We start from the raw sequence: 106,520 nt of genomic DNA on the forward strand, positions 1-106,520 counted from the left end.
GGGAATTATCATAACATTTATTTAGACATGTCATATTACTAAGTATGCATAATTATTTATGCATTCTATTTGCCATCCATGTTGGCCAAAATGTATTACTTAGATAAAATCATGTGTAGTTACTTATGCTCTATGTTTGCTTATGTGAAAGCATGGGCGAATATCAGTTGTTGATCTCCCCTTCCCCTTTCACCTCATTTGTCTAAGCCAGTGATTCCCAAAGTGGTCTATATAGACCCCCAGGGGTCTACGAAGACTTCCAAGGGGTCTACAAAAGTGAAAAAACAAATTGGGGGTCTATGAGATGTCCACGGGGGTCCACAATAATAGATTTCATTTAAGCAGGTCGTGACTTTAATTTTTACATCCTATTAGTTTAATTCTTCACACTAATATATAATGTGTACCTTAGTTAATCCTTTGAATATTTATCTTGCTATTCAAACGAAAAATTGTATTAAATTTCAATATTTTTTTAAATAACTTACTTTTGTTTACATGTAAGTAATATTTAGCAAAAAGAAATGTAAACTGTATAGCGTTGATTGCTTAAAATTGTTCATTCCTTCCTTATCAAACATGCCAATAGCCTTTTTTATGACGATATGAAACCAATTACGCTGGAGTATCAACTGAGACAATGTCACCCTGATTAAAAAAAAATAGAAAAACTTTCGAATATTCAAAGATAAAGTTTAGAATAGACCCACAAAATCTCTCTTCGACATCATATAGAGAAGATGAAGGTTTGTGGGTGTCTTACACTCTCTGTTTACTTATAGCAAAATAGGCGCTTGGCTTCCGAACCTGGGCTCCTGGATTTGAATTTCGGTGAATTTTTAATTTCATGATTTTTAGGGTCCACCCAACTCTAATGGGTACCTGACTCAAGTTAGGAAAAGTAAAGGCGGTTGGTCGTTGTGCTGCCCACATGACACCAGGCTCGTTAACCGTTGGCCAAAGAAACAGATGACCTTAACATCATCACGAGGTCTTAAAGGGAACTTTACTTTTTATGACAAAATACGTAAAACATTGATTTTACTCGCCGTTGTAGTTGTAAAAACTGTTTTACACAAACCTACACCTGATATTATTAAAAGAACTGCTGTAAGCAACACTACAGTGCAAGGACACGTCGGTGGCATGAGTTATAAAATTAAAAGCTTATTATGTAATTCTTTGTAAACAACATATATACAGTTTGGGATCAGCGGCGTCATAGGCTATGACAGGGTGTAGTGATGTGTGTTGCAAACTGCATTAGGGTCGCCGGCTCCTTTTTTTTTACTCAGGATTGACCCACAAAACCTTTCCCATGTTTGAATATAGTTGCAAGGCAGAAGAGTTTTGAATTCAGTTTTACTTCGGCAAATGAGCCCTTCATACTTGACGTTACTGGCTTCGCCCCTTCTCCTGTTAGTGATAACATGTTTGTGGACTCAATATATGAGCAACACTTGAAAGATCAAGAAATACACCAGAAACTGCACTAGAGATATGTAAAGTTTAATATCAAACATAAGTTCTTGGTCACCTGCACTAGAGATATGTAAAGTTTAATATCAAGATAAGGTCTTGGTCACTTGCACTAGAGATATGTAAAGTTTAATATCAAACATAAGTTCTTGGTCACTTGCACTAGAGATATGTAAAGTTTAATATCAAACATAAGTTCTTGGTCACTTGCACTATAGATATGTAAAGTTTAATATCAAACATAAGTTCTTGGTCACTTGCACTAGAGATATTTAAAGTTTAATATCAAGATAAGGTCTTGGTCACTTGTACTAGAAATATGTAAAGTTTAATATCAAGATAAGGTCTTGGTCACTTGCACTAGAGATATGTAAAGTTTAATATCAAGATAAGGTCTTGGTCACTTGCACTAGAGATATGTAAAGTTTAATATCAAGATAAGGTCTTGGTCACTTGCACTAGAGATATGTAAAGTTTAATATCAAACATAAGTTCTTGGTCACTTGCACTAGAGATATGTAAAGTTTAATATCTAGATAAGGTCTTGGTCACTTGCACTAGAGATATGTAAAGTTTAATATCAAACATAAGTTCTTGGTCACTTGCACTAGAGATATGTAAAGTTTAATATCAAACATAAGTTCTTGGTCACTTGCACTAGAGATATGTAAAGTTTAATATCTAGATAAGGTCTTGGTCACTTGCACTAGAGATATGTAAAGTTTAATATCAAACATAAGTTATTAGTCACTTGCACTAGAGATATGTAAAGTTTAATATCAAGATAAGGTCTTGGTCACTTGCACTAGAGATATGTAAAGTGTAATATCAAACATAAGTTCTTGGTCACTTGCACTAGAGATATGTAAAGTTTAATATCAAACATAAGTTCTTGGTCACTTGCACTAGAGATATGTAAAGTTTAATATCAAACATAAGTTCTTGGTCACCTGCACTAGAGATATGTAAAGTTTAATATCAAACATAAGTTATTGGTCACTTGCACTAGAGATATGTAAAGTTTAATATCAAGATAAGGTCTTGGTCACTTGCACTAGAGATATGTAAAGTTTAATATCAAACATAAGTTCTTGGTCACTTGCACTAGAGATATGTAAAGTTTAATATCAAACATAAGTTCTTGGTCACCTGCACTAGAGATATGTAAAGTTTAATATCAAACATAAGTTATTGGTCACTTGCACTAGAGATATGTAAAGTTTAATATCAAGATAAGGTCTTGGTCACTTGCACTAGAGATATGTAAAGTTTAATATCAAACATAAGTTCTTGGTCACTTGCACTAGAGATATTTAAAGTTTAATATCAAGATAAGGTCTTGGTCACTTGCACTAGAAATATGTAAAGTTTAATATCAAGATAAGGTCTTGGTCACTTGCACTAGAGATATGTAAAGTTTAATATCAAGATAAGGTCTTGGTCACTTGCACTAGAGATATGTAAAGTTTAATATCAAGATAAGGTCTTGGTCACTTGCACTAGAGATATGTAAAGTTTAATATCAAACATAAGTTCTTGGTCACTTGCACTAGAGATATGTAAAGTTTAATATCAAACATAAGTTCTTGGTCACCTGCACTAGAGATATGTAAAGTTTAATATCAAACATAAATTATTGGTCACTTGCACTAGAGATATGTAAAGTTTAATATCAAGATAAGGTCTTGGTCACTTGCACTAGAGATATGTAAAGTTTAATATCAAACATAAGTTCTTGGTCACTTGCACTAGAGATATGTAAAGTTTAATATCAAACATAAGTCCTTGGTCACTTGCACTAGAGATATGTAAAGTTTAATATCAAACATAAGTTCTTGGTCACCTGCACTAGAGATATGTAAATTTTAATATCAAACATAAGTTATTGGTCACTTGCACTAGAGATATGTAAAGTTTAATATCAAACATAAGTTCTTGGTCACTTGCACTAGAGATATGTAAAGTTTAATATCAAGATAAGGTCTTGGTCACTTGCACTAGAGATATGTAAAGTTTAATATCAAACATAAGTTCTTGGTCACTTGCACTAGAGATATGTAAAGTTTAATATCAAGATAAGGTCTTGGTCACTTGCACTAGAGATATGTAAAGTTTAATATCAAACATAAGTTCTTTGTCACTTGCACTAGAGATATGTAAAGTTTAATATCAAGATAAGGTCTTGGTCACTTGCACTAGAGATATGTAAAGTTTAATATCAAACATAAGTTCTTGGTCACTTGCACTAGAGATATGTAAAGTTTAATATCTAGATAAGGTCTTGGTCACTTGCACTAGAGATATGTAAAGTTTAATATCAAACATAAGTTCTTGGTCACTTGCACTAGAGATATGTAAAGTTTAATATCAAACATAAGTTCTTGGTCACCTGCACTAGAGATATGTAAAGTTTAATATCAAACATAAGTTATTGGTCACTTGCACTAGAGATATGTAAAGTTTAATATCAAGATAAGGTCTTGGTCACTTGCACTAGAGATATGTAAAGTTTAATATCAAACATAAGTTCTTGGTCACTTTCACTAGAGATATGTAAAGTTTAATATCAAACATAAGTTCTTGGTCACTTGCACTAGAGATATGTAAAGTTTAATATCAAACATAAGTTCTTGGTCACTTGCACTAGAGATATTTAAAGTTTAATATCAAGATAAGGTCTTGGTCACTTGCACTAGAAATATGTAAAGTTTAATATCAAGATAAGGTCTTGGTCACTTGCACTAGAGATATGTAAAGTTTAATATCAAGATAAGGTCTTGGTCACTTTCACTAGAGATATGTAAAGTTTAATATCAAGATAAGGTCTTGGTCACTTGCACTAGAGATATGTAAAGTTTAATATCAAGATAAGGTCTTGGTCACTTGCACTAGAGATATGTAAAGTTTAATATCAAACATAAGTTCTTGGTCACTTGCACTAGAGATATGTAAAGTTTAATATCAAACATAAGTTCTTGGTCACTTGCACTAGAGATATGTAAAGTTTAATATCAAGATAAGGTCTTGGTCACTTGCACTAGAGATATGTAAAGTTTAATATCAAACATAAGTTCTTGGTCACTTGCACTAGAGATATGTAAAGTTTAATATCAAACATAAGTTCTTGGTCACTTGCACTAGAGATATGTAAAGTTTAATATCAAACATAAGTTATTGGTCACTTGCACTAGAGATATGTAAAGTTTAATATCAAGATAAGGTCTTGGTCACTTGCACTAGAGATATGTAAAGTTTAATATCAAACATAAGTTCTTGGTCACTTGCACTAGAGATATGTAAAGTTTAATATCTAGATAAGGTCTTGGTCACTTGCACTAGAGATATGTAAAGTTTAATATCAAACATAAGTTCTTGGTCACTTGCACTAGAGATATGTAAAGTTTAATATCAAACATAAGTTCTTGGTCACTTGCACTAGAGATATGTAAAGTTTAATATCTAGATAAGGTCTTGGTCACTTGCACTAGAGATATGTAAAGTTTAATATCAAACATAAGTTATTAGTCACTTGCACTAGAGATATGTAAAGTTTAATATCAAGATAAGGTCTTGGTCACTTGCACTAGAGATATGTAAAGTGTAATATCAAACATAAGTTCTTGGTCACTTGCACTAGAGATATGTAAAGTTTAATATCAAACATAAGTTCTTGGTCACCTGCACTAGAGATATGTAAAGTTTAATATCAAACATAAGTTATTGGTCACTTGCACTAGAGATATGTAAAGTTTAATATCAAGATAAGGTCTTGGTCACTTGCACTAGAGATATGTAAAGTTTAATATCAAACATAAGTTCTTGGTCACTTGCACTAGAGATATGTAAAGTTTAATATCAAACATAAGTTCTTGGTCACCTGCACTAGAGATATGTAAAGTTTAATATCAAACATAAGTTATTGGTCACTTGCACTAGAGATATGTAAAGTTTAATATCAAGATAAGGTCTTGGTCACTTGCACTAGAGATATGTAAAGTTTAATATCAAACATAAGTTCTTGGTCACTTGCACTAGAGATATGTAAAGTTTAATATCAAACATAAGTTCTTGGTCACTTGCACTAGAGATATGTAAAGTTTAATATCAAACATAAGTTCTTGGTCACTTGCACTAGAGATATTTAAAGTTTAATATCAAGATAAGGTCTTGGTCACTTGTACTAGAAATATGTAAAGTTTAATATCAAGATAAGGTCTTGGTCACTTGCACTAGAGATATGTAAAGTTTAATATCAAGATAAGGTCTTGGTCACTTGCACTAGAGATATGTAAAGTTTAATATCAAGATAAGGTCTTGGTCACTTGCACTAGAGATATGTAAAGTTTAATATCAAACATAAGTTCTTGGTCACTTGCACTAGAGATATGTAAAGTTTAATATCTAGATAAGGTCTTGGTCACTTGCACTAGAGATATGTAAAGTTTAATATCAAACATAAGTTCTTGGTCACTTGCACTAGAGATATGTAAAGTTTAATATCAAACATAAGTTCTTGGTCACTTGCACTAGAGATATGTAAAGTTTAATATCTAGATAAGGTCTTGGTCACTTGCACTAGAGATATGTAAAGTTTAATATCAAACATAAGTTATTAGTCACTTGCACTAGAGATATGTAAAGTTTAATATCAAGATAAGGTCTTGGTCACTTGCACTAGAGATATGTAAAGTGTAATATCAAACATAAGTTCTTGGTCACTTGCACTAGAGATATGTAAAGTTTAATATCAAACATAAGTTCTTGGTCACTTGCACTAGAGATATGTAAAGTTTAATATCAAACATAAGTTCTTGGTCACCTGCACTAGAGATATGTAAAGTTTAATATCAAACATAAGTTATTGGTCACTTGCACTAGAGATATGTAAAGTTTAATATCAAGATAAGGTCTTGGTCACTTGCACTAGAGATATGTAAAGTTTAATATCAAACATAAGTTCTTGGTCACTTGCACTAGAGATATGTAAAGTTTAATATCAAACATAAGTTCTTGGTCACCTGCACTAGAGATATGTAAAGTTTAATATCAAACATAAGTTATTGGTCACTTGCACTAGAGATATGTAAAGTTTAATATCAAGATAAGGTCTTGGTCACTTGCACTAGAGATATGTAAAGTTTAATATCAAACATAAGTTCTTGGTCACTTGCACTAGAGATATGTAAAGTTTAATATCAAACATAAGTTCTTGGTCACCTGCACTAGAGATATGTAAAGTTTAATATCAAACATAAGTTATTGGTCACTTGCACTAGAGATATGTAAAGTTTAATATCAAACATAAGTTCTTGGTCACTTGCACTAGAGATATGTAAAGTTTAATATCAAGATAAGGTCTTGGTCACTTGCACTAGAGATATGTAAAGTTTAATATCAACATAAGGTATTGGTCACCTGCACTAGAGATATGTTAAGTTTAATATCAAACATAAGTTCTTGGTCACCTGCACTAGAGATATGTAAAGTTTAATATCAAACATAAGTTCTTGGTCACTTGCACTAGAGATATGTAAAGTTTAATATAAAACATAAGTTCTTGGTCACCTGCACTAGAGATATGTAAAGTTTAATATCAACATAAGGTATTGGTCACCTGCACTAGAGATATGTTAAGTTTAATATCAAACATAAGTTCTTGGTCACCTGCACTAGAGATATGTAAAGTTTAATATCAAACATATCGTTCCTGTTGTTTCTCAACATTTTATTTTTAACATTTTTTGTCATATTTTTTATTTGTTTTTATTTTAATAAAAGTAAAAAAAATAATCTTCTAAATAAAGTTACAATACTGAAATAATTGTTTAAAAAAAACAATTATATCATATTGTTTCAAAACATTATTTGTTTGTTGGTCACATTCAGTCGTGGAATGACTATGGTTCATCTCCTAAAGCTGTTTTTCGTGCGACTGTAGAGTCCTGTTCTGAAGGTGCATTCCCCTCCACATACAGCGCAGGTAAAATTTGTTTTGGTGGTAGCTGGTCGCCTCCACCTCCGATAAGTAGAGCTAATCAAACGGCATCGCAAAGTAGTGATCACCGATGTTGACTGTAGCCTTCGACTGCACTACGTGGAGGGAGATGGTGACAAATAAAGCTAAGGACTAAATGTATATCGAAATTGATTTACTACTAGAGATAATGAGGTGTACCACTGGGGAAACAAGAGACATCAAACACAAACATCTATTTAGACGGTTAGGTTTTGGGCAGCTCTCTCCAATTTCTCTCAGCAGCTGCTAACTTATAAATGGCCACTTATTATTTGTCTTCACACTTTCATATTTCCTTGCATTCCGAAAGGTACAAACCCGTAAAGATGCCACCAACAGTTTATCAAAACCGTAACATTGGTTTAGTGTGGTTATAGCGGAGCAAGTAATTGTAGATGTAAATCTAATGACACAACATACATATCATGATATGTGTGACATTCGCGCAGTGTTATTTAATCCGTTTGTATCTTATAGATTACAAACGTTACTTCAAACAAGCAAAATATTTTAAAAGTCCTTTAAAAAAAACAAAGCTTATCTAAAGGGGAAAAACTCCGTCCTTAAAACTATAATGTACAATAATGTAAAAGTTATTTCCCTTATTCGTTATCAAACAAAAATAATTTATTACCAATAATAAATTGACTAATTGAGTATTTTTGTTTATTGATTCATGTTTTGTTAGGTACATTAAATAATTTTTCAAAGTATCTAGTTCGTCGGAGAATGTGTGAGGGAGAAATAGTGGTAACAATTATTTAAGGGACCAAACCCAACACATTTAGCCATATATGTGAATACTGAAGTATTAGTTTCCCTTGTTGCTATTAAACAAAGTTATGAATTACCAGTAATTAGTTGGTTTACTTAATAGGAAATGAGAAGGCTAACACACTCGCCAAGAGTGGGAGAACAAACTCATAGTTAAACTCTGCACTCTATCCAGAAGAAATGAAGAAACTAATAGTAAATAAAATAAATGAGAAATGGACAAGCTCTCATCCAAATCACAAGAAAATGATGCTTATTATAAGCTATCTTGATAAGATCAACGTCTAATCTTTCGTTTCAGGACCGGACACAACAGAATGCGACAACATATGTACCGGAAGCTCCAAAATGGAATCAGTGAAATCTGCCCTTGTGGAGTTTCACCAGAGAATGCTGACCATGTCCCCCAAAACTGTTCTCTTTACCAAGAGAACCATACAAGACACTGTCCCCAAAACACCCCAATAGAAAGAAAACTATATGGAGAGCTCCCTGATTTGGAAACCACTGCGAAGTTCATCTCATGTATTGGTCTAGTCATCTGAACGCTCCAACATAAAAATGAGAACGAAGAAGAAGAAGAAGTAAGTTGTTTTACTAACTGGTTACTTTTTAGCGGCCCCAGAAAGGGGAAAGACGCTATTAGTTTTGTGTGAAATGTCTGTCAGTCCGTCCCGTTTAGATCTCGTAAACTAGAAAAGATATTGAAAATCTGACATCACAATATTTTAGACCATTCAAAGTTCTGATGCAATGGCTACTTTTTTTTTTCTGAAAGCGAAAAATCTAATTTTTAAAATCAGTTATGCAAGCAGTTTTTAAAGAGAAAAGGCTAATTAGTAACCATTATAAGTTAGACCTAATTTAGAACAAATAGTAATCTTGTAAACCTCATGTTCCTAAATTTTGTTTTTATTGCGGAATGTTGGAATTTCATGTTTTAAGGATTCGAATAAGAGATTGAGCCTTTTCAAAACAATTACATCAATTATAAGACTTCAGTTAGGCCAGGAGAGGCAAGGTCACAAGGTCTAAAAGGGGAAATAGTTAGGCCAGGTTCAGATCTAACGTTGCATTCACTTGCACCTATCCTTTGATCTGCTGGACCGTTGGGGCACTACACAAGATCTGTCAACCTTCTTTCTCCAATCTTATCTTTCATTTGTCTTTGATATAATTTCATTCGGATGTTCTTTCTGAAAATATTGAAGCCTGCATGGGTGGACTACTTCGGGGGCCGATTTTAAGTTTGTGTTTCCACACAAACTGTCTTTGTAACCTTGTTTATATTGATTCATGTCTTGTCTATGTCAAGGAATAATTTGTGCGAAGTTTCAGCCTGATCCGAGACTGAATATGGGAGAAATAACGTAAACACACTTGTTACCAGACAGACAATTGGACATAAAACACTGAGCCATAATCTTCAAAGACAAAAACAAAATAGAATAAAATACCCAGAAAGACACAGAGATGAAGGCACAACCCTCGTTCCATATGTTAGAACAAATTTGTACAAATGTTCCTTCTTTCCTAGCGCTTTTAGAGCATGAAATGGGTTGCCTGAGCCAGCCAGGAAAACCAGTGACTTGGCAGAATTTAAGTCATTATTTAATATGCATGACTAGATGCATGACGCGTAGGACGTAATCATCTTCTTTTTTTGAAGTAACGTTTGTATTATATAAGATAAGATAAAACAGAGTGAGTTGATATAAGCTTTGTAAAAAGAAGATAACTACGTACTACGCATTTCATATGTATGCAGTCATGCATGTTAATCAGTGACTTAAACTCTGCTAAGTCGTTGGGCTCTTCTACGAATTCGTCCTAGCATATGGGATAAGAACTGTGGTTTCATCTTTCTGAATATTGTATTAGGCTATGTTTTTGTAGTTGTGGGATGTGTGACTGAGAGACTTAAACCACTTGGCTATCTATAGAGGCGGCCCGAGTTCGAAACCCGACTCGGACAGAGTTGTCTTTGCTGAGCGACTGAAGGCACCATAGGGAATAAGAAATGTGCCTCTATCTTTGTGTCTTTCTGAGTAATTTTTTTTTAGATTTGCTTTTCTATTAGTAAATTATGGTTCAGTGTTTTATGTATTGTATTGCTACGTGACTTTTTATTATTCTGTCATGAAATGTCTCTAAATTTAGGGATTTTACTAATGGTGTGCTATGGAAAAATAGTTTACCAAGCAACCTCTTCTGTAAATTAGCTACCATCGACACGCTTTACTACGTGACAATAACACAATAATTTTAATGTTTATTTTAAGCCCACACATTTATCTTCATGTTGGTATATGTGACCTAATTATTCTAAAGAAAATTGCACACCTGGACCACTGTTTGTTAATAAACTACTATTAAGAATAATATTATGAGTTGTCGACAATGATCAATAGTCTAGACTCCAGACCACAGACCTATATATATATATATAGACCTAGACTGGAAAACGGAAATAAATTCTAATCCGATAATGATCAGATCACAGACCTATATATATATATATAGCCTATATATGATTTTGCTACACGCAAGGCTCGTAAAGTAATTCTGTACGTAGTAAAGAATGAATAAAATGCATAAACGAATTTATTTTCTAGTTGAAACTCTTAATTTTCACTTATTATCCGTATCCCTACCCAAACTTTGCCCCGCGAAATCCGTTTCGCATAGGGCCCCACAATGCTTAAGTCCGGCCCTGCTATTTAGTTTTTGTAAAATGTTTTACATGCTTCGGATGTTCCTTCAGAGTTGAAGATAGTTTACTTTTTAGTCCAAACCTCCCGCATGACGAAGGGGGATGGGAGCGGGCAGGGTTTGACAGTCCAGCGCGCAGCCATCCGTAGCGACGTGTGAATGTTCTCCCCCTCTTGTTATTTCATAGGATAACTATCCGCAGAAATAAGAGAGTAATCTTTCCTTTCCAAACTTTTGAGGGAAGAAGAGAATTATATATATAGATTGTTATGTACGAAACTTTTTTTCAAACAGTAAGGGAAGTCGCCCCAAATCTAGGAAAATCGATCTTTTCTGTCTTAGAAAAGTAATGATCTTTAGTTTTCAAAGCTTAGAAATAATGCAATAAATACTATTTTACGGATTTTTAAATAGAATGTGCTATTAATCACAGAACTAGATATTCACGCAAATATATGAAATAAAGCCATTTCCTATTAGTTTCCATTGAGCTAATGTTTCGAAAATCCTAGATAAAATAACTCATGTCTGTTGATTCTAATCATCTTCTGTACATTTAAATAGATTGATTACCTAGATCTTTTTAGATGATGTATCTAAAAATTGCAAAATAATAATTATGAGAAGTGAGTGATCTTATTTTCGATGTTCAATTTCTCTGACTACTAGATCTAGATTTAAACATTAAATTATATGTTACATAGGTTAGGGTTGAAAAAAACAACACTTTTTTTTCCCTATAATTACTTTACAAAACAATGCCTTGTTTCAGCTTTTTAAAAATTTTTCACGATATTTTTTTTAGTGTTTTATGCCTTAAAGACTTAGCCTAAGAAAAAAAAAGAAATTAAAAAGGGTCAAAGGAACTAGCCATTGAGCTTCGGAGCCAAGGAAAATGTGAAGGAATTCATCTAGCTGAAATCACCAAATGTAGAGACCGAATCCAAAGGCCAAGACAGTGTAAAGACAGCAAGTGTGTTCTGTTGTCACAGAGAAATAAATAATATACTGTAGACATTAATAATAACAATTAATGAACCGAGACTTTGTGTTGATATATGTAGACATCGTAGACTATGGTCGTGCGGTTTGCGCGCTGGACTGTCGTTCGGATTTATCGACGGTCGAGGGTTCAAACCCTGCCCGCTCCCATCCCCCGTCGTCCTGCGGGAGGCTTGGACTAGGAAGTAAACTATCTTCAACTCTGAAGGAACATCCGAAACATGTAAAACATTTTACAAACAAACAAACATTTATTACGTCACATCGTTTTAAGTACTTTCTCACAACATTCACAACAAAGAATGAGGGGCACTATAAACATATTAGCACAAAGTGAGTCATTTATAATGTCCACGTACAGATCAAACATCAGGGAAACAAACAGTCATGCCTTGGTCACTAATACACACGTGACGTTTTCTCAAGTCATCCTCGTCATAGTTTGGAAGATTGTTTTAAAATAAAAAAAACTTAAAAAAAAAACTACAACAACAAAGTTTGTATCAATTAGTTTGGATCAGTCATGTAATTAATTATATGCACGATTGACGGTTGACCTAGACCGTTAAGATAATAAATCTGTGCGATTAGAAATATTTTTTTTACCAATTGTTTTTGTTTAGCTTTTAGTTTTTTTTACAATGTGCTATGATCCTATCACTTGCCTGGACCAGCTTTGAGAAGGAGGGGGGGGGGGGGGGGGTCTCTTGGTGAATGTTGACATGATCGTTTTTTTTTTAATGCATAGAAAAAATGTTCACTCAGGTCTCGAGTCCTCAAGGGGACTAATTCAACTTATACCATCACCACATGTCAAGTACAATTTCTCTCCTTGTTCAAGATACCAAACAAAATAATTAATTACCAATAGTTAATTAACTAATTGTTTAATTTTGTTTATTGATTCTTGTGTTGTCAGATGAAAAAAAATAATTCTGCTAAATTTCAGGTTAATCCAAGATTGGGTGTGGGAAAAATAACGTGTACAAACTTTTTACCATACAGACAGAGGGAGTCTTTGTAAAAGCTTTGTAAAAATAGATTGGCATGTAGACCTAGCATGTTTATTTTGGTATACGTGGCTACCCTTTCTTGTTACAAAGCTTATATCAACTCGCTGTCTTTCTGTCTGTTTGACTGGTAAAAAAAATAACCAATTAATTAATTGTTAGTGATTAATTATTTTAGTTGATTTTAAAATAAGCGGAATAAATGCTACTTAATGAGAGATGTGGATGTTTATATGGATTTAATTCCCTTATTACGTTTTGACACGTTTTCTTCTCCCACTTCCCATTCTCGGATCAAGTTGAAATTTATCATAATTATTCATTGTCGATGGCAATGCACGAATCAATCCAAAAGTTAATCAATTAATTAATCATTTCGTAATAATTAATTAATTTTGTTTTATATAGCAGAAAGGAAGCTAAACCCTGTAATTGTCTGTAAATGACAGTAATATGTGATTCTTTCGCTTAGATAATCTTTGTATTTAAAAAGTATTCTTAATTTTCTGTTGCCTGTTAAGTTTCTGGTTATTTAGAAGAACTGAAGACTAAATGTCCCCGGTGCAGTACAACAGTTTCGGCTTTGTCCTTACATAATAACTAGTGGTTGGTGAAAACCGTTACACTATTGAAAACGTATGTGCAATAGAACTTACTCTGTTTATTCTAGAGAATTCAATTACAGAAGGACGTTTAAATACATAAATATTAAAATGTGAAATATGCTGAAACAAACAAAACAAAACAGATCCTCCAGAAGCTCTTAATTTCTTATTCTGTTTTCGGACGCCGACATTTTTTCAATCCGAAGTATCTGTGTTCGCTCTTTCTCTCTTTGTGCGATGTATGCAGCAAGTTTCCTGAACAAATGTAGATTGTCACAGATTACATTATAGAATTGTTTGTACATTTCACTTTTATAAGAAAATATAAGCCCTCGACATGAGCCTCGGGATTTACCCCTCAAATTTAGACACTTGACATCACGTCAGGATTTACCCAAGGGACGTAATTATGAAGTTTGAAATCTATTGGTTGTTTTGAAATTAAACAAAGACATTTTTTTAAAAAGAGTTAGCGCCAGAGAATTGGCGGGTGTAAGAAAGTAACGCCAGTCGATAAAATAATGTCCTTGTAGACAGTCACGTTTCTAGGAGCTCAGTTTGAAAAGCCTTTGTAATATGTTCCATGCTCATTGATTTTGTAATTTGTACATAAACTGTACTTACGTTATATTTAAATAAAGTTCCAGAGTTTTGTTTTATCAAAGAATCGTCAATTGTGATTCTAGATCGTCATTATTTGTTAACAATTGAATTCAAGTAAAATCCCCGGCATCACAACACATCGTACCATCCAAATGTTGTTACATAGATTAAACATTAATACAATGATCAATCATTAAGCTACATCTTGTTTTAGTGTTTTGACACAAAAGCAAGATTGTCGATTCCTAATGCAAGTGAACACAGATCTAATAGGCCCAGCATCATATAGACAAGACCTTAGTGCAGTGTTCCGCGGAACCCTAGTGTTCCGCGAGGCCTGAATCTGTGTTCCACAAACTACTGGAATATTTAACTAGTAGGCCACTTCGAGAATTATTCTCACTAAAAAATATGCCAAGTGTTCCGCTAAATACTCAGAATGTGCCAAGTGTTCCACTAACTACTCAGAACGTGCCAAGTATTCCGCTAAATACTCAGAATGTGCCATGTGTTCCGTTTAGGAAAATGTCTGGGAAACACTGCCTTAAAGCAACAAGTGAAACCATATGTCTTCTGTAAATCGTTAGAAATCTACTCAAACTTGTATCACTTACTTCCGGTCAATTTTCAACAAGCTTAGTGGGTAACCTTGACTTTTTAAAGTCTGTATGTGCTTATGCTCTGTTGACAGATAGATGAACTGTATTTATACATTTAAATATTTCTAGTTATAAATACTATTAATCATTTAGAGTCCAGTATACACAAAAGGCAGATATGATACACAGAATAAAAGCTCATACATGTAAGTTAAAAGGCGGGGCAGTAGTGGCGTAGCAGAGTAGACTTGAGTTCAAGAATAGGATGGTGCGCTCCTTCACCCCCATGAAAAGGATGACTGTCTGGTCGTGCGGTATGCACTCTGGACTGTCGTTCGAACTTGTCGATGGTCCCAGGTTCATACCCCGCCCGCTGCAATACCCCGTCGTCGTGCTGGAGGTTTCGACTAGGAAGTAAATTATCTTCAACTCTGAAGGAACATCCGAAACATGTCAACGATTTTACAAAAGAAAAAGTAACTACAAATGTGATACAACAAAATCGAGTTATCCTGAATATATTAATAGGCCTACATTTGCTAAAAACAAACATTCAAACGCGTGCACGATCGCACGACAGTCCACCGCGCATACCGCACGACCAGTGGACCTGCTAGTTCTAATTATTTTGTGGAGTTTCAGTTGCTGCATTTGCATTGCGTACTCACAGGTGGCGAGCTATTTACTTTCGCCAACTAGTGTCAGGAACCCATTTGAGTTGGGTGAACTCAGAGGCGCCATAATGTCTTCAACAGGATTCGAACCCGGGACCCTCCGGTTCGGAAACCAAGCGCTTTACCACTCAACGACCGCGCCTTCCAAAAATGTTTGTAATATGGGGAATGGGAGCGGGCAATGTTCGAACCAGGGACCATCCAGACAAGCGAACGATAATCCAAAGCACATACCACACGACCAGGCAGCCAACCAGGATGTTAATAATAAGGCATAAAATGTTCTATAACAGTTTCGATATCTCCCTTCTTATTTAATGCATCACTTGTTTGTTTCAGAATCAGACCGAGCTCAATAATTGAGTTACTAAGCCTATTTAATGATAACAATAAAATTGTCCAGATGCATAAAACATTCTAGTATTATAAAAGATTATATTTAAACAAAACGTTCCTAGAATGACATACTTTTTATGTCAATCTGAAGAAGACCCTCTTCCACGTCCAACAAGTCAGCAAGAATTAGAACCACTGTAAGAAATGTCACACAATGAACATTGGCTAATTAAGTAATGTATGAACAAGAAGTTGTAAATGTAGGCTACTATCTACATTTTGTATGGAAGTAACAGAATTCTAAGTCAATATATGGAAATATACGCTTACTTCTGAATACCTACATTTTGATTTACCCTCAATCATAATAGTAGGCCTAATAAGACGAATGAAGACTGTTTACAGCATTTACAGTATATACATATGTAAACACTAACACACTTTATCTACAAACATAAAACTCAATCCAAACATATTTTGTTTGTTAATAGGATCTACGTGTCAATAGTATGGTATTTCATATTGAAATAGAACTGTTTTTTTTTTTTTTTTCACAGTTTTGGAGAGAATATAAAAAAGGTCTAAAATTTAAAAATAAAGGCTGGGTAGAGAGAGAAATAAATAGAAATATTTATCCATCTTAATTTCGTGTATCTAATTTTTTAAATCCAAAAGTGAGTAAAAAGCTCAATTTTATTATAAATATTGGAACATACGCAAACTTGAAAAAGGCAACAATGAAAAAAAAAATTGGTTCAAATCTCCTCTTATCTATTTACTTCTTACTTAAAAAGTTTCCTTTAAATTAAACATTTTACAAAAGGTCGTCCATATTATCATCTATCATCGCTAAAACAGAAATAATAGTCTTGTGTAGTGTAACAACAACGTTATTTAAACAGGAGTCCTAGATCAGTTGTGTTTAAATGAGCCTAACAAAGACTACTCTTTATATTTACCTTTCTTCATTAAAAACGATAAGGACCAATCGAATGCGTTCATTCCATTTGGGAGTATATAGGGCTGAGGGACCCATGCAATCTGTCGCAGGCCTACAGTAGTTGGAGTCACAAACAGATATCCTCCTGTCACAATGCATTAAGTTTCACAATCATTGACCAGAAACAGGCCTTCGAATCTATCCGTTTTATTCCCTATTTTACAGACTACCAAACGCACGAATTCTTCTGATTCGAGATATTAGGAACACTCCAATGATTTCACGGATAGATTTAAAAGCGTACAAAATCCTGTGACTTTTACGTGAAGGTTTGACACTATTCTAAACTGAAGTCGCATCTCTGTGGTTTTGAAATCGCTAAAAAATAAGCCTCCAAAGTTGATAACCTTCGTGTAAAATAACTACGTAGAAATCAATGGATTCATTCAATAGTTTCTAATAGTTGGCACCCAGGAACACAGCCTGGTCAAAAAGGTTTGCTTTTCAGCTCTTATCAACACAAGTGGACTGCTGGCTGGTTGGATAGCCGGGACAGAGACTCTTCACCTAAGCAAGATTACGAAAGACACGCTCGGATAAAATCCTACTCTACCGCTTTACTGGCAATCTACTTTGGTTTCGATGTTATGTAGAAAACCAAGGCGTTAACACAACAGTTTCTTCTTTTATTTTTTTAACGCAGCTTATAGTTTTTGGAAAGGGGTGGGGGAGATAACTGCCGACGCGATTCTACTTATCTTTCTCATGTCCGAACGAACTCAATTTCTCGAGAGAGGCGTTTAGCGGGCACCTTTCCATATACTTTTTTGTTTTCATTATTATACTATAGGCAAGAGCTCCAAGAGGCATGCTTAACGCGTAGTCAAACGTAAGACGATCAAGTCCACTACATTTCACTACTGTAATGTATGTTCCTCCAGTGTCTCTCAGTATCGGCCCCTGTGTATCTCTATCTGAACCTCTACTCATCTTGCACCTTTATGTATTAGATGTGCTCTCTTTTGACTTTGATTAAATTAGGCTTAATGTGCTGAAGTCGACGGGGCCAGGATAATATATATTTCTGCAGATCAGAATACATGAAATCGCTTGCAGCAGGAGCTAACTAAGTCTTCCAATATTCCTTTGAGAGAGGGAGGCGTGGCCAAGAAGTTTTAGCCTAAGTCTTAGTGGTACTAACAATGTCATTGCAACTCGGACACTGTGGAGGGGTGGAACGGGTGTCATGCTGGGCGTAGGCGGTCCCTACATAGTAGATTTGGTAAGAAGATGGTAAGAACCTTAGTTCATATGACTTTGCGTTGGTAAAGCTGGCTTAGGTTTGGGTAAAAAAAAAAAGATAAACCACGCTATACAATCTCATGTAACAAAGTGTTGTTTTATATAATCTGCAAAAAAAAAAAGTTGAAAAAAAAAAGTTTTACATTCATTGAGGAGTAATGAGGATTCGAATCTCAGTATCCGCTCCTAGTAACGCCACAGCTAAGTTTAATAACAGTGGAAAGTACATTCGTGAAATGCCCTATATACCGTTGTTAAATGTGTAAAAGAAACAAACTAAAATAAGGTTACGAAGATTGTTTGAGTGGAAACGCAAAACTCAAAATCGGCCCACGAAGTAGTCCACTCAGGCAGGTAAAAAGAAAAAGGCAGGTTTCAATAGTTTCAGCATTAATACAAGAAGCTATGAACTGCAACCAATCAACAACTACAACATTATAACAAAAACAAAAGAAGACATGAACGCATCGAAAGTGTTGCCAGTGTTATTATATTGTATAGCCGACTGACGACATGATACCAGAGGGTACGGAAATCTATTAATGTTAGTATTAGTAGAAATGATCTGATTATTATGGAGATATGGTTCAATGTTAAAATGGCCTAACTAATTTATTGAATGATTATTTGACTGATGGATTTGTAAAGGCCCAATTCTCTAATTACATGTCGAAAGGAATAAACATTTCCCTGTAGATGTCAAAGTGCATTCCCTGGTGCATATGTACTGTCAATTGTACCACAAGATACACTGCTTATTAAATGTTGTTTTAAATTATATTCGACTTATGTACATAGGCTACTAAATGCAGTCTTTCACTTTAAAAACAATAGTAAATAGTTAATCTATAGTATGAGTAGCTTGTGGCCTATAACAGAAAGCACATAATTTAATAGTATGAATATTTGTAATAAGATTTCTTTAGTTACTTTGGAAACTAATAAAACAGTATAAATGTTTTTAAAATATACAAAAGAATCTCCATATACATTACTATAGTTTTCCCTCTATTTTAAATTTTATTATTAATTGTATATTTTTATTAAAAAAAATGCTTGCATATTTAATTTTTAAAATTAAAAGTATTTCAGAAAAGAAAAAAATAATAGTTGCCTCAGAAATTTAAAAGATCTAAAATATTGTCGGTACGAATTTTAAATATCTTTTAAAGTTTAAGTGATATAAACTTGTGGGACGGGCGGACAAACAGACCACACAAAACTAATAGCGGCTATTCTCCTTTCGAGGGCCGCTGAAAATCAATAAAAAAAAAATCAATAGCTGACTAAAATGTAAAACAACAAACCTTTATTTCTGTAATTCATAACATTGGAGGCAGAGCACAAAGAAACAAAAGGATAGCGAATTGTCCCATCGTCAGTTGTACCATGAAAATATGCGCTAGAGAGAAACCAATAAAACAACCAACTTGTCAGAGATGAAGAAAGCTTGTCATCTATTATTATAACCTGCCATATTACAATAAGATTGCAACTCAAACTTATTGTCTAAATAAAACAGAAATAGTAAAAGTTTTATTGTTTAAATTATATAAATAAGATGTACTTATTTAAGTGGGACTGAAAACAATCCCCCCCCCCCGCACATAAGCCTCGCTCTATACGCACACCTGAAGATTAAATAAATAGTTATTTAAACCTGCTTTATTTTTTCTTTAATTACAAATAATTACAAACGCTTTAAAGAACAGATCAGACGCCAGCTGAGAACCTTTACAGCAAATGGTTTACGAAAGAGACAGCAGGAGAACTCTTAAAAAGTCGCGGAAAACACATTAGAGACCAAAAGAAAGCGCTGAAGACAGGCGAATATGGCGAAATGAAAACTTAAATCGCAGAAACGGTTGTGTCTGCGTTGGCAGTGGCAAAATGAGTAGGTGACAGTCTGGTTTGTGTAGATTTGTTAAAAGCAGCATTCTTGCCTCATCTTCGGACTCTAGGACATACCATTATTGGTTTTCATTTACATAAGAGTTTGAGTTCTATATGTAAAGGTTCAGTAGGACGAGAAGAGTCTCTGTAGAACTTCCATGTGTAAAGGTTCAGTAGGACGAGAAGAGTCTCTGTAGAACTTCCATGTGTAAAGGTTCAGTAGGACGAGAGGAGTCTCTGTAGAACTTCCATGTGTAAAGGTTCAGTAGGACGAGAAGAGTCTCTGTACAACTTCCATGTGTAAAGGTTCAGTACAATTTCCATAAGTAGAGGTTTGTACAAATTTCGTGTAAGAATCTCAGTACAACCTACATTTGTAGAGATTCAGTATAATCTGAAACCACAATGAGTAGAGGCTCGTTACAACCTCCATGAGTAGATGTTCAGTGCAATCTTAATGAGTAAAGGCTGAGTGCAACCAAAATATGGAGAGGTTCGGTACAGTGTCCATGAGTAGAGGCTGGGCACAACCTTCATTAGCAGATGTTCAGTGCAATCTAAATGAGAAGTTCAGTGCAACCTAAATGAGAAGTTCAGTGCAGCCTAAATGAGAAGTTCAGTGCAACCTAAATGAGAAGTTCAGTGCAACCTAAATGAGAAGTTCAGTGCAACCTAAATGAGAAGTTCAGTGCAGCCTAAATGAGAAGTTCAGTGCAACCTAAATGAGAAGTTCAGTGCAACCTAAATGAGAAGTTCAGTGCAACCTAAATGAGAAGTTCAGTGCAACCTAAATGAGAAGTTCAGTGCAACCTAAATGAGAAGTTCAGTGCAACCTAAATGAGAAGTTCAGTGCAGCCTAAATGAGAAGTTCAGTGCAACCTAAATGAGAAGTTCAGTGCAGCCTAAATGAGAAGTTCAGTGCAACCTAAATGAGAAGTTCAGTGCAGCCTAAATGAGAAGTTCAGTGCAACCTAAATGAGAAGTTCAGTGCAACCTAAATGAGAAGTTCAGTGCAACCTAAATGAGAAGTTCAGTGCAACCTAAATGAGAAGTTCAGTGCAACCTAAATGAGAAGTTCAGTGTAACCGAGATGCGAATAAGTTCAGTACAACATCTATGAGGACATGTTCAGTGTATAACTTTCATGTCAGAACAAGCTCCTTTCACTAATAACAAGGGTGCAGTCAGAAAAAAAACAACTAATTGATAATGTATTAAAAGTTGGATGGAGAAAGTTATTAAGACGGTGACTTTAAAAAGATTATTTAGGAATGAAGATTTATTTCGTCCAAACAATAACCTCTTGCAGGACGCCAGTGTGAGTCATCGGGAGGGGACCAAACTCGGAAGTCTCGTGATGACTATTCGAAATACAAACTACACTGTTAAGTCTGCTCTGGCGTTAAGCTACTACAGACAGTACGTTAACTTACCCCTCTGAGAGAAGCTGATTTGATCGAACGAGAAGTCGGAAATTGTTTGAATAGAGAAATTCAAATAGTGCTCTTAAGCTGGGATGATATTAATATATAATTAACATAATTAATATTAACAGTGTCAATGCTTAGAAAATTGAATAAATTCTTTTAGTTGAATTATTTCTAAATTATAATAGCAGTGCTGCAACAATATATCTGTGATCTATTTATCATTTCGATTATGTAAAACGCAAAAACAGTTCAACACATAACTACACACTGGGAGAGTTGAAACGAAACAAATCATTATAGAAGGCCTCAACACTGATCTGCAACGTCACAACTTGTGGGCAGTTTAGACCAATAACGCGTTGCTACGTCACATGTCTGAACAACGTGAAAACGAGCTATCGGTTTAAACTGCCCACAAGTTGTGACGTTGCAGGTCAGTGTTCAGGCCTTGTCTAACGATAGGTCTCGGTTACTTGTATCATGAGACTTAATGTGTCTCCAAGAGAATGGGATGTTCAGGATAAATGCTTAATGAAAACTGTCAGGCATACGACAATCACTGACGCATTCTATATTCTTGGTACAATAAGTTCACGTAGCTTAAATAGCTGTTAGTCCAATTGGGTTTTATAATAGTACATGCATGTGTATTAATTCTAGTAAATACACATCCATGTTTTACAGTATTCTCTATAGAGTGATGAACTGACCCTCATGTAGTTGCTGGAGGATAGAATGAAGTCTAGGAGGGCATTGAGTTAAGACAGATAAGTAAACGTACTCAAGTACCCATTTCAAGTATCTATGGGGCAGAGATGTTTCTGTAGTACATGGTTAACGCGGGTGTCATGTGGCCAGCGCAACTACAAACAGTCTTTACTTTTCCTCATCTGAAAAGTATCCTTTAAAATTGAGTGGATTTAGGGGCGCTATAAAAATTCCCAAACTCAAAATTCTTATCTTCACAGGGATTCGAGTGTCAGACGCCTTGGTTTGAAAGCCAAATGCTAAACAAATCTGCCACCACGGCCTCGGGTTGAGGTAGAACCCCTAACCCAAACTATCTCCAATCACTATGTCAAATGCGCTCTCTCATGGACATACGCCGCCAAACTATACTACAAAGTACCATGATCTGCTGGACGCCGATGCTTTGTGATTTCCCCATAGAGCTTTTCTTTGAACGAGATTGCTCTTTTGTATAGCATAGTAACGATTACAGCACATTTAACATAACATTGGTTCACCTAAAGTAAACTGAGATCCTTCTATCTTGGTTGAAAGAAAACCTCTTCTGCATTTGGTTCCCATCTTCAGTTTCTTCATAGTTAAGGTCGGACCACAGCAGGTCAGTAAACAGACCTTTCTTTGGTGGTTCACGAAATCGGTTGATCTATTGAACATGTATAGTAGTCTGTTATTCAACTGAATCAAAACGATTTAATGCGTAAGATACTTTAAATCTAGTTATTTTGAAGTTTTTTAAAAAAATTGTTCATTATCTGTTTAAATTTAAAATTCAATATATGTTGTTCGTCCATCGTGGACGGTGAAAATAATGTCTGTCATCTGAAGTTGTGTCTTGGCATTTCTGTGACTTAGCATATGGCTGGTGAAACAGAGATCTAAACCTATTTAACTTAACAAATTATATAATAAATGGGAAAAAGAAATAGTTAGAGAGAGAGAGAGAGAGAGAGAGAGAGAAAGAGAGAGAGAGAGAGAGAGAGAGAGATGGGGGAAGGAGTACTTAGATTTGTCTAATGAGCAGATGTACTACTTTGGCCACTTTGTGAACTGACATTAACAAGACAGTCAAGAAAACTAATGTATAGCATTTCAATAAGTAAACTCTTCTAAACCTACGTCTGCTAACATCCACCTGGTGTGAAGGTCATGGTAATTACTAGCACTAGCATAGATCAAAGGCTTCACTCATGAGACAGAATAAATTACAGATAAATAACACACTCTTCTGTAATCACAGCACTTGCATGGCCATTGGAGCAGTGTCAAGTACAGTACATTTCACAGACTATGATTGTCACTTCAGACTTCTCCATGGTCATTTATTACACAAAGGCTCAATTTGTAAACAGTTCATTAGTCCCAGAAAAGACTCACTGGTCACATGGTGTTTATATCCAAAATATCTAAGTCTATTTTTATCTCGATTCAACGTACGAACAGTTAAGTCGCTATATTTTAATTATTAAGTACTCGTTAATGTCGCTTTATATCTAGCCCACTCTATTATGTCTATAATCTAGATTTATTCTCGAAGATAAATCTTTATTTAAACTTTTCATCACGCAATTGGAGATTTTTGCACTAAAATGTAGTCACAGCAATCTGGTCTTTGTTTACACTTTAATTTTTAAGATCCCGTTTACGTTCTATAAAAACAATACAATTCAGTGAGAGAGAAAAAGAAGAGAAAGTTATATCAAGAAATGTGCTGGTGATAAAATGCAGACTGAAGAAAAACGCAAGAAAATGAAAAGAGAAAGATAAATAATATTAAATAATAATAACGAAGGGGGCGCGGTGGCTTAGTTGTTGAGCGCTTGGCTTCCGAGCCTGGTGTCCTGGGTTGGAATCTCGGTCAAGACTGGGATTTCGAATTTCGGGATTTTTAGGGCGCCCCTGAGCCCACCCAGCTCTAATGAGTACTTGATTAGTTGGGGAAAGTAAAGGCAGTTGGTCGTTGTGCTGGTCACATGACACCCTGCCTGTTAACCGTTGGCTAATGAAACAGATGGCCTGAACATTATCTGCCCTATAGATCGCAAGGTCTGAAAGGGGACCTTTACAAATAATTATAAATAGGAAAATAAACAATGTCAAGGACGCCAAATGGAAAGATGACAGTTACCAACTAAATAGGTCAACTACTCTGTGCTACAACCGAAGATGCTTAGAAATGTGATCCATTAAGTACTGAACACTGCACACAATTGTGTTTTATTAAAATACTTGGATTATCAATAGGCCTACTACCACATTCTGTACACCGGATACCAAAAATCTTTCTATATATGGATTGGCCTGCTGGTATGCAAATCTCCAATGGAAGTGAATAGAAAGAAAAAATAAAGAAGACCATCTTTGAGTTACCTATTAGAAAATCACTAAAAATATGTTTCAAGTCATCATCAATAATTAGTTTTGAAGAAGTTGATAACTAGCCAAGTATTTAATGTGCGAAAACTCGCTTCACCACGGACAAGATGATTTCTCTTGTTTTGTTTCAACCATTCAATCTCAGTCACATCAGACCTAGACGAAGTGGTTGGCTCCTCTCAATTAAGGCTAGAACAGAAAAATTTTAAAACTCCTTTATTTCGCTTTCAGTTAGGGCGTAGGGTGTTTCAATGTCATTTTTCATCACTGAGAAGTACATTCAAGCCCGATTGATCGAGCTCTATTTGTGTGTGTTATATTGATTGTAATGTACATATGTGTCACTATAATAGGAGTAATACTTATGTCGACTATTGCAGTCAAAGTGAATGTGTATTTGTTTGGACTAATAAAACAAGCACACAAAGAAAATAGTTAAAAAAAAACAAAGCTTACATTAAGTGTATGAATTAGTTTGGATCAGTCATGTAATTAAATTTGTAATAGGCCTAGATCTAGACTAACAATAATAAATCTGTGCGATTAGAAATATTTCTTTACCAATTGTTTTGTTTAGCGCAATTTCATGCTTTTAGCTTTCTCAATACGCTTTGATTCTATCACGTGTCTGGACCAGTAGGAAAGGGATGGGGGGAGCTAGAACGGGGTATCTGGGTAATCGCTTTTAAAATGTATTTTTTTTTTTATTTTTTTTTTTTTTTTGTAAAAGGGAACGACCTGAATTCGAACTTGTGCTAGTAAAGAGTCAATGAGCATGGAAGATTGTATAGTTATCTATTGTTTCTATTTTCATGCTTGTGTTCTCTAAGCCTCAGACGACTACCTATTCAGCTTATACCACCACTTCAGTTAAGTACAATTTATTTCCCTTGTTTGAGAGACACAAACAAATATAACCAGTAGTTAATTAACTAATTGTTTTTTTTAATTGATTTTATTTTTGTCAGGTAAAAGAAATAATTGTGCAAAGTTTCAGCTTGATCCGAGATTGGGTATAGGAGAAATAACGTGGACAAACCTTTGACCAGACAGAGTGAGTTGATAGAAGCTTGGAAATTATCTTAATTCACACTGGCAATATTCGCTGATAAAAAGGATATTGATTTGGATGATTGAGCTGTATACACATGTCAAATCAGCAGGCCAGGATCTACTTGCCCAGGACTAGCCCTAGAGTTTACCTTCTCTATGTCTTGCATACTTTTCAAACGTGATGAAATTCCTCCATGAACACAAAACACGTTGCCATTAACGACAGCAGCCAGTGGGAGGCTGTCAAAGGCATCCATGATCCAGTAAAACGCCAACTTGCAATATTTAGTTAAGCCTGTGGGAGATGATTTATATTTTCTATTAAACAGAAACCTCAAAAGTGACCTTGTTGTTTAGCTTTCCTTCTTCTCAGATTGGATCAAGTTTTGTTGCGATATTTTACGTCCTTAGTGCAACCCCTCTCGTTTCATCATCCTAATGCGTAGGCTTAATAATGTGTTTATCGAAACCACTTTACATCGCTAATCCAATTCTAATAAAGGTCAGTGACTCTAGACAAATATTTAAACAGTAAGATGCAGGAAAGAATCAATGGTCATAAAAAAAGAAATCTTTTATTAACTTTAAAACTAATTAGTTTTTGTTTGTTCTGTTTTATCTCCAGAAGACAATCTAGACATGTTTAATATAGCCCTCATTATTACATCTACCATTTAGTAATGGTTTTCAAACGATTTTTAAAGGAAGTACTGGCATGGGGTGGGGATTGGGGTTATGATTAGGGCATTGTTACAAGACTTCGTTGCATCTTTTAAGTAATTCCTGTTTTCGCAATAAATGTTTGCTTCAAATTGTATTCAAAATGTTATTTTGAAGATGATATTTCATGACGTTTTCTCCAATGATATTCTAAAGCAGTGGTTCCCAAACTTTTTTTGTCTCGTAGACCCCTTGCCATGTTTTCCTGTTTTCGGTTGATCCCCTGCAATTTTTTTTTTTTTAATTCATTAACTTCAAATGTGTTTTTCTCATTGATTTCTTGGCCATAAATATTCATTGATGAAATTCAAATGAAATGTAGCAATATAAAATTTAATATGAATTGACTAAGCAAAAAAAAAAACATTAGTAGTCAGCATTGATATTATAAAAAGTAAAATATAGAGGAAATATAATACAACTAAGCGTCCAACTATCGTATTTCTTACACTCTTGCTTAAATTGAAGTTCTGCTACAGTTCGGCAATCTTGACTTCCACGCAAAAGGAAAACTTGGTTTGGATTCAGAAGCTTCATGGTAAGGAGAAAGATGACTGTCTGAGTGGTAAGAATATACATTTAGATATCTAGTTACATTGAACACAAAATAAAAAGATGTGAGAGAGGATGAGAAACAAATACATTGAAACAGATTTGGCTGTTTTTTTTTTTTTTGGTATCCTATAGGATACACAATTATTTTTTAAAGAACTACTTATTTTTCTTTTTGTTTTATAAAGAATATCCTGCAACAATTTTTTTGTGTGTACAATACCTCTATTCCACTCTTACCTTCGTGGAAACTACAACCTAAAACTGTATGGGTTCAAAACTCAAAAATCTGGGTGGAAAAAGATATTGAAAACGGTTCTAAAGACTTTCCTAGAAATTTAAAAGTTGATGTAGGCCTATATCGTTGAGAAAATAATACTAGCTCGTTTGCCACACTGAGAAAACTCTAGTTTCACCGTTATAATGTTCAAAGTATACAAACAAATCAATTTAAAATTTGGCCAGAGAACTAGAAAATATTTGTTTTTGAATAAACCATACGTCTTCGGGTATTTCCGCAAGAGTTTAAAATGTTCAGGAAAACTTTGTGCACCGTCTTCTAAATCTTAGATGTAAAGACAAATCATTGGAATGTTATAAAGTCTAGTAGATTTATCATTTATACATTCGCTTTCACAATTTTTCGGGGGGGGGGGTAAAAATGCTCCTTTTTTATAAAAAAATCTAACATTCATTACATATTACGAGCTGATAGGCTGTATAAACAAAGGTATTGTCTTTTTTTTTTTAAAAGTATTTAAAAAAATGTTTTTCTTGTTTTTTAACGTGTGTGTTCCATTGAGTTTCAAACAAAGTCCATTGTATCCTGCTAACAAGACATGAGAATATATCTTGCCCTCTTAACAAGACAGGAACACTTAAAAAATAATGGACCTCATTCACCAATCATAAACAAACAACACTTTGACACGTGATTCTATATATATCTTCTATACAAATAATGTAATCCATAAAGGCTGTCACGTGATATGTATTTTTCATTGTTTTATCAATATTATGACATAATTAAATGTATTTATTTACGATTGGTGAATGAGGTCCATTACGTAGTTAAAACTGAAACTTGTCTCAACTTTCCTACCTCGACACCAAAATTACCATTGTGTACATAGGAACCTAAGAATAAGAGTTTCGTATCTGGTACTGTTTGGGTTTTTTTCAAGATAGTCAACAAGTCATAGAAATGTCCGTGCAAAGCTCCAACCACTGCAGATCATAAGTCACATGCGTTAGCAGGTGTATTTGACTAAAGATTTTAGCAAAAAAATATTGATTATTTTTTTCGCCTTCTTTGAACTAATTTTAGTTACAATGCCTTGATGTAGTGTTTCTCGAAACGCTTCACTTGGAAATGCATAATAGCGATGATTAATGGTAAAAAAAAATCAAATTGTTTGAAATAGCAACATCAAAAAATAGTCTCTTTAATTAGTCGAAATAACTTTTGAAATGAGCAATATCAAATAGTCTCGATAAATAGTCTAAATAACATTTAAAATAAGCAGCATCAAGAAGTAGCATCGGTAATTAGTCTAAACAAAGTACCTGTTACTTTGCCATTTATTAGCAGTAAGTTACTTTCCTTGGACAAAATAATTGTTGTTCGATCTAATATCTCTCTAATAGCAACCATGTCCAGCCTGCCTTGATTCGCAAGATGAACTCTGAGTAGATCTAGATCGGGCACATTTTGTTTACCAAAGAGCTCCCGGAAACCTAATATATTTGTAAACGGAGCGGGAACTTCTGAAAGGAGAATAAATCTATATTTATATCATCATTATTGTCAAACAAAGCCAGGTTGTGTGTTGTCTCCCTTTATATATTTTTTTTCTTTACATTCCTTTATTACCTTGCAAACTCTTCGTGGGCAGAACCTAAAAACTGCCTGGGTGTGTGGACAGGATCTCGAAAACGGCTCTAACGATTTTCCTAGAAATTTGACAATTTAAATCTAGATATAGGTATTTTTGATGGATAACCTAGCTAATTATTCATACAGGAAAATCTCTGGTTTGACCTTTATATTTTTTTCAAAATATTATCATCCAAAAATTAAATTTGGTCTGGAGATCTAAAAATCATGAGGATACATCAGAGGAAATTCCCGCATATATTCTGTAAACAGTTAAATAAATAGACATTTAGGAACATTTTGAGTACCGTCTTATGTAGAAATCATTAGCTGGGCCAAACTAGACTCTTCTATACCATATCTCTAACTAGATCCAATAGTCTAATTTAGACTGTATGTTTATGTTTCTAAGTCTGGATCTGTATTACCAAACTAGAATCGTCTGGGTCTCCAACAGTATTCTAATCTACACTGCGTTTTTTTTAAAAAATATCTTCAAGCCTGAATCTATATCACCAAAGTAGAATTGTATTTACTCTGAGTAGATTTATAAATGGGCGTAACCAGGAGATTTAAAGGGTAGCAGGGGGGGACTGGTGCGGGGTAAACATGTTCTTTTTTTTTAAAAAAAAACAAATCTTATCATTAAGTAGTTATGAAGAACAAATTAATCGCTGTTACAAAAAAATCATCAGTTTTATAAAGGAGGAATGATAACATTTACCTTTCTCTTTGTGTCATAAAATAAAATATAAATGTTGCGAATTTCGGACGCGCTAGACTTTCTAGAATCATTGTGGATTTATAGAGACTAGATATTTAGATTGTTTAGGTAACCTATATCCATTTGAATTAAGCAGCTCTAAATCCAGGCCTATAAAATAGTGAATCTCAGCATATTGGAGGCGGAGGTTGTGATGGGCTTGCAGATGAAGTGAGCGCGAATTCATTTTTTTTTAAAGTTTCTCCTAAGAACTCATATCTAACGTGACTCTTGCACCATGTGTTTAGTTAGAGGACTAGACTCATGGAATAGTGAAAGGTAAAATACAGTTAGAGAAGTACAATGCAATTTATAAAAAAATACAGAACTTTGAAAGGGGAAAAAACTGCACAGCTACCGTCCTGTAGTTCAATACTTAAGATGCATTTCTTATTCTCTATATGAAACAAAATTGATTAATTACCATTAAATAATTAATTATTTGGTTAATTTTTTGATTGATTCATGTGTTGTTAAGGACAAAGAATAATTGTGCAAAGTTTCAACTTGTTCAAAGAATGGGAGAAATTATGTGTACGTACAAAATTTGTACCAGACAGACAGATGGAGTGAGTTAATATAAGTATATAATAAACATAAGCTAAGTTCTTAGAGAAACAGCACACTGTATAAAGTAGGTTACAGTGGACACAGTCGAATGACAGAAATAAACCCACTCCTAGTCTTAGTACAATAAACATGACTATGGCCGGCTTATTCACTTATTTCATGATGGACTTCCGGCGCACCGATCGGCAGACGATCTGATTACATTGTGACTTGTGAACAAACATCCAAGTCAGTGATATAAATCCACAGTCACACATCTTATGTTTTTGTATTTTTATTCAGATATTGTTTCTTCACTTTGTCTAATTTCAGATGTTCTTTCTTCGTTTTGCCTAATTTCAGATGTTGATTTTCATTTTGTCTAATTTCAGATGTTTTTTTTTCATTTTGACTAATTTCAGATGCTGTTTCTTCATTTTGCTTAATTTCAGATGCCGTTTCTTCATTTTGCTTAATTTCAGATGTTGTTTCTTCGTTTTGTCTAATTTCAGATGTTTTTTTTTTATTTTGTCTAATTTCAGATGTTGTTTCTTCATTTTGTCTAATTTCAGATGTTGCTTCTTGTTTTGTCTAATTTCAGATGTTGTTTCTTGTTTTGTCTAATTTCAGATAATTTCTTCTTCATTTTGTCTAATTTCAGATGTTGTTTCTTGTTTTGTCTAATTTCAGATAATTTCTTCTTCATTTTGTCTAATTTCAGATGCTGTTTCTTCATTTTGCTTAATTTCAGATGCCGTTTCTTCATTTTGCTTAATTTCAGATGTTGTTTCTTCGTTTTGTCTAATTTCAGATGTTTTTTTTTTATTTTGTCTAATTTCAGATGTTGTTTCTTCATTTTGTCTAATTTCAGATGTTGCTTCTTGTTTTGTCTAATTTCAGATGTTGTTTCTTGTTTTGTCTAATTTCAGATAATTTCTTCTTCATTTTGTCTAATTTCAGATGTTGTTTCTTGTTTTGTCTAATTTCAGATAATTTCTTCTTCATTTTGTCTAATTTCAGATGTTGTTTCTTGTTTTGCCTTATTTCAGATGTTGTTTCTTCGTTTTGCCTAATATAAGATGTTTCTTCGCGTCAAAAGGGTCGACTTTTTTCTGAATGTTATATATTATTCTGCTGATATCTTTGTACAAAGATTATACCAACTCACTCTGTCTGTCTGTCTGTCTGGAAAAAAGTTTGTACACGTTATTTCTTCCACACCTTTTCTAGGATCAAGTTGAAACTTCGCACAATTATTCATTGGTATAGACAAGACATTAATCAATAAAAAAAAGGAAACAATTAGTTAATTAATTATTGGTAATTAATTATTTTGCTTGATACCAACAAGGGAAACTAATACTCCAGTATTCAAAGATATGCCTAAATTTGTTGGGTTTATTTTCCTAACGTGATTATTAACGCCATTTCTCCTTTACACATTCTCCTTAAACAAGTATTTATTGTGCCAAACAAAATATGAATAAATAAATAAATAATTAACCAATGAGTGAATTATTGGTAATTAATTATTTTGGTATGATATCGAATAAAGGAAATAACTTGTACATTATTGATAGATAGCGTTTAAATGGCGGAGGTCTTCCCCTTTAGATAAGCTTTGTATTTTTAAAAAGGATTGTTTATATTTGGCTTTTACTTTTTTCTTTTTTTCAAGATCGAAAAACAACCGCCACGGAACGCTTTATTGTGTGAAACCAAACTCATCCTACGAAGGTCCAGCCCATTATTTCGCTACATGTGCCTCGAATGGCTCTCACACTTCAGTATCGGCCCGGCCACACATTCTTTATTAGGCTGTGCTCTTATTACTATGAAGAAGTGTGAGCACGCCCCCACCCCCTTTTTTTAAAACTGTTCTACCAAACCACATCACTTGCTCAGAGGGGAGCGGACGTTGGGGCCTACCTATTTGCTTATGTCGTGGTTGGGGGGGGGGGAAGGAAGTGACAAATACATTTTTTAGATTAGTTCAGAAACACTGATCTACTCGTGAGTCTAGATCTAATCATTATACTTTCATCATTTTGTGTGTGCTCTAGTCTAGTTTAAAATTTAGGTCTAGATAATATTGCCATTTGAAATGTTCAATTAGCCATATGTTCTTAATGATCTAAAAAATGTATGAAGCTGTTCAATTACTAACCAGTCCTTTGTCTTTCTATTGTCCGCCTGGGCATACTATCAGATAGGCCAATTATAAACCAGACAATATGTTCAATATATATATTTGTTGTTGCAATAAGCTAGATCTCTAGTTCAAATATTACTTCCGTTTTATATCAAAAGCAAACCAGTTGATAGAGTGTTTAGTTCAAGCTGGTTCAAGCAAGCGCGGCGTTCCAGTACCACCTCATCGTGGTCGCCGCGTGAACACTCCGCTCTTTGGGAGTGGCCAAGGGTACTGGTTCCTTGCCGCTGATGAATGAGCAGCCGGCAAGTGTAAAAGGAACTCAAAGGGGTTATGTCCAGCCCCCCCCTGTGGGGCCCCGGGGCAACGGTGAGTAAGAGACCTAACGGGATCTCCGAAAAGCGGATAGCGCTGGACACCAACTCGAGGGTTGGTCGGGTTCTCCTGGGACTCGGCTGATTCGCGGGTCTCACTTTGGGCAAAGACTGGACTGACTGGCGCGGCCTTAGCGTGCTGCGTCGGGCGGACCGGTTGGCGTCCACGAGCTAGGCTCTAACTAGCCCGTTCCCTGGCGCGCTAGTGGAGGAATCCGCCGCGACCAATGGCGACTCTGACACTGGGAATATCGAGAAACGCGCGCCGCCCCACTCCTGCCTTGCAGGAAACTTATATGCCAATCTGTGGCGGTGATTGCTTGGGCAGGTCTCTGCCTTGCCTTAGTGGCGACATAAGTATAGGCCATGCACGCTGCTGCATTAGAGCAGTAACTAAGGCCGCCAACGGCCTTAACCATACAACCATGATTGACACAGACACAGTAAAAAGCGGGCACGAGCAGACCTGAACAGGCTCCGTGCGCCGGGTAGTGGGCGTCAGGCCTGGACACGAAAAGTCAGCTACTAGTCGCCCCGCGACCTCGATGAGGGGGAATTTGTCAGGTCCTGAAAAGTTAGCTAAAATTCCTCCACCTAAGTCCTCTTCTCAACGAACACTGCATTCGTACCTCCTTCGGAGGTCCGATTCGAATAAGGTTGATGGAAGTCTGCCACAACCTCCTGCGGACCTAGATACACCGCGGGCAAATATGACTGGAAGCGAAATAGTGACGGGAGCCTCCGGCCCCCAAACAACCCAAATTGACACCAGTGGGATCCAACCCACTCCAGGGACTAAGCCCATAAACACAAGGTCCCTCCTGATTTTACAAATTAACATCTGCGGGGTCATCCCAAAGGTGTTAGAGCTCTCAAAACTCCTCCACGAGAGGGCAATAGACGTGGCTTTATTACAAGAGACATTGACTGGCAAACGCAATGCCAGTATTACCGGCTATACTGCATTTAAGTGCAAATGCACAGACTGCCGGGGGCTCATTACTTATGTACGCAACAATCTGGTTGCTACACAAGTCCCCGGTCCACGAGTGCATGGGCGTACCGACGCCATCACCCTCGAGATACATAAACTCGGGCGTAAACTCACGGTAACTAATCTGTATAACCCCCCCCCAAGCATGAAATTAGTCTCGAATATGACTGTACTAATATCAATACTCACAACGTCATCGCAGGAGACTTTAATGCTAAGTCTCAGCAGTGGGGCTATGATTCAACCGACTCGTCGGGACATAAAATCCATGAACTTCTAAATAATTCTAATTTGTTCTGTCTGCAAAATAAACATACTCCCCCAACTCTATACCATACCGGAAATGGCAGCCAATCTAGACCAGACCTTACTCTAATCACAGCTAATTTGGAATCACATACTCAGTTTCAAGTCCTAGATGACATTGGAAGCGACCATAGACCCATACTAGTCACAATTGCCCTCTCAGAGGCCAGTGGTGTAACCCCAAAAGCCCCGCGTAGATGGAGTTACACCAAGGCGAACTGGCCAGCCTACGAGGCAGCAGTCAACACTGCCCTTATGAATATTGCAGTGGAGGATAGGGACGTTGACATCATATACGGCGAAATAACAGCAGCTATGTTGGGTGCGGCCAAGAGGTTTGTCCCGCGGACTTATCCTGGCGTAAGGCAGAAACGCGTGTGGTCTCAGGAATTGAATAAGCTGGTCCTGAGACGTAAGCGAGCCCGGAGGCTTGCTGAACGGAAGGGTACCCCTGAAATCCGGCGGGAGTACAATCGGCTCTGTAGAGCCACGAGTGAACTGGCCCGACGCGTCCGGTCGGACCATTGGAACGCTGCCTGCGCTGGGATGGATCTTCGGGATACCTCGAAAGCCTGGCGTCTTCTGCGAAACCTAGAGGCCAAAGACACAGCGCGAACGGCTGCCCCTCTATTGTCACCCAGAGGGCCGGTCTCGACGTTAACCAAAATGGCCGGCTTGTTGAATCGACATTTTGCTAAAATCAGCAAGCCCGAAAAGAAGTCTGCCATGTCCAAAGCCCTCAACAAAGAACGTAAGAGGCTCGAGAGGGAGCCAGATGAGCCGGAAAGCCAAGCAACGTGCAACGCGCCCTTCTGTCGTGCTGAGCTGGACAGAGCGATAGCTAAGTGCAAAAATCGAAAAGCTCCGGGGCCAGACAAGGTTAACCCCGAGATGGTAAAACACCTTGTAGGCATTGCGAGAGATAAACTCCTGGAGTTTATGAATCGAACCTGGGCAGAGTCCAGACTGCCCGGGGCCTGGAAGAGTGCTGTCATTGTGCCAGTCCTTAAGAAGGGAAAAGACGCGACTAACGTGGAGTCCTACAGACCCATTTCACTAACCTCAACCCTTGGCAAAGTTGCTGAGCGAATGGTTAACGAGCGGCTAGTTTGGTGCTTTGAGAGTGCCGGTATCCTGGCGCCAGAACAGGCCGGCTTTAGGGCAGGCTTGAGCCCGATCGACCAGGTCACGACATTCGCACAGGAGGTGGCCGACGGGTTCCAGAGGTCCGAGAGCACATACGCGGTGTTCATAGACCTAAAGCAGGCCTACGATCGTGTGTGGAAGCAAGGCCTCTATCTTAAGCTAAGAGCTATGGGTGTGCGGGGCAAGATATACAATTGGATACAATCATTTCTGTCAGGGAGGAGCACACGTACAAAATACCAGCACTCCCTTAGCAAGCCAAAACAACAACTTAATGGCCTGCCTCAGGGCTCTGCCCTGTCCTGTACACTTTTCATAGCCTTTCTTAATGATTTGCCCAGCTCACTACGGTCCAAAAAAACTGCTATATGCTGACGATATTGTCCTCTGGTCAACCGGGAAGAAAGCCGACCAAATTCAGGCGGCACTTCAAGCAGACCTCCATACCATCTCCTCGTATTGCGACAAATGGCAGATTCAGATAAACGTTGCCAAAACGACCTGGTCCCTGTTCAGCCTAGGAATCGACATCCTTAAGGCTCCATTCGAGCTTCAACTCGGTGGGCTGCGACTCCAGCGTGAAAATACGCCAAAATATCTAGGGGTGACCCTGGATAGAAAACTGTCAATGCTCCAGCACGTCCAGGAAGTTGAACGAAAAGCCTCTGAGAAGTTAGCGTTATTAAGAAAGCTGGCCAGCACAAAGTGGGGTGCCAAAGCTGACATGCTACGCACATTGTATCTAGGGGCAGTCAGATCACAAATTGAATACAGCTATACAGCTCAAGTATACGCTAGTAAAACTGCCCTCGAATCACTCGACCGGGTACAAGCACAGGCTCTACGGTTCATTTGTGGCACCTTTAGGACAAGCCCAACAAACGCTGCTGAAATCTTTACAAACGTGGCACCCTTATATCTTAGGAGGGAGAGGGCAGTACTTACGGCCTACGAGCGCTATAAAAGGGGCGACTCTAGGCTACCCACCTCAATTTTAGTGCGACAGTGGAGAGAGAGGAACCGCATTAAAATGCGATCGTTCCTACATATAGCGGCCAATTTGTCAAATTCAGCTGGACTCTCCACTGATAGAATCCCTATTAGGAGAATCAGTACGTGCCCTCCGTGGAGGAGATTGCCGGCCCCACAAATAAACCTGTCCCTGTTAGGGCAAGAGGGAGCCACCAAGAGGCGATTAACACCTGCCATTCTCCAAAATTTGGCATCCATAACTATAAAATCCTACCCATCAGATGCCATATTCTGTTATACCGATGGGTCGGTAATGAGGGACCCCGATAGATAGGGGTATGGGGCCTTTATTGTCTACCCCGACCGGACTGAACCAGATAGGCTCTCTGGTCCATGCGGCTACGCTGCATGCTCCATGGATGCCGAACTTACAGGGATAACTAGGGCGTTCGAGGCCATTAGGGCCCGAATGCTCCAACGCGAGACTAGCGCCACTACGGTGGTGTTGGTCACTGACTCTCGCTCCAGTCTCCTAGTTATGGGTGGCGGCGGGGGAGGGTCGCCCGTAATAGAAGAGGCAATCGGCGCCGCAGATAACATCCGCCGAGCTATTGGAGCTGTCGTTTATATGCAGTGGGCGCCTTCACATTGCGGAGTGAGGGGCAATGAAACGGCAGACGCCCTCGCAAGGGAGGGTGCAATGGCAGCCACACACCTCGAAGCACCAAGCACGTACTTACAAGCAACGGCACAAATCCGAGCACTCATTCATGAGAAATGGTTAAAGTCGTGGGAGGAATCCGACAGAGCACGTGGTGTCTGGCAGCGCATGCGTCACCCAGATCGCGACGATCCATGGTGGCGACTGAGGAGGTCAGAGCAGTCAATAGTTGCGCAGTGCAGGACGGAACATTGTCCTATTGGGGCATACTTTGCCCGGTTCCGCACTAACTTTGACTCCCGATGCCGTCACTGTGGAGAGAGCGTCGAAACAGTGTCGCATGTCTTGTACGAGTGTCCCCAGCTCCGCGAGCTAAGGGGGGACTTGCCTGTGCAGTCACTCGACTTGTATGGTAGCTATGAGGCACTACGCCGGACGGCTAAGTTTCTTGCCAGAGCACTACGGGAGGACTAGTCCTTCATGCTCTGATTTTTCAATAGGAGTTCATCTCAGGTTCAAGCAAGCATTTGGTAGTCTATGGTATGGCTTCAAGCTAGTTGTAAATCACTATAAATGGACCTCATTCACCAATCGTAAATAAACACATTTAGCCACCTCATAATATTAATAAAACAATGAAAAATACGTATCACTTTACAGCCTTTATGGATTACATAATTTGTATAGAAGATATACAGAATCACGTGGCTAAATGTTGTTTGTTTACGATTGGTGAATGAGGTCCTTTGGTTTCCTACTGTGGTCGCAAGGGCCCAAAGTTGAGTGATGCCCGCCCCTAGCTGTCGATGTGGACTTCAATGTAAGAATTGGGACTCTAGAAAACGTATACAACGTGCAGGTCAAAGTTGAACACAAAAGAGTTCTGAACTGGAGATAACAAGAAAAAACATAAAAAATACTTTAAAAAAAAAAGACACTACCTCCTTTATACAAATTATTAAGCAATTATTTTTCTCTTTAATTACTAATGAAATAATTATGGTTTAGCGAAAATATAGATCTTTGAGGCGTTTTAAAATAAAGGCCTATAGACAAAATGTTCCTGAATATTAATTTAATAATCTCTTGAAGGAATAGGGCCTACGTGCGGTAGTATCCGAAGGAGTATAGTCCGTTCAAGATAAATATTTTCTCGTTCTCTAGCCAAATTTAAATGTATTTACTTTTATACTTTGAAAAATTATAAGTCAAACTAGAATTTTCCCAGTGTGGCCAACGAGCTAGCAATTCTTTTCCCAATGAACTATAGCCAATGTGATACATTTACATTTTTTACAGTTGGTCACAGGTTTTTTGTCTAAATTTCCCAGGCTCTTGTGAGTCCCTGTTCCTTATGGGTCCGGGCGCATCGAGCACATCGGCACTATGGTTGCTACGCTCCTGCCTGTAATGACTAAACTCAGGACCAAACGGAAGACGTTGCTGAGTGTTGGTTCATAAAGTGCCCAAACTTTTTTAAAAAAAATTGTCCCGCCCTGTGACCTTTTAATATTCTGGCTATACCCGTATAACCTTTCTACTAACGCCTCCATCAGCATTGTTGGTAATATTTCCAGCGTACATATAGGCCTAACTACGAATACAGGTCAAAGAATGACACATTTTATTTCAAACAACTGCGCCAAAATAAATACAACTTTTGTTTTGACGGCGCATAGGAAAATGGACAAATGTTTCTGTTTTATTGACAACAGCTTTGCCGGCATCAGATGTGGAAACATATGCAGGTCGCATCTTGGTTTGCTTAGTCTTGTGAAACACTGCACTCATCCTTTATCTTCGTAATCGAAGACATTTCCATATTTGTATTTAGTTTTTTTTTTTTTTTTGTTTCTTTTCTACCCAGCTACAGCTAAAAAAAAAATCTCTTTTTCTTATGAAATTTGGTCCTTGAAAAAAGTTTTGGAGCTATATGGAAGGGTTATCCAAATCCCTTGACTAACTTATCCTAACCAGGTACGCCTCAGCGTAAAATGCAAGCAAATTATAATATCTAATTCGAACTGACTACTCGCCATAGGCTCCAGAAATACCTCATAATGAGGAGAGGCGGCCTCATGTCGTGAAGGGGGCGCTACTCACTTTGGTAGATTCCACATGTAAGATTACAAGAAAAAATAAGAGTCAACTACAAAATCAAATCTTACTTTAGGATTAAATAATAAGTAAACTAAACAGTCATATTTTCTTTGTCGTTGGAAAATAAAGGGACCAAAAAAATATCAATATTTGGATTGAACCCAAGGCATTCGTGCTATCAACGCTATGCTCTATCAACTTGGCTAACCAGCCAAACAACTATGTGCGAAACTTGAACTAAATGTTTCCATTTGGTACTTCAGTTTTCGACATGTGTCTTTTGTTCCCCACATTTGGACTCTCAAGAAATTGTGATTTAATTGTAGAAATGTCTAGACAAAAGAAATCCTATTTGAAAAGCCAACAAAGTAGACATAACTAGCCCTCTCACTGGATTATAGTTCTCACTTGTAGATGCAGTGGACGGGTGTTAGGGGAAAGCTACAAAAACATTTGGCTTGGTCTAATCTTTTTGTTTTGCATCTTCGATAGAGACCAAACTGTCACCAAACATGTACACACATGCGCACACTCAATCAAAAAGTCAGACTATGTCTATGGGCCAGCCCTATGACAAATCCAAATTACCTGTAGCACATAGGCCTAACACTTAGTTGGGCTAGCTAGTTGGAAGTCTTTCTCACAGTCTGACATTACGTTTCTATTACCTTCGTTGACACTGCAGAGTTTATTTTTATTACACAGAAGTGCACAATGGAGCGAGACTATTGTGGTTTATACAATACGGCATTGTCTTCTTGTCCCAACGTCAGGAACGTTGGAAGCATATGACACGTAGACTACATCTAGATCTAAATCTAAGCCTATGAAGATCTAACCGGCTGCTAGGGTTTACCCAATATAGTACAGCGTTTTGTTTACAATAATGCTACCAGTTACGACAATAGAATTTTTTTGAAACTAAAATAAAAAATATAGGAATAGAACATTTAGGTTAAATAAAACATCAAAACGGCGGATTGCTAAAAAGAAATTGAATGTATAGCCAAGTAAAAATATACACCTTGGCGACCCCTGTAGCATTCCTTTTGAAGCAGAGCTTAAAGTGCATTTCCCAAGGTATAAGTAATTAAACATAGGCTACATGTTTACAGACCAAAAAATAGTGTAACCAATTCGCGGAGTAGATGCCCAGGCAACTAAATATGCTCTGCGTTGTCCTATACCATTGACCGTGAAATGTGTCAATGCTGGTTTTTAAACGTAAACAACTAAGTTACTGCGTCAGAACTGATCCTTTAAAGAAGCGTTTTGACGAGATCATCTTGACTTTGGGGGGGGGGGGGGGGGGAGAGAATTTGAAGGGAACCATTAATTCTGTTTTATCTACTTATTGAGATAGAAATAGAAGAGACTGTGTTAGTGTACATGACAGCGTTAGACTTCAAGCAAATATATCACTTTTTGTTGTTGGTCTATGCCAGTCGTAATGCATCGATAGGCGGCGTTTCGAAGAGCGCTTCTTCTTGCTGCTAAAGCGTTTAATCCTGGATAAACATTGTCGGCCTTACATCACAGGTAAACCAAGCCTATCCTTATTTGAGAAGTCAGTTCTATTTCCCATTTGTCACGTTTTTCTTTGTCAGTTGAGGCCATCGCTACCTCGGTATCCCTAACTTTGTCTTAGCATAGCTTCAGTCCACACAGTGCGGTCTAGACCAGGGGTCGGCAACCTTATGAGTCGGAAGAGCCAAAAAATACAATTTACAAAATTTAAAAGTTTTTAAAGAGCCACAAAAGTTTTTTCTCGCCTGCCAACTATAAATAGTACTCACACAATCTATTTATTCTTCAATAACAAACAATTGAGCAAATAAATGCAATGGGAGCGATGGCTTTGCAAAGGTTTTAGAAAGTTTGGATCAATTTAGCTAATAACTTGTTTTTAGTTTGAAACACGACTCTAAATTTTCATTTATTATTTGGCTTCATACTTTTCTTTTAATTATATTCCTGCAAGAGAACGCTTGCTCGCACGAATATGTCGATCCAAAGATAGTCAGCATTCCAAACGCCAACTTCTTCACCACACTTTATAGAAATCTGGAAGATTATTCCATGCACAGAATCAACTCGCGGCATTCCTTTTAAAGCTGTCCACTTTTGTTTCGTTACGTACATACATTTCTGGACCTCCAACACTTCCAACTTGCTTTTTAACTCTGCTTTTTAACTCTGTAAATTTTCTACCCCACAAAGCTTTACTTTTGAAATCGAGCAATTGCATTAGATCCAGCATCAATTCCATACACCTTTGTGTAGATTTCGTGACTATTTGTGTTGAGATGCTGTACCAGGAATGCTAGAATAGTTTTGTTGGTTTTGAACTGATCAAGTCTGTCAAGAAATTCATCTTTGATTATTTTATAACTGTGCTAAAGTATTTCGTGTCAAAAGTTGCACTGATTTTTATAGCGATACTGCTTTAGACATTGAACATGAAGTAACTTACCGCTCTGAATATCTTCTGTAAAAAGAATAAATTTTTCTTCAAAACAAACCAATTCTACTACCAAAACATAGGCTATGTTTTAGATTCAGCTTATTGAACTTCTCTGTTATATCCACCATAAAGTAAACTTTTTGCCACTATTTCCCGTTCTCTAATTCAGGGGGATTTATGCCTTTACCATTTAGTAAGGTATTTATTTCATTCAAGCACAAAGCGAAACGTTTCAACCTTTGGAAAGCCATCGCACTTTATTTTGAAAAAAAAGGTCTCCATTTCATTTAAAAAGTCTTTATACTGACGATGGTAGGATGCTTTTGACAAGATGCTGTTAACAATCTTGATTACCAAATTTATGACCTTAACTATTTCGGTCGGAATTGTTTTAGGCACAAAGCGCTACTTGGTGTACTATGTAGTGAAATGTAAGAATTCCATGGTTTAGTTTGCTTCGAAGAATCAATGTTGTCCTTTTTTTTTTCTTGTCCTATTTCTGGCTCCATAAGTTGCTTTTGAAATGATTTTATTTAAATCGATCTTATTGTCTTCAAGGTATTCTTGCACGGCGTTCGCTCTATCTTTCCCTTTAGTTTGTAATGAGAATGGTAGTAATCCTAGAAGTAATTCTTTTGGAGCTTGGGAAGATATAATCCTGACAAAAAGGGCACCTTGCACCTTGTGTATATTCCGCAAGACTCATCCACAACAAGTGATAAGACAGAAGAAAGCTGAATATCTTCCACCTGCAAATATGTTACATTTGAAAACATTTTAGCTTTTCTATCTCTCACTGTTTTAGCGAATAGTGGCAAATCTTTTTTTTTTTTAAATTTATGGTTTGTTTTTAAAATCACGAAGCAGTTCTTCAGATGCATGCAGGAAGTAGTCTTGACATACCATCTGTAAATGGGTTGCCTTATTGTGCAATTTCTGGTGGTACCGCAAAGTCTACCAGATTAGCGTTACTCATAGATTGCTTCTAACTTTGAGAAGATAATCGCTTGTAACTCATTTACTTAAAACACCACACTATACGTCACAGCCAAAGCGTGTGGTGAAAATGCCAATTTGTCTTGCGTCGAAAGAGAATTAAAACCTGCATAAAACATCCAACGACTGAGTCATTCGAGAGCTTCCAACGGACTGACGACAGTGACGACTCGTGTCACGGGGAAGGGGTGTGGTGAAAAGCGAGTACAAGAGGCTGAGAAATAGAATCGGTGCCTAATACTAGTTAAACATTTCAGAACTATTTTTTAAAATGTTTCGTTAAAATAATTAATATTTGCGTATGGAACTAAAGAGCCGCAGCTTCACAGCCAAAGAGCCGCATGTGGCTCGCGAGCCGCAGGTTGCCGACCCCGGGTCTAGACACTAAGGTTAGGTCATCCCATATATCCATTTCTATTTTCTATTTTTGTACATCGATAAAACGGAAGTGGGGCACACCATTTTCACGTGTGCTTGTCGCACGTTGCCTAAAGAGGATAACTCTTCACACGGAAGACAGAATCTGTTGGCCTGTGAGTCAGTACATCAAAGTGCTTCACTCTGTCTGTGGGCCTGCAAGTCAGTACATCAGTGTTCCTCACTATGTCTGTGGGCCTGTAAGTCAGTATATCGGTGTTCCTCACTCTGTCTGTGGGCCTGTAAGTCAGTACATCAGTGTTCCTCACTCTGTCTGTGGGCCTGCAAGTCAGTACATCAGTGTTCCTCACTCTGTCTGTGGGCCTGCAAGTCAGTACATCATTGTTCCTCACTCTGTCTGTGGGCCTGTAAGTCAGTACATCATTGTTCCTCACTCTGTCTGTGGGCCTGTAAGTCAGTACATCAGTGTTCCTCACTCTGTCTGTGGGCCTGTAAGTCAGTACATCAGTGTTCCTCACTCTGTCTGTGGGCCTGTAAGTCAGTATAGCAATGTGCCTCATTCTGTCTGTGGGCCTGCAAGTCAGTACATCAGTGTTCCTCACTCTGTCTGTGGGCCTGTAAGTCAGTATAGCAATGTGCCTCACTCTGTCTGTAGGCCTGTAAGTCAGTACATCAGTGTTCCTCACTCTGTCTGTGGGCCTGTAAGTCAGTATAGCAATGTGCATCACTCTGTCTGTGGGCATGTGAGTCAGTACATCAGTGTTCCTCACTCTGTCTGTGGGCCTGTAAGTCAGTATAGCAATGTGCCTCACTCTGTGGGCCTGCAAGTCAATATAGCAATGTGCCTCACTCTGTCTGTGGGCCTGTAAGTCAGTATAGCAATGTGCCTCACTCTGTCTGTGGGCCTGTAAGTCAGTATAGCAATGTGCCTCACTCTGTCTGTGGGCCTGCAAGTCAGTATAGTAATGTGCCTCACTCTGTCTGTGGGCCTGTAAGTCAGTACATCAGTGTTCCTCACTCTGTCTGTGGGCCTGTAAGTCAGTATAGCAATGTGCCTCACTCTGTCTGTGGGCATAAGAGTCAGTACATCAGTGTTCCTCACTGTGTCTGTGGGCCTGTAAGTCAGTATAGCAATGTGCCTCACTCTGTCTGTGGGCCTGCAAGTCAATATAGCAATGTGCCTCACTCTGTCTGTGGACCTGCAAGTCAATATAGCAATGTGCCTCACTCTGTCTGTGGGCCTGCAAGTCAGTACATCAGTGTTCCTCACTCTGTCTGTGAGCCTGCAAGTCAGTACATCAGTGTTCCTCACTCTGTCTGTGGGCCTGTAAGTCAGTATAGCAATGTGCCTCACTCTGTCTGTGGGCCTGCAAGTCAGTATAGCAATGTGCCTCACTCTGTCTGTGGGCCTGTAAGTCAGTATAGCAATGTGCCTCACTCTGTCTGTGGGCATAAGAGTCAGTACATCAGTGTTCCTCACTCTGTCTGTGGGCCTGTAAGTCAGTATAGCAATGTGCATCACTCTGTGGGCATGTGAGTCAGTATAGCAATGTGCCTCACTCTGTCTGTGAGCCTGTAAGTCAGTATAGCAATGTGCCTCACTCTGTCTGTGGGCATAAGAGTCAGTACATCAGTGTTCCTCACTCTGTCTGTGGGCCTGTAAGTCAGTATAGCAATGTGCATCACTCTGTGGGCATGTGAGTCAGTATAGCAATGTGCCTCACTCTGTCTGTGAGCCTGTAAGTCAGTATAGCAATGTGCCTCACTCTGTCTGTGGGCATAAGAGTCAGTACATCAGTGTTCCTCACTCTGTCTGTGGGCCTGTAAGTCAGTATAGCAATGTGCCTCACTCTATCTGTGGGCCTGCAAGTCAATATAGCAATGTGCCTCACTCTGTCTGTGGGCCTGTAAGTCAGTATAGCAATGTGCCTCACTCTGTCTGTGGGCCTGCAAGTCAGTATAGTAATGTGCCTCACTCTGTCTGTGGGCCTGTAAGTCAGTATAGCAATGTGCCTCACTCTGTCTGTGGGCCTGTAAGTCAGTATAGCAATGTGCCTCACTCTGTCTGTGGGCATAAGAGTCAGTACATCAGTGTTCCTCACTCTGTCTGTGGGCCTGTAAGTCAGTATAGCAATGTGCCTCACTCTGTCTGTGGGCCTGCAAGTCAATATAGCAATGTGCCTCACTCTGTCTGTGGGCCTGTAAGTCAGTACATCAGTGTTCCTCACTCTGTCTGTGGGCCTGTAAGTCAGTATAGCAATGTGCCTCACTCTGTCTGTGGGCCTGCAAGTCAGTATAGTAATGTGCCTCACTCTGTCTGTGGGCCTGTAAGTCAGTATAGCAATGTGCCTCACTTTGTCTGTGGGCCTGTAAGTCAGTATAGCAATGTGCCTCACTCTGTCTGTGGGCATAAGAGTCAGTACATCAGTGTTCCTCACTCTGTCTGTGGGCCTGTAAGTCAGTATAGCAATGTGCCTCACTCTGTCTGTGGGCCTGCAAGTCAATATAGCAATGTGCCTCACTCTGTCTGTGGGCCTGTAAGTCAGTACATCAGTGTTCCTCACTCTGTCTGTGAGCCTGCAAGTCAGTACATCAGTGTTCCTCACTCTGTCTGTGGGCCTGCAAGTCAGTACATCAGTGTTCCTCACTCTGTCTGTGGGCCTGCAAGTCAGTACATCATTGTTCCTCACTCTGTCTGTGGGCCTGTAAGTCAGTACATCAGTGTTCCTCACTCTGTCTGTGGGCCTGTAAGTCAGTACATCAGTGTTCCTCACTCTGTCTGTGGGCCTGTAAGTCAGTATAGCAATGTGCCTCACTCTGTCCTACCATATGACGTTCAAGGTACGACGAAGACAGGGCAAGTGGAATGAATTTAATTTAAGTTCTCGCTTCGCGTATGTAGACCATATTTCGCTGCCTTAAAGTAAGGGTTCTCATAACAGATTTATTGTAGATCCCCATTTATCAGTAGCCTTCTGGAAAAAAAAAGGGGGGGGGGGGGGCTGATAATACATTTTGCCCTTAAAGGGTGTTATAATATGTATGCTGTGGGACAGTATGTGCGTTCTTGCAGTTGCCAGTAGCGCGGCACTATCTCCACGATAGCTTAGAGTCCATAATGTTGAAAAACAAAACAAAACACAACAACACTGACACAAAAAAAAAATACAATCTTTTTTTTTTCTTGCCTTTCCATATTACCTCCTTCTAGATTCTAGATCTATGTACTAATTCAATGTTCGTCAAAATAAATGAAGGTTTTATTGTCACGTATGTAGGTGAGGAGGGTTAGACTCACAATCAACGACATTAGCCGCTCAATGCCATTTACGTTTTAGGAAAAAAAAGTCTCAGACACTATTCTTACCACAATACAAATACATATTGGCCTACCACCACCATCTTCCCCTATACCACCAAGAATGTATAGCTGTTATTGTTTAACGTGAGAATACAGATGACAGATCTAGAAGGTAAAAAAATCTCACGCTCTTCACATAGTTCATACCGACACAACTAGCCTATATATATCAACGGTCAACCATTGTTAATCTGTATTTAAAAAATAAACAATAGATTAACACAGTGTTTCCCAAACTGTGTTCCGCGGAACTATAGTGTTCTGCGAGGCCTGAATAAGAGTTACACGAACTATTGGAATAAGTAATAGGCCACTACGTGAATTAATCTCTAAAAGCCAAAAAAAAAAGCAAAGTGTTCCGCTAAATACTCAGAATGTGCGAAGTGTTCCTATATGGAAAAAGTTTAGGAAACACTGCATTAGGCCTAACAACATTAAGGTCATGAGGCGAAAAAGGTTTTGACTGTTTTTGTAGATCTGATTTAGTATCAAAATCGTAAACACTGTTTATAACGATTTTATATTGAGTGAATATGACAAAAAGGGCTCGAAGGGGATAAGTCGAAAGAGGTAAATAACGTGTAAGCCCCCCCCCCCTTCCCCGGTAATCCAAGTTTTTTTAATTTGTAGGCCTAGCATTTTATTTTATTATAATGTATTCTATTCATACACTCAGTAATGTCATGTGGTGACAATTATCATACTGTGTCGCATTACAATCCATTATAGTGGAGCTGCCGTTATAGAGACTTGTTACTGAACTGTCGCACTACAATCAATTATAGTGGAGCTATGGAGACTTAATTGTTACCATGCTTTGCCGCATTACAATCCACTATAAGGAGCTGCCATTATAGAGACTTGTTACCGTACCGTGTCGCAATTTGATGTCTTAACATAAAGGCAACTAGCGACATTTAAAATTCTACTAATCTGATTAAATCTTCACTTCAGAAGAATGATGTTTGTCAAACTTTTGGTTAACTTCTTTTTTTTTTTTTGTTTGTTTTACAAGTTTTTTTGGACGTTCCTTCAGAAAAATTAAATGAATGACTTTCTAGCACAAGCCTCCTGCAGGACAACAGGACAGGACAGCATGACATTCATGAGCTTAAACTCGGCAACATCGTGAGCAACGCTAGTAAAAAAAAAAGGCAGGCTATAGGCCTAATATTTTCAGCACGAATATAAGAAAATATGATGTACAATCTATCATCAACCGAAGTAACGTCAAAACCTATGGGCAGTTTAGGCCAATAGCTTGTTGGCACGCCACAGCTTTGTTTGTGTTCCCCTTTTCAAGTGCCGGGTGAACATGCAAGAATAAATTAAGGCCTACCTAAAAAAAATAATGACAGCTGAAATCTTCAACTGTACGAATAGTCTATAATTACACATGGACATATTACGCGTAATTTCAAAGTAATTTGCACTACAAAATGTTAGAAGCTATAATAAGCTTCTTTAGATTTAACGTGGTCAGTTGTAAAGCGAAAGCAATTTAAATAAATTCAATTTGCTAAGATCGAACGCAATATGAACTTGTTTTTTCAAATTATTATTATTATAGCTTTTATATAGCGCTACTTTCATGCTTATAGCATGCTCAGAGCGCTTTTGGTCCAATCTCATTTATGGACACCTAGTAGGCTACCTAGTTATGTCGTATTCACAAAGCTGTGATCTAAATCTAGTTAGATATTTATTATAGGCCCCTATATACGTTTACTTGAGAATCATCGAAGGTCACATTTACAATCAAGCCTTCATTTTGACCTTTAACCTCTGGTTAAGATGCAATGTGAACTGCTGACAGCTTTATATATTAATAATAGAGACTCTAGATCTAGATTTATATATAGTAGATAAAACATGTCAGATGAAAAAGAGATAGATAAAAGGGAATATTTAAACATTCCTATGTATATAGTAGATGCTTTTACTAGCAAACCATTTGAAGGAAATCCTGCAGCAATTTGTCTAATTAATTATGAGATGGTAATAGTAGTAATACTATTAATTACTAGTAATATACTATTATATAGATCTCTACTCTAGAGTTAGAGATCTACATTCTACATGTCATGTAGGCTACTGATGTAGGCAGCTACTATCATAGATTTAAGAATAGTATTGACTTATTTATTAGCCTACTATTGATGTAGCACACACGAGCACAGAGTTTGAGTAGATTTAAGAATAGTATTGACTTATTTATTAGCCTACTATTGATGTAGCACACACGAGCACAGAGTTTGAGTAGATTTAAGAATAGTATTGACTTATTTATTAGCCTACTATTGATGTAGCACACACGAGCACAAAGTTTGAGTAGATTTAAGAATAGTATTGACTTATTTATTAGCCTACTATTGATGTAGCACACACGAGCACAGAGTTTGAGTAGATTTAAGAATAGTATTGACTTATTTATTAGCCTACTATTGATGTAGCACACACGAGCACAGAGTTTGAGTGACTAGGCTCACTAGGGGAGTAGTAGTGTCTTCTCTAGACTCTTAATTATTAGAATTTAGAGTAATAGTAATACTAATACTTAACAAAAGTAAATAGGCCTACTGATTAAAAATAAAATTTAAATCACTTGTCTCTTACAGAACCTACTGTCTTAGTTTTAGATCCTGACTCCAGATCTAGATCTATAGATAAATGAATTTATAGTCAAATAATCTTATTTATAATAGTTATACTTAGGCCTTGTTTAGATTTTATATACCACCTTAGTTCAGCTTAACTATACAATATTCCACCACCTATAGACCACTATATAAACTATTGCTTTAATAAGGATATATTATAAATCTCTACAGGAATGTCCTACAAATCTTAAAGTTTGAAATTCCTGACTTACAACTATTCACTTTGTTTGTTTGTTTATGTTATGGATGTTCCTTCAGATTTGAAGATATTATTACATTCTGATATGCTGCGGGGAATGGCAATTAGCTGGGTTTGAACTTGGTGTTATTTGTTGTTTGTTTGACATGGTTCGGATGTTCCTTCAGAGTTGAAGATTTTTTACTTCCTAGTCCAAACCTCCCGCAGGACGACGGGGGATGGGAGCGGGCAGGGTTTGAACCCTCGACCGTCGATAAATCCGAACGACAGTCCAGCGCGCAAACCACACGACCAGGCAGCCATGTATGTGCATGTTTATGATGTAACTATGAGGAAAGAAGGGCGGATGTTTTGGTTGTGCAGGCTGGAGAGTTTCTGATGACACCTCCAGGTGGTCTGTCGTAACTGAAGTCTATAAAAAGGACTGGTGTGAAAGACGAAGGGGAGATTAGATAGAGATGTGAAACAGAAAAGATGTGTATTTGTAGTGAGTTAGATTTTGTTTAAAGTATAATTTCATTTGTGGTTTTACATTTATCTACTTTTAAGTTGAAGCTGTGTTTATTTATAAATAAAAGTTATATTTAAGTTTGATTGAAGTTTGATTTAAAAGAAGTCTATTCAAGTTTATTTCATTAAGAATTCAATACACATACATTGGTTTAGTTGTACTATCTGTTTGGAGCTACAAACCCCAATAATCAAGCAACAACATCCTGGTCCATTGAGACTATCCAGATGGCATTTGAATGCATACCACACAACTAGGCAGCCAAGCACTTTGCTACTCTTCCCTTATGACTGACTCGGACTAGGACCCATACGATTAAGTTGTCATCTTATGCACCTTGTTATAAAACATTGCACTATCCTCGCATGCAAATTTCATTTTCATCAGACTCCATGAGTAAGAGACACATGAACATCTCAAGTAAAAAAATTTCAAAAGTACATTGTCTCCACCCTCCTTTTCCTAGACCTTAAATTCCTGTTATACAAAACAATTGAATTCTGTACATGACGGTACATGAGCTCTACTTGTGCCAAATTATGATTTCCCTCTGAGGCAGTGATGACTGAATGTGAGCTCTGTTTGTACCATATCAGAAACCCTATAAGTAGAAGATCATGATGAGATTACTCCCTTAGAGCAATTGAAAGAAAGTGGGCAGTCTGGTAAGTGAGTTTTCAAGGTCGCCTTGTCCCCATACAATGACAGGTCTGTTGCTGCACATGAACTAGTTCTCTCGCTCATATCCTTGTCCCAATCACCCTTCATCCAAAATGAGACGTTCATAGAGAGTGTGGTTTATTGTCTTCTTCTATGCAGTGGTGACACCATGTGTCGTAATGTTCTCAAAGCCACTCGAAATAAACACCAATTGGGCAGTGACCGACTTGTACTAGGATGGCCTGTATCGTACGATTAAGTTGTCACCATGCATCCTTTCTGTTTGTACAAGATTGTTTCTGCATTTAACACAGTATGTCACAGAGTTTACGCTAAGGTAAAAAAGTTGCAACTTAGATGGAGTGAATTGTCTGAAGGCGAATTTTCCAAATGTTTACTTTGACTATTTTGACGTGAGCAACCTAATGTGAGTCTATCAATATAAAAGATATAAATGTGAAATTAAATTAATGCCTCAAACTGGAAACAAAAATTTTAAGATTGACTTTCAGCCAGGAAAACTTATGATGTAGAAGAGTTAAAGTCTAATTGACATGCACAACTAGATTAATCATTGGATTGTAATTATATTCTCTTTTGAAGGAACATCTGTGATTGATAAGATAAGATAAGATAAGATGCTAATTTAATTAAAGCATTAGGAAAGTTTGAAAACGTGTCACAACACATGCAGTTATAAATTTTCTCTCATTTGTTTATTTAAAAAAGTAAAAAAAACCTTTCAAATCTTGCGATTTATATAGGGCAGAGGATGAAAAGGTCATCTGTTTCTATGGCTGTTAACCAAGGTGTCATGTAGCCAACATGCATGTGGCCAACACTATGACCAAGAGCCTTTACTTTTCCCTGCTTTTTTTTCCACTAATTAATTCAAATTAACAACTCTTAGCTTAGCCCTTAGGACTAGATCTAGACCTTGACCTAGTCAAGTCAGTCTAGTCTAGTTTTAGTGTTAGACTTAGACTTTAATTAAGGCTTTAGATCTACTAATCATCTACTAATACTACTAATAATAACTAATAGTAATATTCTATATAGTTAATTATACACGTAAATATATTGATCTAGAATTAGATCTAGTCTAGGTCCATATTTTGAATTTAATAAACCATTTAATTTAATTGTCATTGTAAATTAGCTTTCAATTTAGATTTAGACATAAATTAGGCATTGTAAACCTTAAACTAGATTTAGACTAGACCCCTTTAAAAACTAAAATCAACAACAGTCATCATGAAATTGCTCTGGCTATTTATCCTAATAATTACTAAATACATACTAGCTGAACACAGAACCAGATCTACCTTAGTCAACACTAAACTTAAAAAAGAAACAACAGTCATAATCAATCATCACACTTTAGATCAAAGCAACTTAAAAAATAACCTAACATACACATCCATAACACTAAAGAAGATTATCCATCACAAATGGAAGTTCTCAATCAGACACAGCAGACATAAATACCTATCACTGTTAATATTAATAGCAGGAGATGTAGAGTCAAATCCAGGGCCTAGATCTAAAGATAGATGCAACATCTGCAAAAAAGTATGCACCATGAAACAGAAAGCCATTCAATGTGACACCTGCGATGAATGGTACCATGCATCATGTCTCCATATGAATACACCTGTGTATTATGCCTTAGGCAACAAAGATGCATCATGGCACTGTGTACCGTGTGGGTTACCTCAGTTTACATCAGGACTGTTTGATTCCTTTGATGCATACACTTCTAACCCATACAACATCCTAAACACCATCCCAAACCAAACTCACCAACCACTAGCCAGATCCACTCCTGTTAAACCTAAATCTACTAAAATTAATACAACAGCCTCACTAAACAAACCTACTAAAGAAGTAACACCAAAATACCTTAAAACCTTAGTAATAAATTTTCAAAGCATTAGGAACAAAACAGCAGACTTAGAAATTTTATTAGAATGTGAGAAACCAGACATAATTGCAGGCACAGAAACTTGGCTACATCCTGAAATTTATAATGCAGAAATTTTCAATAGTAATTATGAAATTTTTAGAAAAGATAGGGCTGATAATCATGGAGGAGTTCTTTTAGCAATAAAAAACACTCTTATAGCAGAAGAAATTACCTTACCTAACTCAAAAAATATAGAATCAACATTTTGTAAAATTAATACCACCTCAACATCCCTAATAATAGGCAGCATTTACAGACCACCAAATTCTAGTTTAGAATACATGCAGGAACTATGTAATCAGATTACGACACTTAAAGAGACAAATAAAAATGCAGTTTTTTGGATTATGGGTGATTTCAACCTACCTGATATAAATTGGAAAACACTAACCATAGATAAACACCAAAACCTTAAGGACATAAATGAGCTTTTCATAGAAACTTTACACAACCTAAGTTTAGATCAAATCATTAAAAAGCCAACTAGATTAAACAACACATTAGATCTCTTCTTAACCAACAGACCTGGATTAGTAGTTGATTATGATATTATCCCTGGTCTATCAGACCATGAGATCATAAAAATACACAGTCAGATAAAAGCAGTAGCCAATACAAAACCCAAAAGAAAAATCTTACTCTGGAATAAATGTAACCTAACACAACTACACCAAGCTGCATTAAACTTTCAACAAACATTCTTATTAGAAAAAGACATTAACCAACCAGTCGATGACCTCTGGAATTTCATTAAAAACCATCTTAAAAGCATTATAGAAAATCAAATACCAACTAAATACACATCAAACAAAATAAATAAATGCTGGTTTAATAATAGACTAAAGAAGCTTTGTAAACAGAAGGAAAACCTATATAGAAAATTTAAAGAAACTAATGCAGAAAGAGTTTACAAAAAGTATATAAAAATTAAACACTTAACCCAAAAAGTAAGCAGACAGCTGCAGAGTGAATACATAAACAATGTAATATCTAAAGACAACAACAAAAACCTATGGTCATACATTAAGTCTAAGAAAATGGAAACAACAGGCGTAGCGCCATTAAAAGATGAACATAACATAATACATAATGATAATGAAACTAAAGCAAACATTCTAAACAAATACTTTGCATCAGCATTCTCAGCCCCAGGAGACAAAGACATATTACTGAATTTGAACCAAGTAGACAACATAGAAGATATAGTAGTACAAGAAAATGGAATTCAAAAACTATTAGCCAACACCAAACCAAATAAAGCTTCTGGACCTGATGGTATTCCAGCTAGATTACTCAAAGAACTAAGTAATGAGCTAGCCCCAGTGTTCAAAATACTCTTTCAGGCTTCGCTTAACCAGGGCAGAGTACCAAAGGACTGGAAAGAAGCTAATGTCACCCCCCTATTTAAAAAAGGAGAAAAATCTGACCCAGGAAACTACAGACCAGTATCACTTACCAGCATCACATGTAAAATCCTAGAACACATAATATGTAGCAACATCATAAACCACTTAGACAAACATAATGTCCTCACACCATACCAACATGGCTTTAGGAAATATAGATCATGTGAAACACAACTAATAGGACTAATTGATGATTTTTCAAAAGGTTTAGATAATAGTGAACAAATAGATGCTATCTTACTAGATTTTTCTAAGGCTTTTGACAAAGTTCACCACCATAGTTTGCTTAAAAAATTAAAATATTTCGGCATTAATGGTCCACTGCATCAGTGGATTAAAGACTTTCTGATAGGGAGAGAACAAACTGTAATAATAAATGGCTCTAAATCAACACCGATAACAGTAAACTCAGGTGTACCTCAAGGAACAGTCTTGTGTCCACTACTATTTTTAATTTACATAAATGATTTACCAAATTGCATTACTTCAGCAACAAAAGTCAGATTATTCGCAGACGATTGCATAATATATAGAACAATAAAAACAACACAAGACACAGATATTTTACAAAGAGAATTAGATGAATTACAGAAATGGGAATCAAATTGGAGCATGTCTTTCCACCCAGAAAAATGTCAGTTGTTAAGAGTAACAAAAAAACTAAAACAAATTAATTCCACTTATCTTATTCATGGCAAACCAGTAACACAGACTAAAAACGCAAAATACCTAGGTGTTATAATAAATGAAAAACTGTCATGGAATCCACATATTGATGAAACTACAAAAAAATCAAACAAAGCATTAGGATTTATTAAAAGAAATTTCTATAAATCAAATAAGAACATAAAACTAAAATGTTATTTAACCTTGGTTAGGCCAATAATAGAATATGCATCCTCTGTTTGGGACCCCTCAACTCAAGAAAACATTAAGAAACTAGAACAGACACAAAATAGAGCAGTGCGATTCATAACAAACGAATATTCACATTTGACTAGAGTAACACCTTTAGTAAAATCGCTAAATTTAGAAAGCCTTCAGGACAGAAGGCTCAAAAGTAAATTAGCAATAATACATAAAACACTGAACCATAATCTTCAAATACAAAAACAAAATTTAATAAAATACTCTGAAAGACACAAAGATAAAGGCACATTCCTCGTCCCATATGCTAGGACAAATTTGTACAAATACTCCTTCTTCCCTAGTGCTATTAGAGCATGGAATGGGTTGCCTGAGCTAGCCAGGAAAACCAGTGACTTGGCAGAATTTAAGTCATTGGTTAATATGCATGACTAAATGCATGACGCGTAGGACGTAATCATCTTCTTTTTTGAAGTAACGTCTGTATTATATAAGATAATGTCAAGTACCAATTAGAGTTGGGTGGGTGGCATCCTAGAAATCCCAAAAATTCAAAATACTAGAGTCTTCACTGAGTTTCAAACCAGAGGCCAAGCACGTACTTAGTCAGTCAGCCACCACATCCCTTTTGTTTAGTTACGGGCCCCTATAAATATTGGATATAATGTATACATTTTTTTTTCAGGGCTTAACTAGTGATGAAATGCAAAAGATTGCTAAAGAAATGAATCTATCAGAAACAGCTTTTGTTACTTTAACAAAGGGAGACTTTCAAAGCTGTAAATATCTTACAATTGCAGTTTGTATATAGACTTATGCACACATAAATTTAGGGATCAAGTGCATTACACATAACAGTATGTAATTGTAATGTTATCTAGCTTAGTTTCAGGCATTCAAAACCAACACAAATTACATGTTTTATGTTGTTTGCTGGTCATGTTATATACTATACTAACACTGAGAGTAAAGAAATGGTATGTGGAGCATATTTATGCCTGATTCAGTAGGTCTTTGCTGTTGGTGTTTGGGAATGTCACACAGATGGCTGACATTTAATAAGATGTTTTCTTGTTTAAATTTTTTTTCTTTCTAAGCCAAAGTTTAAAGTTCATACTGCAGACACTTGAAGAACACAAATTGTAGGTATCAAAAACTTGAGATTCATTTGAGGTGTTGTGCTAAAGATCTCCCTTTAAAGGTCTTGCCTTTTGTTTATACAAATAGGAGGTGACCTCGACCTAACTCTGTTGTGCTTATCCACATAAAGGCAGACAACTATGGATGGCTTTCTCTTCTGTCCATAGTAGGTGCATTAAATGTCTAACTTATCAATTACAGACATTACTTCAAAAGAGAAAACAATTACACTGTCCATGTGTCAATCTAGTCATGCATGTTAATCAGTGACTTAAGATCTGCTTAGTCACTGGTTTTCCTGGCTGATTCAAGCAGCTCATTCCATGCTCTAATAGCACTAGGGAAGAAGGAGCACTTGTTCAAATTTGCCCTTGCATATGGATTAAGAAATGTGCCTAAATTTCTGTTTTTTTCTGAGTATTTGATTAGGTTTTGTATTTGAAAGTTAGGGTTCAATGTTTTATGTATTGTTGCTACTTTACTTTTTGTACCTCTGTCCTAAAGTGTTTCTAAATTTAGTGATAAAGGTGTTATTCTAATCAAATGTAAATATTTGTTTCTTGTAAATCTCACTGCTCTTGAGTTGAGTGGTCCCAAACAGAGGATACATATTCTAATGTTAGCCTAACCAAGATTAAATAACATTTTGGTGTTTGATTTGTAAAAATGTCATACAGTAAACTCTAATGCTTTGTTTGATTTTTTAAAATAATTTCATCAATTTGGGGGTTCCATGATGATTAACACTTATTACACTTAGATAGTTTGTGTTTTTAGTTTGTGTAACTTTTGGTTTATCATGAATCAAATATGTCATTTTTCTTTGTTTTAGTTTTTTTGTTACACTTAAAAATGGATCCACTAACAAGGAATCTTAGAGTTCATTGTCCTACACTGTGCCAAAACAATAAAAAAAACATCATGTATTGCACCTAAAGCTAGGTGTCATCTAAATCTGATTCTTCTAACTTTGTGATTATCTTAAAACAACTGGAGCATCTGCACTTCAGGTTCTGAAAAGAATTTAAGTACTCTTGATGTGCCATTGAAAAAAAATATGACAGTATTATAATATTTTAGTGACCATAATGTTTGTGTCTTTTAGCACCTTCATTTGGCTTGCGATGGTTTACTCCAACAACAGAAGTTTCTTTATGTGGACATGCAACTTTGGCTTCAGCGGCAGTTTTGTTCAATGAGGCAGGTGAGTGCCATTTCACTTTTATATTTGTACTATCTCTTATTCTTTCTCTAGATATATACTTTACCTTTGTAAATATGAGCTTTGTTTAATGCAATAAACCTACATTTGACAATTCCCTTCATTATATATTAAACGTCTTGTTTGACATACTTCATCAGTGTCAGTATTTTCTCCATTGTTGGCCATTTGCCTGTGTTATCTGATTTGGTTATTTGAGCATTACTTATCTACCCAAGACACAACAGCCATTAGCTAATAGATTGTCAGCAGCAGTTGTTTCATTTCAATGTTTTCTTAGATAAATGTCACTAGCTGATGAGGATAATATACCTGGGCTATAGCATCCCCTGTACTCACTTTTTGCAGTAATTTCCTTAGAATTGTGATGTTTTTGTAAAAAAAAAAACTCCTCTCCTTTCCTTGGGAAGTGCTTGGTAAAAAATAGTTGCTTCTCAAGCTTACTCAAGTATCTACAAGATATACTGCTGTTTTTGTCATTATTTAAGTGTTACATTTATACATTACTGCTGGTCTTATGATAAATTTTTCTTTGTTTTCATGAGGTTACTTAGTCCTTACATTTTTGTTATTGCTCTAAAATGCCAGACTACTCATTGCTATTCTATCTTACTTCTGTTCTTGCTGGATTTTTATTCTTGATCCTGTCTATGAAAAGTCTAATCCTTTTTAAAACTAATTTTTTAAAAATTTCTTCTTCTCTTGCTTCTTTAACATGCTTAGTTTTACTTTCATTCACATCAAGTTTTGATATCAGAGAAGTGTCTGCTAGATCATAAACAAAAATATGTACCAATCCATATTCAAAATATACACCATAAACATACCTTTAAAGGTTTTTATGTTTATGAAAAAATATCTAAGCTTATGCCTTCATTTTGTCAATATTTGTCTCTTATTTCTTCTACTCTTAACTAACTTGCTTTTGTTTTTATCTTAAGGAAACCAATGTGAGCAAATACATTTTGACTCATTGAGTGGAGAATTGACTGTTGAAAGAAGTCAGAAAGATCTCATCACTCTCAATTTTCCACTAAACCCTCCAGAACCAAAAGTATTATTTTATAATCCTTATTAGCCTGTAGTTCTGTAAAATTAGGTATAAATATATGCTAAAATCTTGACTTATATAAAAGTTATAAAATGATTTCAAATTTGCTAAACAGAAATCTTCTTTTGGTAATTGATCTTGTGAGCACTGAAATTTTCAAGCACTGTAATTGCCACATTTGTATATGAAACATAAACACTAGTAATTATCATGGAAATGCTTTTTTAAAGTTACATTTATGCTGAAGTAAAAGATCAATTGAAGTCTGTATCAACTGTATCTTAAGCATTTAGTAGCTAGTCCTATTAATACTTGTGCTGTCATGGCCAATGCCCGAAGTGTGGCTATTTCATGAATTGACCCAGTTGTGTGGCCGACATCATCTGATGTTGAAATTAAAAGTGTATATGTTACTTTGACTGGCCACTTCATGAAATGCATGGCAATCCATGGCCATTTGTTTAAAGTAACAATTTTAAAGCATGTCATTCACAAAGATTTTTCCTTAGTTCCATTCATGACTATTGGACAAAGTGACTTAAAATAGTAAAGATTGTTAGAAAATAGTAGTTGCTGCAATATTTTCATCACTAGATTCACAAATAATATGCTTTACTTACCTTTTGAAGTCTGATGAGTGTTTATCTAATGGTTTGATCTGACTTTAGCTTGAAAATAACCACTGCTACTTCATAAGTGATTATTGATATAAGCATCTTGCTGAGTAAAGTCTCTTGAGAAGTTACTGTAAGCTGTTCATCTCAATTTAAATACTGATATTATTTAATTCTAGCTTGATAAAACTAATAATGTTAGAAAAATTTTTTTTAGTAAAAAATGCTTTTAAAAGATCACCTACAAAGACTGTATCATAAAGTGAGATACAAACAGAATCACAATGGTAATTGGGCCCTAGATGATCTTCTGACCACTATAAAAAAAATATTAAAAAACCTGAAACTTTATGGCCATATATAGGTCCTCAGGGCTTGCAAAGACCTTCTTTCAGGGAATAGTAGCAGGAAAAATAAGAAGAGGCATACAGATAAAGCAATTATCAGACAACATTAAAGAATGGATGGGTCTGTCATTGAGGTGACCGGTCATTTCATCCCCTGGTCACTTGATCCCCAGTCATTTCATCCCCAATTAAATATTTTATATATAAATATGATTATGTAGAATGCTTTTTGACATTTTATGACTTGTTACTAATGCGTTTATAGTGTTTACTCTTCCACTTTGTTTTTTTAATGAGAAATCTTATATTATATTGTAAATCTGGGTGTGTACTTAGCTATAGCGCTTCTATTGGATGTGGGGGTTGTAATATCATAATATTATCCGGATCGAAGGCCGCTGATAACTTATCATCAAAGGCCAAGGTGTGGTGAAAGTACGACCATGTTTCACCTTATTTTATTTTTCAATCGCTCTTTCGTGAAAATGGGCGCGTAAGTTTTTAATTTTTTCTAATAAAGGCGGAGTTCACCCATCCTCGTGATATCATGTCGCCTGTATAAGTTTTGCTTTAATTTCTTTTAAACATTAACGTGTTACAATTTTGTCATTTAAATAAAAAATGAATACACTAAATATTGCTCATTCCATGATTTTTAAAATTACAATTTGTTAGATAAAAATGATCACATGATGAAAATATCAGGGGATGAAGTGACCGGGGGATGAAGTGACCAGGGGATGAAATAACCGGGGATGAAGTGACCGGGGATGAAATGACCGGGAACCGTCATTGAGATAGAATCTATTCAATGCAAAAGACAGAAGAATGGAGAAAGTTCATAGATGGGCGACAGATCATGTGTTGTGCTCCTAAATGGTTCAACAACAGACTAAGGGATAGATGTAGGTGTTCCTCATCCCCACCATCATATCCTTCGCTATCTCATTGAGGGTTGTATTTCTACTTGTAGTAATGCCTAGTTTTCTTTTTCCCAGCACAATTCATCATAAAGTTTTATTTAATACAAGTCGTTAATTTTCTTCTCTCTAGAATGTGAAAGATTTCAAGGCTCTTTTGGAGGTAATGTGTGATGATTTTAAAACCCAACAAATAAATACAATGAAACATTAAGAAATGATTGGCTAAAAAGGATATTATATTTCATGTAAAAGTTTAATTAAAATATGTTTCTTTGACTGAAGGTATGTGTTGATGATCTGTCTGACATTGATGAAATCCAGCTAAGTGCTACAGGAAAACTTCTCATAAGACTCAAAGATAGTTTCAGAAGGTTTGACAACAGTTGTAATATTGAACACACTTTTATAACATGACTAATTTTGTTTAAGCCTATAAGTGAAGATTTCAAGACATAGATTTTTTTTTTGTCACTTTCATAGCATTATTTTTTTAAGGCTGCTTAAATATGTGTTTAGTTGGAGTTAGCTTGCAAATTGTCTCCTTTGTAGAGAGTCCATAAGAGTCTTAAGTCTCAATTTCACTCTTCTATCACCCTTGACTGAAAGGAAGAATTTTATCCAGATAACAGGAATGAGACATGGCTCTTCACTGATCTCTATGTCTGGAGACTATCTGATCATTTAATCACATCTGTGTGGGACACTGCTCTTCACTGATCTCTCTGTCTGGAGACTATCTGATCATTTAATCACATCTGTGTGGGACATTGCTCTTCGCTGATCTCTCTGTCTGGAGACTATCTGATCATTTAATCACATCTGTGTTGGACACTGCTCTTCACTGATCTCTCTGTCTGGAGACTATCTGATCATTTAATCACATCTGTGTGGGTGTGACAAGTCAAAAACTCGCTGTCAGAGTCACTCAAATTTATCACAGCATTAATTATTATTTTTCATTATTTATTTATTTTATTTTAATTATTTCCCCATCCTACCCCTGAATTCTCCACCCGCCCCACCTTTTTCTCTCCAGGCTAGACCTTAGTCCACCACCTTGGAAGAAAACTAGGCCAGTCCTTTCATTTATCTGCCCTTGATCGGGGAAAGATAACCACACTATCTCTTTTGTCTTATCCGCCGGATGTCTGACTGACAGCCGCAGTGGACACCACCTTGTGTGGAATGCAAGTCACTCCCCCCCCCCCTTTCTCCTATTCTCCTATGCCTCTCTTTGATCTAGGAGACCACGAGGACAAACACGCCCATTGACCTCCCAATGTGCGAATCCCATCTCTTGTCGGACTTCACCCACGTGTAAGATAATTCTAAGCCTAGGACATTTCCTGTTTCCGCCCACATTTTCCAGGCCTTTGTATATAAGGTAAATTAAATCGAGTCAGACTCTCTCTTTCTCATTCGAGCTGAGCTATCGAGTCTGGACTATATCATTTATTCTTAGTCCTAGAGGAATACCTGGTGGTAAGCCGAACTTAATCACAAGTTCCATCTTAATTACTCTGTGTATATTTCCATTGGATTTTATCATGTGTAGTTTATTATTTCATTTATATTTAATTAGTGCATTGTGTATTTCTCACTGTCGTAAGTAGAAAACATGAACATGGCTAATGTATATTTTATGTATTGCATTAATCTATTAATGCTACGTTGCATTAATTGATCATTGATGCAACCATGTATATATTTGTACACCTTATTTTATTTCCTTTATCTCGGTTGACAGCCTTGATAATTCTACTATCGCACTAATGCTGCGCTTAGAAAGGAGATATGAGTTATCTCCCCTGTATTGAATTATCTCCCCTGTAGCCATTTCACTCTAACGAGAGTTGCGCCTCTTGAACGGACACCCTCTCCATTCAAGCGCGCTCCATTGTTCTCGACCTACGGTCATATGTAAACAAACCGTCTTGGTCGCCGACCACCGCCCAATTCACCCCCCCCCCTTTTTTTCTTTCTCTATCCACCTGTGTTGTTTATTTCAGATTATTATTTCCCCTTCTATGTACATTTTTATATTAGTATTTCCTCTTTTATGTACATTTATATAATGCTACTATCTGCCATCTATTTTCCAAATCCCATTTGTCATCATATCCTCATTGTGCTCTAAAGCAATTTCACCAATCTGACGAATGCACCTCAGTCGAGGGCATCGATAAGATGTATGAGAGACATGTCCTAACTTGTCTTTATTTATCCGCAGCCTCCCTCAGGTGTCTGCCTATTGCCTATTTACCTGCCTATTTATTTATTGGATCAACGATCTATTTACCTGCCTATTTACCTATTTATGTGCTTAGTGCTATTCGGCACTGCACTTGCCTACTGAGATCTACTCAACTCTACCACTTGGCGCTATCGGCATTGCCCGCCTATTCGACAGCCCACCTGTCAAGCTATTAGGTGCGACGTCCCTATAGATTCAGATCTGTGTGAGACGTCGTAGCTACACCAACCCTCTGCAACTCACTGGACATATCCTGTCAACTACGCTGCCCACGGCAAATCAGCTCTGCCCGCAGTAACCTTGTGCCCACGGTAGCCGGCCACCCGCCCTACTGTGCCCACTACAGATATTAGATTTTGGGGATTGAGACTCCACAAGAACTATATCACCGGCGTCCCTCTATCTGCTAGAGCGCCACCTCCAGCTGCAGAACCTCAAGCCAGGACACAGCCAACTGCAACATCAACAGGACAACCAGCTAAGTCAGAGGACCAAGTGACATACTCTCTTATTAAATGCAAGAGTGATGATTAAATCTAGTATTATTTAGAGATAGATGCAAACCCTCCCCCTTTTTATTCTTATATGTATATTTATGTAAATAAATATTCTTCATTTTTAACTTTTGTATCTATCTTTCATTGCTTTGTCTCGTTGCGTGTCTGCTCCCAATTCATATGCTGATAGGTTGGTGTGTGATAGCTTTAAAAATAATCATCCCCTAGACATAAAACGCGCCAAACACACATCACATTTCCCCACCTGTCACAGTGGGACATTGCTCTTCACTGATCTCTGTGTCTGGAGACTATCTGATCATTTAATCACATCTGTGTGGGACACTGCTCTTCACTGATCTCTCTGTCTGGAGACTATTTGATCATTGAATCACATCTGTGTGGAACATTGCTCTTCACTGATCTCTCTGTCTGGAGACTATCTGATCATTTAATCACATCTGTGTGGGACATTGCTCTTGACTGATCTCTCTGTCTGGAGACTATCTGATCATTTAATCACATCTGTGTGGGACATTGCTCTTCGCTGATCTCTCTGTCTGGAGACTATCTGGTCATTTAATCACATCTGTGTGGGACATTGCTCTTCAAATCCCACTGCTGTTCCCCTTTCCAGTTTGAGATTCATACATATTCTTATAATGTACCACTCCTAGCAGTCACAGAGAAGTCACAGCAGCATATGGCCCTGTGAGATATGGTTTTGTTGAGCCTTCCCCCCCTCCCCCCTCCTTATGTGCTGAGTGTTTTTTTTATTATGGGAGCTTACTAGAGAAAATGTTCCTTTTCCCTGTTAGAATATTAGTCTCCCCTAACAGACATTTCCTTGAGGGTGCCGCTCTGAAGCCTGATAAAGATATCCTTGAGCAAATTATATCAAATCAAGAGTAAAAAAAAAAGAGCACAGGTCTGGAGGTGACAAAGTTGATAGTGGTTTCCATGTCAACTGTTTTTTATTGCATTTTTGTTCATTTGAAGCATTTCACTTGTGAACATTTACTTTATCATTGCACTTAGAACAACTACTTTCATTTTTTGGGTTATATATTGTCTTCAAGAGAATTAAAATTCAATTTAATATTTTATTACTCTGTGGTAGGTGTGGCTGAGAGACCAAAACCATTTGGCTAGGGCTTGGTCCCCTAAAAAAGGGGCTCGAGTTCGAAAACCAACTTAAGCAGAGTTGTCTTTTCTGAGCCCTTACAGAAAGAACAGAAACCTCCTCCCAAACACAAATCTCCTCTACTGTTCTGAAAAAGAGATTTTGCATTGAGCATGCTATAAGCGTTAAATATGCGCTATGTTAAGCAATGAAATATATTAAATACATGAATTGCGAGTCATATGTGTGGGAAATAATTTATTCACTAATTACACAATACCTCTTTTATGTTGTATTTAAACTCTAAGCACTGATTAAGCCAACATGATATCATCATCACATATTGTAACAAGGTTAATGTATTTGCTCTCATTTTTTGTGAAATGTCTCAAACGCCTGTCCGTATACTTTTTTTCAGAGATTACTTGGAAACGATGCAGCCACGTACAAATGAAATGATTGCATCTCTGCCAGATGGTTTGGTTAAAGGTGTTGGTATAACGGTGAAAGGATCTGTTGAAAATGGGAGTGTAGATTCAGAAGGCAATGTTTATGATTTCATTTCAAGATACTTTGCTCCATGGCTGGGAATACATGAAGATCCAGTTACTGGTAAATTATGTGAACATTTTATCAGTGGCTCCCACTCTTTTCATAAGTGTTTGCTCAAACGATAGAAGTTTAGATAGATTTGAATAAGTAACAATGGGATAGTGTAGATTAATATGAATCACTATAACTATAAAAATAGGAGGCATGGTGACTGAGCAGTAAAAAGCTTGGCTTCTGAACTGGTGGTCCTGGGTTCGAATCCTCGTGAATACTGGGATTTTCAATTTTGAAATCTTTGGGCGCTTCTGAGTCCACCCTGCTCTAATGGGTACCTGACATTAGTTGTGGAAAAGGTCATTGTGCTGGCCCACATGACACCCTCGTTAACCGTAGGTCACAGAAATAGATGACCTTTACATTATATGCCCTATAGAACACAAGGTCTAAAAGGGAACTTTACTTTTTTTATTACTTTAAAAATAACAACAAAGTTCTAATCAAACAGATAGAGGGGTTGGGGTCTGCAATGATTTGGCTTGAGTTCAATAGAACTATATAGCCATTATCATCAACTTTTATGCAACTTCTCCTGCTGTTTGTTCAAGCTAAAAGGGAACATTTGTCTTTGGCTATACATTTTGCATGTAGGAATGTTGAAATACCAATCCTATGTGACTGGAATAAGTCCAAAAGTTGAAATGAATGCTGGCAAGCTAGATGTGTTATCATCTCCTTCATGGCATGCTAGAACCCTTAGGATGTCAAATTTTTAGCAAAATGATTTTATTTTTTTAACTGATAAATGAGCAGTCACATGACCACCTTTTATTGTCAGATTGGATCAGAAAAACTTAATTTATAGTTGAAATTTTAATTGAATTGAATTTATAATAATTTTTTTTCAATACAGGTCTTCATTTTTTAAATGTCCTTTCCCCTTTGGAATTTGCTTTTGTTTACTATGAAATATCTGAGCTAATAAGATTCCATTTTTTTACTTTTTACATTTGTTATAATGTCAATCTGAATAAGCTACCAATGAAGCTTTGAAAAGGGCCTATTAGAGGAGTGAATTCTTCTCCAAGGCTTGCACTACAGGAAAATTAAGAATGAACAGAAGTTTCTCCAGTAACTTACCTTTACTGTTGTAATTATAATAACCTTTCACTTGGTATTTTTTACCAGTAATGTTTTGTTAATTTTTTTTTTAAAGGTTCTTGGCATACAGTAGCTTCTGCATACTGGGCTAAAAATCTCAATAAAACTAACTTATATGGTAAGTCAAATGTTTTCAACAGCACCTACTATTTCTTTTGCTCTGTTAATTGCACACATTAAAAAAAAACCTGACAACTAAAGCATCATTAAAACTAACTATTGTCTTGAAGCTGTAGATGCCAGCCACTACTACTTTTGGTCCTCTAAAGTAGCATAATTTAGCCACTTATCTCCATAGTTTATCTTTACCTTGGCCCTTCCTCAAAATCCAAAATCACATTTGCTTTTAAAATGTATTTTAATCTTGCATCAGTTGTATTATGCACATTATAATTATTTTATTAATGAGCTAAAGAAACAAGTTAACTCTAATTTTGTTGCAATTATTTTATATAAATAAAAAAGATATAACATTGTATATTAATTTACTTCATATTTCATTTACATGATGTGGGAATTATTAAAGTAAAGTAAAGTTCCCCTTTCAGACCTTGTGGTCTATAGGGCAGATGATGTAAAGGTCGTCTGTGGTCAAAGGTTAACGAGCAGGGTGTCATGTGGCCAGCACAACGACCAACCACCTTTACTTTCCCCATCTAAAGTCAGGTACCCATTAAAGTTGAGTGGACTCAGGGACGCCCTAAAAATCCCGAAATTTAAAATCCCAGCCTTCACTGAGATTTGAACCCAGGACCTCAGGTTCGGAAGCCGAGCGCTTAACCACTCAACCACCACACCCCCTAATTATTACAGTACTGGTACCTAATTTGTGAACGAAAGCTTGTTCAGTTTAGTTCTGTTTTTGTAATATATACACCACCACCACCATTACTAAATAATTATAGTCAAACAATGTTGTTGCAATGGAATGTTTGTTTAGAATAGAAATGATTTTTTTTTGTTGTCTTTATCAGCTCGTCAATGTTCACAGAGAGGTGGAGATCTCTGGATCAAAGTCTTGGACACAAGAGTAACACTCTCAGGGAAAGCTGTTGTGAACCTCAGAGGACAATTTACAATAGTCAAATAATTTGTGTGAAAAAGTTGACATTTATTGCCTTACTCCTGAATGTATTGAAATGTCACTTTAGTCAGAAAATATAATGGCAAGGGTATCTCTTACTAATAATAAATGTTTAAAAATATAATGCTGGTATTTTGTTCCATTTATTCTTAAAAATTAAGAGATCTTAATTTGCAGTTGTGCCAAGATCCATTAAGATTGTTCTAGGTCAGGGGTGGGCAAATTACGACCCGCGGACCACATGCGGCCCGTGGACACCCACAGAATTCAGGTATGCCCACTGATAAAACATAAAATAAGGGGGAAAAAAATTAAATAATTTTAATTATCTTCTTATCCCTTATGATGAAGAGGCTAAAGAAACATTGCCTCTACATGTTATTCTAAAAAGTTAAAGCAAATGAAGATTATGCTTATTGCAATATTTTGAAACATTTACAAAGACATAAACTCAGGCAAGTATTTTTTCAATGCTATGAAAAAGGGTTGGGTTGGAAAAAGATGGCAAGTGTAACAACTGATGGAGCCCGTGCTTTGAATGAGTGAAACATTTTTTAAATATAAATTGAAGAACTCTACAAGGGAAAGTTTGCACAAAGCTGCATTGAATATCAAGCATATTATTGATCCAATGATCAAACTTATTAGAGCTAGGGGTCTTAACCACAGTCAGTTCTGATATGTACTTGATGTGGAAAGAGAACATTCTGATGTTCAGTACCACAGTAGTGTCCGCTGGGTTAGCATGGGCAAGGTATTTAGAAGAATATGGGATCTAAAAAAAGATTTTTGTTCCTTGACTTTGTTACTAATATTTCTAATGAAGTGTGAGGACAGACTTCATTTTTTTCATAATTAGTACTACAATGGGTTGTTTGCACATGAAATGTATATCTTTTCAAGCAAAGCTTTTCCATTTCTCCAGGCAGGTTTAATACTTTTCCTTTGCTGAAAGGTTTCTAGTAAAATGGTTGAAAAGAACAAGACTTGTTAAACATGAAATGCACTTTTTAAGACGTAAAGATCTTGAAACCAGTTTTCAATATCCTCACTTCACCATTTAGTACAGAAGCTGATTCAGCTCCAGACAAAATACTTCCAATCAAATTATGACCTGAAAGAGAAGTTCCAGTCAGTTCTTCCATGGGAGATTTATGGGTGCCAGAAGCTGTATTTCCACACTTCAAAAAACTTGATGCTTAACTTTTCATATTATTTAGGTCCAGATACATCTTGAACAAGCATTTTTCTTTTGCTTGTAAGAACATGTCGATGTTGACTAATTTGACAGCAGTCACAAGGATAACAAATAGTAAGCTAGTTCTACTACAGTTCCGGAAAATTATGTAGACGTGTTTAACTAAATATTTGTGTAATTAGTTTCAGAAATCGCTAAATCTTTAATTGTTAGTGTAAAAAAGATGTATACATGTAAAGTAGAAGACAGGTAGCATATTTTCTAAGTTGTAAATACCTATTATATATATGCAGCCCCCATTCCTACACACTTTTTGCATGCAGCCCTCGATAGAAAAAGGTTGACCACCCCTGTTCCAGGTTATACATCCAAAAGCCTGTTAATAGTTGATTCTTGTTCTGTTGATTGGTATGAAATAAAAATGCCTTGTTTTTTTGTAGCCAGACCTAGAAGTTTCATAAATGAAAATCAAAACAAGCATACGTCATAAAAGTTTGAAGGAAAGAATGCAGAAAAGTTTTTCCAAATTTTAGGTTTATTTACTTTCTCAAATAAAACAGTTAAATATTGTGCTAATGTAATATATATTATATGTACTGAAGTTCAACACAAAACTAATTACAAAAATAAAATTATCCAATAAGCATGATAAAAATTTTCAAACTTATTTGTCATAGCCTTAGATCAACAAAAAAACAAAAACAAATGTTAAACTCTGATCTCTACACAAGTTTCATTAATGTTAAAGTATATATACACAAGGAGAAATGAATAAAGTTTTCTTGTAGTGGAAATAATCTACCACATAACCATTCCTCTTAATTAGATTCATTGCTAGCAGAAATGAAAATCACTTTTAAGTTCCAATGTTGATGAAAAAAAAAAATCACAAAAGACCCTTTGCTTTGCGAACATCATCCATGAGATTTTTCATATACTTAATCTCTCTCTGCAGGTCCTCCACTTTGACTTTTAATTTGGAGTTTAATTCCTCCAAAATTTGTACTTCAGATTTAATTTCAAATGCTTCTTCCTTTTTCTTCATTCTATAGCGAATGGCAGCATTTTTGTTCTGAAGTTTTTTTCTATCTTTCTTATCAAGCTGCTCCACAATAACATGCTCAGGAACAGGCTGTGCTGCTGTCTTACTCTTGCGACTAACAGATGAGGTACTTTTCCCACATCTTGACTTGGACCCAGAACTTTTTTTCTCTAGCTCCACAGCAGAAGCTGAGATGACTTTGTACAGCTCAGGACTGGATCGTATGATGCCGCTACAACTTTTCTTGATGCTAGAGGAATAGCTATGCAGAGTTGGAGTACTGCTATACAATGAAATGTTTACAGATTTTGCAGGATGTGTGATTTCAATACCAGAATAAGAAAGGTCATCAAAAGAAATGTCTCTATCAGAAAAAGATTCTAAAGTAGTGTCAGCACTTTCTACAGTCTGATAAGATTCTGGTGAACCACTGTGACAGTCATAGGAAGCTATATCAATGCTGATAACAGGTGCAACTTGGGCAGGTGAACTAGGTGGGGATGCAGCAGCGTCAAACTCAAGCTTTGAAGAAGCAACATTAGCACTGATGGTCTCGGGACTCAACAACAAAGTTGGAGGATCTGCCTCTTTATCAGCTTCAAAGAGAGAGAAATCTGAAAAAAGCAGGGGCTTGTGTTCTCTCACAGCTTCAAAGATGGTGAAGTCCTGGTGCTTTCCCCCTTTAATGGGCTCAAAAAGGGAGAACCCTGACAAAACCAAAGGCTTTTCCTCTTGAACCTCATGAGTGTCCCCTATGAAAGGACTCTCGAAGAGAAACGATTCCAGTGGCGTTTCCTTGTCTTGAGCGCCGCTAATTGCATCAAGATAAGAATCAACGTCTGAAGATTCCATCCATTCTGTTCCCAGAACATCTGTAAATAGACAAAACGATTTAAAATATTAATTTGTTATGATTTTTAAAGGCGATAAAAAACAACAACATACCGTACCTAACTAGCCTAAATCTTAACTGCTAACTTGTTTTTTGCCACAAAGAATTTAAAATATTCAAAAGCATCATGCAGAATTTTTTTTTTTTGCCACTCTCCAGTTCATAGAGAAAAAAAAAAAAAAAAAGACAACCAAGATGTGGCATGGCACTCAGATTTATTACGCATCACCAAAAATGCTGATAATGGCTGCATGGCTTGGGCTTTATGATGAACATCACATCAAATACATAAATGTTCTATAAAAGAGTAAATGAAGGATGGACAGAAGTTGATTTGATAGCAGGGCACCTAAATGATGAGCATACTGATCTACAGTGAAGATTAAACAAGACTATAAATTATCTGGCCCAAAATGCTGTAGACGCAAACTTTTTAAAAAAATACATTATAAACACAATTCAACTAGGCCGACAAGTTTGTCTCAAACATTATAAATAATTTTAATATAAAAAGATATAGATTAAAAAAAAAAATGTAGCAATGTGGTAACAGTAACAACATAAATATTTAAATAACATTTAAGAAATAAGTGACTCAAGACAACCTTCTTGGTAGAGATCATCCAAGTCTTTAGCAAACAATGCATCCTGGGTCAAACAACCTCTGTCACTCATTGGTTGACCAGAGAGCTTAGGGTCACCGAACGGGCCATTTAGCTGATCGAACATGTCCGGCCCGTTGTCCAGACCAAGCGAGAAATCCTCGTTCCAGTAGTTTAATTCCATCTCTAAGTACAGTTGAATGTTCAGACAATATAAAATGGTTTAAGTAAATGGTTGCAGGGAGGGTAGCCGTAGCTAGGTAAACATCTTGAAGTCTGAAACTAGAGAAATGTGAAGTTTAAAACAGAGTACAAAAGCTTGAAGTAAACACAAATTGATTAGATAGACCTAAAACATTTTGTTCTTCTGAACACGATTAGTGAAAATAATTTTTGTAATCCTAAAAAGATTTAACCTGAATATACACTGGCTCCACAGAGTGACAGACACATTCACATGGACATGCATGATTATCATCACAAATGCATGTGATGTTAAATAGATTCTACCAACTTAACTGTTTTAATCTGGGATCTAGATATCTAGTACAAATCTAGACCTCTACATATTGAAATTAATTTTATGGGATAAAGTCTAGACCATAGTTCACCATAGGTATAGAGTCTATTATATAATTATGTTACTATAGTCACTATAGAATTAATATTAATAGACTTGATATATCTAGATTAGAGTCTAAGAAGATAAGACTATCATATTATTTACAATATATGAATATTAAATATTGACAGATCTAGAGTAGTTTATTTATTAAGGACATTACATGAATCAGTTCAACTCGCTGTTTTTGTGGTCATTACATCTTTATTTTGATAATATAAAACTAGCAAGCTGTATAATGACATTAATATATGTGCACATCCATTTTCCAATGATTCTGATCCAATTTCATTCCATTTAGCTGTCATTTTATGTAAGAAAAAAAAATTTCTGATTTGTAAGTCCGGTTTTTTCCTGTTACCAGGATGACTTTACCTCTTCCTAGAGTTAAGACTTTATTTTTTGGTTGGCTAAGTCTATGATAATGAACTCAATATTTATTGTTTTTCGAGCTGATTTATTTGATTCATAAGCCAAGTTGTTTGATTCTATACAAAAAAAATTTAATAGGGTATTTGTATGAAATTACGATCTTCTTACCAAAATTTATTTCAAACAGCCAGTTTTGGACATCAATCATAATCAATGTTAATGATCTTGTTACTTGACTAAGTATTATATATATATTTTTTTTATAGAGAACAAATGGGCAAATGTTTGGAGTGAGCTTGATACATTAAATTAAATGAAGTTAAATGTCTAGATTGGCCTAGCTAGATAGATCTAGATTTATATAGTCAATTTAGCTATTTTGGCAAGAATAACCATCCTAGCCTGTACAAAAGTGTCAAAAGCTCATCTGTATTGGAAATTTATTACATGAATAAACAAAAAACACAGAAATTCAACACACATCTAATTGTGTAAACATAAGTCTAAAAGTCGGTGTAGCTAATTTTGGTACAATAAGTGTGTTTATATTTTTATTTTTAGTGTTTGTATTTTATGCATAATTTGAAAACATCTTAAGTCTTAATCATCTTAATGATTTCATTATTTCATGTGGGGGGCTATGCCTGGGGATCTTAAAATTTGGTTAATATTAATAAATAATTAAAATCTGAGTTTATTAATGCCAAAATATACTTAGAGTAAAGGATGGTTGTCGGACACGCTAAGCCATTCTCCGGCCATTTTTAAGTTTCAAAATTCATAACTCCGTAATGGTCTAACCTATGAATAAACTGATGGTGTCAATGAATTCGTCATCCTTTTGTCTATAAAAATAGCTATTTTGTAATGTATCACTATGCATAGTTAAAATTAGATCTGATGTGAAGAGGGGTAGGTTGGGTTTTCTGATGCGTAAAAGTTTTCGTCAAATTTTTGTCTCTGTAAAAGTTGTTGGCCGGTTTGGAGATTTATCGGACACTTCAAAGGAAATAGATGTCTTCTATATATTAAACATGTTATTATTAAGACATTTCATCCTTAATTTTATTATTCTGTACATTAGCGCAACGACACAAGCCATATTATCACTTTTCCCACGTTCCACGCTTTCATTCTCGGCTTGTAACTGACGTCACACCACGGCCACTACTTTGGGCCTAGCTTAGCTGGTCGAGCTAGGGGAAAAAATCGCCTCTGTTGGGGGGGGGGGGGGGGGGGGAAGAGAGAGAGAGAGAAGAGGAGTATTCTCTCTAGTCTACCTACGGGGCACTTTTTTCCCCCCGTAGCACAGCTCCACTAGCGCAGTGCGTGCCTGTCTCACCTTAGCCTTTATGGTACCAGTCAGATAATTGCTAGTCTCCTGCTCTCTCTCTCTCACCTGCTTTTTTTTTTTAGAGTGTGCAATGGTATTTTTGCTTAAGAGACGTGGAAAAGGGGGGGGGGGGGGGAGAGACTTCATGTAGTATACTCTCTTTTGATTTTGACGTTGATGTTTCACACAATGGCCATTTAGCGCACCTGGTCGATCAATAATTGTGGGCTCGAGGTCTACAATGATATTGCTATTGTGACTTTTTTTTTTCAGCTGCCCATTGATGCTAATTTATTATTGTATAGAGATGTGCACTTTAGTGCTATAACATTTGTACATATTTGTTGCATATTAAATGGTTTAAAATAAATGGTTATACGTTTTGCATACACCACATTAACCTTTTTTTTTATAAATATGTTACGAATTTTTTTTTGTGAAACATGTAACAAACACACACAAGAACACATACATAACTTAAATATACATTTTGTACTATATTATTTTAACAAACAACAAAATTATTCTTGTCAATGTTTAAAAAAAAACAATAACAATTTGTTTATTTCCCCATAAGTACTGTGTCAAGTTATTTCCCTTTGATGACTAGCATCATATGATATGTTTTCTTATTCAGAAAAGGTAAAACTTGTTGGCCACCCCCTATTTACATGTTTAAGTGGGAAAGGAGAGTCTGGGTTGTACAATTTATCTATTTCTAGTGCCTATTTAGAAGCATTATATCTGGGTTTTAATTGGGTAATGCATCTAGGGGCTTAAAAATCGTCTTAACTCCAGACCCTATCTCGTTCTTCCCCTTGGGAGAAAAAAAGCTAAGTTTTACTGTAGTCTACTTTGACCCCAGATAAAATTACTTTCTCTCAATATAAAAGGGAGCTGTACGTGTCGGAAGTGTGACAAAATAGTCCATGCGCAATATTTATGCGGAAGTTGGGTAAAAAAAAATAAAAATTCAAATAAAGAAGATTTAATAATAATACATCGAGATGTCTGATATGCGAGACGAAACCCGGGTGGCCGACAACCATCCTTTACTCTATATAGAGACTGTTTGAAATGAATTGTGTTTGGAATCAAATAATGTGTGTCAAATTAGTTTGAATTAAATGAAAACACATGGCCTCTAGGGCGGGGTACAAGTAACAAATATAAGTAGTCATCCTTAAAAAGGCTTATTCTCCTTAAAAGTTAAAATATAGAAGATTTTGATACTTCATTTTCTTTTCTATGTTGACTATGTTAAACCATTATCATTATGTCAATTATGATTATCAAATAATGGCTGTCATCAAACAATTTTTGGCTTATAGTAGGTACTTTGATTTTCCGGTTGTGCTAGATTTTTTTTGGTTTCCGGAACTGGTAGTCTACCGGCGTCAGTATATAAGCCCAGGACAATAGGCATTGTGTTCCATTCTGATATTGTTTTCAAAATCCATGCTCAAAAGGATAATCAAAGCTTTTTTATCGCGCAAGGACAGGATATTTATTAATTCTTTAGATCTACATCGCCATAAATTCTATTGTTTTCATGGAGATCCATCGTGTTGAGCATACTGGTAAGTTGACCACCAAATTCTTTTTTATTAAGCTCATTCTACATTTAAATTTAGTTATTTGGGTTAGTTTAATATTAAATCTAATTAGTTTAATAAAGTTTATTGCAATAAGTGCTCCTGTTTAGTGGCAAATGCCAACGGACTGGGCTAGGTCTAATTTTTTAAAGTGAAACCGGCCGCCATTACTAGACAGGAAGTGATAGATCCTATGTTTATCAATGGCTGCATCCTTTTTGTATTTCACATTCCCTTTTGAAATCCATCATAATCCTTCATTTTCTTTGATCATCGATGATTTAAAACTTCATAAATAATATCTTTATAATGATATTTACTCACTACTTAAGTTTTGAAAGGATTTTAAAAAAAAATAATAATATTTGTCGCGATAATGGCCGATAATTAAAAAATAATTATAAATCTTGATCTAGTTGCATTATCGTAATTGTTTTCCACAATCTATCTAGATCTATGAATTTCAATTAAATTATTTCACTTTTAATATATAATACTAAGTAAATATAGTGATTCTAGGCAAATCTAGATGAGTAGATGAGTAGACAAATAAAAAGTCAATAGTATTCATTACTAGATTCTAGATCTAGAGTTAGATCAAATCAATGAGAGATCACTGATCAATCAAATCTAAATAAGTAAATTCTAGATAAGATTTCTTGGCTAGATACAGAGACATAACATAGATTTTTATACAGGATCAAGTCCTAAAAATATTCTTTTAAAATTAAAGTTGTTTATGACATTTATGTTGATATTGTGTTAAATGAAGCTTCAATCATGACTAAGAACTTTATTTTTTTTTCTCCACAGAGAACATCATTGGCGATGGGCATGGCATAACTAAAGGAGGCTGCGATGTGACATGATTGTCATACACACTAATGTGACAGCAACATACAGGGATGTTATAAATACTTTTACATATTCTGACACCATCATTGGGCGCAAGCAAAAAAATTCATATATTGGAAAATTATTTTCGACCTGGTGACGTATTACATTTACTTACTGACGCCACAGATCTATAACAAAAAAAGGTTTGTGTTAACACAAATCTCAGGTTTCAAAATAATAAAATGAACAACACAATTAATTTCATGCATTTGTGTTGAAAATGTTATTTATATAGCTCTGAAAGTTAAAAAAATACAGCCTATTAATGGAAAAAAAAGTACTTTTTCTGTCATTTTTTTTTACATGTTGTGTCACATCATAAAGTGTAAAATATTTTCTTGGACTTCTATCTATAATTTAAAAGTAAAATAAGTATCAACAGATAATAAAGCATCTCTGTTTAAAATTGTATTCAATTATCTCTTAAGGTTTAAAAGTTAGAGTCTTCTAAATGTGAAAAAGTACTTCTTGTCGACCGTTTCTTTTTTTACAAGTAACCTCACTTTAAAAACGAATAAGAACATTATGTCACAGTCTACCACTTGTTTGAAATTAAAATAAATATCAGGACATAATCATGTATTTCTGGTGAAAATTACATGCAAATAACTCAAATAGTAAATAAGTTACAGCATTTTTAATGTGAAATTTTCCTTTTTCGGTCACAATTTTTAAAAAATAATATAGGCAAAATTTTCGCCACTAAAATTGCTATAACTTCTGTTCTAATCAACTTAGAAACATAAATGAAGTATCAATACACTCGGTTCCAAAAGCTCTAACTAACTATATTAGTTTCATTACAATATATTGAGTCTGAAATTTTTATCAAAGTACCTACTTATAGGCAGGCGTATAGCCAGTATCATATAGATCTATTATTATTATTCATATATACTGATTTAGCATGAGTATGATAATAGCCGCTATAGATTAGTATACTAAATAAAGTAAATACTATGAGTATATAGATCTAGTCATAATCTAGATTCTAGATCTAGGACGTCTAGGTCACGGTGTTTGGTGATAGACCTAGCATAAACTATTCTAGATCTAAGTAGACCTAAAGAAAATAATCTAGAATAGTCTAAATTGCAACTTACGCCATGGTGAAACTGTGCCCCGGTGGGCGAAAGTTGGGAAGAAATCTAGGCAGACATATTTGTCTCAAACTTGTTCATTGTATCGTTAACGTGGCAAATGTGACTTTAGATGGCTGTTTCCAATGTACCCTAAAGTAGAGGTATAAGCACTCAAGGTCATATAGAAGAACTACTTTTTTTCTATAAAACATTCAAACTTAATCAATAATTATTTTTAATATAAAAAACAAATAAAATAAAAGATAAAAAATGATGTGACAATGTGATATCGAAATATTACAGATTTAGAGATGATACAAATGTGAACTATATTTTGATGCCTCTATTTCCTTTACAAAATTGCATCAGAAAAGTTGGCTTGTTGCCAAATAGTGATATATAAATAGAACGAGTTATAAATAGAAATGTACGTAATAATTGGTCGCGTGAAAACATAATTTGTGTTCAGCATAATATAAGCAAATGTTATTACAAATGTCTTTGAAATATCAACGTATTAAAAAAAAACACATATTAATGTGAATAACTTTATTATTATTATTATAGCTTTTATATAGCGCTACTTTCATGCTTATAGCATTATGAAGAAAATCCCTACTATAATACTCAAAAACAAAGATTTACTGCTGCAGGGGAGAACGACTTTATAAAAAATACGATAAACATGCATATATATATATATATATATATATATATATATATATATATATATATATATATATATATATATATATATATATATATATCATTGGCGTAGCCAGGATTTTTTTCGGGGGTGGGGGGTGGGGTTGGGGGTGAATTTTTCTCTCCCCCCCCCCCCCTTTCCCCGCGATAAAAAAATTAATAGTACTGTATGTATATGTGTGTGTGTGTGTGTGTACATGATCTTTTTTACATTCTGATCCTTCATTCTTTCGGAAGACGTTTATTGTACCCTAGATTGTTTCTTCCTGGAGTTAGTGGAAAAATTGCACACACCCCCCAAGCCAGCAAGGGTTTTGGGCAGAGCTTGCATGGAGCTCCCCCAGCGCGGGGCGAAGCCCCGCCGCCAAGCACTATTTCTGTCATTAAAAGCCAACAAAATGAATATTCTGAGGTATCTACAGTAAATTTTCCTGCTATTAAGAAGTTTTATTTTAAAAAACTAAAATGCATTCTTACTGCCTTGCTGGTGCCAAGTTGTAGCCTACTAGGATGTCATCGCAACCCTTAGTATGCGTAAAAACATGTTCCGCAAATCTCATGCGACGCTCTGTCACAAGCTTACTAAGGTGTCGACTCCCAATTCGGCATAGGATTTCCTTGATTTAGACTCCTAAAATCTGTCTTAGCCACTCTTAGCCATCTTTGTTGAGCCACATTTAGTGTTTTTCAATTTCGGCACTTTATTAATGGAGCCCCGCCACTGGTAGAAATGTGTAACCTCTCTTGAATACGCTCTTGGAATTAGGTGACTGTAGTTTGCTTTAGATTTTATATCGAAAAGAGAAGTTTTACCGTCAAAATCATCTGTTGTGGATTTTAAACTAAACAATCTCTGGAGTTGTTTTTTTTTTTCAATTCAAAACTCCATTTAGCTACGGTCATAGAATTTGGTAACAGTAGTTTGCTTTAGAATAATATTGAAGATGGAGGTTTTCCCACCTCAAAACTCTCTGTAGGGGGATTTTAAACTCAAAACCATCTGGAGGGGTTTTAAAATTTTAAGAAAAGCCATCTGTAGGAGAGGGGTTAAAAACTCAAAACCCCCAATTGGCTTGGCTACGCTCAAATAATTTTAGTGTGTAATTTGCTTTTTTTTATATTAAAGAGGTATTTTTTAGCATTAAACCCCGCTGAACGGGGGTTTAAACTCAAAACCCCTTTGGCAACTCTCATAACATTTTAAGTGCATAATTTACTTTTTTTTTCATATTGAAGAAGTATTTTTAACTTCAAACACCGCTGAATGCGGGTTTAAACTCAAAACTAAGTTGAAACCCATTTACCTACGCTCATAACATTTTGAGTGCGTAATTTCCTTTTTTTTTAATTGAAGAGGTATTTTTTTTTAGCTTCAAACCCTAATGAAGAGGGGGGGGGGTTAAACTCAAAACCCTTTGGCTACGCTCATATAATTTATTTTGAGTGTGTAATTTGCTTTATTTTATATTGAATAGGGGGTTATAAAATCAAAATCTTCCTTAACTGTGCTCTTGCAATTTGGGGATTGTCGTTTGCTTTTTTTTTTTGTTGTTGTTTTTAGAAGAGAGGGATTGAACTGCAAAAACCCCTGATAGGGGGTTTTAAACTCAAAACCTGTTGGTAGGGGGTTTTAAAATCAAAACCCCCTGATAAGGGTTTTGAACTCAAACACCCTGGTAGGAGATTTTAAACTCAAACCCCCCTGATAGGGGTTTTAAACTCAAAACCCACTGGTAGGGGGTTTTAAACTCAAAACCCCTTGGCTGAACTGGGGCAAGTGATGGTATAGTATTAAAATGTCAACCAAAATAAACAAAATCAAAGCAAAAAAATCAATTACTGAATTCCGACCCCCCCCCCTCGGGGGGGGGGGGGAATTTCATTACGGGGTGGGGGTGGGTGAACCTCAACCCCCCTGGCTACGCCCATGAATTATATATATATATATATATATATATATATATATATATATATATATATATATATTGTTACGTATTTCTGAATCTTCTGGCTAGATGTATTAGTTGGCACACAAATAAAAACACTGCAAAGAACTTGACTACTAAACTTTCAGTTTCATATAACTTTAATGACTATTAACTCTAACAATTCGTTACTGTAACATGTAGCGTAGAAGACTGTACAATATCTGTCAGTTTACAGTTAGCTATACTTCGTTGCAATTCATCTCTTCACTTCGTTGCAATTCATCCCTAGTTAACTTGCATCGAGTCGTACACATCTCTCTTCTACTGTCTCGCACAGTAGACAACAGTACCGACGACTCACTCACGACTGCCTTTCACATTAACTCTGGCTTATATAGAGTCCCTAATCGCTTGTCCAAAGTTGCACAAACACGGCTAGTATCCTCTGGAATAACACGTGAGGAAACGTCACATCCTGTCTTTATTTATACATGTAGATTCCAGAAAACATTGGCTGCAGTGTCATCTTGCCGGGGTCACAAGTTGTGACCTCTATCTGTCACTGGACATTGCTAGTACCTTTTGGAATAACATGTAAGGACACGTCACATCCTGTCTCTGTTTATACATGTACATTCCAGGGAACACCCGCTGCTGTGTTATCTCGTCGGGGTCACACGTTAACCTCTTCCTGTCACTGGTCATTTGTAACACTGTCCCCTTCTTAGATCTGTTCGTCCCGAACAGATTCCATTTCACCACGATACTCAAGAAACCGATCGACGATCAAGAAGGAAGCTTTGGTGGTTGCCCCCTTCTCAGAGATGTTCTTTCAATCTGGCAGTTGTCCATCTTCTTTCCATAGAAGAATGGGAGCCAAATCCTCATTTTTCAGCAGTTCCTCACAAATGTTTTCATCAATCTTGGTATGGAAACATCGACATTCAGATGACGACATTGGGCACTCTTGTCGAGAAAATTCATCAGCATTCTAACAAGTTTTACATTTTCAAGCATCTTTTTACAGAGCTTCTTCAGAGATAACTAGGTTCATCACAGTACAGCAATATTCACATGCTTTTCTTTTAAACAACAGCAACTGAATTGGGTTTGTTCGATGTTGGGTTGATCTTCTTGTACAGTTCTGTCACAGATGGTTACTCACTACAGTTCTGACATCTTAAACTACTTCTTTTCTGTCCTTCTTGCTTCTAACTTAATTAGCGTTTTTCTAAAACCTCTGTTATACTTCATCAACCTATTCTCATGAGGAATGTTCTTAGATTATTCATTAGTGGCTTCACGCTTTCAACTGATTCGTAAGGCTTTCTTCTTTGGCTAGTATCCTCTGGAAAAACACGTGAGGAAACGTCACATCCTGTCTTTATTTATACATGTAGATTCCAGAAAACATTGGCTGCAGTGTCATCTTGCCGGGGTCACAAGTTGTGACCTCTATCTGTCACTGGACATTGCTAGTACCTTTTGGAATAACATGTAAGGACACGTCACATCCTGTCTCTGTTTATACATGTACATTCCAGGGAACACCCGCTGCTGTGTTATCTCGTCGGGGTCACACGTTAACCTCTTCCTGTCACTGGTCATTTGTAACAGTATATATATATATATATAAATATATAAATATATATATATATATATATATATATATATGTACTATATACATGGGCGTAGCCAGGATTTTTTTTCGGGGGGGGGGAGGTTGGGGGGGGGGATTTTTTTTCTCCCCCCCCCCCGCCCCCTCACCGCGAAAAAAATAATTTATATGTATTTACGCGTGTGTGTGTGTACATAATCTTTATTACATTCTGACCCTTCATTCTTTCGGAAGACGCTCCTAGAATAGCTTCTTCCATGAGTTAGTGGGAAAATTGTAGATATCCCCCGTCATCACTAGTAATGGGGTCTGGGGGAGCGCTAGGAGCACCATTTCTGATATTAAAAGCCAACAAAATGCATATTCTGAGGTATCTACAGTGTATTTTCCTGGTATTAAAAAGTTCTATTTCAAAAACCTAATGTGCTATTCTTACTGACTTAGATCCTCCCGCGCCGTTCGGCGCATTTGCTGTCAAGCTGTTTCCATAAAATTGTAGATTCCCCGACATTACTAGTAAGGGGGTCTGGGGGAGCGCTAGGAGCTCCCCCAGCGCAGGGCGGAGCCCCGCCGCCAAGCACTATTTCTGGTATTGAAAGCCAACAAAATGCATATTCTGAGGTATCTACACTGCATTTTCCTGCTATTAAAACGTTTTATTTCAAAAACTTAATGTGCTATTCTTACTGACTTAGACCCTCCCGCGCCGTTCGGCGCATTTGCTGTCAAGCTGTTTCCATAAAAATCTGTCACTGGTAATATCTGAAGCCTCTTCCCACCTGCCATGAGGACCTCCATGAATGAGTGGCGTCAAGTTGTACTAGGATATCATTGCAACTCTTCTTATGCGTAATTCATTTTGTCGGAGAACATGTCCCGCAAACCTCATGCGTCGCTCTCTCACAATCTTACTAAGGGTTCGACTCCCAGTTCGATATAGGATTTCCTTGATTTAGACCCGATCTCTATAACTGACTCCTAAAATCTGTCTTAGCCATCTTTGTTGAGCTACATTTAGTGTTTTTCAATTTCGGCAGATGACTATTCACTGCAGTTTATTAATGGAGCCCTGCCACTGGTAAAAATGTGACTACGTTGGAATAAGTTGACTGTATTTTGCTTTAGATTTTATATCGAAAAGAGAAGTTTTATCGTCAAAACTGACTCAAAACCATATGTTGAAGGTTTTCCACCTCAAAATGGTCTGTAGGGGGATCTTATACTGAAAACCATCTGGAGGGGTTTTAAACTTTAAAAAAAGCCATCTGTAAAAGAGGGGTTTAAACTCAAAACCCCCGATTGGATTGGCTACGCTCAAATAATTTTATTGTGTAATTTGCTTTTTTTTATATATTGAAGAGAGCATCAAACCCCTCTGAACGGGGGTTTAAACTCAAAACTCCTTTTGGCAACGCTCATAGCATTTTGAGTGCGTAATTTGCTTTTTTTCTTACACTGAAGATGTATTTTTTAGCCTCAAACCCCTTTGGCTACGCTCATAGATTTTAGAGTGAGTAATTTGCTTTTATTTATATTAAAGAGGTACTTTTTAGCTTTAAACTTTACTGGAGGGGAGTTTAAACTCAAAACCCCTTTGACTACACTCATAACATTTTCAGTGTATAATTTGCTTTGTTTTTATTATTAAAGAGGTATTTTAACTTCAAACCCCGCTGAAGTGAGATTTAAACTCAAAACTGAGTCAAAACCCATTTAGCTACGCTCATAACATTTTGAGTGCGTAATTAGCTTTTTTTTTATGTTGAAGAGGGGGTTTATCATAAATTTTAGAGGGGGTTTTAAAATCAAAATCTTCCTTAACTGTGCTCTTGGAATTAGGGGATTTTCGTTTGCATTTTTTTTTGTTTTGTTTTATAGAAGAGGGGGAGTTAACTGCGAAAACCCCAGGTAGCAGGTTTAAAACTCAAAACCCCTGGTAGGGGGTTTTAAACTCAAAACCGCTGGTAGGGGTTTTTAAACTCGAACCCCTCTGGTAGGGGTTTTAAACTCGAACCCCCTTGGTAGGGGTTTTAAAACTCGAACCCCCCTAGTAGGGGGTTGAAAACTCAAAACCCCTGGTAGGGGGTTTTAAACTCAAAACCTCCTGGTAGTGGGTTTTAAACTCAAAACCCCTTTGGTTGTGCTGGTTGTGCTGGAGCAAGTGATGATTTAGTATTAAAATCTCACCTAAAATAAACAAAATCAAAGCAAAAAATCAGTCACTAAATTCCGAACCCCCCCCCCCGGCTACGCCCATGTATATATATATATATATATATATATATATATATATATATATATATATATATATATATACAGGGCCGCCGCGGACGTTTTTTTTCACACAATAGTCGTCACTATAATAATGTGCAATAAACGAAATAAATTCGACTATTCTGAGACAAAAAAAAAAAAACAACTAGAAGAATCATACTAGCGGAGACGTTTTAAAATTTTTTCTTCAAACTTTTTGACCCATACTGTTGCAAAAAGCGGTCTACATTTAACAATATCTTATTAGAAGATATGAGGCGTGGCAGCTGAGCGATAAAGCGCTTGGTTCCGGGTTCGAATCCTGGTGAAGATTGGGATTTTTAATTTCGGGATCTTTTGGCGCCTAAAGAGTACCTGACATTTGTGGCGGAAAGTAAAGGCCGTTGGTCGTTGTGCTGGCCACATGACACCCTCGTTAACCGTAGGCACAGAATCAGATGACCTTTACATCATCTGCCCTATAGACCACAAGGTCTGAAAGGGGAACTTTACTTTTTTTTTTTAAATTAGAAGATAAAACGACGTCTCCTACTTAAAATTTTAATTTTTAAACATGTAATTTTACTAATATTCAGATAAATTATATACAATGAAATTTTTTTTTCGCCTCCCCTTCTCCTTGTTGGTCGTAGGCTTGTCGTTACAAACATCTACAAGAACTGAGCCAATGATAAAGCGTTTCATATTTTTACTAAATAAACTTTAAATAACTTATTTTGCGTAATTCATTTTGTCGGAGAACATGTCCCGCAAAACCTCATGCGACGCTCTGTCACAACCATAGACTATATATTACATGGACTGCCAACACTAAGGAAACTAAGCATAAGCTCCATTCACCGAGGCGTCCTTGGTTGCATGGTAAATTGACTTCCGGTAGAATTTGTTACTATATAAAGAAACCATTCCCGAAGATTTTTACCATCACTTTTACAGCAAATCATGAATGGAAACTTAATTGTCATATACGATGTTACATAGGTAAGTGTGCACAAATCAATTTGTGACTTAGATCTATGACTATAAAGCCTTGTAACTGATGTTCTTAGCCAATATAGACTAATTAGCCAAGCCTGTATTTCGTGTATTCTTGTTTACGACATTAATTGTCTGCTAATTGGTGCTGCCAGTTTGGATTATTTGTTTTTCTTTTTTTTTTTTCCATCACATTTGATAATTATTATCATTATTTTTACAATGTATATTTTAAATGTGATAAGCGATTTACTGAAAGAGTCAATACATTTCTGAGAGTGTCATTTATTAATTTTGTAAATAATATGTTCCCATCGCATTTTTTGTGTAAAACCTCTAATATACTTTACTATACTCCTAATATACTTTTTAAGGAACTGTTTTGTTAGATGTTTTCAGAATTGATTTTATCCGTAAAGGACTTGAACATATGGAAGTTTGGTACTATATGAAACTAAGATTGAATTGGTGACTTGTTATGAATTTAATGTATGTTGTTTCTATTCCATCAACAGTACTAGAATTTGTCCAGTGCCTGTGATCCTCTGAGTTGAAGGAGAATGTGCTCCATAATACCTACTAGGAGCTTGCTGATAGCTGGAAGTTCATGAATACTATGTTGTCCTTGATTTGATGATTCTGAAAACTACCATTTCTGAAGACTTGAGCATTATTTCTATAATTTAAAAAAATCTTTTCAGGAAATATTGTGTTTATAATATTAAGAAAGTGAAGATAATATTGTTCTTACTAATATTATTGACTTATTAAAATAGAAAGCACATCATTACCAATATTCACTTGTCAATAAATGTTAGCATTATTCAATTTTTAGTTACATGTTCAGACTATTAAATTTTATTATTTAAATTATAGCAACTTTCTCTTTCAGTCCAGCTTAAGATACATTCCTGTAAAAAGTCTATAATAATAAGTTAATGTCGATGTAGTATTGTTCAGACACTTACAAGTTTAATCATCTATAGGCTACTTCACAAAAAAAAAAGTGTTTGAATGGTTTTCATTTGTTTGTACATCAAATATGTATTAATATAATTATCATTTTTAGATGAAACATTAAATACTGAAGATGACCATTTCAATTTCTGATGTAGGCCTACTCTCATTTCATCAAATAAACAGAATATTATCTGAAATTTCATCCCTTCATGGTAACTGTAACTGGCTTCATAAAAAAATGGAGTGGTGACTGGGTTGACTATACATTTTGGTATAAATAATGCATCAATGAATGTAGCTTATACTGTTCTTTTCCTCATCTTGAAATGTCTGGACTGATAATTAGCTGTTGCATGATACTCTAAATGACAAATATCTTCTACTCATTAAAATAGCACATTTCCATGCTGTTTGGCTAAGTGGAAGCCGATAAAATTTGTTCCTCTATTAGCTGTAAAATCTCGAAATTCATGAGCAGCTGAGAAAAAAAGAAAAGAAATTCAAACTAGTTTAGACATGTTATAAATATTTATATTTGCTAATAAAAAAATGTAAGACTACTTTATGTTACAACAATGGACAGCATCTTTAAAGTTTATTTCAATGCAATCACAAGAAATAATTTTTTCTCTACAATTAAGCCTGCTTTAATGATTTTTTTTTAATGTAAATAAATTTTATGCATAGGATTAAATATAACATGTACTTAAGAAGATTTTTTACCTATTATTTCACAATTACAAGTAATTTAAAGTGATACATGTATTGATAACACAATGTTATTGGAGAAAGTAAAAAAAAATCTCACTTGTAGTAGATCCCTTTCAATTTGAAAGTTAGTGACAATCAAATCAGGTTTGTGGAAGTAGTATGCTCCTTTTAGTAAAAAAAAACAAAAACAAAGAAAAATGCATTATAAAAAGTTTTCGCTTTAAATAAAATTTCTCTTGGGTGACTTGAGTAGAAAGTAATAGAAATATGAACTTCATTTAGCAATATGCTCACACTAAGCAGAAGTGGTTTTTACTAGTGAAAATTGTCTGTCCAAATAAGCTATTGAAACTACTGTCAGCTTCACATGATATGAACTGTAAAGTTTGACAGTTCTTCCTCTAAGACTTTTAGGTACCGGTATTATCTATCAAGAGCAGGGTAAAACAAGGATGGGTTTTGGCCATCAACACTATTCGGAATTGTTTCGTCTGTACTCTCATAGCGACTTGGAAGATGGAGTATATATCCACTGTACAGGCTTTTTAAACTGGCTTGACCAAAACGAGGAGACGACATATCCTGATTAGGGAACTGATGTTTGACGACGATGCGGCTCTCACTACCTTTCGCAGTAATTATTACAAAGGCTAGTCAATACTTCAACAGCTGCGGATCAATAATTCAGTCTTACAATAACTCACACCAAGACAGAAAAAAGGGCATAAAAAGTCAACATCATCAAACTCCATTTGAGTGAGGGCTTGAGAGGCTCTAATCCTCTCTTGCAAAAGCCCTGGACAGAAACCCTGCTGTATTGCGTAGTGCATACATGTCACCATACAGATCGAGAATTTTTGGTTCTGACCTGTTGAGACTGAGATCAGCAAGTCTGGGGCAGTCAAACAGAATATGAGGCACGGGGGCACCGGGATTCGAAATTTGGCCATAGCCGTGAGAAACATGAGGCGACAGGACAGTGGCTTGTCCTGCACTTTGTTATAATAACTTGCCATAAAAAATCACAGAATGTACTTTTTCTATTTTATCAACGACACCATCTAAATGCCAAACATACTTTTCTTACATTTTTCAACTCGGAGAAAACTTTACATCTAGACTTATTACCTTTACTTTAGGCCTACACATAATATAGGACTTTTTTAAAACTTATAAACGAAAGGTCATTTTAGCCTATTATAGTAAGAGCATATAGATCTAAATGTACCGGGTTATCTTTCTGAATAAGTCTTACTATTTGGTTTATATATATATATATATATATATATATATATATATATATATATATATATATATATATATATATATATATATATATATATATATATATATATATAGGCTATGCTCTCACAAGAACCTCAATTCAATTAATGTAAAGAAGAAAATACACGAAATACAGGCTTGACTAATTAGTCTATATTGGCTAAGAAAATCAGCTATAAAGCTTTACAGTTATAGATCTAAGTCAGAAATTGATTTGTGCACACTTACCTCTGTAACATCTTCTTTAACAATTCAGTTTCCATTCATGATTTGCTGTAAAAGTGGTGGTAAAAATCTTCGAGAATGGTTTCTTTATACGTAAAAAAAAATCTACCGGAAGTCAATTTACCACGCAACCAAGGACGCCTCCGTGAACGGGACTTGTTTATTGAAAAATATAGGCTTAGTGCGTAGAGTTGGCAGTCCATGTAATATATAGTCTATGGTCACAACCTTACTAAGGGTTCGACTCCCAGTTCGGCTTATGCTTTCTTTGATTTAGACCCGATCTCTATAACTGACTCCTAAAATCTGTCTTAGCCATCTTTGCTGAGCCACATTTAGTGTTTTTCAATTTCGGTAGAAGACTATTCACACTTTATTAATGGAGCCCAAGCCACTGGTAGAAATTTGTAACCTTTCTTGACTACGCTCTTGGAATTACATGCCTGTATTTCGCTTTAGATTTTATATCGAAAAGGAAAGTTTTTTCGTCAAATCATCTGTTGAGGGGTTTTAAACTAAAAACTCTTTTTTTGTTTTTTTAAAATTCAAAACCCCATTTAGCTACGATCATAGAATTTGGTGACTGTAGTTTGCTTTTAAATAATATTGAAGACAGAGGTTTTCAACTCTAAACGCTCTGTAGGGGAATTTTAAACTCAAAACCATCTGGAGGGGTTTTAAACTTTAAAGAAAAAGCCATCTGGAGGAGGGGGATTTAAACTCAAAACCCCTTTGGCTACCTTCATAGATTTTATAGTATGTAATTTGCTTTTTTTTTTATATTGAAGAGGTACTTTTTACCTTGAAACCCCAACCGGAAGGGGGTGGGGGGTAAACTCAAAACCCCTTTGGCTACACTCATAGAATTTTGAGTGTGATTTGCTTTTTTTATATTGAAGAGGGGTTTTATCGTAAATTTTGGAGGGATTTTTAAAATCAAAATCTTCCTTAACTGTGCTCTTGGAATTTGGGGATTGTTGTTTGCATTTTTTTGTTTTGTTTTATAGAAGAGGGGGATTTAACTGCAAAAACCTCTGGTAGGGGGTTTAAAACTCAAAACCCCCTGTAGAGGGTTTTAAACGCAAAGCCCCTGGTAGGGGGTTTTAAACTCAAAACCCCCTGGTAAAGGGATTTGTATCTCAAAACCCCCTGATAGGATTTTTTAAAATCTCAAAACCCCCTGGTAGGGGGTTCCTCGGCTGTGCTGTGGTAAGTGATGATTTATTATTAAAATCTCACCTAATATAAACAAAATGAAACAAAAATATCAGTCACTTATTTCCGTTCCCCCCCCCCCGGGGGGGGATTTCATTTCGGGGGGGGGGTTGGTTTGAACCCCCCCCCCCAGGCTACGCCCCGCCCATGCTACATACCCAATAGAAGGGACAATGTTTTAAAATTGACTTTCTAAAATTCTAATTGCTAAATCTACTTATAGGGCTGGCAATTCGAGTCGAAACAAATATTACAAACAACCCGCGAAAATTCAAGGCCAGGGAAGGGTTGGCGCTTATGGAAAAACCCGTGGGAATCCGTAGCGCCCCAGTTTCCAAAATAACTTCTTATTGTACGAATATCGTCTCCCCCCCCCCCCCTCCCAATATTCAAAGGATAATAGAATCATTAGAATTTAAATAAAATATTTAAGTAATTTTTTAAAATTATTAAACCAAACATAAAAAAAAAAGAATCTTGCTATAATGATTTGGCCGCCCCTTACATTCGGCCATCTGCGTGCGATGCACACATTGCACAATAGGTAGCGGCGGCCCTGTATATTGTTATGACATGATTAGGAATTAGTTATTTGTTTCGGGAATAAGGGGAAAGTTTTAATTAGCGACAAGTGACGTGACAGATCTTTAAAAAATAAGAACGCTCTAAGTGACGCTAAAAGGAAGTCGCTTCTTGTAGAGTAGTAGACTTGAGTACGACATAACTGACATCGGACGATTCCCTTCTTGAGTATTAAACATATTTGTAGAACAACATATCAGCGTCGACTATATATTTGATTGTTTCGGCCTTTCGCCGGTGTTACTGAAGTAGTTGAGTTCAGCGTTACTTCCAGTCAGATCTACACTAGACAGATTGCCAAGAATCAACACCGCGCGGAGGCCTTAACAACGTGGCGACCCCAGACTCGGAGCTCACTGGCATCAACATCCAGAAGGATAGAAGCCCTCTGTTAGGAGGAGGCAGAAGTTACGTCATCGGCCTAGTCTGCAGCTAGACCCTGATTATACAGCCACGTCGGCGAAGGAAAGCCAGTGAGATCCTGGACTCGTAGACCTAGGAGGTAACGAAATCTAGATCTAGATTTGTAATTTGTAAACGCCCATACGTTGGGGCATCGTATTGAAGCCTGTAGCTCGGTATCGAGAAGGCTACAGTTTGTGGAAGGGAAGAAAACCGTCCTGTCAAAGCCGTACTGAAGAGATATCACCTGCCCGGCATCGTGAGGACGAACGTTAAGGTCACCTCTGCAAGGCCAAGATCGACCGTTGAGGTCACGCCAAAGAACTTTTGACGTAGGAGCCATCTTACTGCCTACGGCACTTAAGTACAGTAGTGCTAATTTGATCTACGTCTCTGCTGAATCTGTGCTACACGTTAGATAGCCAGATAGCCGGTATTTTAGCACTGGACTTTGACTTTGTCGCCGCTGTGTCAGCTGTTGGACGTTCCAGTTTCACTTGGGACAGACGACCACCTGGAACCACCGTACCTGCGTCGGAACCAGCAACCGGAACCAGACTCTAAGTCACCGACGAACCGGAGCCAGACGACAGATCACCGTGAACCAGAACCAGACGCCGTACCACCGAACCGTTAAAGACCATTACCGAAGGACCTTGGAGAGCCGAAACGTTCGCTGTACTTATCTCACCGCTAGGGAAGACATCGCCGTGAGCCTTGCCGCCGGGACAGACATTAGCGCACTAGCGGATCCAGAACTTTGGACTGGGGGGGGGGGCGATTTTTTTCCAAACCCTAACCCTAACGCCCAGTAAACCCTAACCCTAAGCATAAATGTGCGTACAGCACATACACACACACACATATATATATGAGAATAAAAAAGCAGCATTTCTCAACCTTCGGCGAAAAACAAAACAACTGGGGCAGGCTATGAGGTTCCCTAGCGTTTTCTTGCATTCTTCACTGCAGAAACGCATTCTCCTGACATCTACAGCTCATTATACACCAATGGAGTTCGGGGCGAAGCCCCGACGCCAAAAGTGTTTTCTTGCATTCTTCACTGCAGAAACGTATTCTCCTGACCTAAAGCTCATTATCCTAGTAATAAAAAAGGACCTTTTGAATAATGTTGTACTTGAAAAATATTCTAATATGAGGCCCTAAATACATTGCAAATAAAACCGATTTATTCCTTGACTCGATATACAAATTTAATTTATAGTATATATAAATTATATTAGTGACAGATTTTTTAAATTTTGTAATTTCTTAACTATAATACAAAAACAAAAAGTATTGATTTGTCCAATGGGGGAAATGCGATTGCTTGTATCGCCCCTCCCACCTGGTACAACTCTTTTTCATTTAAATTTACTAATGATACAATTTGAGATTAGAGTGTGGTACGACATAATATACAATGGGTCACATATCAATACGTAGTTTATATTATATATATATTTAACTAATTTTGTTCACAAACTGTGATTCTCCACAAAAATAGGACCGCCCCCCCCCCAGCACTCAGAGAGCTAGAGTGGGGAGGGCAGTACATGCAATCGCCCTCCCCCCAACCCCACCGAATCGGCCAAAATACCAGAAAGGGAGCGACATAATATAAAATGTATGTATTAATTCAACTAATTTTGATCACAAACTACGATTTCTCCATAAAAACGGACCGCCCCCCCCCACTCAAAGGGTTTAGGTGGGAAGGGCAGTAGAGGTATTCGCCCCTCCCCCCACCCCCAGCAATCAGCAAACAGGGAACGACATAATATAAAGATCGGTTAAAATATCAATAACAAGGTTTAGTCATATGGATATTTAATTGATTCTGTTAGCAAGCTGTGATTTCTACAAATAAATTGGACCGCCCCCCCCCCACTCGAAAGAGTAGGGGGGGGGCGGCAATGATACCATCGCCCCCTCCCGACCCCACCAAATCGGCCAACATACTGGGGGGGGGGGGGCGAAATAATCTAAAAATAGGTTGAAATATAAATAATTAGTATATATTTTTAACATAAGTAATAAATTCGTATACAAATTGTGTGAATTCTATAATAAAATTCGCCCGACCCCCTCCCGAAAGGCCGAGTGGGGGGGGGGCGATCACCCCTACGGACCCCCCAGGATCCGCCAGTGCGCCACTTAGGCATGCATTTGGCAAGAAACAGTTAAAGGTTTAAATCAAAAGCTGGTAGAGAGTCGTTGACGTCATTCCAAACTTTGCTGCATTCTAGTTTTAGTATTTCTGTTCACATATCTTGTCGTCTGGCCCAGTATAAAAGAGATTGATACACTCAGTATTAACCTCTTGTTCTCTATTTGAATAGTGAGTCCGACATCTTAAGATTCACTTTCCTGATATTTTCATAGTGTTAAAACGTATTTTTCTGTTGCAATTACATGCTAGTTTGATTTGACTGAAGTTATCTCAATAACATTTTGAGCTAACTTGTCACATATTTCGTAGAGTCAATGTTGAAGTGCTCTAGCTTAGCCAACACTTTGCTTATAATTAATACTTTAATTTGAAGGTACTCTTGTGTTTAGTTGACTATTTTTTAGTACATCTGCCAACAAGAAAGTAAAGCGATGAAAGGTATGCATGTATTCACAGACAGCTGGCAATTGTATTTGCACTGCGCCTCTAGTGTTTGTATTTTCAGAGCGATGGCAAAGATTTTCGCCGTCACACTTTCATAAAATCGTTCTTTTATGAGTCTAACAGCAACACGATGAGTACACCAGCGAGTTGTTCCTATGACACTCTAGCATTCATTAAAATATCTCATCGATTGGTAGCAGCGGCAAAGAAAGAAAACATTTTTCTAGAAAACCGAGAAAATGTACGTTGGAAGTATTTCCTGATTAAGAATTTTGACAACGTAGCTTAAGTAAACGGTGTACACATCCATTCAAGTTTCTTTTCTGTTCATTTATTACTGCCTGCACGTCTTCAAGAATCCTTGACATTGTAGCTGCATTACCATGTCCTTGAGCTCATCATAGCAATCTCTTTCCGGGCGTTTTAAATTATGAGAACTGCTACCATCAGCATTTGGTCCACTTCAAGAGGAATATCCTACAACATTTCTGTCATTTGATCCTGGCCATTGCTACTGGTAATATATCTTACAACTTCAGAGATCTATGTTAGGTGTGATGTAATACAAGATACCAGAGTACCTTGCAGTATTTGTGTCTCTGATAAGTATATCCCTTAAGAGGTTTGCTAAAACATTTATAATAGAGATGGGAATCGAATCCAACTTTTATAGTTCCGGTTCGGTTCGGTTTGATGACGAGTATAGTTCGGGTTCGGTTCGGTTAGTCTAAAGTTCGGGTTTGGCTCGGTTCGATGTTATGAAATTATGTAATAGCAAAATTAAGTTATAAGGTTTAATACAATTTATCAGTTAAAACACTTTCATTTTAATTTTTACACAAAACAAATACTTTGCAACATATAATAGACCTATGGGCAATACTTTTTTCCAAAATAATGTTGCCTGCATACATTTTAAGCCTTGTAAAAAATTCTTAATGGAGATAGAAATGAAGATGCGGCAGGTTCTCGCTCAAGTCGGCAAGTGGTTTAATTCTGGGCGTGACTCGGCGCTAAGAGTATTGGAACCTTTTTCTCTAAGAAGAGATAATTTTTTAAAAAGGCTAATATCGATGTGCTTTCTTTCAGAACGCACCATTCATCATAATAAAAAAAGTCAAGGGCCATATGAAATCTAATAATAAAGAGCCCTAAAAGAGGCAGACCTGGCCAATAGAATTATGCAAGGCACATTCTAGGTAGGCCTACATATTGAGCACATACTTCTATAATGGCCGTGATCTTTTTAAACAAATATTCTTCGTGTAAAGACGTCTCTATCGAGGATTTTTTTTTCACTCATAAGTCGTCACTATTATAAATTGCAATATATGGAAGAAATTTGACTATTCTGAGACAAAAAAAAATGCAGAAGAATCACACTAGCGAAGATGTTTTAAGATGTTTATTTCAAAACGTTTCGACCCATATTGTGTATACGCGCCTCGCAAAAAGCAGTCTACAGTTGACAAGGTCTTATTAGAAGATAAAATGACATCTCCTACTTAATATATTTAAATTTTTAATATTCAGATAAGTTACACTGAAAATAAAACATTTTTTTCGACGCCCCCTCTCCTTGTTAGTTGGTCGCTTACAAACAGCTAGTACAATTGAACCAATAAAGGCGTTTTATATTTTTACCGGTAAGGATAGTATAGAGGGACTTGTTATGGTCCGACAGTTGCGCTGGGCAGGGCACGTATCCCGTATTACGCTAATTTCATCATCCTCAATGCATAAACACAAATCAATCGCTTAACCTCTTCTTACCACCACCAGGAAACACGCACACACACACACTCTATGACACCCCTTTTTGTCAGGAAGTTGCGTCTCCTCATCCCCTAATTCAAGGCACTCGCCATCCCCACCCACGAGGGAGGACCCAAAGTTTGAGAAACTCTGCATTAAAAATACAGATGATCAATAATGCAAAACAGAATAATAGTAAAAATATTCAGGGGCGTAGCTAGGAATTTTTCATCATTTGGGGGCTCGGGAGTGGTTGGACCTCTTTAGGCCCCTGCATTTTGCGTAATATTGAATATTTATTGTAAAAAACACTCATTTGGGGCCCCCTCAAGTGGGGGCCCGGGGGGATTTACATTTCTCCCCCTCCTCCCCCACCCTTGCTACGCCACTGATAATATTCCAATATGGAATACTTCACAATTTTGTAAAAATAAATCACTTAATAGAAGATAATTAAAATTTATTTTAAACTAGAACACAAATGAACTTATTGTAGATTTATATCTATACTCTCTAATCGTCAAAAAATATGCTACTCTCAACTAACAGCCATTTCAAATAAAACTGACAATATTTTAATGTTGACTTTGTACTTACTAGTTACTAGAGTCTAGATCTAGATCTAATTAGAGGGCGCCTATTCGACTCAAAACCAATATTGCAAACAGCCCGCGAAAATTCAAGGCCATGGGGGAGTCGGCACGTACGGAAAAACCCATGGGAATCTTAGCGCGCCGCTTTTTTTTTTTCTTTTTAAAGTTTTCAAAATACCCCCCCCCTCCCCTTCCCAAGTTTTCAAAGTATAATGGAATCATTAGGATCTAAATAAAATATTTAAGTAATTTTTTATATTTTTTAAAACCAAAAATATACAAAAAAGGATGTACAAGTTGCAAAATTAGTTCGGTTAAGAAAAGGAGGGTTCGTCGGGTTCGGTTCGTACCAAGCAGTTTCAAAGTTCGGGTTCGGTTCGGTTCGGTCATAAGTGAGGTTCGAGTTCGGTTCGTTCGGTTCGGGTTCGGTTCGTTTCCCATCTCTAATTTATAAACTCTGAGTTTTGGTACAATTTTAGAAAGTAGCCTTTTTTTGCATCGCTGCCTTGCAATCGTATAAGTTATTATTTCAGCACTGGGTCATATTTGGATAGCATTTCCAAAATCCCAAGAAAAAAATTCCATTCCAAAAGTCTTCTTCAATTCGTCACAGCGTATACCAACTTTTGCCTTGCTAGAAACAATGCGTTAATAAGCAATGTAGAAGTACAAGATGTTCCTCTGTTTTCCCATCTATACGTCAATCATAGCGATGACTTCCCGTCAATTTTTGAAGCTAAAGTCCGGCTGCCAAAATGTTCCAAATTTGAAAGTCTGATAAATGTTCTTTACTCTTCTCGCGAGTTTCTCATTGTGAACATGCCCACTGTTTATCAAACAAGAAAATCTTGCTATTGAATTTTTCTCCATTTAGAAAAGGTGTATTCAACCATTCTTATGCTTTATAATCTTACTTCTGTCACATTTTAAAGTTGGCATTAAAAAATTATTTTTGTGTGTGTAAAAGTGCATTTTTCCACTCGTGTGCCGCCCCCTATTGGGTGTCCCGGTGCGGACCGAACCCCCTCCCCCGAACCCCCCTAGTGACGCCACTGGGTAAGGAGGATTTTGATATAACCCCCCCACCCCCCCCCCCTCCGAAATTTATGATAAACCCCCCCTCGTCAATATAAGACTAAACCATACATCAGTCACCAGATTCTATGAGACAGCCAAGAGGGGTTTTGTGTGCAAAACCCCCCTCCAGCAGGTTTTGCAGCTAAAACCCCAACCCTTCAATATAAAAAAAAGCAAATTACACATTCAAAATTCTATGAGCGTAGCCTATAGGGGTTTTAAATTTAAACCCACCTCCTCCAGAGGAGTTTTAAGCTAAAAAATACCTCTTCATTATAAAAAAAAGCAAATTACAAAATGCTATGAGCGTAGCCAAGCCAAAAGGAAAAAGGGGGGGGGGTGAGTTTAAGCCCCCTCCTCTAGAGGTCTTTTTAAAAAGTTTGAAACCCCTCCAGATGGTTTTGAGTTTAAGATCCCTCTACTGAGAGTTTTGAGTCTGAAAGCCTCTCTCTTTAATACTATTCTAAAGCAAACTATAGTCACCAAATTCTATGAGCGTAGTTAAGGGGGTATTGAATTTGTTAAAAAAAAAAACTTCAGAGATTTTTTAGTTTAAAACCCTGTATTCAATCACTACAATTTATTATTTCCAGTAGCACCTCTACTGAGAAAGAAAGCTCATTAGCCTGATACGGCATATCAACATAATATCTCTACTTTATTAGCCTGATACGGCTATCGCCCCCCCCCCCCCCCCCAACTCGGCCGATCCCCCCCCCCTCCCCGATCCATCAGTGCTCCAGCCTGCGCTGAGTAGGCCTATATTTAAAGTTCCATGTCTCTCCTGTTATTATTATTTTATTTTTTTTTTGAAGTCTAATATCTACCACATACTATCCTCATGGCTTCATGCTTTAGAAAAGTTAACAAAAAGAAACTTGGATTAGGGATGATCTCCAGCAATCAATTATTTTTTTTGGAAATAAAGCAAAAAAAGTTATAATATATCAATTCCCTGTATGTACTTTTAATGTAAACAAACACGAAAATACAATATATTATTAACAATATGTTATTTTCCAGTGAACGATTTGTCTATGAACAATTTGTTGCTGAACGAATTGTCAATGAACAATTTGTCGTGTGAACGATTTGTCGTCTGAATGATTTGTCGTGAGCCAACTGTCGGTGAACAAGTTGTCTGTGAGCCAGTTGTCGGTGAGCGATATGTAGGGTGAAGGAATAGTCGTTAACGATTTGTCGGTGAATGAAATGTTAGTGAATGATTGTCGTGTCCCTGTCTGAGACGGCTGTGAATAACAGTGTCGTAGGTTTTATTTCGGGGTTTTCATCTCCTAGACTAGCTGCAAACCAAAGCCATAAGGCACAGTCCGAGACTGGCTGCAAACCAAAGCCATAGAGCACAGTCTGAGACTGGCTGCAAACCAAAGCCATAGAGCCCAGTCTGAGACTGGCTGCAAACCAAGACTATAGAGCCCAGTCCGAGACTGGCTGCAAACCAAAGCCATAGAGCACAGTCTGAGACTGGCTGCAAACCAAAGCCATAGAGCACAGTCCGAGACTGGCTGCAAACCAAAGCCATAGAGCACAGTCTGAGACTGGCTGCAAACCAAAGCCATAGAGCACAGTCCGAGACTGGCTGCAAACCAAAGCCATAGAGCCCAGTCTGAGACTGGCTGCAAACCAAAGCCATAGAGCCCAGTCTGAGACTGGCTGCAAACCAAGACTATAGAGCCCAGTCCGAGACTGGCTGCAAACCAAAGCCATAGAGCACAGTCTGAGACTGGCTGCAAACCAAGGCTATAGAGCCCTGTCCGAGACTGGCTGCAAACCAAAGCCATAGAGCCCAGTCTGAGACTGGCTGCAAACCAAAGCCATAGAGCCCAGTCTGAGACTGGCTGCAAACCAAAGCCATAGAGCACAGTCTGAGACTGGCTGCAAACCAAGGCTATAGAGCCCAGTCCGAGACTGGCTGCAAACCAAAGCCATAGAGCACAGTCTGAGACTGGCTGCAAACCAAAGCCATAGAGCCCAGTCTGAGACTGGCTGCAAACCAAGGCTATAGAGCCCAGTCCGAGACTGGCTGCAAACCAAAGCCATAGAGCACAGTCTGAGACTGGCTGCAAACCAAAGCCATAGAGCCCAGTCCGAGACTGGCTGCAAACCAAAGCCATAGAGCACAGTCTGAAACTGGCTGCAAACCAAAGCCATAGAGCCCAGTCCGAGACTGGCTGCAAACCAAAGCCATAGAGCCCAGTCCGAGACTGGCTGCAAACCAAAGCCATAGAGCACAGTCTGAGACTGGCTGCAAACCAAAGCCATAGAGCACAGTCCGAGACTGGCTGCAAACCAAAGCCATAGAGCCCAGTCCGAGACTGGCTGCAAACCAAAGCCATAGAGCACAGTTTGAGACTGGCTGCAAACCAAAGCCATAGAGCCCAGTCCAAGACTGGCTGCAAACCAAAGCCATAGAGCACAGTCCGAGACTGGCTGCAAACCAAAGGCTATAGAGCCCAGTCCGAGACTGGCTGCAAACCAAAGGCTATAGAGCCCAGTTCGAGACTGGCTGCAAACCAAAGGCTATAGAGCCCAGTCCGAGACTGGCTGCAAACCAAAGCCATAGAGCACAGTCTGAGACTGGCTGCAAACCAAAGCCATAGAGCACAGTCCGAGACTGGCTGCAAACCAAAGGCTATAGAGCCCATTTTGCCCAGAGTCCGAATTGCAGTTTTAGTTAAGTTTCATTGCTAAAAACAATTTATTATAACTCATCAGTGGCGTCACTGATGTCGGTTTCACTGTGTGCGGTCAGCTCTGGATGACTCCTCTCCCGGCCTATCGTTTTCCCCCAAATAATTCCAGATAAGCTTACGTTGATTTGTTATTTTTGCTAAACCATATTCCTTTTCTTTCATTTGTTGAAGTTCCTGCTTTCAACCGAAAAAATCAATTGGATAATTTTTTTTAAAAAGACTTTTATAATTCTTTATTAAAAACATTTTTGTTTCAAATTCTACACCATTTTACATTTACGCAATCCTACTAAATGCAGAAAATGGCAGGTCGATTGAAGAAAAACATAAAATTACAACATTGTCATGTACTTAAAAGTTTCTGACACTACGAAATTGGGATATATTTTTACATCTTGTGAAGGCCCTTTTCTTGTGGAAACCCCGGGGTTGTAGACCCATCTGCTCACCCGGCCCTAAATAACGACTATATTACAAGTATTAATTTAGTAAAAATTCTTTTGGCTTAGGCAGTTTAATTAGACCCCATAACCTGTTTGTATTTGTCCTAAGTACAGCTCACGTTACTGTGGGTTCTATAAGTATTTCCAACTCAGAGCAAGGCCGGCCTTAAATAATGAAGGCCCTAAGGCAAATTGAATTTTGTGGCCCCAAATGAAAAAAAAAAAAAGAAGGAGAAAATAAAATTGCGCAATTTATTAAAATCCTTATTTATACGCCAGTCAAATCTTTGTTAAAAAGTTGATAGTGCTAAGAAAGCTGGGTGTCCCATGCACGTTTTATTCTAGAGCTGAGTATGGCTACAAGTCGTATACTTTCAAGCTTGCGAAGTATTTTATTCGGATAAGAAAAAAGATTTAGAAGCTAAGTTAAAAAAAAAACAACAACAACATCCGGTAAAGCACTTGGCATCCGAACCGAGGTACCGGGTTCGAATCCCGTTGAAGACTGGGATTTTTAACTTCGGGATCCTTGGGCACCTCTGAGTCCACCCAGCTCTAATGGGTACCTGACTTGAGTTGGGGAAAAGTAAAGGCGTTAAAGAAATGTCTTTGCGAGCCATGAGGACCTTGTGATGTGGCCAAAGAGTTTGAGTTTAAGTTTTTTGACAATGGTTAGCAGGTCATCTTGCAGTATTAATCCTGCTTCTACTCTTTATTCGTGATGCTGTCTTTGTAAGTGACACCTAAAACTGTATCAGGTCGTTAGTCGAACTAACATTACAACATTATCGGCAAAATTTTCGACACAAGCACGTCTCTTCTTTTTGTATCGAGGGAGGTCTCTTCTTTTTGTATCGAGGGAGGTAGGGTTGTAGTTCATAGTCTCTGATAGTCTTTCTGAAACGATTGAAACTTACATATTTTGTACCTGCCAGAGCGGACCACTTCCACACAAACTGTCTTTTTAGCCTTGTTCTTACACCAATTCTTTTTCCGTGCTACAATTTAAGAACGCACCTTTGTTGCAAAATTGCTTTTTTGCTTTGCTGGACCTTTTTACAAAGCTTATATCACCTCACTCTGTCTGTCTGTCTAGCCAAAAGTTTGTACACGTTAGTTCTCCGACACTCAATCTCGGATTAAGATGAAATTTCGCACAATTATTTCTTTGACCTGACAACACAAGAATCAATAAAAAAGATTAAGCAATTATTTAATTAACTATTGGTAATAAATTTGTTTTCAGACAAGAGAATGAAATAGTAATTGACTCAAGTGATGGTATAAGATGAATTACTCCCTGTTACAGCTTTCTACTATATCTAGATTTCAAAAGGTCTCTAGAAACTACTTTAGTTTCTCTCCACGTCTAAGTGTCCCTGGGTTCAGCTGTAATTACATCAAACACTTAACAACTCGATCAAAACACAGAAACTTTATTAAACTTCATGGCACATCTCACACGCTGGTCTCTCCTCTCAAACTAACATACTTCAGGTCATTCATGCATACGTTCCAACTGACATATATATGTAAAAATAGATTATACACACATACAAAAATTCGTCGTTACAGTTCACTGTATATTAAGCTGCCGTCTCAGGCTTAGTAAACACACACATGAAATAGCAACCCGAGAAGGTTTGACCTCACTAATTCGAATTCATGTCGCTCCTTTTTTTTAAATATTTATTTTTATAAATGCAATTTTATTGTTAGTCTAGATCTATTTCAAATGTAATGACATGACTGATCCAAACTACTTGCTGAATATAGCCTAAGCTTTCTTTTTTTTTTATTATTATTTTAAAAATGTTTTTTTTTTATTTCCGTTATAGTGAATGTTTCGTTTCGGCATCTTTGATGGGACAGTTTTTTTTTAACCAATGCTTAGGGCGAGTATGTGAACTGTTACTAAAATATCGCAGAAGTTTCACTGCCATAGTCTTCTAGAGTAGTATTGCAAGGTATTCGTCTTCTGCGACTCTACAAGGTACTAGTGTTGGGGCTAAATTTTGAGTTAGTACTGAAGCTAGATGTGGCTTGTATTATCTGAAGACGTTACGACCTGATAAGAAATTGCGGGCCTGTAGTAACCGTACTACAAATGACAAATGTGGGAAGGTGAGCACAATGTTTTGAGTAGTTTCATTCATTGTTAATACACTTTGAAATATGTTGTAATAGTAATATCATTGCATTAAACAATGGAAATAAAACATCGCACTAAATGTTATAATAATTATTTAAAGTTATATTGACTTTGTTAATAGCTCGTCCGTTATTCATCTTAAGCATGAATGTGTGTACACTAGTCTAGTATGTCAGGGGTCCGGGTCAACGAGTCAAGGCTTAAAAGATAAACCTGACACTCTGTTCGATTCTATAAACTATATAACAAAAGCAAAATTATTGAAGTAAAACTTAACACCATGGAACGTTGAAAGCACAATAATTAAAAAATCCACTAATACATTAGATATATTTTTTCAATACCTCTATTCACGTTAGAACTTCGTGGAACCTGGATCCAGGAACTTGGACAGCTGATCTCAAAAACGGCTTTAAGGATTTTCTTAGAAATTTGACAGTTGATGTATATCGCTGAGAAAAGAATTACTAGCTCGTTAGCCACATGGGGAAAACTCTATATATACATATGACTACGAGCTCTGTTGTTTTTAAAATGTAATAAGTCCATTTCATTTTGTGCCGTGCGTGGCAGCTTTGTGGCGGGATGAGGTCATTTGCAAATACGTATACATTCATGCATATATTTATATACAATTATATATATATATATATATATATATATATATATATATATATATATATATATATATATATATATTATACACACACACACACATATATATATATTGTTACGAATGAACAGTGACAGGTAGAGGTCACTATGTGTGACCCCGGCGAGATGACACAGCACCGAGTGTTATCTGGAATCTATACATGTAAACAAAGACAGGATGGGACGTGCCTCACGTGTTGTTCCAGAGGACGAACAGATTTACGAAGGGGGGCATTGTGACAAATGAACAGTGACAGTTAGAGGTCACTATGTGTGACCTCGGCGAGATGACACTGCAGCAGGTATCCTCTGGAATCGACATGTATAAACAACAACAGGATGTGATGTTTCCTCCCATGTTGTTCCAGAGGATACTAGCAGTGTTTTTGCAACAATAGACAAGCGATTAGGGACTCTTTATAAACCAGAGAGTTCATGTGAAAAGAGTCAGTACAGTCGTCGATACTGTTCTCTACTGTGCGAGACAGTAGAAGAGAGTGGACTTGAGCCGTTACAGTCGATACAGTCGATGTAAGACGTATACGCTACATGTTACAGTGACGAATTGTTATAGTTATAATTCAATAAAGTTATATAAAGCTGAAAGTTGAGTCGTCAAGTTCTTTGCAGTGTTTCTTTTATTTGTGTGCCTAGTACATTTAGCCAGAAAATCAGAAATACGTAACAATATATATATATATATATATATATATATATATATATATATATATATATATATATATATATATATATATATATTGTTATAAACCTGGTGGTGGCACAGATGGGGGTAGTGGTGTGTGTGTAGTCAGCCGGCGCAAATCGCCCCAGGCCAGCGCTAGACGAGCGGTCAACCGTGACGAGTTACGACGGTCAGCCGAGACGAGTATTAACATGAAGGTTCGAGTAGGATCGTCGTCGTGAACAGAGCTCAAGAGTGTCACGAGGGATGTAGTCATATGACCACCCAGAATGGTCGAGCGACGTTCTGCCCGGTTCTAGAAGGCCAGCAGGGACCCTATATAAAGAGCGAAGGTATCAAAGACGGGGAGAGACAACTTCTCGGGCTACGGTTCGTTACTACGGCTCAGTACAAGTCTGAGAAGAGACAGAGAGACCAGTGCAAGAGTTGATACGGCGATTAACGGAGAGATATTTGTACAGTCTTGTATTACGTGCTGCCAATTGTACAGTATTGGCTGTTATTTGTTGACATTAAACTATTACGTTATTTGGAGCCCTGAGTTGTCAAGTCCTTTCAGTTGGTGGTGTCGTGTGGTGCAGTTTGCAGAGAGCCTGGATAGCGAGATTCGTAACACTGGTGTCAGAAGTGGGATCGGATCGTATCGGATAGGAACGGATCCGCTATGGCTACTACGAAAACGTTAGACCAACTCCTTGTGAAGGAACTGAAGGAAGAGCTCCGTGGTCGAGGCCTGAAGACGAACGGCAACAAAGAAACCTTACAAGCACGCCTTCGGGAAGAACTGGTGAAGGAAAAAGAAGATCCGGACACATATCTTTTTGAAGTCGAACCGGATTTGCTGGAACAGATCAATTACAAGATAGATGCCATGGACACCAAGATAGACACGATGGACTCGGGAATCAAAACGGAGTTATTGGCAATGAACCAACGCATACATGCTGTGGAGGAGAGAATCACCAACATTGACGAGCAGATGAATCAGAGGGTCGACGCAGTGGAGAAGGCCATCGACGAAATGAAGATACAAGTCCAACGCAAGCACACAAATGTACCAGAAGCAGATATGACGTCATTTGTACCTGAAGTCTCCGGGAAAATGAAGCCCCCCGTATTTGATGGTTCCGTGTCCTGGTCAGTATACAAGAAGCAATTTGACGCAGCAGCCAAAGTTAACAAATGGAACAGTGAGGAGGAGAAAGCAACAGCCCTTGTGTTATCCCTAAGAGGAAAAGCCTCCGAATTGCTACAGTCTCTACCGAACCAGCAAGACTTCGCCGCCCTAGTCCAGGCTATGGAACTCCGATACGGGGATGAACATCTGCAAGAAGTATATCGTGTGCAACTAAAGACCAGACAACAGCGCCCCGATGAAACACTACAGGAACTAGAGACAGACATCGAACGCCTCGCACATCTGGCCTACCCAACCGCCGCACAAGATTTTCTGGAAGTCATTATTACAGACGCTTTCATTGACGCGCTTCGAGACCCCGAGTTAAAGAAAGCCACCAGAGTTAGTGGTAAACGTAAGGCCAGTGAAGCCCTCGTATACGCTCTCTCATATGAAGCCGCCAAAGACGCATCAGGGAGCACTCATCAAGGCCGAAGGTTAGAAGTCAAAGAGGAAGAATTTGCACAACTTGTGAGAAGGGTGACAGAGGCACTAGATGAACGACGAACAAACCAAGTACCAGAAAATCAACCTAGGGTTCCTGTACGATGCTGGCATTGTGGTGAACTCGGTCATATACAAAGAATCTGCACTAGAAGATTTCCACAAACCGGAACCCATCACAGATCAGAAAGGTATGCACGACCAAGTTCCCGGGGCTACCAGGGAAACTAGCACGCGCCGGCTTCAAGGGGCGGAACCCGGCGACACAGAGAATGAGAGCCCCTGCAACAATCATCCCGGTCGCCGTGCTAGGGCAGAGTAAGAGTCTAAAGGTCATCGGGAAAATTGGATGTCAAAAATATCACTTCCTCCATGATACTGGTGCCTCACGATCAGTCATCCGGACGGATAAAGTGGACAATAGCAAGAAAACGCCAGTTAGGGCCTACTCGTTGAAAACAGCCAGTGGAGAACTGATGCCCATAAAAGGCCTGATCGAAATAACAGTCGAGATCGGAAATCAGTCATTCAAACACGAATTCCTGATTGCTGACGTCACAGATGACTGCATAATAGGGCTCGACTTCATGTTGAAATATGGCTTTTCTTTGAATATCGGCGGAGGCACTTTACAATGTGGGGACCTCGAAGTACCCTTGCTTGGCGACGAAAATGAAGAAGATGGCCGAGCCAGAAGGGTTAAGTTGGTAGAAAATACAACCTTGCCTGCTAAGTCGGAAATGATCATTTGGGGAAAAATTGAGGACGACTATCCCACGACAGGAACAGCGCTGGTAGAAAGCTTGGACACCAACTACAACGGGATAGCAGTAGGAAAGACACTAGTCACGATTGGAAAAGACCAAAAGGTACCCGTAAGAATTATGAACCTCGGCACAGTGGAGAAACATTTACGGGAAGGAAGCCTCATCGCTGGTTGCCATGCGATAGAGATGATACGAAACTGCAGCAGTGAAAATCCCGACGGAACACTCAAGCCCAGCGAACCACAGGTTACTAAACTTCTGGCAGAAGTCAAAACGATCTTGTCAAAAGAACAGTACACCAAAGCAGAACGATTCCTAAGAGAGTTCTCTGACATATTGCCATCTGATGAAATGGACTTTGGGCGAACAAATCTGATCCAGCATCGAATAGACACAGGAAACACAAGGCCCATCCGACAGCAACCACGTCGCCTGCCGCTAGCAAAACACCAAGAAGCTATGGACATGATAGAACGAATGAGGCAGCAGGGGGTTGTTGAACCATCCAACAGTCAGTGGTGTTCACCCATAGTCTTGGTAAAGAAGAAAGATGGATCCACTCGATTTTGTGTCGACTATAGATTACTAAATGACGCCACACACAAGGACAGCTACCCGCTTCCTAGGATTGACGACACATTGGACACACTTGCTGGGTCACATATCTTTTCCACCCTTGACCTGAAGAGCGGTTACTGGCAAGTGGGACTACACCCCGAGGACAGAGATAAAACAGCCTTCTCTGCTGGTAATGGTCTCTGGCAATTTACCGTGATGCCTTTTGGCCTCTGCAACGCCCCAGCCACCTTTGAAAGACTAATGGAGCATGTGCTAAGAGGACTTAACTGGACCACGTGTCTTGTTTACTTAGATGACATTATCGTCATAGGCAGAACCTTTGAGGAACATATTGCAAACCTGAAGGAAGTGTTTGAACGAATTAGAAACGCTGGAATGAAATTGAATCCAAAGAAGTGCTCCTTGTTCAGAAGAAGCGTCAAGTACCTTGGGCACATCGTGTCAAAGGAGGGAGTCAGCACAGACCCGGATAAAGTTGAAGCCATAAATGGATGGCCGATCCCCGCTAATATCCAGGAGTTAAGAAGCTTTCTTGGACTCTGCACGTATTACAGACGTTTTGTGCCTAATTTCTCTAGCCTCTGTAGTGCCCTTCATCAATTGACAGAACCGAAGCGGCCGTTTATTTGGACAACGGAATGTCATGAGGCCTTTGAGAGACGTTCATACTTGACACCGATGCGAGCAATACCGGAATAGGCGCTGTCTTATCCTAAAAGGTAGATGGAACTGAGAGGGTTATAGCTTACTTTAGTCGGAGCTTGTCCAAAGCTGAGAGAAACTACTGTGTCACAAGGCGTGAGCTACTGGCAGTTGTGGATGCTATACAACATTTTCATAAATACTTATATGAGCAAAAGTTTATCCTTAGGACAGATCACGCTGCTCTACAATGGCTGTTGTCATTTAAAAGCCCTGAAGGACAAGTCGCCAGGTGGATTGAACGTTTGCAAACCTATGACTTCGAGACACAGCACCGAAAAGGACAAACTCACCAAAATGCTGACGCGCTGTCTCGACGACCTTGCAGAATGGAATGTAAACACTGCAGCAAGGTTGAAGAAAAGGAAGTTATCGTTGATTGTCGACATCTTGGGGTACAAGCTTCCGGGTCATGGTCCGACGAAAGAATCCGAGAAGACCAGTTAAAAGATGAAGACCTGGCTCCCATTCTGCTTATGAAGGAAGACGGACAAAGACCAGAATGGCATCACCTTTCTAATAAAGGAGCTGCTACCAAGGCATATTGGGCGCAATGGGACTCACTGACAATCGACAATGGAGTTCTCAAGAGGGTCTGGGAAACGGCAGATGGGACATGCAATCGCTTACAGCTGTTGTTGCCTAAAGTGAGAGTTGCTGAGGTGCTGCAAGAAATCCATAATAATTCCAGTGGGTCACATTTAGGTGTCAACAAGACCTTTGAAAAAGTACGCCAGCGGTTTTACTGGTTCGGCTACCGGGATGATGTAGAAGAATGGTGCCGAAGATGCGACGCATGTTCAGCAGCAAAGGGCCCGCACAGGAGAACGAGGGGACGTATGCAGCAATACAACGTCGGTAATCCCTTCGAAAGAATAGCGATCGATGTAGCCGGACCATTTCCTGAATCCCAGAGAGGAAACAAGTACGTTCTAGTAGTGATAGACTATTTTACTAAGTGGCCTGAAGCGTATGCGATACCAAACCAAGAAGCCACCACCATAGCTGAAACACTTGTGGAGAATTGGATTAGCCGATTCGGTCCTCCCAGGGAGTTACACTCCGACCAAGGCCGAAACTTCGAATCCAAGATCTTTCAAGAGATGTGTCAGGTACTCGGCATCGAAAAGACACGCACAACCCCTCTTCACCCCCAGTCAGATGGAATGATGGAACGATTTAACCGAACATTGGAACAACATCTGTCGAAAGTCGTCGATGAACGTCAAGAGGACTGGGACACCTATATCCCAATGTTCCTTATGGCATATAGAGGATCGATTCACAGCACCACCGGTTACACTCCAGCAAAGATGTTGTTTGGCCGAGAGCTGCAACTACCGTGTGACTTGCTATTCGGGATTCCGGGAGATGTGCCAGCCTCTTCGACAGACTATGTCGCAAATCTCCGAAAACGGATGGAGAAAACTCACGCTCTAGCCCGCAGAAACATCAAGATCAACAGTGACCAAATGAAGAC

The 106,520-nt window shown here is 37.2% G+C and overlaps 3 protein-coding genes and 1 long non-coding RNA gene across 7 annotated transcripts; 1 reads left to right on the forward strand and 3 right to left on the reverse strand.

The window, feature by feature from the left end:
- Positions 1-13,634: 13,634 nt before the first annotated feature.
- LOC106056839 (protein phosphatase 3 catalytic subunit alpha-like) lies at positions 13,635-32,312 on the reverse strand. 3 transcript variants are annotated; one of them, XM_013213714.2, is made up of 12 exons: positions 32,179-32,307; positions 28,390-28,590; positions 27,926-28,050; positions 26,721-26,829; positions 25,701-25,846; positions 22,623-22,768; positions 21,379-21,456; positions 19,360-19,454; positions 16,770-16,895; positions 15,943-16,005; positions 14,816-14,882; positions 13,635-13,853 (listed from the first exon to the last, which is right to left on the reverse strand). In XM_013213714.2, the coding sequence occupies exons 1-12, from the start codon at positions 32,210-32,212 to the stop codon at positions 13,757-13,759; spliced, it is 1,287 nt and encodes a 428-aa protein (XP_013069168.2). In that variant the 5' UTR covers positions 32,213-32,307; the 3' UTR covers positions 13,635-13,756. The 3 variants fall into 3 exon arrangements, with proteins under 3 accessions (XP_013069168.2, XP_013069195.2, XP_013069176.2); XM_013213741.2 differs by lacking the exon at positions 28,390-28,590 and having other exon boundaries at positions 32,179-32,312; XM_013213722.2 differs by lacking the exon at positions 15,943-16,005.
- A 15,390-nt stretch (positions 32,313-47,702) lies between these two features.
- LOC106056715 (phenazine biosynthesis-like domain-containing protein 1) lies at positions 47,703-66,273 on the forward strand. The gene is made up of 9 exons (XM_056020155.1): positions 47,703-47,913; positions 54,870-54,963; positions 56,430-56,528; positions 57,488-57,600; positions 59,612-59,641; positions 59,764-59,852; positions 63,774-63,967; positions 65,121-65,183; positions 66,040-66,273. Exons 1-9 carry the CDS (start codon positions 47,788-47,790, stop codon positions 66,153-66,155), a joined length of 924 nt encoding a protein of 307 aa, XP_055876130.1. The 5' UTR covers positions 47,703-47,787; the 3' UTR covers positions 66,156-66,273.
- A 1,590-nt stretch (positions 66,274-67,863) lies between these two features.
- LOC106056861 (cyclic AMP-dependent transcription factor ATF-4-like) lies at positions 67,864-75,940 on the reverse strand. 2 transcript variants are annotated; one of them, XM_056018584.1, is made up of 3 exons: positions 75,806-75,940; positions 69,887-70,165; positions 67,864-69,261 (listed from the first exon to the last, which is right to left on the reverse strand). In XM_056018584.1, the coding sequence occupies exons 2-3, from the start codon at positions 70,065-70,067 to the stop codon at positions 68,234-68,236; spliced, it is 1,209 nt and encodes a 402-aa protein (XP_055874559.1). In that variant the 5' UTR covers positions 70,068-70,165; positions 75,806-75,940; the 3' UTR covers positions 67,864-68,233.
- An 8,714-nt stretch (positions 75,941-84,654) lies between these two features.
- Positions 84,655-86,698, reverse strand: LOC129924824 (uncharacterized). The gene is made up of 3 exons (XR_008776759.1): positions 86,468-86,698; positions 85,053-85,120; positions 84,655-84,722 (listed from the first exon to the last, which is right to left on the reverse strand). It is a non-coding gene; the product is annotated as an uncharacterized LOC129924824 (long non-coding RNA).
- Positions 86,699-106,520: the final 19,822 nt, after the last annotated feature.

The sequence above is a fragment of the Biomphalaria glabrata genome, chromosome 2, assembly GCF_947242115.1.
Source record: "Biomphalaria glabrata chromosome 2, xgBioGlab47.1, whole genome shotgun sequence".
Classification (NCBI taxonomy): Eukaryota; Metazoa; Mollusca; class Gastropoda; family Planorbidae; genus Biomphalaria; species Biomphalaria glabrata.

What these genes read in the sequence shown, in the direction of transcription:
- LOC106056839 (XM_013213714.2), bottom strand. Translation starts at nt 32,212, where the DNA reads ATGCCCAGGCGGACAATAGAAAGACAAAGGACTG. An exon ending in AGGATCTCAGTTTACTTTAG is followed by an intron (nt 21,457 to 22,622) that starts GTGAACCAATGT and finishes ATATCATCCCAG; the next exon opens with CTTAAGAGCACTATTTGAAT. An exon ending in ATCGTTTTTAATGAAGAAAG is followed by an intron (nt 16,006 to 16,769) that starts GTAAATATAAAG and finishes CATTTCTTACAG; the next exon opens with TGGTTCTAATTCTTGCTGAC.
- LOC106056715 (XM_056020155.1), top strand. Translation starts at nt 47,788, where the DNA reads ATGTCAGATGAAAAAGAGATAGATAAAAGGGAATATTTAAACATTCCT. An exon ending in AAAGGGAGACTTTCAAAGCT is followed by an intron (nt 54,964 to 56,429) that starts GTAAATATCTTA and finishes TGTGTCTTTTAG; the next exon opens with CACCTTCATTTGGCTTGCGA. An exon ending in ATTTCAAGGCTCTTTTGGAG is followed by an intron (nt 59,642 to 59,763) that starts GTAATGTGTGAT and finishes CTTTGACTGAAG; the next exon opens with GTATGTGTTGATGATCTGTC.
- LOC106056861 (XM_056018584.1), bottom strand. Translation starts at nt 70,067, where the DNA reads ATGGAATTAAACTACTGGAACGAGGATTTCTCGCTTGGTCTGGACAAC. An exon ending in GGATGATCTCTACCAAGAAG is followed by an intron (nt 69,262 to 69,886) that starts GTTGTCTTGAGT and finishes GTCTATTTACAG; the next exon opens with ATGTTCTGGGAACAGAATGG.